Consider the following 118,930-nt stretch of genomic DNA (forward strand, 5'->3'; position numbering starts at 1 on the left):
TAGTATTCTAATCTTGTGGAGATGCACAAATATACTAAAGGAATTGGATTTCCCGCCTTCGAAATGCATGATCGGCTGATTCGATATTTGCATTAACTAGCAGCTGTAGAGGTGTACCTAATAAAGTGGCCATCCCGCGTATGCCACCCTTTCTCTTCCCCATGCTATAAAGTGAGTCAGGCTGTTGCTCCGAACGATCCCCGCAGACTCAAAAATGCTTCAACTTGGCTCACCTCCTGAAGGCGGAATAGTGCATGAAAGCGGATTTCTATCCAATATCCCGCACTCAACAGTTGGATCCTACCGCTCCACCGGCTGATAATATTTCCATTAATAAGCCAGGTAAAAAGTGAAACAAATTAAAAAAAAACAACTTGCCTTTGCAGCTGCTTGTCTTCCTCAATGCAGCGTACTGTTCAAATAAGCCGGCGCTCTGAACACCAGAAGAACTTCAAACTGAAAGCAGCTCTGCTCAAAATGGATTCTGCCTTAGAGCCCGCAACTTTTCATTCGTCGCCAGGTGACTCGCGGTCGAAACTTAAAAAAAAGAACAAAAGAACAACTGCTTATGTGTCTGAAAATCTACCGCTCTCCTTCCCCACGCTGCTTGGATAAGTGTTAAGGGGACACAATAATTAACTCGACAGCAACGTTTATTTTTTTCAAACCTTCCACGCTACTGACACACCACCAGTCCGGCTGTTTAGGGCGGCGGTTACTTAAAGTAATAAATTGCTTATCTGCAATTAACATTTGAAATCAATCGCGCTGCTCCATCTTGCGGTTTATGGTAGCCTCCAAGTAAATTAATAAACTGGTTACTCACATGAATACAGTAAAATGCAGCAGCAGGTTTCCTGAATAATGCCTATCCAAAGAGTTTGGTCATTTTAGCTCGTTTGAATTGTAATCGTCTAACAAACGCCTTGAACCTTCTGAAGTTTCAGCACCTATAAGGGGCCCCAAAACAGCTCACGATACTCCTATTAAGGCCTCATCTGTGAGTTATAGGCTCTCAAATTTATATTCTTGCTTTTGTATTCTATTTCTCCTGAAAGGAATGCAAACTTATCATTTGCTTTCTTTTCCCCAGGAACAAAGTTCAAATTAACCTTTAGAGAATCGCGCAGAAGGACGGTCAAGTCACTTCCGCGCACAGATTTTTTTTGTATTTTCTCCCCATTTAGAAAATAGTCGACCCTGTCATTTGTTCTACCAAGGTGCATGACCATACCCCTGCCGGCATTGTATTCCAAATGCCGTTTGTTTGTCCCTTCTCCTAATTTGTCTAAGTCCTTCCCAGCCTCTCTACTTCCTGAAAACTACCTGCCCCTCCAGCTATCTTCCTATCGTCTCCAAACTTTGGAGCAAAACCATCAATTCCAACATGCAAATCATTGACCTATAATGTTAATATAATCGGTGCCAACACGGACCCCCGTGGAACACCACTACTCATTGGCAACGAACCGAAAATGGCTCTCTTCTGTTCCCACTCATTGCCACCTGCAAATCAGCCACTGCTTTATCCATGCTGGAGCCTTTCCTGTTAACCCATGGGATCGTAACTTGTTAAGCCACCTCAGGTTTGGAAGCTTGTCAAAGGCCTTCTGAAAATCCAAGTAGACAACATCAACCGATGCTCCTTTGTCTATCAACTTGTTTAATTTTTTGAAAGAATTCCAACAGATTTGTCAGTCAAGACTTTCCCTTGAGGAAACCATGCTGTCCACGGCCTAGTTTACCGTGTGCATTCAAGTACCCTGAAAATTCATCCTTAATATTCCACTCCAGCATCTTCACAACCGCTGAGGTCAGACTAACTAACCTATTGTTTCCTTTCATATGCCCCCACTCCTTCGTGAGGAGTGGAGTGACACTTGCAATTCTCTAGTCCTCCAGAATCACTCTAGAAATTAGTGATTCTTGAAAGATCGTTACTGATGCTTCTATGATCTCTTCTGCCACGTCGCTCGGAACTCTGTGCCGTACACCGTCTTCTCCACCATACTGCTGGAGATCTCCAGCCATGCAGACCGTTGCAAGATACTTATTCAAGTGATCCAGCATTTCGTTGTCCCCCATTACAATCTTGTTCCCCATTGCCTTTTCCAGCAGTCCGATCTCCGCTCTAGCCCCCCTTATACATTTGAAAGAGTGTATCTGAAGAAGCTTTATGTATCCTCTTTAATATTATTGGCTACCCTACTTTCGTAAACCACACTTACGTTCTTAACGAATTTTTCAATTGCCTGCTGATGATTTTTTAATAGCTTCCCTATCCCCGAACTTCCAACTAATTTTTGCTCTATTGTTAGTTACTCTGTTGCCCTGTTGTTAGTTACTGTTGTGTCTTCTACCCTTGAACATGCTGCTTCCTCTTTGGGATGCATATATTCTGTGCCTTCTGAATTGCTTCCAGAAATTGCAGTCATCCCTGCTAGAATTTATTTGCCCCAATCAATTCTTGCCAACTCCTGTCTCATACCTCTGTAATTCCCTTTACTGCAATGTAATACTGATACATCTGACTTCAGCTTCTCCTTCTCAGATTTCAGTGTGGATTAGATCACATTGTGTATCTTGGGACATTAAGCTCACCCTTCTTTCAGCAATGATTCAGTGATGCCTACAACGTCAGACCTGCCAATCTGCAACTGTGCTGCTTGTTCGTCTACCTTCTTCCATACACTGCGCGCATTCAAGTACAACACCTTCAGATCTGTATTCAGCTTTTTCGATTTTATCCGCCTTTCACTTTGCAACTCATCAGGTTGCTTGCAATTTTGCCCTATTACCAACCTCTCCTGACTATCCATCGCCCTTGTTTTTAAAGCATCTACCTCTTCATCAGTAATAGTGTGCCCTTTCCTACACTACCTCTTGCACCGAAGTATAGACAGCACAGGACACTAATCGCACCATGCTCAACCTTTTGTTTCCTAACTTTGTCTGAAGTCTTACTAACTACTGCCTTCACAAACCCTGCACTAACTGTTCGGGCACTCTGGCTGCCATTCCCTTGCAACTCTAGCTTAAGCCCCTTCGTGCATCATTAACAAATCATCACAATACCATATTAGTTTTCTGTTCATGCTCTCCGTTCTGTACTATCTTCCCTGGACGATAATGCAAAAATCCAATGCCCTCCCTCCTGCAGCAATACCTTATCTAGGATCTTGAACAGAAGGATGATATAAAGTTGCTGCAGGCCCTCTTAACGGCAAGTAAGAAATCAATCACTAGAAAATGGCTAAATCCAATACCACCTACATTAGAAGATTGGTACGAAATTATCTTGGAAATATTTAAAATGGAAAAGTTGACCTACTCCCTGAGAACTCAAAAAGAAACATTTTATCAAATCTGGAATAAATGGATTGAATATATAACCCCAATGCGAGCAGACTTTAGATGACTCTCCTAATGATTTATATTGCTCTTCTCATCAATACAGTAATATTGCTAACGTAAGCACCCCTAGTCTAAATGTTTGTTGTTGTTTTTTTTTTGGAAAATAGAGAATTAACACAAGTAAAGGGAAAGATTTGGGAAAGGGATAAAAAAAAAAGAAAAAAATTAAGTAAATAAGTACATAGGGATTGGATAATTATGTCTGCGGGCAGGAACAAGCACGAACAAATTGGGATATAAACACCTACAATGGTTGGTATATAGGCTTGTATGCAACATTTTGGACCAGTGGAAATGGTCCAGAAAGGTTGTATGGAAACTATTATTACCATTTTTCTTAACAACTAATTTCATTACTTAGCCTAATAGGTTAGATTTACCACAGTACATAATTATCTATTTAAATGTTTATTTTGCTTTTATATCATCTCAATGTGTACTTAAGAATGTATAAATAATTGTAGTTTTATACATATAAAAAAAAGGATTTAAGCTCTTTAATTTGGAGTGCTCTTTACTTGCAGTACTGTGCTCAGTTCTGGTCGCCTCACTACAGGAAGGGTATGGAAGCCATAGAGAGGCTGCAGAGGAGATTCAAAAAGATGTTCCCTGGATTGGGGAGCATGCCTTATGAAGTTAGGTTGAGTGAACTCGGTTTTTCTCCTTGCAGCGACGGATGATGAGAGGTAACCTGATAGAGGTGTACAAGGTGATGAGAGGCACTAATCGTGTTGATAGTCAGAGGCGTTTTTTCAGGGCTGAAATGGTTGCCACAGGAGGACACAGTTTTAAGGTGCTGGGGAGTAGTTACAGAGGAGATGTCAGGGGTCAGTTTTTTTACGCAGAGAGTGGTGAGTGCGTGGAATGGGCTGCCGGCAACGTTTGTGGAGGTAGATACAACAGCGTCTTTTAAGAGACTTTTAGATAGATGTATAGAACTGAGAAAAATAGAGGGCTATGTGTAAGCCCAGTAATTTACAAGGTAGGGACATGTTCGGCACAACTTTGTAGGCTGAAGGGCTTGTACTGTGCTGTAGATTTTCTATGTTTCTATGTTTAGTCTTCCTCGTTCTGGCCTCACTAGCACCTCAACTTTGGTCACATCCTCTCTCATGCCTCTGTAATTCCATTTCATCCACTGTAATACTGACACATTCGCCTTTAGTTTCCCCCTCTCAAATTGCAGGGTGAATTCCATCACATTACGATGACTGCCACTGAAGTTCTCTAATCAACGCTGCTTCATTGCACAACCTCCAATGCGGAATAGCTGATCCCCTAGTGGGGTCAACCACGTCATTGTTGCCAATACAAAGAATGATATCTGTCTGCCTACAGTCCCCCTTTGGATACCTTAGACCTCACCTGAGGCACCCTGACCCTGGCACCAGGGAAGCATCATACAGTACCATCCGGATTTCTTTACCGCTTTCACAAAATCTCGACTCTATACCCCGAAAAATGGAATCTCCTATCACTACATCAGTAACTTTTACCTCCATGTGGCGCCTACCTATCAGTTCCTCAGTCTTCTGTATGACCAGAATATCACTGAGGTGCAGATCCAGTCCATTAACACGTTCTCTGAGGAGCTGTAGCTCCTTGCACGTTGTGCGGTTGTGGTTATCAGGGAGGCTGTAGGTCATGTGAGCTATTTACTGAAATTTAAAGAATGATGCGGATGACTAAGATATGAAGTGATTCAAAAATGACACTGAAACGTTGAGATCGTGGCCCAAAATGACAAATGCATCCAAGACATTTAGCCCAACAAGTAGAGCACGCCAGTTAATTATGACTCTCCCGCCTCTCCGCCTCATAATCTATCAAAATCCTCTTGAAATATTCCACAGACCCACCGCGCAATGGTAGCACAGGTGTCAGTGTGAAACTCTTACAGCTGGGGTTTGCTCCGGATTTCAGTCTCCGTACGTCCTCCCCGTGGATTCACGTGGGGTTTCTCCGGGTCCCCCATTTTCCTCCCACATGATAACAGAGAGAAGAAGAAAACTGAGAATTTCAGTAAGACTACACACACACACACACACACACACACACGATAGATACACTTAGTATGTAGTGCAAATTAGAAGTACCAAAATAGTAGTGAAGTGATGTTGCTGAAATTGCAAATCGTCTGGCGGATAGGAAGAAGCTGTTCCTGAATTATTAAGTGTGTGTCGTTACGCTTCTGTATCAGATTCCAGATGGTAGCAATGGAAAGATGGCATCTCTTGGGTGGTGGAGCTCCTTTATGATGGACGCTATCTTTCTGCGACACCGATCCGTGAAGATGACTTGGATACTAAAGAGGCTAGTACAATTAATTTGATCCTATGCAGTACACCACCCCACACCATGAAACAGACAGTGATGCAGTCATTTACAATGCTGTCCAAGTTACATATGTAGACATTTGTGATTGTTATTGGCGACGTAACAAATCTCCTCAGGCTCCTCGCGAAATAGAGCCGCTGTCTAGCTTTCTTTACTGCTGGTTCCATGTGTTGGGTCTCGGTTAGGTCCTTAGAGATACTGCACCCTCTTCACTTTTGATCATTCTATGAGGACCAGTGTGTGTTACGCCGTCTTACGCTCTCTGAGGAGCGCAGTCAGCTCTTTGGACTTGCTGACAGTGTGTGCGATGTTTTTACGGTGACACCACTCAACTAGTTGGTATTTTCTGCTCCTGTATGTCATCTCGTCACAGTCTGAGAATCTGTCAACGATCGTTGTGTCATCAGCAAATTTATAGATGGCGTCTGCGCTGTGATTTGTAGGCGTAGAGGGAGGTGTTAAGCCAGTACCGATATTTGAGGAAATAGGGAGGCGCAAAGAAGTCTGTGTGCCCTTGACAGTAGTGGCTAAAATTAAGCATGCGAATACCGAAACTATTTAAATTAAAATAGTGCATTCACCATCAAATGATTGGATTCGTCTGTATGCAACTCATCTTCAAGGAGCGGTAGTTCAGAAAGACAGCTTCCCTCATTCCGTGTCACTGTCAGGAAGGAGATACAGCAGCATAAAGGCACACTCGCATATGTTGAGGAACAACCTCTTGCCCACCATCATCCGATGTTTGGATGAAAAAGAAACCAATGAAAGCAACTTCACTATTTTTTTTATTACATTTCATATTTTTGCATGACTTATTTTGTTTGTTAAGTGCAGTATTTGGTAAGTGTGTCCAGGACGGATTCCTGTCACAGTATGTTGACCGGCCGACTAGGGGGAATAGCATAATAAATCTAATATCAGGTAACAAACCGAGTCATGTCATTGATCTCTGTGTGTGGGAGCATCTAGGGGACAGGGACCTGGCCTTTAGCATTATCATGGAAAAGGATAGAATCAGAAAGGATGGATTTTTTTAAATTGGGGAAGGACAAATTATGAGGCTATAAGGCTAGAACTTGCGGGTTTGAATTGGGATGATGTTTTTGCTGGGAAACGTACGATGGACATGTGGTCGATGTTCAGGGATCTCTTGCAGTATGTTAGGGATAATTTTGTCCCGGTGAGGAAGGTAAAGAATGATAGGGTGAAGGAGCCCTGGGTGACAAGTGAAGTGGAGAATCTATTCAGATGGAAGAAGGCACCATACATGAAGTTTAGGAAGGACGGATCAGATGGGTCTATTGAGCAAAACAGGGTAACAAGAAAGGAGCTTAAGAAGGGGCTGAAGAGAGCAAGAAGGGGGCATGAGAAGGCCTTGGCGAGTAGGGTAAAGGAAAACCCGAAGGCATTCTTCAATTATGTGAAAAACAAAAGGAAGACAGAAGTGAAGTTAGGACCGATTCGAGATAAAGGTGGAAGGATGTGCCTGGAGGCTGTGGTAGTGAGTGAGTTCCTCAATAAATACTTCTCTTCGTTATTTATCAATGAGAGGGAACTTGATGATAGTGAGGACAATAAGAGTGAGGTTGATGTTCTGGAGGATGTTGATATTAAGGGAGAGGAGGTGTTGGAGTTGTTAAACTACATTCGGACGGGTAAGTCCGCGGGGTCTGATGGAATATTCCCCAGGCTGCTCCACGAGGCGAGGGAAGAGATTGTTGAACCTTTGGCTAGGAGCTTTATGTCCTCGTCCACGGGAATGGTACTGGAGGAATAGAGGGAGGCAAATGTTGTCCCCTTATTCATAATATGTAGTAGTTCCAGTGGTTCCAGTGATCATAACACCATTAGTTTCAACTTGATCATGGACAAGGATAGATCTGGTCCTAGGGTTGAGGTTCTGAACTGGAAGAAGGCCAAATTTGAAGAGATGAGAAAGGATCTAAAAAGGTTGTTCTCTGGCAAGGATGTGATCGGTAAGTGGGAAGCATTCAAAGGAGAAATTTTGAGAGTGCAGAATTTGTATGTGCCTGTCAGGATTAGAGGCAAAGTGAATAGGAATAAGGAACACACATCAAAGTTGCTGGTGAACGCAGCAGGCCAAGCGGCATCTATAGGAAGAGGCGCAGTCGACGTTTCAGGCCGAGACCCTTCGTCAATAAGGAACCTTGGTTCATGGGATATTGTGACTCTGATAAAGAAAAAAGAGAGAGTTGTACGACATGTATAGGAAACAGGGAGTAAATAAGGTGCTTGAGGTGTATAAAAAGTGCAAGAAATATTTAAGTAGGATATCAGGAGGGCTAAAAGAAGACATGAGCTTGCCTTGGCAGTCAAAGTAAAGGATAATCCAAAGAGCTTTTACAGGTATATTAAGAGTAAAAGGATTGTAAGGGATAAAATTGGTCCTCTTGAAGATCAGAGTGGTCGGCTACGTGCGGAACCAAAAGAAATGGGGGAGATCGTAAAAGTTTTTTTTTTTTTGCGTCTGTATTTACTAATGAAACTAGCATGACGTCTATGGAATTAAGGGAAACAAGTAGTGGGATCATGGAAACTGTACAGATTGAAAAGGAGGAGGTGCTTGCTATCTTGAGGAAAATTAAAGTGGATAAATTCCCAGGACCTGACCAGGTGTTCCCTCGGACCTTGAAGGAGACTAGTGTTGAAACTGAAGGGGACCTGGAAGAAATATTCAAAATGTCGGTGTCTACGGGTGAGGTGCTGGAGGATTGGAGAGTGGCTCATGTTGTTCCGTTGTTTAAAAGAGGATCGAAAAGTAATCCGGGAAAATATAGACCGGTAAATTTGAAGTCGGTACTGGGTAAGTTATTGGAGGGAGTACTAAGAGACAGAATCTACAAGAATTTGGAGAGACAGGGACTTTTTAGGGAGAATCAACATGACTTTGTGCGTGGAAGGTCATGTTTCACCAATCTATTGGAGTTTATCGAGGAGGTTACCAAGAAAGTGGATGAAGGGAAGGCAGTGGATGTTGTCCACATGGACTTCAGTAAGGCCTTTGACAAGGTCCCGCATGGGAGGTTAGTTAGGAAAATTCAGTCGCTAGGTATACATGGAGAGGTGCTAAATTGGATTAGACATTGGCTCCATGAAAGAAGCCAAAGAGTGGTAGTAGAGAATTGCTTCTCCGAGTGGAGGCCTGTGACTAGTGGTGTGCCACAGAGATCAGTGCTGGGTCCATTGTTATTTGTCATCTATATCAATGATCTGGATGATAATGTGGTAAATTGGATCAGCAAATTTGCTGATAATACAAAGATTGGATGTGTAATAGACAGTGAGGAAGGTTTTCAGAACCTGCAGAGGGACTTGGACCTGCTGGAAAAATGGGCTGAAAAATGGCAGATTGAGTTTAATACAGACAAGTGTGTGGTATTGCACTTTGGAAGACAAACCAACGTAGAAAATACAGGGTAAATGGTAAGGCACTGAGGAGTTCAGTAGAACAGAGGGATCTGGGAATACAGATACAAAATTCCCTAAAAGTGGCGTCACAGGTAGGTAGGGTCGTAAAGAGAGCTTTTAGTACATTGACCTTTATTAATCCAAGTATTGAGTATAAGAGCTGGAATGTTATGATGAAGCTGTATAAGGCATTGGTGAGGCCGAATCTGGAGTATTGTGTTCAGTTTTGGTCACCAAATTACAGGAAGGATATAAATAAGGTTCAAAGAGTGCAGAGAAGGTTTACAAGGATGTTGCCGGGACTTGAGAAACTCAGTTACAGAGAAAGGTTGAATAGGTTAGGACTTTATTCCCTGGAGCGTAGAAGAATGAGGGGTTATTTGATAGAGGTATATAAAATTATGATGAGTATAGATAGAGTGAATGCAAGCACCTTTTTCCATTGAGTTAAGGGGAGCAAAAAAACAGAGGACATGGGTTAAGAGTGAGGGGGGAGAAGTTTAAAGGGAACATTGGGGGGGGGCTTCTTCAGACAGAGAGTGGTGGGAGTATGGAATGAGCTGCCAGACGGGGTGGCAAATGTGGGTTCTTTTTTTTAACATCTAAGAATACATTGGACAGATACATGGTTGGGAGGTCTATCGAGGAATACGGTCCGTGTGCAGGTCAGTGGGACTAGGCAGAAAATGGATCGGCACAGCCAAGAAGGGCCAAAAGGCCTTTGCCTGTGCTGCAGTTTTTTCTATGGTTTCTATGGTTTCTATGATAGTCCGGTTAATTATAGATAGTGAGGCTTACGTCTGTGGTGGGAAAGCTGTTGGAAAAGATTATTAGCGATAGAATTTATTGGCATTTGGAGAATCATGGTCTGATCAGAGTCAGTCAGCATGGCTCGGTGAAGGGCAGATCGTGTCTAACAAGTCTGATAGAGTTCTTTGAGGAGGTGACCAGGCATATGGATGAGGGTAGTGCAATGGATGTGATCTACATGGATTTAAGAAAGGCATTTGTTAAGGTTCCACACGTTAGGCTTATTCATAAAGTCAGAAGGCATGCGATCCAGGGAAGTTTGTCCAGGTGGATTCAGAATTGGCTTGTCTGCAGAAAGCAGAGGGTCGTGGTAGAGGGAGTACATTCAGAGTGGAGGGCTGTGACTAGTGGTGTCCCACAAGGACTTGTTCTGGGACCTCTACTTCTCGTGATTTTTTTAACGACCTGGATGTGGGGGTAGAAGGGCAGGTTGTCAATTTTGCAGACGACACAAATTCGTGGTGTTGTGGATAGTGTAGTGGATTGTGGAAGACTGCAGAGAGCCATTGATAGGATGCAGAAGTGGGCTAAGGAGTGGCAGATAGAAGTCAACCCGGAGAATGTGAGGTGGTACACTTTGGAAGGACAAACTTCAAGGCAGAGTACAAAGTAAATGGCAGAATACTTGGTAAAGTGGAGGAAGAGAGGCATCTGGGGGTACATGTCCACAGCTCCCTGAACGTTGCCTCACAGTAGATAGGGATAGAGCTTAAGAGTCGCGATGTAATGATGCAGCTCTATAAAACTCTTGTTAGGCCACAGTAGGAGTACTGTGACCAGTTCTGGTCGCCGCACTATAGGAAGAATGTGGAAGCACTGGATAGGGTACAAAGGAGATTTGCCAGGATGATGCCTGGTTTAGAGTATGCATTATGATCAGAGATTAAGGGAGCTAGGGCTTTACTCTTTGCAGAGACGGAGGATGTGAGGAGACAAGATAGAGGTATTCAATATATTAAGATAAATAGATAGAGTGGACAGCCAGCACTTCTTCCCTAGGTCATTACTGCTCAATACAAGAGGAGATGGCTTTAAGTTAAGTGGTCGGAAGTTTAAGGGGGGTATTATAGGAAGATCTTTTACTCAGAGTGTAGTTGGTACGTGGAATGCACTGCCTGCGTCAGTGGCGGAGGCAGATACACTAGTGAAATTTAAAAGACTACTAGACAGGAATATGGAGGGATTTAAGGTGGGTTTTTTTGGGAAGGCAGGGTTTGAAGGTCGGCACAATATTGAGGGCCGAAGAGCCTGTACTATTTTTTACTATTCTATGTTCTATGTTATTTAATTTTCTTTATATATTCCCTTACAGTAATTCAGTTTCCTTTTTCTCACAATTATGCTGTATTGCTTTGCATTGCTACCGAAAGTCAACATATGTCAAAATATTTGCGTGAAGTTAAACGTTGTTCTGATTCTGAGCTTCTGTCTAGTTCTTACCACTTTGGTGGATGAACGGCCTGGTATTAACGTAACATTGCAGCTGACCTGAATTCATCTCACTCTGTCAGCTCTTTGAAACTCTGATGGAGCTACTCTGCATCTCTCTTTCAAGCTCACCATCTCCCTTAACTTACGGTCGATCACAACATTTGATATATTATGTTTAAGTTGCTCATGCAGATCATGAGTGTGTATCATGAATACCTGAATTGTAAACACTGATCCCAGTGGCACCTCTGAACTTACTGCAAGATCGATGGACACACCAACATTGGTTTTGGCCAAAGATTTCATAATTTATAGATACATATTAACACCTTACCAGCGGAATTACGTTCCTTATTTTTGCATGTTTGTACCTTTAAAGGGAATTTATGTTTTTTTTTAATCTAATAGTTGAAATAAACGGTATTATCTAACTGTACTCATTGTATAGGATTCCACAGATACTTCCGATAGATTGGTCATGAGTGATTTCATTTCCACAAGTCTGCACTGATATTGTCGTATTATATCACTGTCATCTATATGAGTTGTTGCTTCACATTTGCAAAAATTTCAGTATTGTCCTATCACCAGGACAAGGACGTTGCCTGGATTATTGAGCGTACCTAATGAGAACAGCTTGAGTGTACTTGGTCTTCTCTTCTTGGAGCGAGGGAGAATGTGAGGTGACCTGATAGAGGTGTACAAGATGATGAGAGGCATTGATCGTGTGGATAGCCAGAGGCTTTTTACTAGGGCTGAAATGGCTAACGGGAGGGGGCATAAGTTTGAGATGCTTCGAAACAGCTACGGAGGGGATGTCAGGGGTAAGTGTTTCACGCAGAGAGTGGTGGGTGCGTGGAATGCACTGCCGGTGGCGGCGGTGGAAGCGGTGGAAGAGGGTCTTTTAAGGGCTTCTTAGATACGTACATGGAGCTTAGGAAGATAGAGGGCTATGCGCTAGGGAAATTCTTGCAGACTCTAGAAAAGGTTGTATGGTCGGCACAAGATTGTCGGTCGAATATGAAATGTGCTGAATATTTCTGTGGTCTACGACGTTCCTTTTTTTTCCATTTTAAAATACTGTAGGGCTGATTCTGTATGTGACCATAAGACCCTATCATTATAGCATGACAGCCTGTTCGAACTCCAGGTCAATTTTACTTCCAAACAACAAGCTGGAGTTGGATCCTGGGTGTTCCACTTATCCGGACCAGAATGTTTTCAAGGCCTTGCAGAAGTCTGCGCAGACAATAGCTGCAGTCTTATTCTCAGTCACAAGATTCATCCACACTTCAAAAAATATCTAATAAATGATCTGTAATTTACCGCAAGCATCATCACACTAACGATCATTATTTGTTCCCTGTCTTTCGAAATGCAAATGATTTATGTTCATAACTATCCTTCCGATCGCTCTTCCAACAGCCTGGTGTCCAGCAGATCCCCAACGCAGCCCTGACGCTTCTCAATTATGGGTAAACCTTGCTTGCAAAATGTTGGCATCAATGGCCTAGAATTCTATTTGATTGGTTTGCAAAACATCAGAATCAGAATCAGGCTTAATATCACCGACATATGTCGTAAATGGATGTTTTCTGCAGCAGCAGTACAATGCAAAACATAATAATAGGGAATAAAACGCTGCGAATTACAGCAACTATGTGGATTAAATAGTACAGTTATACAAAGGAAAGTTACGTCGCATCCGGAATTTCTCCAGTTAGCGGACAATTTCCCCCCACGCCTCTCTGCGTAGTGAAGAATCGCGAAAAAGGCAAGTTACAGAAGTAGTTTGCTATTGCATTCTGTTGGGTGAGTTTCCAAAGAGATCACCATCTCGTAATCCCAGCACGGTTGGAAATCCTGCAGGGGAGCCCCCTGGCAAGATTCAAACCCCGGGACCTTTCCTCCCGAAGTCCGAAGCTGATGCCAAAGTCAGCAAAAAGAGAAAATAACAAAGTAGTGAGTTAGTATTCATGGATTCAATGTCCATTCGGAAATCGGATGGCAGAGGGGAAGAAGCTGCTCGTAAATCGTTGAGCAGTGCCCTCAAGGTGCAATGAGGAGAGAGCGTGTCTTGGATGGTGGAGATCCTTAATGATGGATGCCGACTGTTTGGGCCATCGCCCCTTGAAGATGTCCTGGATACGGCGGATGCTAGTGCTCATGATGGAGCTGAGTCGGTTTACAAAACCTCTGCTGCTTCCTTCGATCCCATTGTAGTCGCAATTACAACCCCCGCCCTGCATTCCAGACCGTGATGCAGCCAGTTAGTATTTTCTCCACGGCACATCTGTAGTTATTTTCCTGTGGTCTTGGAGATATACCAAATATCATAGGATTATTTATAATTTATACTTCGCAAACTACGTATTCTTTGCCCAGCTGAGAATATCCTTTCACATTGTTACCGCGTTTTCTAACTGGCAGAAACCATCAGGGAAGTTTGAATTTACGTGAAAAACACTTTTTTTAATAAGCACTAAGGCCTTGAAAGTCTTTGTATATGTTTCCACTTGTCTAAAAATGTTCTTCTCATTGATATGGATTAAAATGCATGCAATATTCTTCTGTTCATTTTATAAGCATCACATCCTGTCTTATAAAACTCTTTGTGTTTGTGAGACCAAACGATTTATTACTGTCGGTGAAATTAAAACAATTACATTTATCCAGGACCCTTTCTCCCATGGTTCACTCTCCTCTGCTATAAGCCCTTTACATTTAGTTAACATTTCCCAACTTCCCAGAACAACACACTCCACCCGGTTTAATCCATCATTGTTCACCTCCTTTTCCTGGATTCTTTCCCCTTCCTTTCCACTCTTGAAAATTCGATAGTTTATGCTTCTCCACATATGCTGCCTAACCTGCTGAGTTCCACCATCATTTTGTGTATGTTGCTGTAGTTTTGCATCATCTCTTGTGCTTGCAAATTTCAGAAATTTTACTTCGATCGGAAATCCGGATGTTCTGCTTTACTGTTCAAACACAGCACATTTGCATGCGGATTAGATTCAGCATTGAGGCATTTAGAAATGATGAACCTACCCCCCCGCACCTCAATTGCAGAACTCATTTTTGAAAGCACTACAATGATTCAGTGTTCTTGGAGCACTGGCTAGTTAATTTAAAAAAAAAACATAACTCTTTATGATATGCCAACAATGTTTGAACTTTGAGTCTAAAGCTCCAGTTTCACTTTCTGGAGCAGGAGAGGGGGAAGGAGTGTTAAGGTATCGTAGTAAATGTTTCCTGGACGATTGCATAATAGTCGATATGCGAACATTTATTCAAACATGATCTTGCCAAGTCACAGTAGTTCTCTGTAGTTGAAAGTTAAATGTGAAGACTATTATTTCAGCCTAATGTCCGGCTGTTTGCTTTTCTTTATTCTAACAGTGCGTAGACTCTGTTTTATTAAGTCAATGTTGGCCAATTGCAGAGATTTGGGGAATTTACCATGACGGCTATTTTGCAGAAAAACACTTAACACGTTCAATTTACCATGGAACACTCCCGAGTTAATGTTTAAAGACTTAGCTAACATTGTGCCGAGTGTGGTGATAAATTTCTGAACTTTGAGTCCGAACATAAAGTTTCAATTATTACAAAGATAATCTTTTACTGACAACTTCACTGACTATTGCTTGGGCGACAGCTGAGAGTTAAAGGGCAAAAGATTAGGGATAACATGAGGGGGAATATCTTTACTCAGAAAGTGGTAGCAGTGTGGAACGAGCTTCCAGCAGAAGTGGTTGGGGCGGGTTCGATGCTGCCGTTTAAAGTTAAATTGGATAGATATATGGACAGGAAAGGAATGGAGGGTTATGGCTGAGTGCGGGTCGGTGGGACCAGGTGAGAGTAAGAGTTCGGCACGGACCACAAGGGCCGAGATGGCCTGTTTCCGTGCTGTAATTGTTATATGGTTATATGGTTAAATGGTTATATGATTATATGGTTAATGAACATTGTTCTTTCACTCGGCTTTTTAATTACCAATTATCAGTTCGCGGACTGCAGCTTTGGTGATCAAAATATTGGTTCTTTGCTCATTCGCTGTGAATACACATGAGAGATGGCGTAGAAGAATCGAGGGGGTGGCCTAACTTGATAGAAGTATACAGAACCATGCAAGTTATTGCAAGCAGTCGTTTTCCGCTGATTCTTTTTGTGAGATTAATACTAGATGGTTTAACAGTGAAGGGGAGACTTTGGGGGAGCTTCTTCGCTCAGACGTGGTGCGTGTGTGGAACTACCTGCCGAAACGGTGGTCGCGGTGTAGATTTGCAACGTTTACGACATGCTTGGATAAATTATTGGACGGGAGTTGTGGGAGATGCTATGTCCCGGCTGCAGCTCCATGAGACTAGGCATAACAACATCTCGGCACAGACTAGACGGGCCGAAGGTCCAGTTTCCGTGGTGTAGTCTTTCATAAGTCTATAGCAGATGATACCTGGCAGATCACTCAGTTTTATAAAGATCATCAGTGAGTCCAAATGCCCTGACCCCTCTTGCTGCTCTGTTCAGCCGGAACTTGACACCGGTGGATTCATGGAACTTCAAGACTTCGAATTTCCGTGGCTTCCGAAAGAAAGAAGGACGATATTGCATTCGAAAGAAGATTTATTTGACTTTAATTATACTAAATGCTAGCACCAATATTAGATTTCATTATGTTTTCTGATCACTGTTTGATTTTGCATAGACTTTTGAAGGCGAGTTACTTAACCGAGTTACTGGAATGTTCCAATTGAAACAACATATAAGGAGTTGCGGAATTAGTTACACCAAGGTCACAATGCCCTGATGAAAGGAGTTTAATTTATGACAGCATGAAGCATATTATTAAAGCCTGTTTTATTGACTCGAAAAAGAGAAAGCGTGTACTTGGTAGAATCCTCCCTTCTATATTGACAAATAACAGTGGCATATCATTCTTAGGAAGGAAAAAAAAAAATTCCAAAATGGGGAAATTCCTGGTGCCACATTGTGTTTTCGGTGTTACTGCTTAATTTTATTCACATATACATTATGGGAGGACACGAAAGACCAAACGTGGGCAGAAGTAGGGAATGTTATTCAGAACGTAGAACAGAATACCACATATCCTCCACCTCAGGAATGCCACGAGGTGGAGGATAAATGCGTGGCTGAGGGATTGGAGCAGGGGGCAGGGATTCAAGTTTTTGGATCATTGGGACCTCTTTTGGCGCAGGTGTGACCTGTGCAAAAAGGGCGGTTACACTTGAATCACAGGGGGACCAATATCCTGGCGGGGAGATTTGCGAGGGCTACTGAGGTGACTTTAAACTAGAATGGTTGGGGGCGGGAATCACATTAAAGAGACGAGGAGAGAGGAGGTTAGTTCACAACAGGGGGATGGGAACAAGTGCAGAGAGACAGAGGGGTGTAAAGTGAGGGTGGAAGCAAAAAGTAGTAAGGTGAAAAGTAAAAGTGGCAGGCCGGCAAATCCAGGGCAAAAATCAAAAAGGGCCACTTTTCAACTTAACTGTATAAGGGCTAAGAGTGTTGTAAAAGCGAGCCAGAAGGCTTTGTGTGTCAATGCAAGGAGAATTCGTAACAAGGCGGATGAATTAAAAGTGCAGATTGTTATTAATAAATATGATATAGTTGGGAACACAGAGACATGGCTCAGGGTGACCAGGTATGGGAGCTCAACATTGAAGGATATTCAATATTCAGGAGGGATAGACATGAAAGAAAAGGAGGTGGGGTAGCATTGCTGGTTAGAGAGGAGATTAACGCAATAGAAAGGAAGAGCATTAGCCTGGTGGATGTGGAATCGATATGGGTAGAGCTGCATAACACTAAGGAGCAGAAATCGCAGGTGGGAGTTGTGTACAGGTCACTTAACAGTAGTAGTGAGGTTGGGGATGGTATCAAACAGGAAATTAGAAATGCGTGCAATAAAGGAACAGCAGTTATAGTGGGTGGCTTCAATCTACATATAGATTGGGTGAACCAAATTGGTAAGGGTGCTGAGGAAGAGGATTTCTTGGAATGTATGCGGGATGGTTTTTTGAACCAGCATGTCGAGGAACCAACTAGAGAGCAGGCTATTCTAGACTGGGTATTGAGCAATGAAGAATGGTTAATTAGCAATCTTGTCGTGAGAGCCCCCTTGGGTAAGGGTGACCATAATATGGTGGAATTCTTCATTAAGATGGAGAGTGACATAGTTAATTCAGAAACAAAAGCTCTGAACTTAAAGAAGGGTCACTTTGAAGGTATGAGACGTGAATTAGCAAAGATGGACTGCAAATTACACTTAAGGGGTTGACGGTGGATATGCATTTAAAGATCGCATGGATGAACTACAACAATTGTTCATCCCAGTTTGGCAAAAGAATAAATCAGGGAAGGTAGTGCACCCGTGGCTGACAAGGGAAATTAGGGATGGTATCAATTCCAAAGAAGAAGCATACAAATTAGCCAGAAAAAGCATCTCACCCGAGGACTGGGAGAAATTAAGAGTCCAGCAGAGGAGGACAAAGTGCTTAATTAGGAAAGGGAAAGAAAAATCATGAGAGAAAACTGGCAGGGAACATAAACACTGACTGTAAAAGCTTTTATAGATATTTGAAAAGAAAACGATTGGTTAAGACTAATGTAGGTCCCCTACAGACAGAAAAAGGTGAATTGATTATGGGGAGCAAGAACATGGCAAAGCAATTGAATAACTACTTTGGTTCTGTCTTCACTAAGGAGGACATAAATAATCTTTCGGAAATAGTAGGGGACCGAGGGTCCAGTGAGATGGAGGAATTGAGGGAAATACATGTTAGTAGGGAAGTGGTGTTAGGTAAATTGAAGGGATTAAAGGCAGATAAATCCTCAGGGCCAAATGGTCTGCATCCCAGAGTGCTTAAGGAAATAGCCCAAGAAATGGTGGATGCATTAGTGATAATTTATCAAAATTCTTTAGGTTCTGGACTAGTTCCTGAGGATTGGAGGGTGGCTAATGTAACCCAACTTTTTAAAAAAGGAGGGAGAGAGAAACTTGGGAATTATAGACCGGTTAGCCTGACATCGGTGGTGGGGAAAATGATAGAGTCAGTTATCAAAGATGTGATAACAGCACATTTGGAAAACGGTGAAATCATCGGACAAAGTCAGGATGGATTTGTGAAAGGAAAATCATGTCTGACGAATCTCATAGTATTTTTTGAGGATGTAACTAGTAGAGTGGATAGGGGAGAGCCAGTGGATATGGTATACTTGGATTTTCAAAAGGCTTTTGTCAAGGTCCCACACGGGAAATTAGTGTGCAAACTTAAAGCACACGGTGTTGGGGGTGAGGTATTGATGTGGATAGAGAATTGGTTGGCAGACAGGAAGCAAAGAGTGGGAATAAACGGGACCTTTTCAGAATGGCAGGCAGAGACTAGTGGCGTACCGCAAGGCTCAGTGCTGGGATCCCAGTTGCTTACAATATATTAATGACTTAGATGAGGGAATTAAATGCAGCATCTCCAAGTTTGCGGATGACACGAAGCTGGGCGGCAGTGTTAGCTGTGAGGAGGATGCTAAGAGGATGCAAGGTGACTTGGATAGATTAGGTGAGTGGGCAAATTCATGGCAGATGCAATTTAATGTGGATAAATGCGAGGTTATCCACTTTGGTGGCAAAAACAGGAAAATAGATTATTATTTGAATGGTGGCCGATTAGGAAAAGGGGAGGTGCAACGAGTCCTGGGTGTGATTATACACCAGTCGTTGAAAGTGGGAATGCAGCTACAGCAGGCGTTGAAAAGGGCGAATGGTATGCTGGCATTCTTAGCAAGAGGATTCGAGTACAGGAGTAGGGAGGTTCTACTACAGATGTACAAGACCTTGGTGAGACCACACCTGGAGTATTGCGTAGAGTTTTGGTCCCCTAATCTGAGGAAAGACATCCTTGGCATAGAGGGAGTAGAAAGAATGTTCACCAGATTGATGCCTGGGATGGCAGGACTTTCATATAATGAAAGACTGCGTCGACAAGGCTTATACTCGTTGGAATTTAGAAGATTGAGGGGGGATCTTATTGAAACGAATAAAATCCTAAAGGGATTGGACAGGCTAGATGCAGGAAGATTGTTCCCGACAATGGGGAAGTCCAGAACGAAGGGTCACAGTTTGATGATAAAGGAGAAGCCTTTTAGGACCGAGATTAGGTAAAGCTTCTTCACACAGAGAGTGGTGAATCTGTGGAATTCTCTGCCACAGGAAACAGTTGAGGCCAGTTCATTGGCTACATTTGAGAGGGAGTTAGATATGGCCCTTGTGGCTAAAGGATCAGGGGATATGGAAGGAAGGCTGGTACAGGGTTCTGAGTTGGATGATCAGCCATGATCATAGTGAATGGCGATGCTGGCTCGAAGGGCCGAATGTCCTACTCCTGCACCTATTTTCTATGTTTCTATATAAGAGTCGGCCCGTCGATCTAATTAAGGACATTTTTTTTAAGCTAATCCCTTCTACCTGCGGATGGTCCTATCATTAATTCTCTGCATATTTGTGTATCTGTCTCAGTGCCCCTTAAACACTTCCAATGTGTGTTTCTTCAACACCACATCTGCCAGTGCATTGCGGGCACTTCCGATACTTAGTTTGCACATCACCTCTCCCACACAAAGAAATGTTGAACAACTTGTATTAAATATTTCGGTAACACTATTATATAAATATCAGTGTGCAGAAAAAAAGAGGCTTTGCCAGCTGTCTGACAAATCGCACATTAACAATTATTTTATGCAGTGACAACAAGTTATATGTGTCACCTTCAGTACTGCAGGAAGAAAGGTCAGGAATGCTTTCAATTATATTTTCTGCAGAAAACCTTTTAAGTAAAATTTTATATTACATCCCACTTAACGATGCTTAAAACAAATGTAATACAGGGAATAGTCCGCAGTTCATGGTTTAAGTATTTGCTGCATAATTTTAACCCCCAAAATGTAAACTAAATCAAGTATGGTTGCCGTGTCTATTGGCATCTGTGGTCCCGAAAGACCTGAAAACATAGGAGCAGAATTAGCCATTTGCTCTTTCGGACCTGTTCCATACTTCATGAAGGCTGATAATTCTTTCTCTCAATCCCAGTCTGCTGCCTTCTCCCCTTATCCCTTCATGCGCTGACCAATGAAGAACCTATCATCTTCCGCCTTAAATATACGTACAGAACTGGTCTTCACAGCTCCCCGTAGCAATGAATTCCACAATTTCACCCTTTTCTGGCTAAAGACAATTCCTGTAAAAGAACGCCCCGCCATTTTGACACTATATCCTTTGGTATTTGACTCTCCTACCACTGGAAACACCATTGGAAATATTCTCTCCACATTCATTGTATCAAACTTTTCACTGTCGGATAATTTTGAATGAGGTCAACACTCATTCTTTGGAATTCCATGAGAACAGGCACGAAGTCGTCAAAGGCTCCAATTATGACGACAAACCGTTGAATGTTGGAACCATCCCCTGAACATCCTGCGAATCCTACCCAACCTCAACACATCCTTCCTAAGATAAGAGCCTCATAACTGCTCACTATTCTCCGTGCGAGCAGTCTATTTTGCGTTCTGCCTGTTTGAGTTTGTGCTGATATAATGGGCTTAGTTGTTCATTTCAGGAATGTGTTGACAGCCAATCAGGATAGTTGACATGGGAGTAGATTCCACAGTACGCTGGGACGAGACGTTTTATGTGAGGGCCAATGACGTCAGTTGAGATGTTTTGGCGGGAGCTGGGACAAGACGCGGGGGTGGGGGAGATGGCAGAAGATGCCGACCCTGTTGCACAAGGTGCTTTGTGCAGGTGAATGTCCTCAAGGAGGAAGGGGCAATACACTCGTGGGAAAGCCCATTTGTCCGAGATGGATTTCGAGCGGCATTCGAAAGGTTGTGTGTGCTTTCACGCTGACCGAGGGTGTGTTACAGACCACTGCAAGATGAGCTCCAACGTACGTTCACATTTGTCTTTTTAAGTATAATGAGCCTTATTTTTGTTTTCCTTTTTTTTTTCTTTCATGACTGTGATTAAGTTTACGTTCAACAACCAGCATCCTTTAGAATTGTCTACAGTGTACGTTCTGTTACTTCTTGGCGACCGGCGATTGCATTGGTGCAGTAAATCTAACAGCATTCACACACCCCGGGGTTCGGTTTTGCGAGACATCCCAATTTGGTCGAGTTGGAGCAATGGACGCAACTTGTAAAGGCAGTTTCTTCGCCACGGAGGTCACTCCCTGTACGAGAAGGCCAAACGAGCCCATTGTCCAGAGACGCCCAATAACATGGGGTTTCACTAAGCTGACCTCTTAACAGAAAGGTGGGAAGATCAATTCTCACAGAAGAAAGGTCATGCTGACGATTCATAAACAGTTGTGGAAAGTCCAAAAGCTAAAAAGCCCTGTCCCTTAGCGTCCTTCAACTGATGCAAGTCTCAATGAAATCTAATCTCCTGGCTTCTGCTTGCCGACACGCATGGACTTTCAATTCTTTCTAAAAATAGAACATTCGCAGCTAAAGGCCAAAAAAAAATTCCTCCCTCCTTGTTTGCCATGTCCTTCGTATGCATTATTTTCTTTTAATCACCAAAGCCCAACTGAGGTTAATGAACAGCTATCATGCCTGCGTTCTCACGATTTTCAAACGGAATCAAAATCTGAAGGCTTCTAATCAACCTCCCTTAGGTGACCTTGTCAAACGCCTTGCCAATGTCCATTCCCTTGCTTTCATCAACGCTATAGGTAATTTCATAGAAAAAAAAATCCATAGGATCGGTTAGACATAACCTATCACACACAAACCTATGCTGACTATCCCTCATCAGTCTAAGTCAAATCCATAAGCTCTTATAACTCGTCCCGAAGGATATGTTCAAATAACATTCCCAGCACCGATTTCAGGCTCACTCGACTATAATCTCCAAATTTATTTTTCGAGCCTTTTTCAAATAGCACAACAATAGGTATCCTCCAGTCCTCCGGTACCCGACCTGTCGCTCAGGATGAATTAAATGTCTTTCTCAGGTCAACCAAAATTTCTGCACGGTGTCAGACCATGTCACTTCCTAGGGATCTATCCACCATAACTGGCCTCAAGGCAGCAGATAGATCATGGTCTGTAATCTGTATATTGCCCATGAAGTCGATTTTGCTTTGCCTAATTTTTATTGCCCCTGCTTCTGTCTCTTGAGTAAATACAGGTGTAAATAAATCCTTTCAAGATCCCCCCCAACTCGTGAGAGAGAGAGAGAGAGAGAGAGAGAGAGAGAGAGAGAGAGAGAGAGAGAGAGAGAGAGAGAGAGAGAGAGACAGAGAGAGATCAAAGGCATGTCTTTCAGGTCGCAGAAAGAGAATGCGATAAATCATCACTTGCCGGAGAAGCATAGTTTCAACTGTATCTATAGTTCATCATCTCCAGAAGAATCCAATTCAGCTTGAAAATAATAATAATAATAATAATAAAGATATAAAATAGGCTGTTTCAGGACAATCTGGAAAAAAAAAATGCCCGGGTCTACAAGACCAAGCTTTTGGAAAGATTCTCGTTGGATAAGTCACCGGGACTGGACGAGATGTACCCAAGGCTATTGTTGGAGGCAAGGGAGGAAAATTGCTGAGCCTCTGTCAATGATCTTTGCATCATAAATCAGGACGGGAGAGGTTCCAGAGGATTTGAGGTTTTCAGATGTTGTTCCCCTATTCCAGAAAAGGAGACGAGATAGCCTAGATAATTATGGACCAGTGAATCTTCATTCAGTAGTTGGTAAGTTGATGGAAACAATACTGAGAGGCAGGATTTATGAACATTTGGAGAGGCATAACATGATTAGGAATAGTCAGAATAGTGTGAAAGGCATGTCGTGCCTTACGAGCCTAATTGAATTTTTCGAGGATATGTCTAAACACATTGATGAGGGTAGAACAGTAGATGTAGTGAATATTAATATCAGCAAGGCATTTGATAAGGTACCCATGCAAGGCTTAATCAGAATGTAAAGAGGCATGGGATACAATGGAACATTGCTTTGTGGATCAAGAACTGGCTTGCCCACGGAAGGCAAAGAGTGGTTGTAGACGGATCATATTTTCTATGGAGGTCGGTGACCAGAGATGTGCCTCAGTGATCTCCGACCTCTCCTCTTCGTAATTTTTATAAATGACCTGAATGAGGCAGTGGAGCGATGGGTTAGTAACTTTGCTGATGACAAAAAGGTTGTGGATGTTGTGGATCGTGTGGAAGGCTGTCAGACGTTATGGCGGGACATCGATAGGCTTCAAAACTAGGCTGAGATGTGGCAGATGGAGTCCAACCAAGATAACTGTGAGGTTGTTCATTTTGGGAGGTGAAATTTGATAGTAGAACACAGCATTAATTGTAAGTCTCTTGGCAGTGTGGCTGATCAGGGGGATCTTGAGGTCCGAGTCCATAGGACACTCAAAGCTGCTGCGCAGGTTGACTGTGTGGTTTAGACGGCATACGGTGCATTAGCTTTCATCAACCGTGGGATTGAGTTTAAGAGAAGAAAGGTAATGTTACAGCTATATAGAACCCTGTTCACACCCCACTTGGAATATTGTGCTCAGTTCTGGTCACCTCACTACTGGAAGGATGTGGAATCTATAGAAAGGGTGCAGGGGAGATATGCAAGCATAATGTACAAGATGTAAAAGCCAGGACAAACAGGTTCCGTGACAGCTTCTTACAGCAGGCCATCAGACTGATTAACTCACGCTTTGAGTATATTTCTATGATACACTGACTGTTCTATTGATTTTAAATTATTATAAATTACTGTGACTGCACATTGCCCATTTAGACATGAAGATTTTTACTCTTCATGTATGTGAAGGAACTAAGAAATAAAGTCAAAACAATTCAACTTTCTATAGCTTCTATTAGTAGGAAACTCCGATAGCTGGAGACCTGCTCAGGAAGAATAATAGTTTAAAGTCTTACTTTGGTCAGAACCAAGTAAAAATAATTAGACTTAATATTCCTGTCTTTGAAATTTAGTTTTACAATGTTTCCATTACGTACTTGTCGAAATGGCTGATACCTTAACAAATAGAATCGGGTTATTCGCTATCTGATACGTATTTGTTACCCTAGTATTTTTATCGATATCACTAAACTTCCCTCCGAATCATTACAATGACAGTATTACTTCCCAAATCACAATAAATTTCTGAAGTTTATCTACTACCCAATATTGATGCTCCAAAAAAAAAAAGCAAGCCAACATTAAGATTCTGCTTGGATTTTCAGCGCCCCTCGGTGGAAAGTTCGTATCACAATCGTAATATCACGATTAAAGCTGCACCAAAAGTTCACGCACGGAACAAAAGCTCACGCACAGTTTAAATGCCTTTTTAGCAGCAATGACGACAATGCACTCGGCCTTTTTGTATGGATCACATGAAAAGCCAATGAGTCCGATTACTGTCCATTCGATATTTTGGTTAATTATAAACATATGAACATTTTTTTTAAATTTTACCAGCGGAGAGCAACCGAGGACAGCGAGGGCCTAAACTAGATTGGGAAAAAGCGACATAAACAAGGGCGTTGCGATCACCCTGGGTGGATCGTCCAGCATCTGTAATAATGCATGTGCTGGCAGATGGCACTTGACTTTCTGCGGAAACTTACTGGGCATAATCGCCCAGCAGCTCCAAATCGGTATCGCTGATTTCATTAGGCCATCAAGAGTAGCTTGCTCTTTCAGAAAAGTTTGGCAATTTGCCAATCCTATAATTCCACAATTGCAGCACAAGTAAGATAATATTAGATTTACCTGCTGTTCAATGTTTGATTAGTAAACTGCTAACGACTGAAGTCAAAACCTCCGTATTTAACACCCTTCTGCCAGCTCGTCTTTTCCCTGTTAAATATCATATTGATAATACCAGACCAAGGTAGCCATATTCAAAGGAACTCTGATTGCTCCATACATTGTTTATTCAGTTTGTGGGACCTGATCTACTAATACGATTAATTGTGAATTAGGTGCATGCAGTGGTACGAGAAAACTTGCTAATCCTGTAGTAATTTTTTTTCTATAGGTATGAGCTGTACTGTGAGAAGATCTTCACGTAAGTACTAATACTAGATAAGGACAACCAAATTAAAAAGATAACACGAACAATATTGTATTTGTTCATTTATTTATTGAGAAAGTTATTCAATATTACATCTATTTGTTGGGAAAATAAGTATGTGAACTTTTACTAGAGTAACTTCTGTCACCCCCTTGTAGAGCAAATGCTTCAACCAGCTATTTCCAGTAACTCTTAATCAATCCTTTACATCGATTTGGAGGACTCTTAGGCCATTCGGCCTTACAAAAACTGCTTCAACTCTGGGAAGCTGCTGGACTTTCTTGCATGATCTGCTTGTACAGGTCCTTTCACGGCATTGGTATAGGACTATATTCATGAGTTTGACTTGTCCATTCCAGATCCCTTGTTTCCCCTTCTTTTTAAACCATTGTGTTGTTGATTAACTCTTCTCTTTCGGATTGTTGTATATTTGCATTATCCTATTCCTATTAAGCTTCTGATGATGGATTGCCACCCTGACACCCCCTGTAAAATATCTTGATACAATTTTGAATTCATAGATCCATCAACGATAGCAAACTGTCCAGGCACTGAGGCGGCAAAACAACCCAAACAATGATTCTCTTTCCACCATGCTTCACAGCTGCGATGAGGTTTTGGTGTTGATGTGCAGTGCCCAGCAAAAAAATATTATTGTTTTGTCTCATCTGTCCGCAGAATATTGTCCCGGAAGCGTCGTTTAACATCGCGCTAGTCTGTTGCAAACTTATCTGTAATGTTCCTACTTTTGGAGAGTAGCGGTTTGCCCCGTGATGTCCTTCCATGAACACCATTCGTGTTCAGTGTATTTTTCTGATAGTGTACAAATGAATCGAGTCTCTCGCAAATTCTAGATATCTCTTCAGGTTTTTCGCTGTTACCCTTGGGTTCCCTTTCACCTCATTAAGTATTCAACTTTGTGTTCTTGCTGTGATATTTGCAGGATGCCCGCTTTACAAAGCTTTCAGTACTGAGTTTCCTGCATTTTAGACAATTTTAGACAATTTGTCTTACTGTAGGCACTAAAATCTTGGAAATGCTGTTGCAGCCGTTTCCAGCTTCATGCCTCTCTACAATTCTTTAAAAGTCCTCTGAAAGTTGTTTTCATCGAAGTTTGCGTCACAGAAATAATATTTCATGAGAACAGTAGGCTCTGTCAGTAAACTGACTTTGTGTGTGTTTTTATAGGGCAGGGCACCGACACAATCCACACCTTCAATATCATCTCATTTAATGGAACAACAGACCCCGAAGAGCGTCTGTAGAATGCATTAACCCAGAGGTTCACATATATTTTCCAACAAATACTTGCAATACTTGATAAGTTTTGTCGATAAGTACAGTGTTGTGTCATTTATTTAATTAGGTTCTTTTTATCTAGATTAAGGACACGTGAAAATCTGATCATATTGCAGATCATATTTATGCAGGTTAGGAAAATGGACAAAGAAGTGCTGGGCTTTAGAAGTTTCAAGAAGGATAAGGAAGAATGCAAAAGATGTGGGGGGTGGCGGCGGTGGTACTGTTTATCAAGGATAGTATAAAGACTGCAGAAAAGGAGGAAGTCATGGAAGGATTGTCCACTGAGTCATTGTGGTTGGAAGTCAGAAACAGGAAGGGGGGAATACCTCTACTGGGTGTTTCTATAGACTCCCAATAGTAACAGAGACATCGAGGTGCAGATAGAGTAGCAGATTCTAGAACGGTTCAATAATAATAAGGTTCCATTCATGCGTGATTTTAATTTTCCTAATATTGAGGAGCATCTCCTTAGAGCAAAGGATTTAGTTGGGTTGGAGTTTGTTAAGTGTGTTCACGAGGGTTTCCTGACGCAATATGTAGGTAATCCAACTAGAGGAGAGTCTGTACTTGACCGTATATTGTGAAATGAACCTGGCCAGGTGTCAGATCTCTCGACGGGAGTTAATTTTGGAGCAAGTTATCACAAATCTACCTCCTTTACCATAGCGCTAGACTGGGATAAGTGCAGACAATTTGGGAAAACATTTAATTGGGGTAGGGAGAAACATGATGCTATTAGGCAGGAAATTGGGAACATAAATTTGGATCAATGGTCTCAGGGAACAAAAAGTTGGCACATATTGAGGAAACAATTGCATGGCGTTCTGCATATGTATGTTCAATTGCATTAGGGAAAGAATGGTAGGGTAAAAGAGCCATGGTGCGCGAACTTTGTAGAAAATCTAGTTAGGATGAAAAGAAAAGCCTATGAATGGTCTAAGAAACTAGCTACTGTTAGAGCTCTAGAAAATTCCAAGAGTGCCAGTAAGGAGCTCAAGAATGATGTTAGGAAAGCTAGAAGAAATCAAGAGAAGTCCATGGAAATCGCGATTAAGGAAAGCCACAAGGTATTTTCCAAGTATGTGAAGGTCAAAAGGGTACGCCGTGTCAGAATGCGACCAATCAGGAGCGAGAGTGGAAGCATGTGCCTGGGGCCGGAGGAGGTAGCGAGGGGTGCTTAATGAATACTTTAATTTCGTTATTCACCAGTGAAAAGGACTTTGGCGTTTGTGGGGATGGCTTACAATGGGCAGTAAGCCTGAATGCATGTACACAAAGAAGGAGGATATGATGGAACTTTTGAAAGCATTTGTCCAAAAAAGATAGTAGATATAACCCAGGAAATTATAGACCCATCAGTTTTACTTCAGTGGTGGGCAAGCTGTTGGAGAAGATCCTGAGGTGCAGGAGATTGGGGATAGTTAGCATGATTTTGTAAGGAGCAGGCCATGCCTTACGATTCTGATTGAATTACTTGAGGTGTGGCAAACAAATTGATGCAGGTAGATCAGTGGATGTAGTGCATATGGATTTCAGTAAGGCATTTGATAAGGATCCCATGCGAAGCTCATTCAGAAGGTAATGAGGCATAGGATCCAATGAGATTATACTTTGTGGATCCAGAATTGTTCCCCACCCCACCCCCGCAAAAAACTCAAAGGATGGTTGTGGGTGGTTCGTATTCTGCATGGAGGACCGTTACCAGAAGCGCTAGTAATGTGCTATAGGTTTTTATGTTTTGTGAAATATAGTGTAGGGACGTGTCAGGTGATGCACTTTAGTCCGAGATATTAACGCGAGGAGGATTTTTTTTTTAATTCGTTTTCCCAAACTTACCTTTATGCCACGACCTACTCATTCATCATGGCTCATGGGTCTTTTCTTCTAAGACCCAATCTCATGTGTTCGCATCGCAAACTTTCATGTTCTGATCTATCAAAACTCTCTTAAGTACTGCCTTAAATATAGCCTGTGACTTGGCCTTCAAAGCGCCCGTGGCACTGGATTCCACAAATTCACTCTCTGGCTAAATAATTTCCTCCTCATCGAGGCTCTAGACAGACCTCCCTCTGTTCTGGGCGGCTGTGTATTCTGGTCCTAAACTCCCCTACCATAGAAATCGTGCTATCCACGTCCACTCTATCTGGGCCTCTCAACATTCAATTGGTTTCAATTAGATCCACTCACCCCCACCCGCTTCTTTTTTTTTTCTAAATTCCAGTGAGAACAGGCCCAGAGCTCTCAATCGCTCCTCATGTGGTGATAATTACTGCCATCTCGAAATGAGCGCAAACATTGAAATTGCCTTCCTCACCACTGAGTCAACCTGCAAATTAATGTTTACGATATTCTGAACGAAGATTCCAAAGTCACCTTGTCCCTCGCATGTTTGAATTCTCTCTCTATTTATAATTGCGATTCCCCAGCTGGGTTATACCATTGTCCCATTGATAATGATGTTGGTCATGCCATAAAAAGTTTGGGAACGCTGATTTAGAAGGTACACTATACCCTTTTGTCTTCGACCAAAGTACATAACCCTACACGTCCCGATAATTTACCCGACTATCTGACGCTTCTTCAACGCTTTCTGACCCTCCAGGTATCATGGCCACAGAGCCATAAATTCCTTCAACCAAATCATTTAGATATAACATAGGAGAATCAGTCCCAATAGATAGAAGGTCACTACTGACCGGCAGCCATCTAGAAAAAGTTTGTTCTTTATTCCATCTTTTTGTATCTTGCCAATCATCCAGTGCACTAAACAAGATGATATCTTTCTTGTAATACGTTGACGTGTTAACTTGTTGAACAGCCTCATGTTTAACAGTTTTTCAAAGGTCTTCTGGATATCCAGGTACACAACATCCACCGATTCTCTTTTGCGTACCGTTCTGGTGATTGTCTCAAGAATAAAATCCAATAGACTTATCAGTCAATATAACTCCGCAATCAGTTCACCGACATTTTTCAAGAGCCCTGTGCCGTAGACCAGCTGGTCCAGGGGGCTAACTACCTTCAGAACGTACTGTTTCCCAAGCACTAACTCTCTAATATTGGTAACTTCACTCACTTCTGCTCCCTGACCCTCGGAACATCTGGCATACTCATACGTTTAACAGTGACGACTGATGCAAAATATTCTTCAGTTCATCTACCATTATTTTTCTCCATTACTACCACTCCAACATCGTTTCCTACAAGAAGGATATTTACTTTCGCCATTCCTTTATTTGTCATGTTATTGACTAGCGTACTTTCGTATTCCATCTTTCTCCCTTTCTATACCTTTCAGTCATCTTCCTTTGGCTTTTGGCTTCCCAATCCTCTAATTTCTTTGAAATGTCTACTATATAGTGTGCTCTGTCTTTGTTTTATACGTTGGCTTCAAGTTCCTTCGTCAGCCAGGGTTGTTTCATTCTGTCTTTAGAATACTTCTTCTTTGAATGTATCTATCCTGTGCTTTTGGAATTGCTCACGGGAATTTCAGCCATTACTGCTCTGACGTGATCCCTGCTGGTATCACTTTACAAGCAAGTTTGACGAATTGTTTTCACATGCATCATTAACTGCCTTAAACTCCCCTCTAATACTGATACATCTGACTTTAGCTGCTCGCTTTCAAATTGCAGGGTAAATTCTGTCAGATTATGATCACCATACCCCTAAGGATACCTTTACATTAAGCTCAGAAGTCAATTCTCATTCTTTGCAAAACATCAAATCCAGAATAACTGATTCCCTTGTGGGTTTAGCCTCGTTCTTGTAGGCATTCCACAATTTCCGTCTCTTCGGATCCAGCACCGTTGATTTAGCCGATCTACCTGCACTCTGAATCCCCCATGACTATTGTCCCCCATTGTCCTTTTGACATACCTACGCTAACTCCTATTGTGGTTTGTAGCGCATATCTTTGATAGTGTCCGAAAGTCTGTAAATAACTACTATCAGGATCTCCCCCCCCCCCACCCCCTGCGGTTTCTAATCTCTACCTACAAGGATTATTCACCAGATGATATTATGTTACCTCTTTCTGAGGAAACTATACGTTTTTTCCAACAGAGCTACAACAAGCCCTCTACTTACATTCCTGTCATTTCAATGCAATGCGTATTCCTGCATGTGCAGCTTCCATGTGCAGCTTTAAGGTGCTTGGGAGTAGGTACAGAGGAGATGTCAGGAGTATGCTTTTTACGCAGAGTGTGGTGAGTGTGTGGAATGGGCTGCCGGCAACGGTGGTGGATGCGGATATGATAGAGTCTGTTAAGGGACTTTTGGATAGGTACATGGAACATAGAAAAATAGAGGGCTATGAGTGAGCCTAGTAATTTCTAAGGTAGGGACATAATCGGCACAACTATGTGGTCCGAGGGCCTGTATTGTGCTGTGCGTTTCCTATGTTTCTACGTTTTCTATGTTTCTATGTTTCCATGTTTCTATTAGTCAGTGCCAGAGAACCAATCATGGTGGATCCCTGCCTGTGAGGCGTCCTTTTCAACAGTGTCAGAAGCAGTATTATATTTATTGAGGGGAATGGCCACAGGGTGTACTCTGTACTGGCTTCCCATTTCGCTTCCTTCTCCAGGCTGTCACACAGTTGTCTACGTCCTGCCAAGTGGACGGTGAATACCAACCTGTAGTGTCTATCTATTGTTTACTCATCCTCCCATATGAGCCAAATATCATCGAGCAGCAGCTCCAGTTCCTATGCAGGCTATCTGAGGAGCTACAGCTCCGTGCAGAAGTGATTATCTGGGGAGCTCCAGTTCTCCCAGAGTTCCTACCTCTTACACAAGGAACATAACGCTGCCCCGGAGTCATTTTCACTACCCTCACTGTATCCTAACATATGAGGAATGAAGAATAAATTCATCCAGTAAATAGCACACAATATACCACAAGTTTCAATCAAACACACTATATTGAACAACAGTGGAGGACAACTTGCTATTAACTGCCTTACCTGTGGTATCATGTGTAATCTTTCTTAGCAGTAATTAATCTCATAAATCTGCCTGTGGTGCACTAAACTGTCATAAAAGTCTTCCTATCTTTCGGTTATCTACATTGAATTACGACCACTTGCGTCTGTTGTGGATTTATAGTGGGCTCTTGGACATTTAAAATGAGGATCAGCCAGAGAACTACCTGAGCTGGAAGCATAAGTGCCTAAATACTGATTAATTGTAAATATTATTTTCTTGTTATATGGTCCACCTTTAAATATAAGGTCTTTAGCATTCTGCATTAAGATGGCGGGCGAGGGAATTTTTTTCGATGATGAAGGGCGTGATTTACAGAAAATGAGATTATTACGGCACGAGTCACGTTAGTTCTGGTAGTTTGTGGAATACCATTCCATTTCCTGGCTGTGAAGAGGGGAGGACATTGATAGAGAATGTGAGCAAGTCCCTGCAATTGAGATCAGGATGCAAATGGCGAGAATATGAAACTATTCAAAAAGGGACACGGAAACTTTGAAAACAAGAGCCTAAAAGAACATAAGTGGTAGCATGGGAACTTGTAGCCCTTCGAGTATAGTACGATAGTCAATTATAACTTACTTATTATCCCTCTGCTGCGTTCTCCTCTTAAGGTCAGAAGCCCTTATTAACTAAGAACATTTCAAGCTCATTTTTAAAATATTTCCAATGACTTAATAGATCAGTTAGTCTGACCACAGTGGTTGGGAAGGTGTTGGAGTCGATTATTAAGAATGTAATCGCAGTTTATTTGTAGGCAGATAATAACATAGGTCCTGAACAAAACTATTCCGAGCAGTGTTGTGCCCCTTATCTTTGAAAGGATGTGCTAAAACTGAAGAGGATTTAAAGGATTTCAAAAACAATTTTAGGATTGCAACCTACCACCCGTTGAAAAGACGAGATAAGGTTGATGTGCAGAGGATGTCCTCTCTGGTGGGGGTATCCAGATCTAGAAAGAACAGCGTTAACATTCAGCCGCGACCTTTTAGAACAGAAGAAAGGACGTTTTATTTTTATTTTTATTTTTTTTACTTTTTAGCCAGCGAGTAATAAGTCTGTGGAATGCCCTGCCACTGCCTGCGGTGGAGCCCAAGTCTTTGGGTGTATTTAAGGTGGAAGTTAATAGTTTTCTGATCTGTCTGAGCATCAAAAGATTTGGTGGGAAAGCAGGTATATGGGACGAAATTTGACGGGTCTGGGCCTGTCTTCACTGGATTTCAGGAGAATGAAAGGCGACCTTATTAAATGTTTGATTGCGCGGATGTGTAGAGGATGTTTCATATTGTGAGAGAATCAAAGAGCGGAGAATGCAGCCACGGAATAGAACGGCATCCTTTCAGAACGGAGGTGAGGAGGAATTTGTTTAGCTAGTAAGTGGTGAATCTGTGGAATTCTTTGCCACGGATAGCTGTGGAGGCCAAGGCTGTAGGAATACTTAAGGCAAATATTGATTGATTTTTGATTGGTCAGCGCAGGACGGGATAAGGGGAGAGGGCAGGAGACTGTGGTTGAGAAGTAAATTGTCTCACCCACGATGAATTGGTGGAGCAGACTCGATGGGCCAAAAAACCTAATTTTGCTCCAATATCTTATGTTTCTGTGGTCTTATGGACTTGGTTTTTACAAACAACTGTGACATTGAGTCCCACAGATTCACCATGCGATGGTAGCATACTGGTCGGTGTGACGCTTTACAGCTCGGGTTGTTCTGGAGGTCGGAGGTTTGCTACGGCACCATTTGGAAGGTGTTTGTTCATTCTCCCTTTATGTTCTGGGTTTCCTCTGTGTGCTGCCGATTCCTTCCATTGTTCTGTGTTGTGCGGTTCGTAGCTGAAATCCTCATTGTAAATTATCCTGGAAGTATACCTGTGTTAAATAGACAGATTACTGGGCGGCGTGGCTCGCTGAACCGAAAGAGCACATTTCTTGTTAAACATAGAAATATAGAAACAAAAAAAAAAAAACCTGCAGCTCAATACAGGCCCTACGGCCCACAATGTTATGCTGAACGTGCACTTTCTTTAGAAATTGCCTAGGGTTACCCATAGCCTTCTGTTTGTCTAAGCTGCATGTACCTATCCAGGCGTCTCTTAAAAAAAAAACGCTCGTATCTGCCTCCACCACCGCCGCTGGCAGCCTATTCCACGCACTCACCATTCTGTGCGTAAAAATCTTACCCCTGACATCTTCTCTGCAGCTACTTCCAAGCTCCTTAAAACTGTGCCCTTTCGTGTTAGCCATTTCAGTCCTGGGTTTCCTCCGTGTCATCCGGTTGCCTCACAATATCCAAAGTTGTACCGGCTAGTAGCTCAAATGTTCATTGTAAGTTGTCCTGAAGTTATGCCCGTGTTAAATATAAGGGTTGCTGGGCGGTGTGGCTTGTTGAGCTGGAAGGGCATAGTTCGCGTTGCAATTCCAAGTAAAATAAAATAAAGCGAGGACATTTTTGTTGCTATTACGGTAGCGTAGCTCCCAATGCCATTCTGACAAAAATCTCTGTGAAACGCGTGGAGGTTTCCCTGAGTCCTCTGTTTTCCTCCAGCAGTCCGAAAAAATGGACACAGTGGTTGAATTTATTTGCCCCGTGATTGGATTAGTGTTAATCTGGTTTTTCGAGGTTTTGCTGGGGCGGTCTGGATCGTAAGGGCCGAAAGGAGCCTACTCCGCGCTGTGTTACTGAATAAGTAAGTAAATCATCGAGTAAATTAATGCATACTGAGCAACTAAGTAGACAAAAACAAATATTTTTTTCTGATCTCTGTTCCAAAGAGTGCGTCCTTGCATTCTGTGCCCGGCGTCTCTGGTTCTAGACCCCTCCATCTGAACCTCTACAAAGCCAGCTTATCCCTTGTATTCTAAGGAGCCAAGGTGTTAACAATGCTCTAAGCATGGCCTAATCAATGCGTTACAAAGCGTCTTGAGTGATATCAACATTCAGCAGGGCAAGCCGTAATTAAGTGCACAGAAACAGCCTGAGTATCAGGAAACCGTTCCTGCGGCAGATCTGGTGAGAGGGAAGGCGGTCATTTTCGTTGTTTTTTTGTGGGCTCTCGAAAAGCGACCATCGATTAAATGGTGGCCAATGTAGCCCTACAGAAATTTACCTCTAAATGGAAAAATAAGCAACACACGACAGGTTATTTCACCATTAGTGCTTAGCCAAACTGAAGTTAATTACAAATATGAAAGGATTTCTCATAGAGAGGAGTGCGATATAATAGGACAATGTCAATAGAGTTTTGCTGACTCAATCCAAATCTATCGAAAATATATGAGGATGAAATTAAAATAACAGGATGTACAGTTATTTAATGCTGCTTGTTTCTACTTCAAGAAAATTCCGATGATTTCCCATATGAACATGCAAAATTAAAAAAAAAATAAATGCACGTTAAATAGTAAGGTAGGTGTTGACATATATCTCTGTTTAGCTCACACGAGCGCTATCTATGTTTGACAGTCTTGCAGTACCTTGCCAGCTACCACTGAGATAAGTGCTTTGAATTCAGTTAATTTTGATATTAATTCATGGCCTGGATAAGAAGTTAAAATACTATATCAACGATTGTGAGCGGCCATAAATTGAGCGGGGGATTCAGCTGGAGAGAGACGCAGAGTACCTCCAGCGCAGGATGGACGAGCAATTTCAGATCAAATGTAGTGTGATGTCAAGACATCACGCACTTTGCTGATAAGAACGTGAAAGAATATCAGAAATGGGTTTAATATTATCGGCATATCGCTGAGGTCCGAAACAGAGGGGAATAAACTGTTACTGAATTGATGAGAGTGCGCTTTAAAACTTCTTTACTTCCTTCCTGATGATAGCAATTAGAAGTGGGTATCTCCTGGGTGGTGGATGTCCTTAACAATGGACACCGACTTTCTGAGCACCGATCCTTGAGGATGACCTGAATATTAGCTAGACGAGTGCCAGCGATGGAGGTTACTAAATTTGCATCTAGCTGCTCGTTGGTCCTGTGTAGCACCGTTCCCGTATTACAAATTGTGATGCAGCCTGATCGAATGTTCTCCAAGGTACATCAGTGGAAATATGCGATTGAATTTTGATCACAAGTCTCCTCATTCTAATGAAATATAGCCGCAGTCTTGCCATCTTCATAGCTGCTCGATATTCTGGGTCCCGGTTAGGTCCTTAGAGATATTGAAACCCGGGACTTTGAAATTGCTTGCGCTCTGCACCTCTGATTCCTCTATGAGGACTGGTGTGTGTTCCCTCGTCTTACCCTTTCTGAAGTTCACAATCTGCTCTCTGGTCTCTGAATGTGGGGGTAGGAGGGTGGGTTGGCAAGTTTGTTGACGACACAAAGGTTGGTGGTGTTGTGGATTGTGTAGAGGATTGTCAAAGATTGCAGAGAGACATTGATAGGATGCAGAAGTGGGCTGAGAAGTGGAAGATGGAGTTCAACCCAGAAAAGTGTGAGGCGGTACACTTTGGAAGGACAAACTCCAAGGCAGAGTACAAAGCAAATGGCAGGATACTTGGTTTTTGCTTCGCAACAAATCAAGTATCTTGTATTTCTTGTTCCTGTACTTCCCCTCATCACCGTCTGAGATTCTGCCAACAATTATTGTATCGTCGGCAAATTTATAGATGGATTTGAGCTGTGTCTTTCCACAGGCATAGGTGGCAGAGTATAGAAGTATGAGGAAATTGTGATGTGCAACGAGATATCCGTATCCTTGATGTCAGTCGGAACAGTAAGCATGTGGGTGACGCAGACCATTTAAGTAGAGAAGGCGTATTCACCATGAAGCGAATAGGTTCGTGTGTGCCCATGTCATCTTCAAGCAGCGGTACCTCAGGAGGGCGGGGTCCATCATTAAAGACCTCCACTACACAGGGCATACCATCGTCCCATTGCCGCCAACCGGAAAGTGATACAGAAGCCTGAAGGCACACATTCAGGGAGAGGTTCCTCCTCTCTTCCATCCGGTTTCTGAATGGACAATGACATACCTCACCACTTATTTTAATTTCTTATTTTTTGCACATTGTATTTAATTTAATTATTCAACATATTTGTGCGATTCAGTACGCCGACTGTCCGAATTGACGATAGCTCTTAGATCCCAGCTTGCTAATACACAAGCCTGAGAAGCACGATATGGAGAGCAAGCTGAAGACCATGTAGAAAGCTTCCCCACTTCACGATCCCGATGAACCCAAAAGGAACGGCAGAGATTGGTACAGTTTGGTACCAGAAAAAAAAACACAGGAGTTTCCAGTCAGCATTGAGATAACGTGCTCCCATTTCTCCCTCGGGATTTACTGCCGAGGGCTTCCCAATGAGTGGTTACAGACGCAAAGCAGCAGAGGTTTGAGATCAGACGTTTTCCTTCTCACAGAATAGCTGCCAAACGAAGGCTGACGAGCCCCATCAGCCCGAAGGGTCTGGTGTTCAGGCACCAGAAATCCACCTTGCCCATTTCTCCTGATATACTTAAAATAACCCTTGAGCGAGTCGTGATTTACCACATATGAAATGAACGCAAAAGTTCATAATTGTTTCCTGTCTTCCAAATCAGTATCCTCTTTAACAGCTCTTCCACCACTAAATTTGCTGCTTAGGTGGCAGCAGTACAATACAATACATAGCAACAGAGAGAAAAGCAGGCCAGGCAGCAGGTATGGATAAAGCACAGTCGACGTTTCTGGCCGAGACCATTCGGCTGGACTGCCGGGAAAAAGCTGAGGAGCAGATGTAAATGGTCGCGGGAGGGGAGAGAAAAACACGGTTGAGGGATAAAGTAAAGACCTGGGAAAGGTGATAAGTGAAAACAGATACAGTGATGGAGAAGAGGGTGGGGTGGTAGAGGAGAGCAAAAGGTCATGGAAGAAATAAAGGGGAAGGGAAGCAACAGAGGGAGGCAACGGACTGGCAGGGAACGAGAGAGTGTGAGAAACGGGATGGGTGAAGGAGCGGGCGGGGGCATTACCGAAAGTTCGATAAATCGATGTCCATGCCAACAAGTTGGTGGATACCCAGACGGAATCTAAGGTGTTGTTGCTCCTACATAAGTGAGGACTCATCACGACAATGGAGTAGGCCATGGATGGACACATCGGAATGGGAATGGGATATGCATTTAATGTGAGTGGTCACTGGGAGATCCCTCTTTTCTAGCGGAATGAGTAAGTGCTCAGTGAAGCGGTCTCCCAATCTACGTCGAGTCCCACCGATATACAGTAGGCCACATTATATAGCCACAACAGACTCAGAGGTGAAGTTTCGCTTCATCTGTAAGGACTGTTTCGAGCCCAGATTGGCACTGAGGGAGACGGTGCAGCCGCAGGTTGTTCTTTTGTAAGGATAAGTGCCAGGAGGGAGATCAGTGGAGAGGGACGAATCGACAAGTGATTTCTGCAGGGAGCGATACCTGCGGAAAGCATAAAGTGGCAGCAGGGAATGATGTGCTTCGTGATGTGATCACGCTGGAGATGGAATAAAAACCCTCATCTTGAGAGCAAATGAGGTGGACACGGGCGAACTGTGAGAAGGGGATGGCGTTTTTACATACAGCGAGGTGGGAGGAGTTATAGTCCATCGGTTTTTAACAGACTTCAGTCGATAAACTGTCTCTAGCGATAGAGATAGAGAGATAGAGAGAGAGGGAGGGAGGTGTCGGAAGTGGACCAGTTAAATTTGACGACAGAGTGCAAATCGGAAGCAAAGTGGATGAAGTCAACGAGTTCAGCATGGGTACAGGAAGCATCAGTAATGCAGTCGTCGATATAGCATTTGAAAAGGGCGGGTCGTTCGCCATAGACTGTTCCACCTAACCGACAAATAGACAGGCACGGCCGGGAACCATGCCAGTGCGCATGGCTACACTTTTAATTTGTATAGCGGGAACAGAAAAAAAACGAAATTATTTAGAGTGAGGACAAGTTCCGCCAGGTGGAGGAGAGTGGTGGTGGAGAGGAACTGGTTGGGTCTGGTGTCCAGAATGAAACTTTATTTAAGTCCTTCCTGGTGGGGGCTGGAGGTGTGTGTACACACATAGGCATCTTATTCTATCCCGTGCATTTAATCAACCCCCCCCCCACCGTTTCACATCCACCACACCCTATCCCCCCCACTCCATACCAAATGGTGATTCATCAAGTTAAATTCAAATGGTGATTCATCAAGTTAAATTCTCTGCAGGGAATATCTGTCGATATTTGCGAGATTTTTGGGAGACATTATAATGTATACATTGCGAGTTAGGCATGCTTTGGTCGACTCTGGATATCCTTTCTCAATGTCACCTCATTTCTTATCTAGCAGTGAACATCTGGGAAGTATGATTTTTAAGCGACAAGCACCATTACTTAACCAGTACATTGTGTTTTTTTCTCTCCGGTCTAAAATTGCACTACTCATTTATACAGGGTATTCATCTCTTTTTCTTATTCCGCATCACTTATGGCCTTATCGTGCACGATACTTTCTTAGTTGTCAAGCAAATTCACTGATGTGAAACTAATTATTTTTTTCCAGGAGACTTTCCCACTTCCTCTCCCCTCTGCTACCAGTACTTTGCATTTCCTTCCACGTTATAGCATCCCGAATCACCCTGCTCCACCTGGTTTCACCTAGGATACACCCCCTTCTGAATGGATTCTTCCTCCCTCTTTCCAGTCTTAATGAAGGGTCTCGGCCAGAAACGTCAGCATTATTTTCTTCTCCGCATATGCTGCCTAACCTGCTGAGTAACACCATCATTCTGTGCGTATTACTCCCGTTTTGTAGTATTTGCTGGACCTCCTGTATTTAGAAATTCTAGGAATTTTATTTTGATCTGAAATCTAGATATTCTATTCCTATTTTGAAATACTGCACTTTTTCATTTGCATGAGATACGTGTGTTCAAGAGTCCCCCCCCCCCCCCTTCAATTGGAGGTTGTCCTTTTCAGGGCTATTGGCAACACAAACATTTCACCGCAAACTGCTGGATGGACTGTGGGTCCTACTTCTGTTCCGGTTTATGACTTCTTGCAAAATTGCCTAGTTAATGTTTAACAATTAGGAATTGGATTGTTTACGATATGTCAACAATGTTCTGCACTTTGAGTCTATAGCTCTAGTTTTAATCTCTTGAGCGGTAAGGGGAAGGGAAATTTCAGATAACCGATTTGATGTTTCCTACCGGACTGCATACTAGTCGAAGTACATATATTTTTTCCAAAGTTTAACTTGCCAAGATTCAGTACAATTTTAGAGTTGGAAGTTAAATGTGAAGTCAATGATCTCGCCCTGATGATTTTCTCTGTTGCAGAAGTGATAATGCTGTTGCAGCCTGCAAGTTATTATAAAGTCAATCTTGGTCAATTGCAGACTTCTGGGAAATTTACCATGATGACTATTTTGCAACAGTGCACTAAACATGTTCCAGTCACTATGGTACATTCCTGAGTTAATGATTAAAGACAGACAAAACCTTGTGTCCGCAATTATGATAACATTCTAAACCTAGGGACTGAACTGCGAGTTTCAGTCACTATCAAGATAATCTATCATTTCATGATTTATAGACTATTCAAGACCTTGATGAACTGTGTTTTTTTCTTTTATTCGTCTGTTTAACAATTAACATTTAAGATTTTTGTGGACTGGAGCTGAAGAATATGTTAGTTCTTTGCTCAGTTATTGTTAAACCACAAGATATCGCGTCGAGCACTGTGGCGAGGGGAGTGTTGTGAATTGATAGATTTATACAGCATTATGGGAGCTATTGAGAGCTGATTATTGCAAGCGATCGTTTTTCGCTGATGTTTGGTGAGATTAAAACTGGAGATCATGGGGTAAAGGTGAAGGTGAAATACTCAGGGGAAACTGGAGGTACCGTCTTCACACAGACGAGGGAGGAGTGCTATACCACCTACAGATCATTAATTTTCCATTTCATGATTTATTTTATCTGGACGGTAGTGAATCTCTGTAATGCTCTGCCACAGAGGGCGGTGTAGGCTAGGTCCGTGGGTATACTTTAGGCGGAAGTCAATAGTTTCCTGATCGGTCAGTCAATCAAAGGATATGGCGAGAAGAAAGATGTACGGGGTTAAGTGGGATTTAGGATCAACCATGATGGAATGAGGAAGCAGGCTCGATTGGCTGAATGGCCTAATTCTGCTCCTATGTAAGATGGTCTCATGGCCTTTAAAAGTGCAGAAAAGGCTTTGACATCTCTCTAACAGGTCGTCCAATACCATTTATTTTCCTAGTGATACTACGTTCTCCAGTCTAATCTACACCACTACAGGAACTAAGCTAATAAATCCTGCCAAGAGTATTTTCGTTAGAAAACCCTGGACGCAACATTTTGCTTTTAAGGCCACTTACACAAGCTGAATGCAATTGCAGTATTGGGAATGCTTTCTGATCTATGGTTTGATTACTCAGAGCATAACTTTAGCCCCGAAAATGCAAATAAAGTCAAGTATGGCTGCATTGTCCATCGACACCTTTGGTCCTACTGCAGAGCTATGTCAGTTACTGATGAAGGCCAGATAAGAGCATCAGGCATAGGAATAGAAACAGGCCATTTGGCCAACTGAGGCTGCTCAGCCATTTCATTATGGCTGATCCATTATTCCCCTCAGACTCAGTCTCCTGCCTGTTTTCGCATATCCCTTCATGTCCTGAACAGTCAAGGATATATCACACTCGTCCTTAAATATATACACGGAATTGGCTTCCACAGCTACCAATGGCAACGAGTTCAAGAAATGCAGGACTCTTTGGCCCAAGAAACACCTCCGCATCTATTTTTTTTTAAAAAAAGGACGCCTCTCTATTCTGAAGCTTTGTTCTCTTGTCTTAGACTCCCTACCATGAGACATACCCTTTCCACTTCCACTGTATCAGGGACCTTCACGATTCGGTAGGTTCCAATGACGTCACTCCTCACTCCTCTGAATTCCTGTACGAACAGCCACAGAGCCATCAGACGCTCTTCGTATGTTCAAACCTGGAATCCTTCTCGTGAATGTTCTGTTAACCTTCTCCAGTTTCAGCACATCCTTCTCCCATTTCAGCACTAATAAGCTATCAATAGCACTCATAATTCTGTAAATATCTATCAATTCACACCCCACCCAATGCCCTTGAATAAGGTATCCAAGCCTGCTCACTGTGCTCCAAATGTTGCCTCACCAGTGTTTTATGAAGTCTTTATATTACATTACTGCTTCGTTATTATAGTTTCTTTTGAAATGAATAATAACATCGCATTTTTCGCCCTCACCAGAGACTCAATCTGCATGTTAACTTTACACTCTTGCATTCACCAGACCCTTTGGGCCTCATTTTTTTTTTTCGTCTTATCTCACCATTTCGAAATAATAGTCAAACCCATCATTTCTTCCACTAAAGAGCATAACCATACATGTCCCAGCACCTTACCTTATCTGCCACGTCTCTGCCCGTTCTCCTCATCTGTCCAGCACCCTCTATAGACTACCTACTTCGTGAAAATTATTTTCCCCTCCACGTCGTATCTTCTGCAAACTTTGCACTATAGCCTTACATTCCAGCAAACAAATTATGAACACAGAACATAAAAGAAATGGCCACAACACAGACACCAAAGGAGCACCAGTAGTCTCCGTCATCCGAACAGAAAAGTTTACCTTTGTTTCCACTCTGTGACTCCGGCCAGAGGCCCACTGCTTTATCCATGCCCGACTCTGCCCAGTATTACCCTGGCTCGTTTCTCGTTAAAAATCTTCATGTATGCGCATTGCCAAAGGCATGCTGAAAATCCAAATACACGACATGCATTGTCCTTTGTCTATTGCTTGTTATTTCTTCAAAAAAATTCGAACAGATTTGTCAGACGAGATGTTCGCTCGAGGATACCATGTTGACCTTGACCTATTTAATCAAGTGCCCTTTTCCCTTCTTGAAGAGTGGAGTGGCATTTGCAACTTTATGGTCTTCATGAAATATTCCAGAATTTACTGATTCTTGAACAGTCAGTACTAATATCTTCAAAATCCGTTTAGACACCACCTTCAGATCCCTGGGCTGTAAGACCTCTGGTCCTGGTGACATATCTGCCTTCAGACCTTTCAGTTTCCCAAGAACGGTTTCCACAGTAATGAGAACTTCACAAATTTCCTAACCCACTGATATCTCGAACTTTCACCATACTGCTCGGGCCTTCACATTGAATATTGATGAAAAACATTCAGATCGTCCGCTATTTCCTTGTATCGCATTACTAGGTCTCCAGCATTGTTTTCCAGCGATCAGATAACCACTATCGCATGTTTTTCACACTGTATGTGTCAGAAGAATATTGGCCATTCTCAGCTCAAATCGTCGGCGCTTTATAACTCTACATAGATGCTGCCTGAACTGTTGTGCTCTGGTAAAATTTTGTGTCTGTTACACAGATAACGTCCCATGTGTAGGAGCTTCCAAATCTAAGCGGAGTAAACCAGCTGAAGTGCAGAACAATCTCAAGATTTGAGCATAATATAGTATCAATCAATTGACTATTAAATAAGAGAGGCTCATCGCTCCAGCGGAGATCATTAGGGTAGGGCTTCCTCAATGTATTTGTCAAATGTATCTTTTCGCACGTATCTATGTTGATTTACAATTGAAATTTTCTTTATTCTTCAAAAAAATGTAAACGTCACCAACCCGTCGACTTCCCCGTCATAACACGTCATTGTTGCTTCCAAATTGCAAGCTCAAGTTGAATCCTATTTGATCTACCCCTCTGAGCCAAATTCCCTTGTGGGAAATGTCTACTTCTCAATCCATCATTAACATGGCTCCAAAAAATCTCACAGATCTTTACTCCTCTGGCTTCCATTTGCCGACTTGCACTGGCTACCTTTCTCTCTTATGGAACTTCTTCTCTGGCTAAAGAATCAGAGAGTTCTCGGCCGAATGTCAAAACATTCACCTACCCGCCTTTTCCCTTACCTTTCATAAAGAGGGAAAAGGTGGAATACAAATGTAAGCTTCTTTACAATATTAAAAGGGAATACGAAAATGGCTTGCCGTAGTTCTTCAAAGAGTAAAAGAGGCAAGAGTAGATATTGAAAATGATGTCTGAAAAGTAGAATGTGGGGGGAAATGAAACGGTGGGCACCCCGGTCAAAATTTCTGTTACTGCGAATGACGAAGCGAGTAAAAGATGACCTGATTTCCAAAAGGCATACAGTTAGAGATGAAACATTCCTTTAATATTTAAGCAAGATTACGTTTTTACTTCCATCTTTTACAGTTTCAAAACAACAAAAAAGGAAAAGGGCCCGAAGCAAACGTTTGGGCCCCCTGCATGGTTAGCACTTAGTAACACCCCCTTTGCCAAGTATCACGCCTTGTAGACGCGTTCTGTATAAGAATTCTTCAATTCTTCTTTGTGGGATTTTCGCCCATTCGTCTTTGCAAAAGGCTTCTCGTTCTCGGGTATCTCGAGTAATGATGAGTTTTTAGTACAGAGAGGAAACTAAGAACCTGGTTTCATGGTGCGAAGACGATAACTTATCTCTCGATGTCAGCAAAACGAAGGAATTTGTTGTTGACTTCAGAAGGAGTAGCGGACCGCACGACATCGGTGGCGCGCATGTGAAACAGGTCAAAAGCTTTAAGTTCCTCGGGGTCAATATCACAAATAAACTGACTTGGTCCAACCAAGCAGAGTCCACTGCCAAGAAGGCCCACCAGCACCTTTACTTCCTGAGTAAGCTAAAGAAATTTGACCTGTCCCCTAAAACCCTCACTAATTTTTATAAATGCACCGTAGAAAGCATTCTTCTAGGGTGTATCAAAACCTCGTATGGAAGTTGTCCTGTCCAAGACCGGAAGAAGCTGCAGAAGATCGTCAACACAGCCCAGCACATCACACAAACCAGTCTTCCGTCCGTGGACTCACTTTACACCGCACGCTGTCGGAGCAGTGCTGCCAGGATAATCAAGGACACGACCCACCCAGCCAACAGACTGTTCGTTCCTCTTCCCTCCGGGAAAAGGCTCAGGAGCTGGAAGACTCGTACGGCCAGATTTGGGATCAGCTTCTTTCCAACTGTGATAAGACTGCTGAACGGATCCTGGCCCGGATCTTGGCCGTACCCTCCAAATATCCGGACCTGTCTCTCGTTTTTTTTTTTGCACTACTTAATTTTCCATTTCTATTTTCTACTTATGATCTATTATTTAAATTATTTTTTATTATATTTACTGTCGACTTGTACTGCAGGGAGCGCCAAGCGCAGTGTCAAATATCGCTGTAATGATTGTAAGCTCTAGTATCAATTGTTTGGCGACAATAAAGTAAAATAATGTAAATTAATCCTGTGAGATAATTCGGCCGTCTTGCATGCACTTCTCTTCTGAGGTCTATCCGCAGAATTTTGATGATGTTTTGGTCGGGGGACTGTGAAGACCAATGCAGAACCTTCATCTTGCGCAATGGAGGAAGCCCATTGTGGATTTTGAGGTGTGTTTAGGATCATTATCGTGTTGTGGAAGCCATCTTTTTTTCATCTTCATCTTTTGACAGACGGTGTGATGTTTGCTTCCAGAATTCGCTGATATTTAATTTAATTCATGTTAGCCTCTACCAGTGGAATATTCCTCGTACCACTGGCTGCAATACAAGCGTAAAGCATGATCGATCCACCCCCGTGCATAACAGTTGGAGATGTGAACTTTTCATGAAATTCTGCATCGATTTTTCTCCAAATATATTTTTGCTCAATGCCGCCAGATAGTTCCTTTTTAACTTTATCAGCAAGCAGGACCTATTTCCAAAATGCAACAGGGTCGTTTAGATGTTCCTTTGCAAACTTCCGACGCTGAATTTTGTGGTGAGTATGCAGGAATGGTTTTCTTCTGATGACTCTTGCATGTAGATCATATTTGTATAGGTGTCGCTGCACAGTAGAACAGTGCACAACCTCTCCCGAGTCTGCTAAAGCTTCCTGAAGGTCTTTTGCATTCAAACGGGGGTTTTGATTTGCCTTTCTCTCAATCGTACGAGCAGTTCTCTTGGAAAGTTTTCTTGGTCTTTCAGACTTCAATTTGACTTCCACTGTTCCATTTAAATGTCATTTGTTAATTACATTACGAACTGAGGAAACGGCTACCTGAAAACGCTTTATTATCTTCTTATAGCCTTCTCCTGATTTGTGGGCAGCACTCATTTTAATTTTCTGAGTGCTAGGCAGCTGCTTAGAGGAGTCCATGGCTGCTAATTGGTGGGGCAAGGTTTGAGGAGTCAGTGTCTTCATAAAGCTTCGCAACCTCGATCACCTGGCCTTTCCTAACTATGACTGTGGACAAGCCACAGCCCTATCAAGCTATTTAAGGCCTGGGACCTTGCTAAAAGTCATCTGAGAGCTCAAATCTCTTGCGGTGCCCAAACTTTTGCATAGTAGTCCTTTCTTTTTTTCCCATTCTAAAATTTGTAAAAACTAAAACTAATACACTGATCTTGCTTAACATGTTAAAGTAAAAAATCTTTAACTTTATGACTACTGGAGATCAGTTCATCTTCTCCTCACTTAAGTATTCGAGTAACGCAAATTTTGACCAGGGGTGCACAAACTTTTGCATGCCACTGTATATATCAATGATTTGTAGTGCGAAATTAATTGTCTTGTGGCCAGGATGCAGAAGTGGCTTGCCCACAGAAGGCAAAGGGTGTTTCTAGATGGGTTCCTATTCTGCTTGGAGGTCGGTGACCAGTGGTCTTCCGCACCGATCCGTTCTGGGATATTGATGAAGATTTGCTGATGACACAATGGTGGGGGGTGGGGGAGCGTTGTTGCGGATGTTATGGAAGGTTGTCAAAGGTTACAGCAACACATCGATAGGATGTACAATTGGGCGGAGGAATGGCACATGGATTACAACCAGACAAGGTTGAAGTGGCCCGTTTTGGTAGGCCAAGTTTGAAGTCAGAACATAGTATTATTTGAAACAAAATAAATAAATAAATAAACTACTGGCAGTGTACTGGACACGAGAGATCTTGAGGACCGTGTCCATAGTCCACTCAAAAGAAGATTGTGTGTGTTGATAAGAAGGCGTATTATGTGTTGGTATTCATCAACCGGAAGTTCTGGAGCGGAGAGGTAATGTTTCAGTTATATAACACATTGGTCAGGCCGCATTTGGAGTACGGTGTTCAGTTCACTACACGAAGAGTACAGAGGAGGTTTAGAATGATGTTGCGTGGATTTGGGTGCGTTCCTTATGAAAATAGGTTAAGCGAACTTGGCCTTTTATACTTGGAGCGACGGAGGATGAGAGGTGACCTGATAGAGGTGTACAAGATGATGAGAAGTATTCATCGTACGGATAGCGCGAGGCTTTTTTCCCACGGTCGCAATGGCTAACACCAGGGATATAGCTTTCAGGTGCTTGGAAGTAGGTATAGAGGAGATCTCCGGGGTAATTATTTCACACAGATTGAAGTGAGTGCGTGGAATGCACTGACAGCAAGGGCGATGGAAGCGGATGCAATAGTTTTTTTTAAGAGGCACTTAGATAGGTACATGGAACATAGGTAAGCAGAGGGCTATGCGGTAGGGACATTATAGGCAGTTTCTAGATTAGATTGCATGATCGGCATAACATTGTGGGCCGAAGGGTCTGCAATGTGCTGTAGATTTCTAGGTTCTATTTTTATCTCTCCAACAACATTTGCTTTCCAATAACTACTGTCGCCTCTCTTTTATTCTTTAAATAGCTGAACAAACATTTGATATCACGTTTGATATTATTGGCTTGCTTGTCTCCATATTTTTTTCTCCCTCATAAGGAATTTAAACTATACCTATCCTCTGACTTCGCAATAACATTTGGTTGATAATACTTTTACGTCTCTTTTATTTTATGTTGGCTTTGACTTCGCTTGTCAGCCACGGATGCACCATCCTGACTTTAGAATGTTTCCTCTTCTTAGGGATGTATCTATGTTGCGCAAACCGATTTTTTTTTTCCCAGAAAAGAAAAAAAAAACAGCTTCTCTACCGTCAGCTCGGCCTCTGTCCCTTTGTAATCAACTTTGACCAGCTTATCTGTCATGCCTAAGTTATTATCCCTTTTCCACCTTGAAACGAATACGTCCGACTTTAGCTTCCCCGCTGTTAAATTGCAGGGTGAATTCTGTCATATGATGATCACGGGTTCTTCAAGTTTCATTTAAGCTCCCTGACCATATCCGCTTAATTACAAAAAAGAAACAATCCGGAATTGCTGATCCCAAGAATGATTTTGTGCCTAATGTCTCTGAATTTTCGTAGTAACATCCGATTCTACCACATCCGCTGTCACCTCGATCTAGATAACAGCCATTTTCTGTCTAAATATTGTACCCCTCATACTTTCTTTCAAAGTCCATCATGTCATGTTAAACCTATGACCACACATTTTAATATAGCTTATACATAGTTATACATGCATTTCACTAAATTTCACTAAATATCTGATAAATGCTGGCATTTATAGCGAGAGGATTCGAGTACAGGAGCAGGGAGGTACTACTGCAGTTGTACAAGGCCTTGGTGAGACCACACCTGGAGTATTGTGTGCAGTTCCGGTCCCCTAATCTGAGGAAAGACATCCTTGCCATAGAGGGAGTACAAAGAAGGTTCACCAGATTGATTACTGGGATGGCAGGACTTTCATATGAAGAAAGACTGGATGAACTGGGCTTGTACTCGTTGGAATTTAGAAGATTGAGGGGGGATCTGATTGAAACGTATAAGATCCTAAAGGGATTGGACAGGCTAGGTGCAAGAAGATTGTTCCCGATGTTGGGGAAGTCCAGAACGAGGGGCCACAGTTTGAGGATAGAGGGGAAGCCTTTTAGGACCAAGATTAGGAAAAACTTCTTCACACAGAGAGTGGTGAATCTGTGGAATTCTCTGCCACAGGAAACAGTTGAGGCCAGTTCATTGGCTATATTTAAGAGGGAGTTAAATATGGCCCTTGTGGCTACGGGGGTCAGGGGGTATGGAGGGAAGGCTGGGGCGTGGTTCTGAGTTGGATGATCAGCCATGATCATAACAAATGGCGGTGCAGGCTCGAAGGGCCGAATGGCCTACTCCTGCAGGTATTTTCTATGTTTCCATGGTTATCATGAACTCATGGTTCTTTTAAAACTGCTTAATTTCAGCTTGGGCCCGAAATGTCGACTGTTTATACATTTCCATAGATGCTGTCTGGCCTGCTGTTTCCCCCCGGTATTTCGTGTTGTGGTATGAATTTACCCCAATATACTGATCCATCTTAAGAAACTGCGTAATGACCTACTCCACTCAAACACGACAATGACAGTGTTATTTTCCAAACCACCAAGAGCTCGTGAATAACTGGTGTAGATGCACCAAAATCTCTTTTCAAAAAGACGCGAATAAATTAGTACCATGGTTAGTTTCGATCTTGAGCACGCCCTGTGTAAAGATAACTTCATATCTCAATTATGAATCCAGACTTTATACTATTAAGCAAGTCAGTGTTATTAATGCTGAGTTCGCTCTGTGCAAAGATTACTTCGCATCACAATCGTAAATCGAGACTTTAACCTAATGAGACAAGCAGCTACAGTTCTAATCCCAAGGTCAGGCGCAGTTTAAGCAGCGGTAACCATGCAATTATTTATTGATATTATAGCAGAAATGACTATATATTTTTTTGGTTTGGGCCTTCGTGTCCTAGGTTTCATTTAACTGTTTATATTTGAACAATGTGTCCCCCCCCCCCCCCCCCGCCCCCGCACAGAGCAGCCTAGGATAGCGAGGGCCAGGATACCTTTGGAAAAATCGAAACCATGAAGAGCACTTTGAGCAAACTGGGTGGATACTCCAACCTTTGGAATAATGAATAGCTTTGAGATCCGTTATTGTTTTTTTGTCAGAAGGTAGCTGTACACACTCAGCAGCAGCTGTGTTTAAATTGTCATCGTATATTTCTTAATGCAAACAAGAACAGCTTTTCACTTATGGGAGACATTGAAACTTTGCCACGTCGAAAATCTCACAGTTCTACCACATGTAAGAGAAAAACAATGTTTTTATTTTTAGTTGAATGCTCGTTTAACAGAAGTAGTGAAAATCGTCGCGGCAATAGACGGAAGTGAATACATTCGTGTCGATTGTCTTTCTTCCGATCCGTGTTTTCTCTTTTTGATTTAACATATATTTTAACAAAACAAGTTTGAAATATCCACTGCGAAGGTAAGTGCTTAATCCATCGTGTCTTTAGTCTTTTAGACCTTATGTCATCATAGTATATTGATAGGCGAACAGCTAGCTCTCTAAATATTAGAGATTGGTCCAACATAAACTGTTTTCTCTGGAAAGGCGGAGACTGAGTGCAGACTTTATAGAAGTTTATAAAATCATGAGAGGCATCCGGTATCTTTCGCGCAGAGTCAAAATATTTAATATCACGGGACATGCGTTGGAGATGGCACGCTGTGGCTTCAATGGGGATGTGCGGGGCCAGCCTTTCTTTCACACCGATGTTAGGTATCGGGCAGACACTGTCATGCACGGAGAGGCAATTAAGGGGTTCTACATGGCAGTTGAATAGGCATATAATGGAGAGTCCTCATTCTCAAACTCCACATCACTTTCTCTGTAGTCGATACACTTTATCCTATATTGTCTTATCGTTTTACATTATACCACCTCACTGCACTGCCCCATCATTTAATCTATATGAACGGTGTGCAAGATAGGCTTTTCACTCTACTTTAGTATATGTGGCGATAACAAATCAGTACATTTCCATGTAATTGACATTTTTAGGCAGATGTCAACTCTTTAGTATTTCAGTAATTTTAACTCTCGAGAGCAGTCCTTCATTTCCTAAATCACCGTTGATCTGCTTGAAAGCTGAAATTACCAATCCCCCTAGGAACCTCTAAATGTTTCACTCACCACACCTCGGTATGCTGAATCTGCTTATCACTGCTTTAATACCGTACAAAGCTTCGGAATCCATTGACCATGCCTTATGTGAACGCCCCGAGAGGCACAAACTGCACTGCGGCATTTTACTTCAGTAGGCAACTCCCCTATTCATGCAAAAGCGGAATAGCATTTCCGTAGCCCATTCAAGCGCTCAAAGGTACCCCTAGATTCAACCACAACCCTGTTATTTAACTACAGCGCATACCACCTTATTATTAAACTAAACCATTTATGTATCCTGTTACCCGGAACCAATCTCAGCATCAATCATTCCCAAAAAATCAATATCTGGCAAATCAAAATGTCTTCAAAACTTTCCCATTTCTTGGTGATGTATGAAAATTACGGTATTTCGATCAGGTTGTTGGTTGCTTTGCAACCATATAGGATATTATCTCCTGTCCTCTGATTCTATGCAACGAATGATATTTCCCGGAATACTGTATACCCTGTTAACTGTTTTAGCCGACCCTCCGCTCTCACTGATTTATCATTAAAATACTCCACTCATTTTCCGCATTAGTGAAGAGGATATCACTGTGCTCTATTTAGTAGAGTTCCGAAGACAAGGGAACACAAACCATTCCTAATAGATGGATCAGAAGTGGAGAGAATAAGTACATATCTCGGAAGACGTAACTTGGAGGCAACGTATTGATGCAGTTAGAAAGAAGGCAACACAGCGGCTATATTTCATTCAGAGTTATAGTAGATTTGGTTTGTCAAATAAAATACACTTCCGACTCTACAAATGCGCCACCGAGAACGTTCCGACGGGCTGCTTCGCCGTCTGGTATCGGGGAGGAGGGATACGGCAGAAAATAAACGTAAATTGCTGAAACTGCGAGATTAGTCAACTCAATTATGGGTTCTACCTTCCGTATGATCCAAGACTTCTTTAAGGAACGATGCCTCAGGAAGGCTACGTCCGTCAATACACACACCCACCACACGGGACATGGCCTCTTCTCGTTGTTATCGCAGGCACGGCGGTACAGGAAGCTGAATGCACAGATTTAGTGATACGGGAGAAGTTCCCTACCCCCACCCCCCTCACTGCCGTGTGATTCCTAATTGGTTATTGAACAGATGAACACGACTTCACTATTTTTAAATGTTCTTTCGTTTCCACTACTCATTTTGAGTAATATAGAAAACCTACAGCACAATCCAGGCCCTTCGGCCCACAATGGTGTGCCGAATATATCCTTACCTTAGAAATTACTAGGGCTACCATAGCCCTCTATTTCTCTGAACTTCATGTACCTATCCAAAAGTCTCTCAAGAGACCCTATCGTATCCGCCTCCACCACCGCTGCCGGCACCCCATTCCACGCACTCAGAATGCTCTGCCAAAAAAAAAAACTTACCCCTGTTATCTCGTATGCACCTACTCCCAAGCATTTTAAGCTTATGCCCTCTAGTGGCCGCCATTTCAGCCCTGGGAGGAAGCCTCTGACTATCCACACGATCAATGCCTCCTATCATCTAATACACTTCTATTACGTCACCACTCATCCTCCGTCTCTCGAAGGAGAAAAGGCCGAGTTCACTCAACCTGTATTCATCAGGCATGTTCCCCAATTCAGGCAACGTGCTTGTAAATCTCTTTTGCACAGTTTCTATGGTTTTCACATCCCTCCTGCAGTGAGGCGACCAGAACTGAGCGCAGTACTCCAAGTGGGGTCTGAGCACGATCCTATGTAGCTGCATATATTATCTTCCGCCTCCTAAATTCAGCTCCACGATTGATGAAGTCCAATACAGGGTATGGCTTTCTTAACCACAGAGTCATCCGGCGCAGCGGCTTTGAGTATCCTATGGTCTCGGACCCTTAGATCCCTCTGATCCTCTACACTTCCAAGACTCTTGCCATTAATACTATATCCTGCCATGATATTTGATCTGCTAAAATGAACCACTTACACTTATCTGGGTTGAACTCTATCTGCCACTTATCAGCCCAGTTTTGCATCCTATCAATGTCCCGCTGTAAACTCTGACAGCCCTCCACACAATCCACAACATCCCCATTTGTTTGTGTCATCAGCGAACATACTAACCCATCTCTCCACTTCCGCAGCCAGGGCATTTATAAAATTCACGAAGAGTCAGGGTCCCAGAATAGATCCGTCAGACGCACCACTAGTCACCGAACTCCATGGAGAAAATGATCCGTCCATAACCTTCTGTGGGCAAGGCAGTTCTGGATCCACAAAGCAATGTCATCTTGTATCCCATGCCTCCTTACTTTCTCAGTAAGCCTTGCATGGGGTACCTAATCAGATGCTTTGGGAAATCCATATACAGTATATCCATTGCTCTTCCTTCATCAATGTGTTTAGTCACATCCTCAAAAAATTCAATGACGCCAATAAGACACGACATGCCCTTGACAAAGCAATGCCGACTATTCCTGAGCATATTATATCTCTCCAAATGTTCATAAATACCGCCTCTCAGTATGTCCTCCATTTCAGTTAAGCATTATGTAGATAGTTACTGTAATTTCGGTTTTCCTCTTTATTTATTTATCATGTATTTCATTGTACTGATATTTAACCTGATTCTTATTCTAATATATGTATTGGTAAACCTTGTCAAGTCTAGGACAGCACCAAGCACCCTAAGGTGGAATTGATAGCAAAAGGGCTAAAACGAGTCCTGGAATTACGACGAAGAAGAATCACCTCTGCAGCGGAAGTAACCTTGCTATCAAACAGCAACTTAACTATCCTTTGATCACACTTATAAACAGGATGGGGAAATTAAGTATTAGAAATGATAGATCGCGAACTTAGCTGTCCTGAGTGAAAGGGTAGCGAGGGGACGCGGAGAAGCTTTCAACGTGTTGATAGAGTGAACTTAGTCAGGTCAAGTGTTTTGAAATGTCCATGGGCAGAATTAGGACATTCGGGTTAATACATATCTGGTCATTCACTTCAGTGGATAGAATATGAAGAATGTATTGGTAATGTGGCAAATGAAAAGAGATCTCAATGTCCTTGTACACCGGATTGTGAAGCTAGGGTTCACTGCGAGACACTGGAAAGAAATGTTGTGTTTCCTTTCGCAGTGATTACATTCATGTGTTATTGTAGTTATAAAGGCCGCAGACAGAGTAGTGAATCAAACAGTGATATCCTTATCTTTGAAAGGTTGCTCTTACTGTGGAGTGAGGTCAACCAAGGGTCATCATAATTAACATTATTGACATGACAAAACAGAATGATAAAGAGAGACAGCGGATTTTAGAGAAACCTTTCAGAAATGCGAATCTGACCAGATAAATCAGAGAGGTTAGGGACATTCCCTATGTCGGAACCAAAGATACAGTTTGTACATTGTCCGGTATCCTGGCATTGTGCATTGCTCATCGTCTGTAAGTGTGCGTACAGTCGTGGGGGCTGGGGGTGGTTGTTAATGAAAATATACTGGGGACGTGCAAAAATCTCAAAATTCAAGACTGGTGCAAATGATCGGGCTAAACACCAAACAGGTAGCAAGCATCTTAGCTGTGACCTCCTCCCTCTATCGCCTGTCAGTCAATCCTACAGCCTTCCCAAATGACCCAGAGTTTCTCTCCTCCAGATGAAATTCCCTAACATCTGGATGTATCTCTTGCAGTTGTAGTCGTCAGGGAGACTGAAGGTCTCCCTGTCTTCCGATGTCCTGCCACTGGAGCATTCCACGATGCTGCTTGTCTGTCCCATTCCTCTAACTCTACAATATCAAAAAAGAGAAAGAAAGTAAGGTACCTGACATTTGCTGCAACTTCTGCATCTCCTCGCACAAACATCTTTTAGTCAGCGTTCAACCGCCCCACTCAACCACTCTGCACGGCAAGAGTGGCAGCTCCCCTTAAATCTAGCTTGTTTCTATTGGGCATTGGCAAATGCAGATTTAACCCGGCTTCGCCGCCATGCAGAATGTCCGGCTTAGACACTTTCTAAAATCAGAAAACGTGAGGAAGCTGATACTGAGTGTGATTTCTGAATTTTCTTTCAGCTGCGCACTCATGATACCATCATCTGGTCTGGCAACGATTTCCAGATCTAAAATAGTCCCTGTGGAAACCATGGCTTCCTTTATTCAGTACCTTCCCCTCGTGAAAAAGCTATTTACCTAATCTACGTCTCCAATTATGGGATTTTGTGAGGTCTCCGCTTAGCCCGTTGCGCTCAGCGGGAACGAAAACCAGTCAGCGCACTCTCTGCGTCTAACTACAATTTGCTAATGCAAGCGATAGCCTACTTAATTCAGTTTACATTTTGTCCTGCGCAATAGCATAATTCGTGCAATGCGCCGATCGAAAACAGTCAGAATTGAAAGTATGATAAAACGATTGTGCAGATTATAGTATTTGATTCTCATGAATTAAGATTTTATAACTTTAGTCATTTTCTGGTCTTCCACTCGTCGACAAGAGCAGTTTTGGGATAGAACTCTCATGGCAATATTTTTCTCTTTTCAGATTTTGATTATGTTGAATATGATTTAAGATTTCTCACGAACTGAAAACTGTCCTTGTAGTTTATCCATCTGCCAAACACTCCCTGTCACGCGACGGATTATCCTCTTGTTGCAATTATAATGGGCAACAAAGATTTTGCTTCCTGAAAGCTTTTGGGCGCGTCTAATGGATTTTCGGCTGCTGTTCATAAAAGTCACCATGAAACTTCCGTATCTCACAGCAGTCCTTAGTATGTCCTGTATTTGTTATTTCAATTTATAACTGATTAGAATTAAAATGATTCCTAAATGTGAGGTGGAATTTCTGTTTTGTCCAGATATGCACAGCATCGTTTGGGTTGCCATCATTACCCAAAGCAAATGCATATTTTTATTGATTCTTTAGTGTTAAGCCTGAAACTGTGCTGCTCAGAACAGTAATATCCGCCTTTCATAACCAAACGGCTGTGCAGTAATATGAAAGAAAACTATCTATTTTGGAATTCCTCTGGAAGGACATGAAGCAAAAAGGCTACAACCGAAACATCTCTGGTGCTCTAAAAGTAATAGCGCACCTGCTGAGACCGCAGATCGGATACATCGGATGTAGTTGTGTGATTTGCGAATAGGACAGCGTGCGGATTAACCTGATTGCATTAAAAAAGATTGGCCACTCCGTAAGCAGTGCACCGTGCTGCAATGAAATTCTGTGTTTGCTTTCATAGTGATTAGAGAGAAGCACACACGGTTACGAGGAGAAGGCACAAACTACTTACAGTAAGGAAAAGATGTGGGGGCTTGGCACTGTTGATCACAGATAGGATCACGCCTGCAGAAAAGGTTGACGCCATGCACGGATTGTCTACGGAGTCGCTGTGGGTGGGGATTAGGAACAGGAAGGGGTCAACAATTTTCTGTGTGGTTTTATAGGCCGGTCTATAGTAACAGGGATATCCAGGAGCAAATAGGGAAATAGATCCTGAAAAGCTGTAATAATAACACAGTTGTCGTGATGGGAGATTTTAGTTTCCCAAATATCGATTGGTATTTCGCTACGGAAAGGGGTTTAGATGGGGTAGAGTTTGTCAGGTGTGTTCAGGTATGTGTTTTGACACAATATGTAGATAAGCCTACAAGAGGAGAGGCTGTACTTTATCTGGTATTGGGAAACGAACGTAGTCAGGTATCACATCTCTCAGTGGGAGAGCATTTTGTAGATAGCTATCATAATTCTCTCTCCTTTACGATATCATTGGAGAGAGGAAGGAACAGACAAGTTAGAAAAGCGTTTAATTGGAGTAAGGGGAATTATGAGGCTATCAGGCAGGACATTGGATACATAAATTGGAAACGGATGTTCTCAGGGAAAAGTACGGAAGAAATGTGGCAAATGTTAAGGGGATAATTGTGTGGAGTTCTGCACAGGTACGTTCCAATGAGACAGGGAAGTTATGATCGGGTACAGGAACCGTGGTGTACAAAGGATGTAATAAATCTAGTCAGGAAGAAAAGAAAAGCGTCCAAAATGTTCAGAGAGCTAGGTAACGTTAGAGATCTAGAATATTATGAGGCCAATAGGAAGGAGCTTAAGAAGGAAATTAGGAGAGCCAGAAGCGGTCAGGAGAACGTCTTGGCGGGCAGGATTAAGGAAAACCCCAAGGAATTCTACAAATATGTGAAGAGCAAGAGGATGAGACCTGAATAAATAGGACCTATCAAGTGTGACAGCGGGAAAATATGTATGGAACTGCAGGAAATAGCAGAGGTACTTAATGAATACTTGACTTCAGTATTCACTATGGAAAAGGATCTTGGTGATTGTAGTGATGACTTGCAGCAGACTGAAAAGTTTGAGCATGTGGGTTTTAAGAAAAAGGATGCGCTGGAGCTTTTGGAAAGCATCAAGTTCGATAAGCCGCCGGGACCGGATGAAATGTACACCCGGATACTGTGGGAGGCGAGGGAGCAGATTGCTGAGACACTGGCGATTATCTTTGCATTACAATGGGGACGGGAGAGCTTCCGGTGGATTGGAGGCTTGTGGATGTTTTTCATTTGTACAGGAAAGGGAGTAGAGATAGCACAGGAAATTATAGACCAGTGAGTCTTACATCAGTGGCTGGTAAGTTGATGGGGAAGCTCCTGAGAGGCAGGATTTATGAACATTTGAAGAGGTACGATAATGAATAGTCAGCATGGCTTTGTCAAAGGCAGGTTGTGCCTTATGAGTCTGACTGAATTTTTTGAAGATATGACTAAACACATTGATGAAAGAAGAGCAGTAGATGTACTGTACATGGATTTCAGCAAGGCATTTGATAAGGTACCCCACCCCACGCAAGGCTTGTTGAGAAAGTAAGGAGGCATGGGATCCAAGGGGACATTGCTTTGTGGATCCAGAACTGGCTTGCCCACAAAGGGCAAAGTGTGTTTGTAGACGGGTCATATTCTGCCTGGAGGTCTGTCACCAGTGGAGTGCTTCAGGGATCTGTTCTGGGACCCATACATTTCGTGAAGTTTCTGGATGAGAAAGTGGAGGGATGGGTTAACAAAAACAACAGGAATTCTGCAGATGCTGGAAATTCAAGCAACATACATCAAAGTTGCTGGTGAACGCAGCAGGCCAAGCAGCATCTATAGGAAGAGGTTCAGTCGACGTTTCAGGCCGAGACCCTTCGTCAGGACAAACTGAAGGAAGAGTGAGTAAGGGATTTGAAAGTTAGAGGGGGAGGGGGAGATCCAAAATGATAGGAGAAGACAGGAGGGGGAGGGATAGAGCCAAGAGCTGGACAGGTGATAGGCAAAAGGGGATACGAGAGGATCATAGGACAGGAGGTCCGGGAAGAAAGACAAGGGGGGGGGGGGTGACCCAGAGGATGGGCAAGAAGTATATTCAGAGGGACAGAGGGAGAAAAAGGAGAGTGAAAGAAATAATGTGTGCATAAAAATGAGTAACAGATGGGGTACGAGGGGGAGGTGGGGCCTTAGCGGAAGTTAGAGAAGTCGATGTTCATGCCATCAGGTTGGAGGCTACCCAGACGGAATATAAGGTGTTGTTCCTCCAACCTGAGTGTGGCTTCATCTTTACATTCCCTCTGTCCCTCTGAGTAGCAGCTTCGAGTGCCTCATGGACTCGGACTCCAAGTCCCTCTGATTCTCCACACTGCCAAGTTTTTTACCATGAATGCCATATTCTGCCATCATATTTGACCAAACTCACACTTATCTGGGTTGACCTCCATCCGCCACTTCTCAGGCCAGTTTCTCATCTCATCAATGTCCTGTTGTAACCTCTGACAGTCCTCCACACTATCCACAACACCCCGAACCTTTCTGCCATCAGCAAATTTACCAATCCATCTCTCCACTTCCTCATCCAAGTCAATTATAAAAATCACAAAGGGTAGAGGACCCAGAACATATCGCTGAGGCACACCACTGGTCACCGGCCTCCATGCGAATATGACCGGTCTGCAAACACTCTTTGCGTTTCGTGGGCAAACCAGATCTGGATACACAAAACAATGTCCCCTTGGATGTCATGCCTCCTTACTTGCTCTATAAGACTTGAATTGGGTACCTTATGAAATACCTTACCAAAACCCATACACGCTGCATCTTCGGCTCTTCCTACGTCAACGTGCTTAATCACAACATTAAGAAATTCAGTCTGGCTCTTAAGGCACGACTTGCTTTTGATGAAGCCATGCTGACTATACCTAATCGTGTTATGCTTCTCCAAATGTACATACATCCTGCCTCTCAGGATCTTCACCATCAGCTTACCAACCACTGCCGTAAGACCCTCTGGCCTATAGTTTCTTGGGCTATCCCTATTCCCTTTCTTACATAAGGGAACAACATCCTCAACCTTCCAGTACTCTGGAACCTCTCCCGTCCTCACCGATGATGCAAAGGTGATTGCCAGAGGCTCAGCAGTCTCCTGCCTCGCTTCCCACTGTAGCCTGGGCTCCATCCCGTCTGGTCCCGGTGACTTATCCAACTTGATGCTTTCCCAAGCCTCTAGCACATCCCCTTTTAAATGTTCTGCGTAGCAGTATTTCTCTGAACGTAGCACAGGTCAAACATGTATTGATTCTGAAGGGGCTTCAGACTTCATTGTGTCCAATCGATCTGAGGTTTATTAAGGGGTTTAGATGAACCTATCTGTACCTGAACCTCAGGAATCAATATATTTTATTGACGATGAATAGCTTAAAATGCTCTGAATTATCCTGACCATTCATATTTTCTATTTGATTCTGTTGACAGATGTACCAAAAATGAGAAAGTTCCAGCGCTTCGCCGTGTCCTGTATCATATTTCTGATCGGAACATTTGCACTTCTAAATCCGACTCTAGGTATGTATTTTTGGTCCTCTGAAGAGTGTTTGATAGCTCTGGGCCTGTATTTACAGGAGTTCAGAAGAATGAGAGAGTGATTTAACTGAAACCTTTCGGATCGGGCCAGACCCTGATAGGGTGGATGTAAAGATGGCGCTTTCTACCGTGGGACATTTTAAGACAAAAGAATAGAGTAGCATCCTTTCAGAACGGACAAGATGAGGATTTTCTTTTTCTTTAGCTAAAGAGCGGTGAATCTGTGACTTAATTACCAAATCGAGCTGTGGAGGCCAACATTTAATGTATATTTAACGCAGAGGTTTATACATTCTTGATTAGTCCCGGCATGTAGGGATACGGGGGTGGGGGGGGGGGGAAGGGAGGGAAGGAGATTGCCTCTTAGAGGAAAAATGGGTCAGCCATGACGAAATTGCAGAATCAACTCGATGGGCAAAATACTATGATTCTACTCCTACATATGATGGTCTTATGGTCTTACGTAAGGGTCAATCCATATTCAATTACACCACATCCTGATCAGTTATTATTTCTTAAACTTGTCCACTGCCCACTTAGAGTTTAAGCAAATTTCTGTTCTGCCCAAAATGCAGCTTGCATTCGCTTTCTTCAGGATCCGCTGGGAAAATCTTTCTCCAGAACGCTGCTCTGTTGCTAGTCATAGTTCGAGTAAGAAAGTCCGAAAGTAGCTGAACTTCCCATTAATGATACAGAAGACTGGTCGTTCCACTAATCAATGATTTCCCCTCTCCTTACAATATCGTAGGGTCACGACTATGAAGCGTTAAAACGGTTGAATGTATAGCGTACCATCAGTGGCCACTTTATCATGTAGCCATTTCCCTAAATAAGTTTGCCAATGAGTGTATGCCCATGGTCTTTGGCTGCTGTCGGCCATCCGTATCAAGGGTTGATGTTCTATGCATTCCGAGATGGTCTTCTACACTCCACTGCTGTACCCCATGCTTCGAGCTTTGCTGTCGCCTCTCTGTCGCCTATAACCACTGGGATATTCATAACAGGGGTGCTTACTTTTGAGAACTCACCAGCCCAAGGAGGTGTGGATACAAACATATTAATAGATCTGTCGGACCATTGAGTGCAAGGGGAAACAGAAGTTGCTAAAATCCCCCATCATTCGGTTTCAATGCAATGAATCAAGTTCAAGGCATCATACTTTACGTCCATGCCCTGCCGCCTTTCTTGATAACCACATTGGATGTATTATTTTATTTTAATGTAAATGGATAAAAATAAAATAATGGCGAGGGGATGGGAATAAAGCCCACAGACAATATTCTGAGCAAAATGGCAAGTAATCGCAGCTTCCTTACACTCCCAGTATTTGCATATATTCTCGTGTTTGTGCTGAAGGTAATCGCGCTGGATACTTTGAATTGCCGAACAGACATCAGTTTAAAGCAGGAACGGAAGTGTGCGAGCGAAAATATGTATAGCAAGTCAGGAATGTATTAAAACTCTCCGACGTTGCTTCAAACCATTGCTGAACAATGAAGGCATCAATCTGGAGATTATAAAACGAATGATATGATAAGGAGTGATAGGAAGAAAGGAAAATGAGAAATAAAGTTACAGAAAATCAAAGAAAGAGAAGGGAAGGAATTGAAAAAAAAATCAGGAAAAAATGAATTACACATTGAAGAAAGAAATTTACAGGACAATAAACAAATAGGTTTACAGGACTTTTGACGAAATGAATATATTATTTATAGAAACTAACCGAGGAGACAAAGAACACAAAGTCATGAATATGTAATACTCATTGATTCTGGTTTAGATCATTGCTCACTGAGGGATTGAAATTAACCTGGAAGGAATGAAGCGAAAGATTTCATTAAGGATGAAAGAATGGAAATTAAAAAAAAAAGAACGAAAATGTAAGACTGTTAGAATGAACGAAAGAAAGAAAGAAAGAAAGAAAGAAAGAAAGAGAAAGAAATATCCAAGAAAGAGAGAAAGATGCATGCAAATATATAGGTTGACTTGATGGGGTGTACAGCCCTACAAATAAACTGTCTAAGATGACAAAGGGCATGATTAAACTTAACTGGACTAAGCTGTGTCAAACTCTTTGATTGTGGATTCATAAGGTAAATTCACATGGACACATGGAATACAGGAAGTCCCTTCGGTCCAGGCGATCCATTGAGTTTGATATTCCCATGTCAACTAGGTTTAAGTCAAGAATTGTCCGAATACGTTTATATTTTACTATCAATATGTCTAACAAAGTGCCTTTTAAATATTGTTAATAGAGCTGTCTCTATGACTCCCTCCGGTAGAGAATCTATCTACAGTATGAATCCCACTCACAGCTGCTATTTCGTCATAGGCTGTTATGAAATCTTTCGCCTCTGGTCTCAAATATCACCTCTTTAATTGTTGATACCCCAACCGCGGTGGGTAAAATGTAAGAATATTTAATCACCTAGTGTCTAGGTTATCTTATACTCTTCAATACACTGACTCCTTACTCTCTAAGGCACCAATGAATAATATCCCGGACTGCTGAAAGTCAGACTGATTGCATAGGTCACCGAGTCCACATCTTTGCTCTCCATACATCTTATTCTTTTCTTTATTGTGCTGTTTGCACAAAATAGCAAAGTGGTCCATGAATGTTTAAAATGTTTAAAATTGAAACACACATTTGCTTCTCTCCACGGCAAATAAATCTAGCAAGAAAAAATCAGATTCTGTTGAACTGATATCGAATAATAACCGCTGACAAAACTTAGCAGGTCCATCCATTTCTATCTGAAGAGGCACATAGCCTTGGCCTTCAAATATATCTCTAAACAAACATGGCCTGACTAGTACATACATATTTTAGATGTAGAATTTCTGATATTTTCATTAATATATTTTATTCTGTTTTCGATACATTTTGTCCGAGTGATCTGCTGACTAATTGTATTCTTTTGTTTGACATGAACTTAGATATACTGGTTTCAAAGAGAACGTCTGCATCCGCATGACAAAAAGCACTAACCTATAGGAATCTATTTAAAAAATGCCTTAGCATGGCATTTTGATATAAACGTTTAACATATAATTTGAACAGTGAAGCATTTCTCCAGAGTCGCACATCTTCTGAAATCATTATTGAAGAGGGTTAATTGCTTACTGTGCACTTTTGGGTCGTGCGTGGTAACTTGACGGTCAGTGTGACGCTCGTACAGAGTTTGGAGCTGGATTCAGAAGAAGTCAGTAACAGTTTTGCATGTCCGCACCGGAAGCGTGTGTGTGTACTCCGGGTGTTCTGGTTCCATCCAACAGTGCAAAAACGTGCCGGTTAGGCAACTTATTTAGCCATTGTAAAGTGTCTTTTAGGACAAGGCAAGGGAAGTTTATTTGCAGAGCACCTTTCAAATAGAATGCATCTCAACGTACTTTACAAGATATAAACATCAAAGATAAATTTGCTGACAATATGCAGAATAAAATCACACATAAAAAATAAGAAATAAAAGTTACAGTGCAGAAGATTCTAATTAAAAACAAAAACGAAAATCAAAGTTTTAAGACTCAATTTAAACAAAGCTGTAATTTGGGTCAGAATTCAGATCAAACTGAAGGTCATTCCACATACATGGAGAATAGTAACTAAACGCTGATTCGCTATGTTTAGTTTTGCCCTAGGACACAGTAAGCACACCCGTCCCAGATGACCTGAAGGTCCACATTACAGTAAGAGATCGATAATATTTAGTGACACACTTTATAAATTGTGCAATGTTGCATGTCTTTTGCATTGAAGATAGCATGAAGCTATTTTTTCCCCTTAATTTTGCTTGCTTGAATGTTATGTTTCGAAATCAAAACCATTGTAATTGTGCATAGTCTAATATTAACCCTGGGAGAATAATATTCCGGAAATATCCTTTCTTAACGCATCCATGGTAAACCGTTGTTTTTTAGCAGAGGTCATGCCGATATTTTAATTCTTTGATATTCATGTGTTGCAACGTTATCACGTCTATTTTTCAGACAGGTTGCATATATTCACCCCATTGTCAGTGCGTTCCAAACAATCATTTTTATTTTCCTAGCAGATACCCGCCTGGGAATATCCAGGTCTTCTAAAGCAGCTAAAGGTTATGAGGACAAAATAAAATTGCGTGAACCAGGTGCACACGATCACCCAGCAAATAATGCAGGGGTTGAAAGCAAAACGGGTAAGTGGAAATTTGAGAAGCACTGGAGTTCTTCACAAAGTTTAGTCGAATCGAATAAATATGATGCAATTGGTTTCATACTTCCCCACCCAGCAGTGAGTGTCAGATATTTTGAGTCTAGTGCATATTATATTCTGTAAAACTGGAGCTCTGAGATCAAGGTTGTTTGTTATGCGAAGCATTAAAAGATAATTAAGAGAGATGAAACGAGAATAGATGATAGAATATATATATACATTCAGCTATCAATATAGCAAAGCTCCCTGATGCTGCATGAAATCAATGCTCAACGTGAATTCATTGATCTAGACGTAATGAAAGTAAACATATGGTGCAGGAATCTAGGAAGAGACAGGAAATGAAAAAGGAAAGAGAATGCAAGAAAGGGAGAATGGGGGTGAAGTATACATGAGAGAAAGAAACAAACCTGTAAATAAATAAATATGCAGGACACTTATTGGAATGAACATAGAATGTAACGTGTCAATAAAAATATTAGCACTCCCCGTAATCTTATATGATTTATTGTTTCAGAACATCAAATCACAGTTGAGTTATTTTGGCTTTTTTTAAACTCTGACCAACCGAAAAGTCTCTTTCGTGCCATAGTGAAACCAAATGTCTACAAATTGGTCTAAATCGATATGAACTATCAGTGGAGACAACGAACATATTAAAGCTTAGCAGAACACAGTTATGAAACAAAAATCATTGGTCGTGGCTTTCGGTTAAGTCCACAACGAGCACAGAAGTCCCGTCGGCTCAGATGATGCATTCCATGTAATATACTCAAATAAGCTCGGTGTAAACCTATTTTTGTCCACCTATCTCTACATTTTACAATGCATCTAACTCCAGGAGTGCATTTTAATGTTATTGTTATCGCCGTCTCTCGATCTTCCACTAGCGAAATATTTATACATGCATCACGCTTATATTTGAAATGTTAAGTCATATTTTACTATGATATCTTTCACTACTCGCCTTAATTATCGCCACACCAGTGCAGTGTTTCCTGTCTGTGGGACCACACTGCGGTTGTGTGCCCTGCGTGATGTTATACAGCTCTATTATGTCAAACCTCATTCCCATGTCCCAATGACGAATGTCCGAAATTGCCTGGACTCCCGCTTATTGCTTAGTCGTTCCGGCATTATCTTGACTCTCTATACATATGGTTGAACATATCTGAGTAGTGACCAATCAGTGAGAGGGATTGCGTTAAAAGAGCTACTTTTCAGTCAGGCCCGTGATCAAGATTTAAAAGGCAGAGATTCGCTACAGTTTCCCTGAGTAGTACTTCGCCGAAGTAACGAGCGGGATTAATCCGATTAATTATTCATATTAATTAATAAATATAACGCACGTGCAAGCGGAGCGGCCATTTCACTGAGTGTGCCAGTTTTAGAATAACGTTGGCAGATTAGTCTTGGGAGGTAAAGTATCTTGCAGTTTTCTCTCCTTTTGAGCTATTACTTCATTTCCTGTATGTTAGGCCATAGCCATTCAGTGAGAAAGGCACCGGGGCAGTGTTTGTACTTTGTACGTCATGTGGGAGGTCTGGAAAAACTCCCGTCTCCCCGATTAACGCATCTGCAGCAGGCGCACCGAGCGGCTGCTGCTGTGAAATTGTATCAAGGTACTGAAACTGCAGTTCGTAAGATAAAATGGAAAAAAAAAACACAGGCTTGTTCTCCTTGGTAATTGACATCTTCGCATTGTTCTGACTCCTGACACCTGGAATTTCCACCATACTGCCAGAATCTCTAAAAGTGAACGTTGTGAAGAAGACTTATTAAGTTCCTCATACACTTACATTTCCATCTTTGTTACCACGGCGGCAGCATTTTTCAGGGGTGCGATATCTACACTTGCCTCTCCTTTACACTTTATATATCTGAATAAACTTTTCGCATCCTCTACAATATACTTTTATATTCCATCTTTACGTTCTTAATATCGTTTTAGTTGCCTTTTGTCGGTTTTCTGAAGCTCCCTAATCCTGTAGATTCCTAATAATTTTAGCCCTATTATATGCCGTCCCCTTGGCTTTTATGTTCTGTTTTTTCTGTTGGATGTACAAGTTCTTTGCTTTCCTAATTTCCAAATTAAAATCATTGCAGCTCTGCGGTCATCACTCACAGTGTTACTTTCCAATCAATGTTGGCCAAATCTTTTCTCATACCTTTCAAGTTCCCTTGACTTCTCTGTAATACTGATACATCTGACATCAACTTCTGCTTCTCAAATTTCAGGCTGAATGCTATCATATTATGATCGCCTGCCTTAAGTTTCCTTTTAGCGCAAGTTCTCTAATCAATTACGGTTCAATAGACCACACACAATCCAAAATAGCTGATCCCCGTGTGGGCTCATCTCACAAGCTGCTCTAAAATACCATCTCGTAGACACTTTATAAAATCATTCTCTTGAGATGTAGTAGCAACCCGAATTTCAAAATCTACCTGCACTTTGAAATCCCCCCGTGACTATTGTAACTTTGCCCATTTGACATGCATTTTCTATCTCCCAGTGCAGTTTTTAGACTACACCATTACTACAGTTTCGAAATCTGCATATAACTCCCACTACTCTATTTTTACACGTGCAGTACCTTAGGCCTATCAGCAATGATTCAACAAGTTCTAATGTCACCCCTTAATAATGGTTGATTTCACATTTTGCCAATAGGGCCACATCACACTCTCTGTCTACCTGGCTGTCATTTTGATACAGTATGTGCAGGACGATCACCCATGATATCATTTCCTTTTTTATTCAGCAACCGTTCCCATTTGGCATTGCTACCTGTCCTTTCTACAGAAAGGTTTTAGGGGGCCAGGTAGAGTGCTGAAAAACAGGACTTCAAAGGAATTAGTCCCGGATTGCTAAACGTGCCAGGCACCATTGCGGGAAGGAACGGGATCATTTGACAGGTGTATGCGTGGCCAAGTAAGTGGCGGAGGGGTCAGGGGCAGGAGCTCAGACTTCTGGATCTTTGGAATCTGTTCTCGGGTAGCTACGGACTTTACAAAAGGGACAGATTACACCTGACCGTACGGGGATTCAAAATCCTTGTGGGTAGTTTTGAGCGAGATGTTCGGGAGGGTTAAGGTGATTTGGGCAGTGCTTGTGGAATACAAATGTTTCAAGGTTTCACCCGTACATTAAATGTCAGAGCAATGTATACACTATACATACTGGCATGCTTTTTGTTCGCAACCATCCATGAAGACAGAGTTGCGTCTCAGAGAATGAAGGACAGTTAAATGTTAGAACCCAAAAGTCCTCTTCAGCTTCACTCCCTCCCGCGCGTATGCGGCAGCAAGAAACAACCTCCCCTCTCCCACCAGCAAAAACAAAATCGTCACCCACACAGAGAACTAAAGTGTGCAGCAAAGCAGCAGCAAATGCACAGACTTGCAGTACCCCAAAGACGATTCGTTAACCTGGTATTCGACATAACACAGTGAAAAAGAGCTGTCTCCGTTTCACAGAGACAGAGGATACATAGCAAACAATTCTCTGGTTTACGGTGGTAAAATTCGGTTGCATCGTTTAATTGAGACCCCTGTGCCCAAACATCTCAGCTGTCAGGGCACACAGCCAAACATCTTCCGACTCGCACGAAGAGATTATCTCCTGTCGGGACAACTATCTTCAATCCTACTCTCTCCAGTACAACGAGATCCCAGGCCTCCAAAGGCGAGTCAAGATGTTAGGCCCCGTCCTTGGCATATCAGATATACGGCAGTCGTAAAACGGTGAGAGTGGATTACATTGACGCAAAGCACCGAAGTCAGCGTCTTCAAAAGAACACTGAAAATGAAAAATAGAGATTTTAAAGATATAACAAGAGCTGTTTCCGAAGATGCAAGCAATGGAGATGCCGTTTAGCGTCATCATGACTAAGCTCCGACCTCAAAGTATTTTGCACTTCTTCACTTTTGGAGGCTCTAGCAGTATTGTGAAAATTGCAGTTATCAGGGTTCAAATGAATGTGTTGATTTCATTTCTAGAGAGAAGCTTACAGGCAAACTAAAATGTCTGAACATATATAAGGCACCTGGACCAAGGGTTCTGAAAGAACAGGTTGAAGAGTTTGAAGAGGTATCTCTTAACAATCGCAAGATTGTGGAACGGTTCCAGGAGACTTCTAGAAATCTCAGATGCCTACAAGAATGGAGAGCGGCAGAAGAAAGGAAATTAGTCTGTTCTCGGTGGTTGGGAAGACGTTGTTGACAATTGTTAAGAATGTGGAATCGAGAAATTTGAATGCACATGATGAAATCAGCCGTACTTAGCGTGGCTTCCTCAAGGGGGAAAGGAATGTAGGACAAATCTGTTGGAATTCCTTGAAGAAATTGCAAGCAGGATAGACAACAGGGAATCGGTTGTGGTTGTGTACTGGGCATTTCAGAACCCTTCTGGAAAGTGAGGAGGATGGTTCACATTTTAACAGCCAATGGTACTTCGGGAAAGATACCAGCATGGATAAGGCAGTGGCTGGTTGACAGGAGGCAATGAATGGGAATACATGAAACTGTTTATTGTAGTGTTCCACAGCGGCCTATATTGGGACCGCTTCTTGTTACATCATATGTCAATGATTTGGAGACGGAATTAATATCTGTGTGACCAAGTTTGTTTGGTGAACCCAAGGCAGGTGGAAAAGCAGATAGTTCTGAAAATCAGAGAGACTACAAAATGGCTCAGACAGATTAGGCGAATGGGCAAAGGCAGGTGGAATACAGAATCGGGAACTGTATGATCATCCCTCTGGCAGAAGAAAGAGGCGGGAAGACTTTTTTTTGAATTGAGAGGAAGTTCAAATATATGAGAATCAATTGAATTGGTTCATTGTACAGGATTCCAAAAAGGTTAATTTTCAGGTTGAATCTGTGGTGAGGAAAGCAAATGCGATGATAGCCTTCATTCCAAGAGGACTAGCGTATAAAGGTAAGGACGCAATATGAGGAGCCTAAACTCAAGGTGAGGCCTCACCAGTGCCTTATGAACCCTCAGCATGGCATCCTGCTGTTGTATTCTGGACCTCTTGAAATGCATGCTAACATTGCCTTTGCCTTCTTCACCACATACGCGACTGCAAGTTAAACTTTATATTTAAATAAATACACATGAAAGAAAAAAAAACATTCAAATCAACTGGGCACTTGACGCAAAGAATATAGTCTTAATATAAATTACCAACTCGACAAGGAATACATTTTAGCTGAACAGGTCACAGATATGAAATGTTATTTGGTTCTGGCGGGATCGGTTATGTTCACATCTAGACATAAGCAGGAAAAGTCCGATTAGAATACATTGCAATTTATTCTGTTTAATATACACATGTCAACGAGGTGTTAATGTATTTATCCATATTCTTCAATATTTCACTATCAATATATCTGTGCCAATACCTTCTCAGTGTTGTCTCTATAAATTCTTGGGTTGAATATTAATATACAGTATATCGAGCACGATCATGAGTTAAAAAAAAGTGACACGTTATACGCTGCTATTAAACAATTCACTTATGTGATCCTTCTGTGCTATACACCTCTACAAGGTCCCTCCTTATTCTCTTTCGCCGCAATGACTGATGTCCTAGTGGTCTCAAACGCTCGCATATTGCTTTGTTCTTCAAGATCCAGACATATGTTATTTGATCTCCATCTATCATGAAACCTATTTTGTGGTTGTTTGGAAATGCGCAAAAGTATCTAGGAAACACACATAAATTGCTGGAGGAACTCAGCAGGTCAGACAGCATCTACGGAAAAGGCTACAGTAGATGTTTCAGGCCGAGACTGCTTATCAGGTCTGGAAAAGAGAATGAGGAGTCATCAGATTCCCCCTTCTGAATCCCTCTATTTCTTTAACTAATCAACTTCCCATCTCTTCACTTCAGCTATTCCCCACGCCCTCTCGGTTACACTACCACCATCTGGTTTTCCGCCCCTCCCGCACCCTCTAGCTGAGACTCCATCGTTCTGTGTGTGATGCTTGGATGTCCAGCATCTGCAGATTTTTCTTGGCTGCTTTGAAGACAGTATTGTGCTCAATTTTGTACAGAATAACCATCGGTTTATTTCGGAAATTTGATAAGACAGCCAAGCCTGTTTTTCAATTATGAACCAATAGAAAAACATCATAATCAATAGCATAGAGATATGTAAAGGAAAGACTTTGTAGTCTAGTGGATTATATTTCACACGCTATTTTGCACTTGTGGGCGAATTGCTTCCTTATTGTTCTGAGTCTGAGTCATTCTCTATTTACAGAAAACACATCAGAGGAACTGTCCAAAAACACTTGGATCCTCCCTGTTGCCATCGTTATCTCATTCATCGTGGGATTAATTGTTGGATATTTTGTGAAAAAATGCTGGAAGAAATGTTGTCGGAACGGTTATGAAAATGAGCAGAATGACTGTGGTGAACAACGTGCAATTCTAGGTACACATACTATAGACCATGTGGCGTTTCGAAAGAAACGTGTTTCTTCTCCCGCCGGTGTGTATTGTTTCATTACTTGTAGGTTCGAATATAATTGCAACAAATAGACCAAATTCAGTCAACATATTGCAGTTAATCTCCGCCTTTTATGTCCTTCACGAAGGGTCTGGTGCTTGCATGTCAGAAGCTCCTACCAGTATCACCACTTTTGGAGAAGAAGTCAGGCCATCAGCATCTCCTGTGATGCCAAAGCACAGAACTGCTAAGAAGAAATCTAAAGATGGTGAGTGAGATATACTCTGCACCAATTGTTCGAATCATTTCTTCCACAAAAGAAAACAAAATACTGAGATCATCTGAAAGTATAGTGATGAATAACATATTACAGGATATACTGTACTTGGAAAGACAGGCAAGATCGTAAAGGTGGAGGAGTAGCCATGTACATAACAGAAAATTTAAACATGAGGCTGTATATAATAGGAGATGCATCAAGACTTATTGAGGATATCTGGGTGAGAATTCAAAGCAAGGAGGATAAAGGAATAATATAAGGCGCATGTTATAGATGCCTTAAAACTGATCGATATTTTAACAAACTCTGTCAGAATATTAGATAATCAAATTCTGAAGGTGATGTTATTTTTTTATGGGAGACTTTAATTACACAAATATTCAGTAGAGAATACAATGGCTAATGGATTGCAGGAAAGTGAATCATTCAGTAATTAAATGATTGACAAGATGGGAGGCCTGCCCAGATTGATATTCTGTTACAATCAGGGCAGAATGATCACTAAGGAATTTGTTGAGCCTGTAGGAACGTACGATTATATCATTTTTGATCTCGAACTACTTTTGAAGAATACATCAGTCAAAAACAACTATATTAGTTTGAATTTCAGAAAAGCAAATTTTGCGCAGATGTGGTGAAGATCTCAGAAGGTAAATTGAAGGAACTGTTTGACGTTGAGTCAGTTGAGGAATAATGGGGTCGATTTAAAGAGATAATACATGCAGTGCAGGAAATGTTTATTCCGAGGATTGGGAGAAGCAATAAAAACAATAGATCAAGTATATTGGAGAATAAAGATATACATAAAACTATTGAAGAAAAGAGAGCTACATAAAGAAAACAGATAAAATAATAATGACGTTAATCATAGGGCATATGAAACTATGGCAGCTATTGTCAGGATGGTAGTTAATACTGCCAAAGGACAGATTGAGAGGATAATGGTGATTATGCTACCATTGACCCCAATATAATTTTCAATAGTTTAACAGTAAATTCTTTGATAATCAAGGAGCATGCTAAGTGTATTGGAAATAATAGTGGCATATTAAATTATACAGAAAAATACATAACGGATACTTTTAATTCATATTTTGCGAATGTATTCTGTTGCGAAGATGCTGGCAGCATGCCAGTAAGTGTAAGGGGAAAAAATATATATATACAGTCCCATAACATGTATTTTTCAGACAGTCAATGAAGACTGCTGAAGTCCTGAGGACTGGAAAGAGGTTAAAATTATCTCGGTGTATAAGAAGGGTGACCTCACTGATCCTGGTAACTACAGACCAGTAAGCTTAACGTGTATCGTATGAAACCACACTTTCCAGGGCTGTGTACTCCTAGGGAATGCAAAATCCTGTCCAGCCATATCAGTGATATTGCGACGTTACTCCCGTCCAAACCAGGTTAACTGTGAATGCTGTGTAAATTGCGACCCTGTTATAACTTGGTGCCAGGAAATAACAGATAGCACACTGCAAACGATTACAGAAATTACATTTATGAATGCTAGCTTAACTAAAGAAAAACAAAAAGTAAACAAAAACGGGCTCATTATAATTAAACAGTTAAATGCGCACGGGTTGGTGCTCAGCTTTTCCGAATGTCATATTCACCGATCCTCAGCAGATTTCCACAGCCTGCTCCATCGAATCACCCGTTATCTCTAACCACACACCGAACACTGCTTCTACAGAAATATCATTCTGCTAGCAGTGAAAACCTTACAATTTCCCCCATCAAAAATAATCATGTCCCTATAGTTTTGAGAGAAAGTATCACCCTTTCCTGAATAATACAATTTCTTACAGAAATTTCGTGACATCAGTACCTCCGATCGAGGTGTAACAGGCAGTGACGAATCTCACCTTGGGGACATGTGCTACGCTCTTTTCCCCGAGGGCGACATAACCCAGCATAGCAGGTGGTTTCTTGACTATCTGAAACCTTCTTATCCAATTATTTAATTATTCAGTTTCAGGCAATACCTGGGCTCTTTCTGTCTGAATGGTGTTGCCCCTTCCTGACATTACTCGTGCCTCTCGACAACTCAGGTCATTTTGTCGCGTGGCTGGGCCCGCCGACATGCCGAGTTACCTAAGAGTCCAGCCACTTGTCATTGCCTAACCACAAACTTCCCTGCCTGTTGCTATGAACAGGATTAGAATTGCTTTTTTCAGTGATTAAGCAGTTTGCGAAGGGCAGCATAAACCACACCACCACTTCCTCATCCTCTGAGACCCTATGAAATTCAATAGTTAGACTCGGTCCAGCCCTTTCCTTTGATTGTCAGTTAGTTCTTTCATGTCGTTGTAAGGTCCAGATCAGCCTCTGGGTCAACTCGTTCCTCTTGCCTAAGGTGGCTCGAATGGAGATTCTTGACAGTCCATTCCCATCCTCTCCTTTCACTCAGAAAAGTGGTACGTTTCGCATCGACGTAGATAGGGCGTAGCAGCCCAGCGGTGATCCAACATGTGCTTCTCCGGTAGCCTCAAATTTTTGTGATGAGGACACGGTTTCCAGGTTCCAGTTCAGAGAACCCAACCCTTTGATCATCCCTCCTCTTTTTCTGCTAGGTAGCCGAAAACTCCGTTAGTTCGTAAGCCTTTGCAACTTCCTCCTCGTATTATTCAGAAATTTCAGATTAGTGTTCTGTGGAAAATCTTCACCGCCAGTCCCAAAAGACAGAGAAACGGGCTAACTCACTTCACGGCCAAACATCAGATAATACGGCAAATACCCGGTAGTTTCATTCTGTGTGCTGTTGTAGCAGTGGACCAGATGCCCAAAATGTTGATATAATTTGTTCTTGTTTATTTAACTCTAAGGTTCTGATTTTGTCTAACAATGACCGGTTGAATCGCTTGGGCTGGGGATCAGCCAAAGGGAGATAAGGCGTAGTCCTCACCTTCTAGAATCGAAGCATGCTCAGTAATCTATGTTTGAAATCCAGTCATAAGCTTTACTGGGCTCGTCTTCGCAACGAAAAAACGCTTTCTAGTGCTTGCATGTGCCCCAGCAGAAAAAGCCAAAGGGTCCTGCGTCTTCAAAGATCTCAGTACGTCAGCAGTCAGAACACTCAGACTCTCGACTTGTGGCTGTTTGTTGTTCACATTATCAGAGCACTGCCAGTCATCCAGCATCTGAGAGGTCGGTTCTGCCAAAGTCTCACAATCCTCTTCCCCTTCAGGAGTGTTGGCCCCGAAAACATTCTGAGTCTATGATAACTAGGACTCTCCAGACTGGGACTTGGCCGTTTATTTTCCAGAAAGGTAAGAAGTGATACCAACTCAGAATTTTCAACTCTCGCTGGTGCACTCATTGAACATCCAAATCGGACCACTGCAGTATCTCGCTCCGCACACAACGTCACAAGCACGGATTCCCCGGTCTCTCAGTGTCTTGGGATTCCCAGGTATCTTTGTCTCTCGTGATTCCCTGGTCTCTGGGTCTTTTGGGGTTCCCAAGGCACTGGATCGCCATGTCTCCCTGCCTCTCTAAGTCTTCAACGTTTCCCTCTGGAGTACCTCAAGTCTCTCTGGTCGTCACTGCATCTCGAGTTTCCAGGTCTTCCAGGGCCGTTAGGTGCTAGCTATCGGGAAGGGCTAATAGTAATGATTTCTGCAGGGCTGTGAAGGGCATCCTGAGGTCTTCAGAGCACCTAATTGGTCAATTGGTGCTTAACAACAGTTATTAATGGTTTAAGAGTTCATTGTTTCTTTCTCAAGCGATTCGCTCTTTGTAATGCGGTTTCCTGGTGCTTTCTGTTTCAACTTGTTAAATTTTAAGCTCAGGAATTCTGTTAGTTTTATTGTTGAAGCAGATGCCCGTTTAGCTCCAATCGGAGAGTCCTCGTTTTCAGTATGATCCGTCTCACGGTGTCACTTGGTTGAACTACCTCTGTAAAAGCACTCGCTCCTGTTCTACGTGGAGGTCTTTGCCTCCGTTATTGGCAGTGCACACCATGGTACTTATCTACCGGCATCACTGAAGGACATCTTGGACAAGTCCCTCATCGGGGAAATCCAGCGGACCTAGGTTTCTGGTGCCTCTGGGGCTGAGCCTACAGAGACGGGTCCTGTCACAACCATGAATTCGGCAGCGCTGCCGACTCGGCAATGGAGCTCATGAATATGCACGTCTCAGCTACTTATAATTTTATTGTAATAATGTTTAATTCCATTCACTCGGTCGTATTATTTGTCGGCACTTGGGCAGAGAAACGTTTCGCTGCTTGCTTGCATTCCGCCTTGCCTGAAAAATTTGGACTGTAGAGTCAACTGACTCTGAAGTCCAGCCGTATTCGTTTATTCTTGGTTCGTCTTTCCAGTCGCAGTGTAGGCTTTGTTTTCCATTTGAGTTTTTCAGTTAACGGCCCTGTTTGGCCTAGCATTTATAGTATTCTTTTCCGGTTAACGCTGTTCGTATTAAAGTCTATGAACTATCGACCTGCTTCAGTGTCTCTCATTCCGCACTTGGGCCATAATCGAACCTGGTGACAGAAACAAATCAAACTAGTTTTAACGCTTCCGCTCTCACGTACAGGCATCTCGGCTTCCGATACGGCACCCTTATACATTCGCCTCCATCCGGAACGTATGAACAGCACACATACCCCAAACCCGGCTCTTAAGGGGCCGCGATAGTATCAAGCAGATCAGCGCTAGTGTGATCTAAAACAAAGTATTTGCCCCCCATTTTGTCAACCCTCCGCTCCATGATGGTAACTGTTCCCAAAAATTAACTGTACTCAGATTCCGGATAAGGAATTCATTCGGGCTACGAATGTTCACCTCTTCTAATACACACCCATTCGTTATTGGTTATCTCGTTGTTTTGCACGACCGGTGACCTCCTGCAGCATCCGTAACCACGTGTCTTAATCACTTTATCGAACAATAGTTTAACTCAGGCTTTAATACACAACCCATTGGATCAATGCTCAGGACAATTACAGAACATTCAAAGAAACCTTACGATCCGCTGCAATGTGAGCCTGCTTTCTTTGGGCTGCCTATGTCTACGAAATACACACTCCAGTCCCGCCAAATTCATGAGATTGGGACGTCTCTGCCACACAACCCCCGGTTTGTATGAATGCTGCGTAATTTGCTCCCCTGTTAGATCTCGGTGCCAGGAAATAATATTGCACAGGATTACAGGAATTATATTTATGAACGTTAACTTAAATAATGGGTTAGTAAAGCAAATAAAGTAACAGAAACACATAAAGGGCCCATTATAATTAAACGGACAAATGTGCACAAGTTGGAACACAACTTTGCTGAAAGCCATATTCACAAATACTCAGCAGACGCACGCAGATTGCTCCATCGAATCACCTTCCCCTACCGGTCCAATCCTACCAATGGTTCTCTCCAGCGTGCTCTCTCTTTATCTCCCGACGAACAAAGACCACATGTCATACCGGTGACGGCACACTTATAAAATACCCGCTACCCTGATGGGATGGCTCGCATTCCGAAGCACTTGTTCTCTCTAAACATCATCCAAACACTGTTTTGCAGAAAGACCACTGAGTTAGCGGTGAAACCTCACGAGGCGCTATCCGTAGGTAATATAGTGGAAGCATTAAAAAATAATGAGATTTATAATCAGTTGATCAGAACAGGCATTGTCAGTAAGCCAGCATGGGTTCGGAGAGGGGAAATGAGGTTTTAGTAATATGCTGGAGTTCTCTGAAGAGGTATCTAAAATCTATAATAATAATAAAGCGGTATATATACAGATATATATATATATATATGTGTGTGTGTGTGTGTGTATATATATATATAGATAAATAGATAGATAATTCACTTGTCCTTTCAGAAGCCCTTCGACAAGGTACCGACAGGTAACCAAATTTCAGAATGTTGGGATTGAGGGTAAGATGCGCGAATGGGTGCACAATTGGCGCAAGACACAAAACAACGACTTGTGATGAGAGAATCGTTTTCATACCTAGAAGATGTTTAAAGTGCGATTTCATGGGGTTCAGTTTTGAAGCCGCTGCTGCTTTTAATTTAAGTTAAAGATTTAGATAAACACATAACAAATAAACTAGTAAAGTCTGCAGAAGACTCAAGCATAGGGGGATGGTTTGATAACAGTCAGGCAGCAGTATCAATGCGGATAGACTCAAAAAAAATCGAGATGTGGGCAGATAAATGGCAGAGAAAATTTAATGAAAGTAAATGACAGACATTACATGTATGAAGTATGAATATTAGATCTAATTGTACAATTGGGGTGTCTGGAGTTAGAAAGTGCAATGTATGGGAAGGATTTTAGCGTTCTAGTAGACTCATCACTATCAATATCTGGACAACGCACAGAAGTGATTTGGAAGTGTAAAAAAATTTTGTGCAATGTAATGCAATCAGTGGAGTTCAAATACAGAGATATCCTCCTTCAGCGGTGTCTCCATATGTTGTGAAGGATCTGAAGGCACTGGGCAGTTCAAAGAGAGCGAAGAAACTCATTCCAGGTCTGTAGGGTTTGAGCAGTGAAACAAATTATATCGTTTTAGCCTAAGCATACGTAGATTAAGTGGAGACATGAAAGACGTGTTCAAATTCATTCAGGGTATAAGTAAAGTGGATGCCAGCTGTTACTTGAAAATTAATCCATCAACGGGAAACAGGGTTACAGGTGGAGATTGGTTTACGAGTCATTTCAAACTAACATCAGGAAGCATTTCTTTACACAACGGTTGATAGACACGTGGAAAAATCTACCTAGTTGTGTAGTTGAGAGGAGTACCTTTGGGACTTTGAATCGAAAATTCATAGATATTTTAAAGCGCTCTGTGAATATAAATTTGTCAAGTTTTATTGGCCAGAATAGCCTGCTCTTGTCAAAAACGTTCTAATATACTTAAAACGTACTTGTGCTTCCAAGATAGCAAGATAGATTAAAACAAAAATCACACACATTCATACGCTTGATCTTCTCTTAACCAGTATATTAAGTTGATCGTTTTTGCTAATCAAGCAATACATTTATTATATGCCTTGGTGTCTTCGAAGTTTTGTTTCCTTTCAGTGGAACCAGAGTGTGTGTGTGCAGTTTGAATGCATATCGGTATGCGTATGCCGTATATGTCTATGCACAGTGGAAATTCTAATACTGTGCATGAGTCTGTGCATATATCGATGTTTAAATGTTGTATATGTATGTATATACTTCATATACTGCTTATGAGTGTGTATGTACATCTATGTGTATATACTGCATGCCTGCTGTATGTTTAGTCATTCCAGTATTTCGTGACCTGTGACGGGAAGAACAAGAATTGAAAGTTGAGAAAGCAAGGAAGAGTCAATGGCCTGGGAAATGTAATTCTCATGCCCTGCAAGCTACTCTGCCCTAAAGACAAACTTGTCCTCAGTTTGACTGTACTGCAAAAAAAAAACTTGAAGATTATGCTTGTGTGCCAAGGGATAAAATGCAATTACTGTATCTTCAATATTCCCTTCCCGCTCTCTTTTATTGTCTATAGATATCAGTGGTAAACCGATCCAGAATGTGGAGTACTGCCTGCAAAACATTTTTGCTTCAAATAGAATCGAACAGGGGGAAATATCAACAAAATATCTACTAATAAAGAGGGTATTTGATTCCTCAATATTATAAGTAAGATGAAGAAATAGCATAAACAAAAAGCATCTACGAACCAAGGGGTAATCGAATTGGTATTGTTCGTTATGGAAAAATAATTAAAAAAAAGATAAGATTAGAAGTTAAAACAAGTTACACTATACAGAAAATAACCAGTAATAAAAAAGCTAAAGTCCTACTGAGAAAGTAGAGAGATTAGTCAGTGGATGACGAAACAACGAATGGATTAAGACAGGGAAATGAAGCAGGTTTTCCATTTCGTTGGGAAAGCAGATTGATTGAAATGGAATGAGGAAGTTAAAAGTTGACAAGCCTCAATTTACAATGGCAATTAGTTAAGAGTAAAATCATTTGCTAACAGGCAGAGATTCCATTAATATGTCTTTTTGGCACATTGGCAGAAGATGGTGTTAACGAAATTACACAAGAATTGGCGCGATACACCGATCTCAAGCTGTACAGAATTACGGAAATCTGCCGTGACAAATTGGAATCGACAATTAAAGATGTCGTAGAGCAGATTATTGAGACGCACGAGAGTACAGGTAGAACGCCAGAAATAAACTTTGAGGTATGGATTATGTCTTTTGGCGTGTTGTATGAAGTTTTGTGAAGTCTGGATACATTTTGCCCAATCAACGATATGGCCGCTAATCCTTTTAGTATTAAGTCGTATAACATAAAAATTGTGATGCTTGGTTTGAGGTTGAAACATGAAGCGGGCATTCTTGCTGCCATGCTCTTTGTGTTCGTCCATCGTCAACGTCGATGAGGACCTCAACACAAGTATGATGGTGTCCAGACTATCTCGTGGTTGGATGTAAGTGAGGGAGAGTTGCGCAGCGTCCGCCTAACTCTCTCTTCCCAATTCCCACCTGGATCCAGTTACAAGACAGAGTTGAGACGGCTGGAGATGGGATTAGGCGCAGTGGACGACCAGGAGGTCTTCTGTGCCTTTTCCTGCTCTACCCGTTCCACGACGCTTGCAGAGACCGCATTCTTGACCGTTGGCCCTTCCATTGGTCTCGCCCGCTCAATCTGCCGGAGTCTGTCTTCACATGCTGGGATAGACAACTCCCTATCTCACCGAGGGTTTCAGACCCGTCAGCTACCCCTCACCTGGTTCAGCCGGCTTGCTGAAGCCGTTCCCCGGGGTGTGGCCGCTGTCACATGCAAGCATCTTCGGGGAGCCACAGGTGAGAGCTGAGTGCCAGGTGGGGACGAAAGGTGGACTAACCGCCTTGAAAAGGACACCATATTATCCCCCACTAGAGGTGCTACCCCTCTTTGACACCCAATACACTCTTGGTCTTTGGGCTCTTCCTGGTAGCATCAGCACTCTTGATGATCATGTCGCCGTTTTCAGGTGCTGGGTCTCCTGCTGCTGCAGGTATTGCCCTGATGGTTTATTCAAGCAAGGCTGCATTTGTTCCACTGCCAGGAAATGAAACGTGTCAGAGTAGACTGTTTATATTCATGGCAACCTGCTTGTCACGTTCTGTGCACTGCAGTAAGGAATATGTCGAAGCAGAGTGGTTGGCGTTATTGAGTTGACGCTTCTGGTTAAGAGAACGAGTGTACCACAATGCCGTTACATCTAGGCAATGAGCTTAGCATGATGTATATACCTCTTCCACTTGCCTTCCCCGAAATTGTAGGCCACATTTATTTTCCCCGAAAATTGAGACCCTCTCTGGATCGAGCTACGGGTATAGTGTGCCGGCGATGAGCCATGTTTCTGTGAAACAGAGAGCTCAGCAATCCTTGTCATGGACATCAGTATAAGGATTAGATTATTTATCGCGTGAACATCGAAGCATTAAGTGAAATCGTTGATTTTGTTAACAACCATCACACTCGAGGATATGCTGGGGGCAGCCCATAAATGCCAGCACATGATTCCGACACAAACATAGCACGAAGTTGAGAAAATTGGCCGATGATGGAAATCATCGAAACACACACATGGAAGAACACATTAAGAGGCAGCAAGTGAGATCTGATAGGTGAGAAGAGTACACCATGGAAGGAATGGAAAGCGGAGACAGAGGTGGTGGACAAGTAAGGCGAGAGATGAAACAGGAATGAAGCATGGTGAAGGAGAGAAGGGGAGTAAATACCGGAATATAAGTCAGAGTGTGGCCTGAGTCTCTAGTGTGGCCTTATCGCTGCAGTACAGAAGGCCATGGACCGACATGTTTGAATGGGAGTGGCAAGTGGAATTGAAATAGGTAGTCACAGGGATATTCCGCTTATCGAGACGGACGAAGGTGCTCTACGAAGTAGTATCGCAGTCCAGGCCGGGTCTCATTGATATTTAGGAGGCTACATAGGGAGCACTGGTTACAGTAGATTACCCAAATGATCGGTCACCTCACCTGGAAAAAAACTATTTTAGCACTGAATGGTAGTGAGGAAGAGGTTGACGGGCAAGTGTGCCACTTGTCACCCGTGCAAGGATAGGGCCGGGGGGGATTTTGGTGGGTTTAGAACAATTGGACAGGGGTGTCGCATGGGAATCGATTCCTTCGTAGAAATTAAAGTGTGTGTGTGTCTGTCTGTGTGTGTGTGTGTGTGTGTGTGTGTGTGTCTGTGTGTGTCTGTGTGTGTGTCTGTGTGGTTGTAGGATCCAGTTCGGATGTTGAAAGCTATAACTTTCCGTTACAATGAATTATGTGCAATCATTGCATTTTTGCATTACTTAGCAGGATATCACAGGGCAGAACTGAACAGAACACAATACGCAACAAAGCAACCACAGTAAATCAAGTCCCCCTTCCCCCTTACATCCAAGCACATAGGCACATACACCATCTGCTAAACCCTGGGCATGCCTTTTCCTTCTGCTTCCTGAGCACTTGTACTTAGAATTGGACTTGGATGTGGAGATGCCGTCTGTTAGCCTTCGACTACAATAGTCGACTTGGATAGATTCGTCGGCACGGGTCACTTGCCAAACAGACCTTGACTTTGATATCAATAAAGGTTATTGCCTCCATCAGCTTTCTGAATATGTGACAGTGGATTGCACATGACCTTGTCGTCTTTATTTTCTAAGGATGCAGATTCCGATCCTAAATTGTTTTGTATCAGATCCCACTTAATATCGGATTTATATAAGCGCTAATATTACTACTGATAAAGTTAATGAAATGACGTTTCAAAATGCATCACATTTGCCTTTTCAGGAAATAAGAAAGCTGAACAGAAGTAACAAAAGGCTCGACGCTTCGCAACTACTGTTGAAATTACTACTTCAGGGAGACGTTCAGGGATGTAGAATATTTTGGAATACACTTATCAGAAAGCCAGTAGACCGGCAATATCTGCTTATATTGCTGGAACAGAAAGTTGAGGAAGGTAAGTTTCTGAGGGGAAAATACACTTGCAGCCATATAAATCTGCTGCATGCAAGTTCATAAAATAAAAAAAATAGTTCTGAACAGATAACCAAAAACACAATCCAACATGTAAGCTAGTTTGAGACATCGACATTCAGAAGTAAAATAAAATGTAATTACAAGGGAATGCCCACTCGTCAGTTCTTAAGAGGGCACATTTCAAAACAGGATTCAATATTACAGAAGTATTGTGAAACAACTGCATAGGAAATGGACACATAAATGAAATATCATTTATTCGATGATCCAGAAAAAAAAAACAACAACTATTGTGATGAGCTTTTCCGCACGGATTTACTAATTCGGAGTGCACACTGACGGGTAGGCAACTTCTCAGTGGAAATTCTGGCAAATTCATCTACCAATGACAAAGTCAACTTGTTGATACATAAATTGGTGATGTTACCTCAATGCAATGTTTCGTGCTAATAATTATATATAATTTTAAAATTTCATGTTAGATATATGGGTTATGAACAAATGTTTAATCCAATTTTAATTGATGATAATATTACTGTATATCCATAGTCAAGGACAGTTATTATTATTGTTTGTCAGTCTGTAATCAGCCTTTATTTAGTTTGCAGTTCAGTATGTCTATGATGGAACAAAAACTGAACCATTGAATTGTTTATTTTTTATTCATTATTTCAGAAGTGATACTTCAACACAGATACAATCTCCGAGTTCAGAGTAGGAATATGAAAATGCCCAAGTCACGTTTAATTTCTGACATCTATACTGAGCCGAGGATTACCTTGACACACACTGAGCATGGCGATGTAACAGAAAAAAGTAATGATCACGTTGAGATCCATGAACTATTGAAAAGACGCAGCAGCGATACTGATAAGACCAACATCAGCGTCGTCTATGGGGCTGCAGGGACTGGGAAAACCACCCTAATACAGAAGATAATCCACGACTGGGCGAAGGGAATTACATATGAAGAGTTCAAATTCGTCCTTCATTTAAAAGTTCAGCATTTAAATGCAATAAAAGGTAGAATAACGTTAAGTGGATTGATAGCTGACACATATCCTCACTTGGAAAATTATCTGGATGACTTGTGGAAAGAACCCAAACGCTTATTATTTATATTTGATGATTTAAGTCATTTGGATCCACCCATCAGTTTCCCTGATGATGAAAGAAACAGCGATCCACGGCACAGATGTACCGGACCAGAGTCTATTTGTTTAGTACGCGACATCCTGCGCTGCCTCCTACAGGGAGAGTTTCTGAAAGGTTGCTCAGTGCTGATCACAGCCCGGCTTTGGAAGCAGGAAACGTTGTGTCATGTAACAGTAGATTCAACCTCCCAAATCACGGGTTTCACTTCTGAGAAAGCAAAAGAATATTTTTGCAGTTATCTCGCCAATGAGCAGTACGCAAACGGTATTGTGCAATTAATTGAGCAGAATGACATATTGCGAAACATGTGTTGCGACCCTCTATTTTGCTACGCCCTCGCCTCCTCACTAGAATCTCACAAACCACAAAGAGAGGAACAGAAGGCAATGCCCGTCATAAACCATACCCAGGTGCTCTTTGACTACATCGTACCTCTTTGCAGAGCATGCGGATATGACGACAAGCCAACTCTGGAGAGTTTAGTTAAAGTTGGCGGATTAGCCTACAAAGGAATTACGCATAACACGCTTTCTTTTGAAGCCGGCGCTTTGAGTGAAATGAATTACTGCCCTCCAAACTTTACCTCTGCCTTTATGATCCAGGACGCAGACAAACAGAACAGTGGTCTTGTTTATGAGTTCAGGCACTCTGTTGTACGAGACTTCCTTGCTGCAGTTGCGAAAATCCTAGATACTCCAATAGCTCAACTGAAAGGGCTGCTCGATCAGCAATTTACGGACACTACCGGCAGATTCAGGACATTTTCACTTTTTCTCGTTGGCCTGTCTTCGCAGATATCAGTGGATCGCCTCAAGCGGCAACTGGGTTCAAACCGTTCTGAAGTTCATTCGTGCATCTCCCAATGGCTCAGGGAAAGTGTTAAAAGACGCCTGAAACACATGGAACAAAGCATGGTTTTACACACACTGTACTCCTTGCTTGAATTTGGAGACGATCAAGTATTGCAAGAGGTGCTTACTCCCACTACAACAGTTAAGTTAAACCAACTGCGTCTCACTTCTCTCGACTGCACCGTTTTATCCAGAACTTTAATCTATTCTGGGATGATTGAGGAGTTGGATCTCAGTTCATGCTTTGTACAGCCAGAAGAAATTCAGAAACTGGAACCCATGCTGCACAGATGTGTAATTCTGAGGTAATTTATCAAATACAGTGGATATATCTCTATCTATCTATCTATCTATCTATCTATCTATCTATCTATCTATCTATCTATCTATCTATCTATTTCTGTATCTATCTATCTATCTATCTATCTATCTATCTATCTATCTATCTATCTATACATCTATCTCTTTTAGATTAACGTTGAAAGTATTTAACCCTTAAAATTCCTACACTTGCATGATTCAAGAAAACACTCTTATAATATTTTATTTCAATGACATTTGCATCCTGATGGCGATAAGCGCAGCTCAAAGTTAGGTGACAAGTATTTTGTCGTGAAACTGATTGCTGCTTACAGTCGCACATCATCAAGGAATGGCATCCATTTGATTACCTTATGATTTTCTTCCTCTCAAGCTACTTGAAGTCTTGCGGAGTGGGTGTGTTTTGTAGGTGAGTTCGTTCGTGCTTGAAATGGGAAGTTGGTATTGGCCTGAAATTGGAATCCGGCAAATAAATGGCGTTCTGATGCCTATGCCAGGATTTGCCGGCATTCGGCTGTATGTTATTCAACCTCATGAACTTCAACAGGTTGCAAAGATTGTTTTTTAACTGCATGTACCCAGAATTCTGTGACATAAATTGCCATAAATTGCCTTAATACACTTTGGCTCAAGTTGTGATTATATCCTGCCTGCGTACATCGTGATCATTGGAGTTAATTTCAAGTTTAGTAATTAAGCTCAAAGGGAACATTGACTTAGTTACAATAGTTGTTAAGCTGGTTTCGAATCACCTTCTCTACATCACGTGGGAAATAAACAGATCGATTTATTACCCTATGCTTTTGGGTTTTCCGTATCGGGATCAATTAATTACTCGTGTTTATATTGGATGCTTAGATTGAATCAGAATAAACTACAAGACTCTGGAGTGAAGCTCATCTTGAAGTCTTTGGAAAAAGTTGACTGCAAAATACAAACTTTGGAGTGAGTAATGGTTTAAAATGCCGACCGGAACTATTGCATTAGATTTCTGATTAGTGTGTAAATTGATGTCAAACACTCTACTGTATACATCAGCAGACTAGAGATTGCTGAGGTTATAATCGCAGTAACCATCAAGCTTCTGCAAAAATCAATAGGGCAGGCAGCATCTGTGTCAGGAAAGATTCTGGTAGCGACCATGCATTCAGAATGAGAGTCTTGATTACCGATGCTCGACCCCTGTTGGAGAGAGTTAGTTGAGTGGCAAGCCTGAAATATCACAGGTTAAAATCGGTATGGTTACTGATAAGGCGGACACATCGAATTGACAGAGGCATCAGACTTCACAAACAGCTGAATAATGGATGCCAATGTAAATCGACAAGGAATGAAGGAAAGGGGGGGAGGGTGCGGGGAGCGGGTTCATAGACTGACAACTGAAGGAACTGACGTCGAAAATTTCCTGTAGGGGTGCCAGGAAGATGGAAACAAGATGGAAACACAGATAATGAGCAAAGCGAGTTGTTATCTTCCCTGTTCAGGTCTAGTGTCTCAGACTGAAGAATCACCTTTGATTTCCAGTGGTAAATCATAAGTAGGCTCGACTCGGGAATTTGAGACGTTTTTTAATGTGCCCATTTGTATGTTTAATGTATGTATGCATTTCTAAATGAAAATGAAAGAAGGCTCTGTGTTCTCATAATCTAAATGCCGCCTGGTTCGCAGACATCCTCAGACGGTTGCTAGTTGCTCCATTATATATGTGCATTTAGATAAAATATATGAAGCTGATAAATAATAGAATTGAATGAGAGCGTGAATATGAAGATATGCAGACGTCATCTGCGTGCGTATGAGGGTTTGTGTATATGAGTCTTTGTGTGTGTGTGTGTGTGTGTGTGTGTGTGTGAGCGAGTGTGTGACAGAGAGAGAGAGAGAGATTGCCCGGATTTTAATGCTCGTTTGCTTTCAAAACAGGCTGAAATCTAACCATCTTACAGATGATTTTCTATGTGAACTTTTTTCCGTTCTCCGTACAAATCGTTCGCTAACGCTGCTGAACCTGAGCAATTCCAGTCAGGATGGGCAACATGACAATCGATTTACTTCTGAAAGTCTGCAACGTCATGTGGATAATTATACTCAGCACAAAAAAATCAGGTGTGTTTAGCTTTGTTCATGTACATTAATTAAATAGAGTTGGGAGAGAAAACTAAAAACAAACAGACACTACATTTACTTTCTTTTAATACAACATGGCAATGACGTTAAACTAGTTGCATTCAGCATTAAGAAATCAAGTGTGTTCACCACCGTTCTTTTACGTTACTAACCTAGCAGCAGCAGAATATGGGATGGAGTCGGGACATTATCGAAACACAACGAATTTTATTAACATTTATGCAGAAATATTGAAAATTAAACAAGCGACAACCCTCAAACGAAGAGAACAGCGCTATTCGTCTATAGCTCCCAAACGGTTAAACTTGGATACAATTCTCAACAGAGCCCTACTGAAGCACAGTCTCAGAATGTCAGTTCAGAAAGTTTCGGGGATTCACGGGGTTATTGAGAGGGCAGACTTCTAGATTCGAAGTGCAGCGAAGAGACTGTCGTGAAGATGGAGGTTCAAAATACAGCGAAGAAGCAATTCTCGCAGAGATACGTCAGGAAAGGACACTGTGTATTTCCGAAGGCGACCCGGCAGATACACGCGGTACCTTTCGAACGGTGATCTCACAAAGCGGCCACCGTACCTTTATAGTGGTACGAGTATAACGAGTTTACCATGCGGTCTGTTTCGAAGAGTCTACGAAGAGTCCGCGAAGAGTCTACAAAAAGAGCGACAAAGAGCGAGAGTTCACAAGGTAACTGACAGGAACTGTCCCTTTCACAGGACCCTGTCATCATACACACGAGACTTTGCAGGGGTTTACCAAAGAGGGTGCCAAAATATCCACGTTTGGATTACGAAATGTCAGTCACTATTTGCACAGCGGTATCGACTACCAACTCCTTTGTGGGTTCGATCGAAGTTTGCACTCTTCACTCTCACTAACGACTGTGCAGTGCAAACAAAACGACTCAGTACCAAAGTGTGTCCACTGCAGCAATCTGCGCTGCTCCTTTTATACTCTTGGGGTAGGTCCTCGCATGACACTCACAGAAACTAAGTCACATATCCCCAGTACATCACGTACTGTCCCAGGAATTTAAACAAGGGTACACAACATACAGATTCCCAGTACATCACTTACCGTCCTAGGAATTGAAACTGGGGTAGATAACATACTGTTTCCCAGTACATCACGTACCATCCCAAGAACTGAAACTGGGGTTCATAACGGTTTTATATAATGAATTAAACTTAGCTGGGAAGGAAAATTATATAAAAAAAAAATCACGATATTTATTCGAAAGTTCAAATTCTCAAAGGTCCAATCTAATGTGAGAGAAATCTATACAATATACGTCCTGAAATGCTCTTCTGTCGCAAACATCCACGAAAACAGAGACGTGCCCTGAAGAATGAACGACAGTTAAACGTAAGGACCCCAATGCCGCCCATCAGCTCCCTTCCATTTCGCGCGTAAGCGGCTGGAAGCATCAATACCCCCGCCCCTCACCGGTTGAAAGAAAGCGCATCAGCACCCGCTACCAATCGCTCAAGAGTGAGTAACGCAATAGCAAAGACACATAGTTGCAGTTACCCCAAAGACTTCGCGATTCACCCAGAAATTCGACATAATGCAGGCTCCCTCTCTCCCCCTAATAAGGGAGAAAGTGGTGACTCTATTTTCCCACCGAGCGGGGAGACATAACAATCAATTCGCTGTGTTACGATGTTAAAGGTCCGTTACGTCGCTTTTCGGTGTTCTGTGCCTGAAGATGACGAAGATTCGGGGTCTCTAGGCAGACAGCAGATATCCAAACTTCCCCGACGTTGCACCAGTCTCCTGTTGTGATACCGACCCTCGATCCTCCCGTCTCCAGAGCCCCGGTATCTTCGGCTTTCAAATGCCAGCCGACTCTCAGGCCAAGCCTTTGGCGAGCCGAGCAACAACGGCAGGTCCTGAAACCTGGAGAACGGACCCCATTCCCGCAATGAACCGAAGTCACCGCGTAACTCCAAGTCAGGGTCTCCGAAAGATCCCTGAAAGGGGGTAAATAAAGATATTAAAGATGAAAAGGGAGCTGTTTCCAAATAACGCAAACAAATGAGTCGCCGTTTCGCGTCATCATACCTTCGCTCCGCCTCCGTCATTTAAAATAAGGTATTAATTATTTTAAAAATATGGCACAAATACAATTATTCTCGGGACTAGATATAAAAATGTAATTGTTATAGAAAATATATTCAATAATTATATCCAAGCAGCAGCCAGTAGCTACTCCCTTTTGAATTCTAATTATCTTTTTTTTTAACAGATGGCTACGCTATGGACATACTGGACTGGATAATACATCAAACGTTTTCACCTTAATAACGCAATGAACGTCAAACATGTTACATTTATTTACATGAATACAACGCACTCCGTTGTACATCCAATGTTATTTGATGTAAACGATTCAGTTTAATGCAGTTTGAAGATAATGCCAGGGTGTTTGTTCACGCTGGAGAACTGAACAATAAGATACATGCCGTACATCAGAAATATTTGCTTGTATGTTTGATCTCAATTATATCCTCAATTAGTTTCCAATTTTGCTTTATGTACTATTAAATAGCAACGGCTGGTATAATTTTGGTGTACGAACATAGACTATTCCACGTAGCCGACATAGAAGCGGACATAGCTGGAACACACGTGAGTGCCCATGGCTACACATTTAATTTGAAGGAAATGGGAGGAGTTAAAGGAAAAATTATTCGGAGTGAAGCCCTTGGGAGATTCAACTTCTTCTGGCTGACCGAGTGTAGTTGTTTGGTGCAGCGCTCCCCAATCTAGGTTAGGTCACACCGATATATAGGATGCCACACCGGGAGCACTAAACACAGTAAATGACTCCAATGGTCTCACAGGTGAAGCGTCGCCTCATCTGGAAGGACTGGCCGGGGCCCTGAATGGTAGTGAAGCAGGTGGTGTAGGGGCAGGTTCAGCACTTGTTCCGCTTGCAAGGATAATTGCCAGGAGGGAGAACAGTGGGGATCGATGAATGGGCAAGGCGGTCGCCTAGGTACTGATCTCTGCGCAAGTAGAAAGTGGTTTGGGTGGAGGGAAAGATGAACTTGGTGGTGGGATCCCGTTGGAGATGGTGGAAGATGCGAAGAGCTATGTGCTTTACACGGAGGCTAGTGGGATGATAAGTGAGTACAAGATGAACCCTATCCCTGGTAGACGTTAGTGAAATTGAGCTGATGTGGCTGAAAACAGTGTTAATAGTGAAGGAAGGAAAGCCCTTTTCTTTTAAAAGTAGCCTATCGCCTTCGTTTCAGAATGAAATGCCTCATCGTGAGAGCAGATGCGGCGAAGACAGAGGAATTGAGGGAATGAAAGGGCGGTTTTACAACTAACAGGGTGGGCGGAGATATAGTCTAGGTAGCTGTGACATTCAGTGGGTTTGTTATTTACATCGCAGCTAAGCTGTCTCCAGAGACAGAGACAGAGAGATGAAGAAAAGGAAGAAAGGTGTGGGAAACGGGCCAGGTAAATTCGCGGGAAGGGTGGCAGTTGGAGGTAAAGTGGATGAAGTTGACTGGTTCCGCAAGTGTAGAGGAGGTAGCACCAATGCAGTCGTCGAAGTAACGACGGAAAAGTGCGGCTCGGTCAGCAGTGCAGACTTGAAACATGGACTGTTCCAGGTGTGCGACAAACAGGCAGACATAACTAGGCTCCATCCAAGTTCCCACAGCTGCAGCTTTAGTTTGAAGAAAATGGGAGGAACCAAAGGAGAAATTATTTCGAGTGAAGGCGAGTTCCGCTAGGTAAAGGAGAGTGGTGCTGTAGGGAAGCTGATTAGGTCTGTGGCCAGAAAGAAACGGCGAGATTTGAGGCTTCTTAGTTGGGGATGGAGGAACATAGGGGCTGGACATCCACATGGAAGTAAAATGATGGGGACCACGACCAAAACTCATTGAAAGGATCCACAGCGTGCGAAGAGTCACGGATGTAAGTAGGAAGAGACTGGACCAGGGGGATAAAACACAGTCGAAATTTGCAAAAATGAGTCAGTGGGGCGGGAGCAAGCCGAAATAATGTGTCTACCTAGACAACCGGGTTTGTGGATCTTCGGTAAAAGGTAGAAACGGTAAGTACGTGTGCGGGAACTATGAGGTAGGTTGCGGAGGCTGGGAGATCTCCAGAGTCAATTAGGACGATGATGGTGCGGAGGACAATGGCCTGTTGCTCTTTACTGGGGTCTTGCTCGAAGGATTTGCTGAGAGTTTTCGCTGAGTCTCAGCAAGTTAGACGTCAGTACGTCAGACGACTACAGAACTTATCTGCGGGTTTGATGATGAGTGATTTTCAATCACTCTGGTATTCGGAGAATTTTACACGGACAAAAGCAATAATGAATTTACATAGAACTGTCCAGAAATTGTACAGCGAGATAAACACATGGAAATACTCTTGGCAATCTTTACTTATTTTACCATGCAATAAATCCTATATAACAGAATGGACGTCGTATATATGTAACATTTATTTATCTAATACAATGAGCTCTTTCTTACATTCAGATGCAAATCGATGTGACAGGTACTGTTTACTGCAGTTTGAGGACAATGTCATTATAATTAGCAGACCTTATAATGCATTTCCAAATTCCCACTGATTTGACACATATAGACACGTCCGTTAGTCTCAGTTACACAAAGACGGAGAGGCTTTCATTAGGGTATTCAATAAATCAACTGTTTTTTTAATACTATGATGCCAACGGAATGCCGAATCATCAGTGTGATTAAAAGTTGTAGTTATTGCTCATATCAGAGTAGGTCATTCGAAATCCCAGAAAGTGTGTAGCAAAGGTCAGGTTACATTAACTGTTATTTTCAACAAGGGATGCGCGACATATATGAGGGGACGAAGGAGGACGGTAGTCTCACAAGCCTAAGAAATAATTCGACACACAGTCTGAGCACCACTGAAACTGAGACAACAGGCCAGCTGCTGAATAATAGTACTGTATTGGTTTAGTTTTGGACTTGATATTTGGCACAGAAGAGCTGGTCTCAGAAACCTGTTCTGTTTCTATCTAGGGCGTCTGCAAGCTTCAAAGATATGGACCAGTGATAATTCTGGTAATTATTCATATTAGAGTCTGGAGTCTCAGAAGACACTTGGGTCTCAGCAAAGAGACAGAGAAAGTTCTGTATCGGTCCACATTACAACATGCTATGCTGATGACTTTTTTTTTTCAAACCAGCGACTCAGACAGTCAAAGACACCGACCAACTTGAAAATCAAATAGAGACATAAAATTAAGAATTTTATTCAAAATACTTCATGTCCCATATTTGTATAAGCACAGAAACCTGTAGGCCAGACCTACCAATGTTTTGTAGCGGGAGTACTTGATTTAAAACCTCCAGGCTGCTCAGATTGCGATTCTTGAGATGTGGCTCATTTACGAATTTGACAGGGAATTGTAGGCCCAGTTTCTCATATGCGTCATTTCTGGATAACATTTATTTTATAAATGTCATTCATTCACACATAAAATATTATCCAAGGAAAATAAAACCCTTGCGGCTTTTTCTCAAACAGGAAAAGCCGTCAACAGGCAACCTTCTGGTGAAGTCATTCACACAGACAAGTAAAGTCAGTCCACTGATACCCATCGTGATTAAACAGGTGTCAATGCGTACGATCTCGCTTCCTGATACCTGCAATTGTTTGTAAAAACTTGACTTTTCATTGCCTCATGAACACGCCAGCCAACTTGTTGTTATCGATATCTGATCAACTGCACACTATAGATTCAAGAGCAAAATGAAAGGAACTCTTAGCTAATGTCAGGATATCAGAGAAATATACTTCTCTGACAAATAGGAGCAGTCCCAAAATGGATTCCTGCAGAGAAGAAAAAACAGTGCAAACGACCGGCAACCAAAAGAGATCAGGATGAGCTCTACCTCCAGTCTTCAATGGGCAAGAAAAATTGAAAATAAATGATAGTTGTTTTGGTTACATTAATCCTCCGGCTCTGAATGACCCCTGTGCGGTCCTGTCAAAATGTCTTCCTAAAATCAATGTAGACAACATCAAGCTATGCCTCCCTTTCAATCACTATATGAAACAGGACATGTTGCAGATCTGCACTATTAATGTTGCACAATTCCTCGTCCATTGAATTGACAACCGCTTTGTGTTGTTTCCTGCATGTATGCTGAATTCGTAAATGTGCTCCATTTTCCACACTGCCCTTACATTTACGTTTCATATCTCTCCTTCACTCTCTGCCCTCCCTTAACCCACTGTATCACCCGCCCCCTCCCAATTTCCAAGATTGGGGATTACATCCCCATTCCGCCCCGTCCCCAAGATTGAAGTATCTCCTAATTGAAACCTATAGGGCATTGAAAGGCTTTGATTGAGTGGATGTGGACAGGATGCTTCCTACGGTGGAAAAGTCTCGGAGCAGAGCACACAGTTTTTAGAATAGAGGACTGTCTATTTTCGACAGAGATGACGAGGAATTTCTTTAGACATTAGTGTTGTAAATCTGCGGAATTCTTTGCAACGGGTGGCTGTGGTGGTCAAGTCCTTCTGTTTCTTTAAGGCAGAGGTTAATAGATTGTTGATTGTTCCGTGCATGAAAGGAAAATGCTGAATAGCAGGTGATTGGGACTCAGAGAAATGAATTATCCATGATGAAATGGTGAAGTAGATTCGAATGACCGAATAACCTAAATCTGTTCCTATCTCTTCTGGTCTTATGATCTTACGAGGTGTTCTATTTATTCGATACCATCAGATAAATTTAAAAGTTGATTTCCCGATAACTGCAATCCCGGACAACCGCTGCAGCAACGTCTCTATTTACCGTATGTCTGCTTTCAATCCATATTCTGCCGCCACAACAGGGCAAACGTTTCCTGTGTCATTCCCTACTAGACCACGAGCCTCTGTATGCAGCACATCATTTTCTGTAGATTCTGTTAGCTCCGACTGCATCATCTCCCTCTATCTTCATTCGTGATAGCACTCTACCTGTCTCCTTTTTCTACCAGTCTATCTTTAATGCGTTGCCTTCTGGTACTTACCCATGCATGCCTAGCATATAATGCACTTTCCACACTCTTCTCAATCGGTGGACACAACAACGATAGATGACTTCGATATAATTATTATATTTATGAAATCTGATACAGGAAGATTACATATAAAGAATACATTCGTGCAGATCGGTATGTTAAGTTTCGTTACTCCACAAATTGTATTTGACATTCATTTCTCTGCAGAATTTCAGGGGAAATCTCAACTTCAGAATCTCTTTGCTCATACACACTGAGTTTAAAGTATAATCTATAATTACCAGGTGAAAAAAAGAAGTCATGCAAAATGCAACATCCATTAACATGGCCGATTAGTACCAATATATAGTTTTTCATGAAGAGGATTATGACACCACGCCAATAATAGGACAGAGGGAATATACGTCCATTTTAAAAGCACTGGCGGGAATTGAACGCTGATCACTCTCATTGTGAGGCCAGGGTGCTGTCCGTATCGCAATAGTTAAGAGCGTCTAGCGTGCAGACTGCGCATATACGCACTGCCTCAATTTATTGATGCAACATTGTTTTAGACCGTAAAACCATTAGGGATAGAAGCAGCATTTAGACATTCAGCACATAGACTTTCCCCTGCAATTCTGCCCTATCTGATCCCGGTACTCAATCAACCTCACGAACCCATCTTCTCGCCATAACTGTTAATGGACTGACTGATTAGGAAACTATCAACTTGTTCCTTAAGTATATCCACATTTTCCCTTCTTTGTGTTGATCTCACTGGATCATCATTTCCTCCCATTTGTGAACACCGGACCTTAGGTGTTCATATTCTTGGTGACATCAAATGCTTCTCCCTCTGGCTGGCTGCAGTGACACGCCTCCATAATTCAGGTGAAAACACTCGACTGCTGGAACTCACTGACTTGACTTGAATTTCGTTCAGTACTTCACAAATCTGCCATGATGCGATTTGTCCAAGTACTGCCTTTTACCACAATCCTCTATGTAAACTATATGATAGCAATCTTTCATTGTGGTTCTTTGCAGTACTTGACTATAGTACATACGAGATTTTATTGCAGCAGTATTTAAGAATCAGACTCAAAGTCCGAATCAGAATGAGAATCAGGTTTATTATCACCGTATGTGTCGTGAAATTTGTTAACTTCGCAGTAGCAGGTCAATACACTACGTAATATAGAAGTATAAGAAGAAGAAGAAGAAGAAGAAGAAGAAGAAGAAGAAGAAGAAGAAGAAGAAGAAGAAGAAGAAGAAGAAGAAGAAGAAGAAGAAAAAGAACAAGAAGTAGAAATACGTATATTACAGAATATTGAATTTTACAGATCAATATCCTGAACATACAGAGAGAATATATATTCAACAAATGAGGTACTGTTCACGGATTCAATATAAATTTAGGAATCAGATGTCAGACGGAGCAAGCTGTTCCTGAACCGCTCGTTGAGTGTCTTCAGGCTTCTGTACCTCCTACCTGATGGTAACAGTGATAAAAGGGCATGTTCCGTGTGGGTGCTGGACGTCCTTAATAATGGACTCTGCCCTTCTGAGACACCACTCCTTGAAGACGTCCTGGTTACATTTTAGGCTAGTACCCAAAATGGAGCCTACGAAATTTACAAATCTCAACAGCTTCGTTCGGTCCTAATCAGTAGCATTCCCTCTGTCACCGCCCGCCCCCAACGCCCCAAACACCCTATACCAGACAGTGATGCAGCCCATCAGAACGCTGTCTACGGTTCATCTAAATACGTTTTTGAGTGCATTTGTTGTCATAACAAATCTCTTGAAAATCCTAACGAAGTATAGCCGCAGTCTTATATATTGGGACCAGTTTAGGTCCTCAGAGATACGTACTATAAACCATTATATACTCAAATTAGCTTATATATAAACGTGTAAAGTTTAAAGTAAAGTTGCTACTAAAGTACATGTACGTCATATGACAACCCTGAAATACATTGTCTTGCGGCTATACTCAATGAACACATAACATCTAAACAAGCCTGACGCATTTTGGAAACAAGTCTTGCAGACTGATGATGGTAAAATTGAACTTTTTGGTCACAATAAGCAAAGATATGTTTGAAGGAAAAGGGGTGCAGAGTTTCATGGAAAGAACACCTCTCCAACGGGGCTGGAGCGATCATGCTTTGGGCTTGTGTTGCAGCCCGTGGCTCCGGGAACATTTACTATTAGAGGGAAGAATGAATTTATTTAAATACAAGCAAATTCTGAAAGCAAACATCACACCGCCTGTAAAAAAAGCAAAGAAGAAAGGAGCAACATACATCAAAGTTGCTGGTGAACGCAGCAGGCCAAGCAGCATCTATAGGAAGAGGTGCAGTCGACGTTTCAGGCCGAGACCCTTCGTCAGGACTAACTGAAGGAAGAGTGAGTAAGGGATTTGAAAGCTGAAGGGGGAGGGGGAGATGCAAAATGATAGGAGAAGACAGGAGGGGGAGGGATAGAGCCGAGAGCTGGACAGGTGATAGGCAAAAGGGGATACGAGAGGATCATGGGACAGGAGGTCCGGGAAGAAAGACAAGGAGGGGGGTGTGACCCAGAGGATGGGCAAGAGGTATATTCAGAGGGACAGGGGAGAAAAAGGAGAATGAGAGAAAGAATGTGTGCATAAAAATGAGTAACAGATGGGGTACGAGGGGGAGGTGGGGCCTTAGCGGAAGTTAAAGAAGTCAATGTTCATGCCATCAGGTTGGAGGCTACCCAGACGGAATATAAGGTGTTGTTCCTCCAACCTGAGTGTGGCTTCATCTTTACAGTAGAGGAGGCCGTGGATAGACATGTCAGAATGGGTATGGGATGTGGAATTAAAATGTGTGGCCACTGGGAGATCCTGCTTTCTCTGGCGGACAGAGCGTAGATGTTCAGCAAAGCGGTCTCCCAGTCTGCGTCGGGTCTCACCAATATATAAAAGACCACATCGGGAGCACCGGACGCAGTATATCACCCCAGTCGACTCACAGGTGAAGTGATACCTCACCTGGAAGGACTGTTTGGGGCCCTGAATGGTGGTAAGGGAGGAAGTGTAAGGGCATGTGTAGCACTTGTTCTGCTTACACGGATAAGTGCCAGGAGGGAGATCAGTGGGGAGGGATGGGGGGGGGGGGACGAATGGACAAGGGAGTTGTGTAGGGAGCGATCCCTGCGGAATGCAGAGAGGGGGGGGGGGAGGGAAAGATGTGCTTAGTGGTGGGATCCCGTTGGAGGTGGCGGAAGTTACGGAGAATAATATGTTGGACCCGGAGGCTGGTGGGGTGGTAGGTGAGGACCAGGGGAACACTATTCCTAGTGGGGTGGTGGGAGGATGGAGTGAGAGCAGATGTACGTGAAATGAGGGAGATGCGTTTAAGAGCAGAGTTGATAGTAGAGGAAGGGAAGCCCCTTTCTTTAAAAAATGAAGACATCTCCCTCGTCCTAGAATGAAAAGCCTCATCCTGAGAGCAGATGCGGCGGAGACGGAGGAATTGCGAGAAGGGGATGGCGTTTTTGCAAGAGACAGGGTGAGAAGAGGAATAGTCCAGATAGCTGTGAGAGTCAGTAGGCTTATAGTAGACATCAGTGGATAAGCTGTCTCCAGAGACAGAGACAGAAAGATTTAGAAAGGGGAGGGAGGTGTCGGAAATGGACCAGGTAAACTTGAGGGCAGGGTGAAAGTTGGAGGCAAAGTTAATAAAGTCAACGAGTTCTGCATGCGTGCAGGAAGCAGCGCCAATGCAGTCGTCGATGCAGCGAAGGAAAAGTGGGGGACAGATACCAGAATAGGCACGGAACATAGATTGTTCCACAAACCCAACAAAAAGGCAGGCATAGCTAGGACCCATACGGGTGCCCATAGCTACACCTTTAGTTTGGAGGAAATGGGAGGAGCAAAAGGAGAAATTATTAAGAGTAAGGACTAATTCCACTGGACGGAGCAGAGTGGTGGTAGAGGGGAACTGATTAGGTCTGGAATCCAAAAAGAAGCGTAGAGCTTTGAGACCTTCCTGATGGGGGATGGAAGTATATAAGGACTGGACATCCATGGTGAAAATAAAGCGGTGGGGGCCAGGGAACTTAAAATCATGGAAAAGTTTAAGAGTGTGAGAAGTGTCACGAACATAGGTCGGAAGGGATTGAACAAGGGGTGATAAAACAGTGTCGATTTGCAGAAACGAGTTCGGTGGGGCAGGAGCAAGCTGAGACAATAGGTCGGCCAGGACAGGCAGGTTTGTAGATCTTGGGTAGGAGATAGAAACGGGAAGTGCGGGGTGTGGGAACTATAAGGTTGGTAGCAGTGGATGGGAGATCCCCTGAACGGATAAAGTCGTTGATAGTGTGGGAGACAATGGCCTGGTGCTCCTTAGTAGGGTCACGATCGAGGGGTAAATAAGAGGAGGTATCTGCGAGTTGTCGCTGTACCTCGGCAAGGTAGAGGTCAGTACGCCAGACTACAACAGCACCCCCCTTATCGGCGGGTTTAATAATAAGGTTAGGATGGCTTCTACAACAGTAGAATCAACCTAAACACACCTGATAATCCACAATGGACTACCTCAAGAGGCGCAAGCTGAAGGTTTTGCCATGGCCCTCACAGTCCCCTGACCTAAACATCATCGACAATCTGTGGATAGACCTCAAAAGAGTAATGCATGCAAGACGGCCCAAGCATCTCACAGAACTAGAAGCCTTTTCTAAGGACGAATGGGCGAAAATCCAACAATAACAATTCAACGAGTCTCAGCTGGGAAAAAAAAAAAAAAAACAGTTTATGAGCTGTGATACTTGTCAAGGAGGGTGTTACTAAGTACTGCCAGGCAGGGTGTTCAAGCATTTGCTTCAGGCCCTTCTCCTTTTTTTTTCTAATTTTGAAACTCTAAAATATGGAACATATAAAAATAGTTTTCTCGCTTAAAATATTAAAGAAATGTGTCATCCTTAACTTTATGCCTTTTTGAAATCATTTCATCTTTTATCGCTTAGCTATTCACAGTAACAGAGATTTTGACCAAGGGTGCCCAGACTTCTGTATGCCACTGTAGATATAGCGGGTAAGACTACAAGTCAGCCATGATATGAGTCAGTGTGGGAGGAAACTGGGATAGAATACAATTGATGATGAAGGTGAGGTCAGTCAGTGGCACGAATGACGCCGAAACGTGCGAGAGATAGGCAGTGGGATGCATCCCCCTGTAGGCAGGAGCAGTTACAATTGGATAATGAAGCTGAACAACTTGAGAGAACGAGATAAGGTCTCAATGAGTCGGGAAAGCCTCTGTTCGGCTGGAAAATGATGCAACCGGGCAAGAGAATGTTGCATGCAACCCAAGATTGAGATATGTTACTTCCATTTACAAACAGATTGATGGTCCTAAAATTACGATATTAGTTTAAAATCACTGTTATTAATCATGGTTTAATAAGTACCAAATTCATGAGGACGTAACTATTTTTATGGGGAGGGGAGATGGAATTTCCTGGTTAAAAAAAAAAGAATATGTATTCTGCTATGATGTGAGATATTGTATTTTAGCGGTTGTCTCCGGAAGCTGTTTGTATTTCTGCACGGAAAGTTTAGATAGATAGATAGATAGACATACTTTATTGATCACCAGAGAAATTGGGTTTCGGTACATTTGCACCAACCAAGAATAGAGTATAAATATAGCAATATAAAACCATAAATAATTACATAGTGATATGTAAATTATGCCAGATAGAAATAAATCCAGGACAGGCTTATAAGCTCAGAGTGTCTGACCCTCCAAGTGGGGAGTTGTAAAGTTTGATGGCCGCAGGCAGGAATGATTTCCTATGACCCTCACTGTTGAATCTCACTGGAATGAGTCTCTGGCTGAATGTACTCATGTGCCCAACTAGTACATTATGTAATGGATGGGAGACATTGTCCAAGATGGCATGCAACTTGGACAGTATCCTCTTTTCAGACACCACCATCAGAGAGTCCAGTTCCATCCCGACAACATCACTGGCCTTACGAATGAGTTTGTTGATTCTGTTGGTGTCTGCTACCCTCAGCCTACTGCCCCAGCACACAACAGCAAACATGATAGCACTGGCCACCACGGACTCGTAGAACATCCTCAGCATCGTCCGACAGATGTTAAAGGACCTCCGTCTCCACAGGAAATAGAGACGGCTCTGACCCTTCTTGTCGACAGCCTCTGTGTTCTTTGACCAGTCCAGTTTATTGTCAATTCGTATCGTCGGGTATTTGTAATCCTCCACCATGTACACACTGACTCCCTGGATAGAAACAGGGGTCACCGGTACCTTAGCTCTCCTCAGGTCTACCACCAGCTCCTTAGTCTTTTTCACATTAAGCTGCAGATAATTCTGCTCACACCATGTGACAAAGTTTTCCACCGTAGCCCTGTACTCAGCCTCATCTCCCTTGCTGATGCATCCAACTATGGCAGAGTCATTAGAAGACTTCTGAAGATGGTAAGACTCTGTGCAGTAGTTGAAGTCCGTGGTGTAGATGGTGAAGAGAAAGGGAGAGAAGACAGTCCCCTGTAGAGCCGCAGTGCTGCTGACCATTCTGTCTGACACGGTGTTGAAAGCATACGTACTGTGGTCTGCCGGTCAGGTAATCAATAATCCATGAAACCAGGAAAGCATCCAACTGCATCGCTGTCAGCTTCTCGTATGAGCCTCACATTGCTGGCTGGCTTGTCCAGGTTGCCTTAGACACTGCTCAGCATGTAGACGATGGCATTCTCAACTCCTAGTTTCAGCATCTGCTAAAGATAAGGAGCCATGTTGTCCAATTGAGGAATGTTGTGTCAGCCAATCTGGGTTGTGTTTGTATGTGTCGTAATTGTTCTGCCCTGGAGAATGCCATGGAGCATTCAAGAAAGAGTGCCGGGATCTGATTTCTGTCGGACAGATGTCGGGTTTGGGGTCTTTTAGCTGGACGTGCTGTGTGAAGTGACCAGCAAAGACGCCCGAAGTATCCCATTGGAAGGGGAGATCTTAATGGAAGGACTGCTATGCAAGATGAAGGATTCCCTAAGGGAAGTTCAACTTGTGGTTAGTGCTTGCAATTTCGCGCCGTGAATAAAACAACATGCGTAGTTTCTACAGAAAGGAGTTCCAAAACTGATATGCACATTTAGACTGGCTTAACTGTAATCAGCCCGTTTATCCATCTTCCGTTTTCATATTAACTTTTTGATCATGTTGAAACATTTCTAAATGCATTTCCTTTGTGATTTTATGGCGGGAAACGATGTTTTGATTTTCAGGGGAACGATAATTCTGTAGAGGTAGTATTTACTCAGCATTTGCTACAATCAATAATCGTTAATCGGAACATCCCGACTTTCCTGCTACTTTGAACTCTAAGTCATACTGGCCCAATACGTATATTGCGAAGTTTACATACAGTCCCGATTTCTTCACGCCAAAACTAGAGGAGAGGAATTTAATTAATTTATCAAACATCACCTGTGCCACCGGACTCTAAGTGCTGTATTGACCTTTAAGAGTGGTTATTCCCTCCCTAATTATCTTTATGTTTACTTGTTTATGGAACTTCTTATGGTGATCCTTTGCTGGAAAGTACAGAGGAATCTCAAATCCGTTGCTTTTGCTCGATCTGAGTCTAATAATTTATGCATCTCTACTATTTATCACACCGTTTGTTTTAACCCTGCTGCCTTTTTCTGCCAAATACCTCCCTCTACTTTCTGTCCAGATCCTCATTATGCATCGTCATCCAATATCCTAATTTTACAAATTATTACCTTCACAATAGTTGGAATTAGAAGTCCAAATGCACTACCTAATAAATTATTAGAATACCTGATTGAGATATATTCACTGAAGAAACGTTTATTCGAATCTAACATTTAAGTATTATAGTATTCGGATTGGTTTAATAATGACGTTTCTACGATGTACATGTATATTATTCTTGCAGAACAATAATACATTTGTCATAGAATAGGTCATGATAATAAGAATGCATCGTAAACTGCACATGCTACTTAAAAATACAATTAAGGAAAGGGAAATAATGCAAATTTATTCCGAGGTGGTTTTCAACTATCTTTAATATTTGACTTGCCCCAAGAATGACCAAGACTATATATACCTTTTTTTTCAGAACGATTACAAAAATATAATAGAATTATGACAATTGACCGCAGTCTCCTGCGTAGAAACATTCAGTCACTTCTATCTCTCAATTCCGAGCAAGAGATCCAGTGTTAACGAATGTCTAATGGTTACACAACCACTGTTTCGGTACGGCAGTAGATGCGGCAATTGCGGTTGTGCATATGCACGTGCCAGTTAATTATTGTTTCATTGTGATAGCATTTAACTCCATTCATTCCGTCAGAGTATTTCTCGATACTTGGACACAGCAACGCCTCGCTGCCTGCTTGCATTCTGCCTTGTCTGAGTAATTAGACCGTCTAACCCACTGACTGTGAAGACGAGTTCTATCATTTAATTCTTAGTTTTTTTTTTCAGACGCAGTGTAGGGTTCGTTTTCCATTTAAGAGTTTTAGTTAACAGCCATGTTTGGCCCAGCGTTTATTGCTTTCTTTTCTCCTTCACACTGCTCGCATTAAACTCTGTAAAGCATCGACCTGCCTCAGTGTCTCTCACTCCGCACTTGGGCAATATCCGAACCGGGTGACAGCAAGTCTCGAACACATAAAGGTGGACCCAGCAGAAAGAGAGCAGCTGACCTTGGCCATGAGATACATTGGTTAGAGTGATTTCGTCGAGTAACAATGTTCCGTTGGAATTCCTATGCATAAAATCCTGTTTCTATCTCCATGGTGACAGAAGGATCTTGACAAGTAATGGACCCAGCAAAATTTGAACAGTGACGTTCTGACATTGGTGACCCGAAGAGAGGGTGCCTTTATTCTCAATGCTTGTCCTGAGTTTACATTCCGAGAGTCCCTATTCTACATAATGAGCTTCTCTAGTCTACATTGACTTTCTCCGGTATCCATTCCAAGCCTTTCGAGTCACAAGTAACCCGTTTCCGAACTTTTCGGTTCCGGGCTCGGGTCTGCATAATAAATGAGTACTTCAAGCAAGCCTATCAATTGACTCAACAAATTATCATTCAAGTTAATACTGTAAATACTGGAAGTGCCCTACTCCAAAAGCTGAACCCGGGCTGGTGTGTACAAATGCACGAGCAAAGTAACCTTATCAACAGTAGTTTAAAACCCTTGATGAAAGTTGTGGTACAGACTGGGAAAATAAAACTTTCATGTTGCAAATTAAACCAACCTACAGAGAACCAACTGACGTAGGGATGTAAGAAACCACTCTATGCTGTCGTGATCTATAATATTGAGAGTATATCCTAATTGCCTCTGGAAAAAAAAGTCGGGAAAGATAAAACGCTGAGCACGATTTCAAAAGCCTCCTTCTCTAGGTTTTCAGTTTCATGTTTTTAAGGTTTCCCAAGGACTTTTCTCTGTTCCCAAGTTTTTTGTTTTTTTTTCCGATTGATTCCAAGGTTAATTCCATGCGTTTAGGGTGTCTAATTCTCTCCGTCTCTTCGAGACTTCAGGTCTCTTGAGGTTCCCTGTTCTCTGAGTTTCTCTGCGTCCCCGAGTATTCCTGCCGATCGGGATCCCCAGACCTCTAGACTCATCCATGGATCTCGAGGTTTCAGGATTCCTGGCCATCAGGTTCTAGATATGGTGCCATTTGATACAATTTTGGTGTGCTAGCCTTTATAAATCGGATGTAATGGGTTACTTAAACGGCACCAATGAATATAAATCGAGGCAGGTTATATAAGAACAACCAAACATTTATTAAACAAGGATAAACGATAAGGAAGAAAAAAAAAACGAAAAACTTAACGGAAGTTAACCTAGCAGCCGTTCACCAACTTGCCACTCGGCTCTGCTTCTTAAAGGGTTAAATGCGAAAACAGTTCTTAAAGCGATAAAGTCAAATATAGTTCTTGAAGCGATAACTTCGCGAAGTCCAACAAATTTACACATTGAATTGGGAGAGACTTCTCTGGAGAAGGATTTCTTCACAGACGCAACTTTACTGCTGGTTCTGTCCACAGGATTCACGATGCCGAAAATAAACATTTTAAATCAATGGACCATTAATTCCTTTGGACAGAGAGAGACAAAGCATCTTTTTGCATGAACTCCTTGCTCTTTTTGGCAAGAGTTATCTCGATGCAGGTAACTGCTACTCCAAAGAAGACTCAATAAGGTCGTTCCTTAATTAAACTGCCAAACGATGCCGACTCCTATCGATCCTTCGATCCTGTAACTTCGATAAATTCTTCACTCTCCCTTCTAATTTTAGACTTGAGTAAATCAACACATCTAGCAAAAATTTCCTGTCCAAATGATATGGCATTTTGGAACAGAACGCACACACCGTTTAAAAATGAAACTGTGTCACCAAAAACAAACAAGGAACAGAAACGGAGATACAGAACGTTCTACCTGGAAATCTACAAACAAAAAAAAAACCTGCGTCACCTGGGTCGACCCCTATATAGTCACGGGGCACATGTTATCACGTGACCTCAGATCGGCGGGAAAATCACATCACGTGAGAGCTGAAAGACCATTACATCATTCTCACAAGAAACAGATCTCCTTTAGCATGTAACACCTCCCTCCAAAAAAAAATGGCCTCTTGAAGAACAAAATTTTAACAATATATACAAAAAATACAAAGGTATAAAATTTACAAAATATACAATACATACAATCTTATCTTTCAGCCCTTTGTAAACTAATGTATAGTAGGAGTGTTACAAATGTTAAAGTATCACTCCAAAAATCAAATTTTCATTGTCCATTTAACACCGAGATAGAAAATTAGCGAACACATGATCTTTACCCTTAATATGAGTGATCAAATTATTGTACTCCTGTAACATTAAACTGTGTTATTAAATTGGAGTCTAATTTCTTTAATCTTTTTCCTTATCTGTCACAGTGGCATGAACAAAAATCTTTCAGCTAAGTTAATAGTTAAGTTAGCTTTTGAAAGTCTCTCAAATAATTTCGCCACCGCCGCAATATGTGCTTTCCACGTATTATTCCCTGTAACCAAATCATCAATATAGGCATCTGCATCGTTTAATCCCTAAATCACCTCATTAATCATCTTCTGAAAAGTACCTTGTGCATTCTTCATCCCAAATGGAAGAACATTATATTCATATAACCCAGGTGGGGTTACAAAGGCTGAAATCTCTCTACCTCAATCCGTCAATGGAACACACCAACAACCTTGTAACAAATCAATTTGTGCAAGATATTTGGCCTGTCCAACTTTATCCGCACGATCATCTACCCTAGGGATTGGATACGCATCAGTTTTTGTCACAGCATTCACCTTCCTGTAATCCGTACAAAACCTAATACTATTGTCTGGCTTAGGCACCATAACACACGGTGAACTACAATTCGAATTAGAATGTCTCATAATATCATTCTGTAACATATACTTAAATTCTTGTTCAGCAATTTCACATTTTTCAAGTTCATTCAATATGGATGTTGCTTTATGGGTTTGGCATCGCCAACATCTACATCATGTGTAGCTACGGTGGTTCTTTTAGGCACGTCTCGAAATAAATCTCTGTACTTAAAAAGTAACTGTTTCATATGTTCTCTCTGCTCTGGCTGTAAATGAGCTAATTTTTCATCGACATTTTCCAGAATTTTTGAATTTGTTAACCTGGCTGAAATAATGTTGGGTTTAAAATGAGTTTCAGATGAATCCCCTATTAAGTTCTCATGAAGACCACATAATCCGCATCATTTACCTTAGATTTAATCTTAGAAGAACCATGGAATTTGGCTTGTAATGGGTTGGTTTGCACTGGGAAAAGAACCAACTCCTTATCTCCAGCTTTAATGACCTCATCCTAGCTTCTTTATCATACCACGTCTTCATCTTTTCTTGAGCTTACTTTAAGTTTTCCTTGGCCAAGTTACAAGCTTTGTACAATCTGTCTTTAAATTTCAAAACATTATCTAGCAAACTTGTGTGTACTTCCTATTAATCCACTGTTCCTTCAACAAAGCCAAAGGTCCTCGAACTCTCTGTCCAAACACAAGTTCAAAAGGACTAAAACCTAATGATTCCTGCATTGCCTCCCTTACTGCAAAAAGTAGTAAGTGTATACCTTCATCCCAGTCCTTTTCATTTTCCACACAATAAGTGCTAATCATAGTTTTTAGAGTAGGATAGAATCACTCCAAGGCTCCTTGTGATTCTGGATGATATGCTGAGGAAATAATCTGCTTTGCCCCCAGTTTATAATCTATCTGTTGAAACAACCCAGACATAAAATTACTACCTTGATCAGATTATATTTTCTTAGGCAACCCAAAATAAGTAAAGAATTTTAAAAGAGCCTTTGTCACAGTTTCGGCTGTTATATTCCTAAGAGGTACTGCTCTGGAAACCTAGACGCTGTGCACATAATAGTTAATAAATATTGATGTCCAGTTTTATTTTTTGGCAAAGGACCTACACAGTCTACAGTGATTTTTGAGAACGGCTCACCAAATACAGGAATTGATTGCAGTGGGGCCACTGGAGTAACCTGATTAGGTTTACGAACAATTTGACACGTATGACACATTCTACAAAATGTTGCCATTTTTTGTCTTAAACTAGGCCAATAAAAAATGTTTAGAAACTTTGTTCATGTTTTTTTTAACACCTAAATGACCACCCAAACGAATACTATGGGACATAGTCAAAATCTTATTTCGGTATATTTTAGGAACTACTACCTGATGATTAACTTCCCATTCATAACTAGCAGAAATTGTAGGCGATCTCCACTTTCATATTAATATCCCCTTTTCAAAATAATATCCGACTGGTATTCTTTCAATCTCACAATCTGGAAGAGCTTGTTCATTTAATGTAACTATCTCACGATCTCGACCCTGTTCTGTTATCATCTCCTTTCGAGATAAAGACAAATCTTCCTGATCAGACTTACCAGCAAAATCCTGATCAATTAATGTAGATAAGAAAGTTTCTGATACATCCTCAAAATTCGAATCTTGATTTGAACTGTCATGGGTAACAACCTCATCCTTTACATCAGTCTTTTTCGCCATAGCTTTTGTTACAACACAGGAAGAATCTGTGTTAGAATCCCTTTATGGTTCCTCATAATTTGAATTTATTGTCAAATGCACTTCAGGGAAAAAAAAAAAAACTTGTCCAACTGCTAAATCATTCGCTCACAAAAGAGGAACATCATTCACAGATAAACTGGATTGTAGCCCTACTTTGACAACCCCTGTAACTAATCCGGACCTTAAATTTACTCTATGCAAATGTACTGGCAAAGGGACACTCCCTACTCTTCTTATATAATTTACCTCACCAATGTCAGACTCATCACCAAACTATACGGTCTAATATTAGTGATTGCGAAGCTCCAGTATCTCTAAGTATCCTTATTGGTACTGCATTGGATCCTTCTTTCAAGGATGCAAATCCCTCTTTTATAAAAGCTTCATACCCCTTCTTAACTTGTTCATACTCTGACACATCTTCATTAGTATTTTCTAAACCCTGTAGCTTTACAGGTTCTTCAATATGCTGCACACAAGCATCTGGGACCACTTCTTTCTCTTTCCGTTTCAATCGGAAGCAATTAGCTACTATATGTCCAGGTTTCTTACAATAATTGCAATTAACACCAGGATGCCTTTCATCCTTTTTTTTCTCACTAACTTCAGATTTACTTTCTAGCTTATCTTGACGCTCTGTGCTAGATTTCCCTTTTAAAAATTTTACCTGGAGAAAATTTATTCTTGTGAATTAAAACATACTCATCAGCTAATTTAGCAATTTCATGCAATGTATCAGTGTCCCGTTCATTTAAACATTTTCTCACTTCAACAGGAATGCTTCTTTTAAATTCCTCCTGGGAAATCAGCTCTTTTAATTTATTATACGCCCCATTCACATCTTTAGAGGAAACCCATCTCTCAAAACACCGAGATTTCGCATAGGCAAATTTCACATATTTTTTTTCCACCGATTTCTACAAACTCCTAAATGTTTCTCTATATGCTTCCGGATCTATCTCATATGCCTTTAATATTTGCTGCTTAACAATATGATAATCCAGTGCTTGCTCAGCATTTAAATCTGTGTAAACTTGTTGTGCCTTGCCTTTAATTACACTTTGTAACGTCACTGGTCATTTGTCTTTCGGCCGCTTTAAACTCAAAGCAACTATTTCGAAATGTTGGAAATATGCATCCACATCAGCTTCATTAAATGGAGGAGGGAAAATAATCTCACGACTAGCAATAAACTGTTTCGTAGAACCAGAAGACTGACTCCCGAACTTCAATTTCTGCATCTCTAGCTCAAATTTCCACTGGTTTTCAGCTTCTGTTTCTTTGATTTTCACTTTAAATCTTTCAAACTTTAACTTTTCAAGATGCAAATGCATTTCCAGATTACTCAGTGGAAACTTATCTAACACCTCAGCATCAAACAATTCCAAACTAATATGATGTTCAGCGATTTTTCTTTGTATAAAAGCCTTCGTAGGGTTTCTCGTAATTCATATAATATCCAACTTCCTAGCAATCTCCAGTACCTCAGGTTTTCTCGGATTCACTAAAGATCCCGAGTCGGTCATCTCCAAAAACCCATTAATATCCATTGTTGCCTAATACAACACACACACATTATCAAACCAGAAAAAAGTCGGGTATTTTCCTTCTCCAAATCAAAATGGCAATTACCAGCATTTAAACTCAAAATCGGAACATATCCCGGACGAGCCCCCACTACTAATGTTACGTAAACGGCAAAAATGAATATCAATGGAGACGGGTTATATAAAAACAACCAAACATTTATTAAACACGGATAAACGATAAGAAAAAAAAAACTTTCACCGGAAGTTAACCAATATGCAGCCGTTCACCAACTCGCCACTCGGCTCTGGTTCTTAAAGCGTTAAATGCGAAAACAGTTGTTAAAACGATAAAGTCAAATATAGTTCTTAAAGCGATAACTGCGAAAGTCCAACAGATTTCCACGTTCAATTGGGAGCGAATTATCTGGAGGAGGATTTCTTCATAGACGCAACTTTACTGCTGGTTCTGTCCACAGGATTCATGATGCCGAAAATAAACATTTTAAATCAACTGACCTGAAATTCCTTGAGAGAGAGAGAGAGGGAGAGAGCACCTTTTTACATGAACTCTTTGCGCTTTTTGGCAAGAGTTATCTCGATGCAAGTAGTTACTACTCCAACTAAAACTCAATAAGGTCGATCCTTTATTAAAGTGCCAAGCGATATGGACTCCTCTCGATCCTTCGATCCTGTAACGTCAATAAATTCTTCACTCTCCATTATAATGTTGGAATTGAGTAAATCAACACATCTAGCAAAAATTTGCAGTTCAAATAATATGGCATTTTGCCACAGAACGCACACTCCGTTTTAAAAATGAAACTGCGTCACCAAAAGCAAGCACGCAGCAGAAACGGAGATACAGCACGTTCTACCTGGAAATCTACAAACTAAAAAAAAAAACCTGCGTCACCTCAGTCGACCCTTATTATATATTCACAGGTACATGTCATCGCGTGACCTCACACCGGCTGGAAAATCACACCAGGTGATCTCCAAAAGACCGTTACATCATTCTCACACACACAATAATAAACAGATTTCCTTTAGAATGTAACAAATGTTGAAATTGTAGAAGACATTGGTAAGGCCAAATTTGGATTATTGTTTACAGTTCTGGTCACCGAATTGTAGGAAAGATGTCAACAAAATAGAGAGAGTACAGAGAAGATTTAGTAGAATGTAACCTGCGTTTCATCACCTACGTTGCAGAGAAAGGTTGAACAAGTTGGGTCTTTATTCTTTGAACCGTAGAGGTTTGAGGGGGTACTTGATAGAGGTATTTAAAATCATGAGGGCGATAGACAGAGTCACGTGGATAGGAATTTTCCTTTCAGAGTGGGGGAGATTCAAACAAGAGAACTTGAGTTCAGAGTTAAAGAGCAACACTTTATGGTTAACATGAGTGCCAGAGCTGACAGTGTGGCTGGGGTGTATGTAAATGATATTAAAAGTTCAAGCAAATCCGCTAACAGAAAGGCAGTGAGTGGTGGTAAAAATCTTCTGAGGTGTATATATTTCAATGCTAGGAGAATTGCGGGGAAGGCGGATGAGTTGAGGGCGTGGATTGACACGTAGAATTATGACGTTAGAGCAATTAGTGAAAGTTGGCTACAGGAGGGGCAGGACTGGCAGCTTAATATTCCAGAGTTCCGATGTTTCAGATGTGATCGAGGCAGAGGAATGAAAGGTGGGGGAGTAGCATTGCTTGTTAGGGAAAATATTACAGCAGTGCTCAGGCAGGACAGATTAGAGGGCTTGTCTACTGAATCCTTATGGGTGGAGCTGAGAAACAGGAAAGGTATGGCCACATTAGTGGGATTGTATTACAGACCACCCAATAGTCAACAAGAATAGGAAGAGCAAATCTGCAGAGAGATAGCAGGCAACTGCAGAAAACATAAAATTGTGGTGGTAGGGGATTTTAATTTTCCATATACTGATTGGGACTCCCATACTGTTAGGGGTATAGATGGTTTAGAGTTTGTAAAATGTGTTCACGAAAGCTTTCTAAATCAATATATAGAGGGACCAACTAGAGGGGATGCAATATTGGATCTCCTGTCGGGAAACGAGTTAGGACAAGTGACGGAAGTCTGTGTAGGGGAGTACTTTGGTTCCAGTGATCATAACACCATTAGTTTCAACTTGATCATGGGCAAGGATAGATCTGGTCCTAGGGCTGAGGTTCTGAACTGGAAGAAGGCCAAATTTGAAGAAATGAGAAAGGATCTAAAAAGCGTGGATTGGGACAGGTTGTTCTCCGGCAAAGATGTGATTGGTAGGTGGGAAGCCTTCAAAGGGGAAATTTTGAGAGTGCAGCGTTTGTATGTTCCTGTCAGGATTAAAGGTAAAGTGAATAGGAATAAGGAACCTTGGTTCTCAAGGGATATTGCAACTCTGATAAAGAAGAAGAGGGAGTTGTATGACATGTATAGGAAACAGGGAGTAAATAAGGTGCTTGAGGAGTTTAAGAAGTGCAAGAAAATACTTAAGAAATAAATCAGGAGGGCTAAAAGAAGACATGAGGTTGCCTTGGCAGTCAAAGTGAAGGATAATCCAAAGAGCTTTTACAGGTATATTAAGAGCAAAAGGATTATAAGGGATAACTTTGGTCCTTTTGAAGATCAGAGTAGTCTGCAATGTGCGGAACCAAAGGAAATGAGGGATATTTTAAATAGTTTTTTTTTTGCGTCTGTATTTACTAAGGAAACGGGCATGAAGTCTATGGAATTGAGAGATACAAGTAGTGAGATCATGGAAACTGTACAGATTGAAAAGAGGAGGTGCTTGCTGTCTTGAGGAAAATTAAAGTGGATAAATCCCCAGGACCCGACAGGGTGTTCCCTCGGACCTTGAAGGAGACGAGTGTTAAAATTGCAGGGGCCCTGGTAGAAATATTTACAATGTCGCTGTCTACGGGTGAGGTGCCAGAGGATTGCAGAGTGGCTAATGTTGTTCCATTGTTTAAAAAAGGATCGAAACGTAATCCCGGAAATTATAGGCCGGTAAGTTTAACGTCGGTAGTAGGTAAGTTATTGGAAGGAGTACTAAGAGACAGAATCCACATGCATTTGAATAGACAGGGACTTATTAGGGAGAGCTTTGTTCGTTGTAGGTCATGTTTGACCAACCTATTGAAGTTTTTCGAGGAGGTTACCTAGAAAGTGGATGAAGGGAAGGCAGTGGATATTGTCTACATGGACTTCAGTAAGGCTATTTGACAAGGTCCCCCATGGGAGGTTAGTTAGGAGAATTCAGTCGCTAGGTATACATGGAGAGGTGGTAAATTGGATTAGGCATTGGCTCAATGGTAGAAGCCAAAGAGTGGTAGTAGAGAATTGCTTCTCTGCGTGGAGGCCTGTGACTAGTGGTGTGCCACAGGGATCAGTGCTGGGTCCATTGTTATTTGTCATCGATATCAATGATCTGCATGATAATGTGGTAAATTGGATCAGCAAATTTGCTGATGATACAAAGATTGGAGGTGTAGTAGACAATGAGGAAGGTTTTCAGAGACTGCAGAGGGACTTGGACCAGCTGGAAAAATGGGCTGAAAAATGGCAGATGGAGTTTAATACAGGCAGGTGTGAGGTATTGCATGTTGGAAGGATAAACCAAGGTGGAACATACAGTGTTAATGGTAAGACACTGAAGAGTGCAGTAGAACAGAGGGATCTGGGAATACAGATACAAAATTCCCTAAAAGTGGCGTCACAGGTAGATAGGGTCGTAAAGAGAGCTTTTGGTACATTGGCCTTTATTAATCAAAGTACTGAGTATAAGAGCTGGAATGTTACGATGAGGTTGTATAAGGCTTTGGTGAGGCTGAATCTGGAGTATTGTGTTCAGTTCTGGTCACCAAATTACAGGAAGGATATAAATAGGGTTGAAAGAGTGCAGAGAAGGTTTACAAGGATGTTGCCGGGACTTGAGAAACTCAGCTACAGAGAAAGGTTGAATAAGTTAGGACTTTATTCCGTGGAGCGTAGAAGAATGAGGGGAGATTTGATGGAGGTATATAAAATTATGATGGGTATAGATAGAGTGAATGCAAGCAGGCATTTACCACTGAGGCAAGGAGAGAAAAAAAAACGGAGGTCATGGGTTAAGGGTGGGGGGAGAGTTTAAAGGGAACATGGGGCGGGGGGCTTCTTTACACAGAGAGCGGTGGGAGTGTGGAATGAGCCGCCAAACGAGGTGGTAAATGCGGGTTCTTTTTTAACAATTAAGAATAAATTGGACAGATACATGGATGGGACGTGTATGGAGGGATATAGTCCGTGTGTAAGTCAGTCGAACAAGGCAGAAAATGGTTCGGCACAGCCAAGAAGGGCCAAAAGGCCTTTTTTCTGTGCTTTAGTTTTTCTATGGTTTCTATGGTTTCTATGTTGGTGAACTTCCTTAGCCAGAGAGTGGTAACTGTGTGGAACGAGCTTCCAGCAGAAGTAGTTGAGGCAGGTTCGATACGTCATTTAAAGTTAAATTGGATAGCTATATGGACAGGAAAGGAATGGAGGGTTGTGGGCTGAGTGCTGGTCGGTGGGACTAGGTGAGAGTAAGAGTTGCAAAGGACTAGACGGGCCGAGATGGCCTGTTTCCGTGCTGTAATTGTTATATAGTTACATATGGATATTTATGGTTATATAGGGACGGTTGATCCTGTGTTGACTTCTTCATGCCTGTGAAGGGCATCATAGCATTGGGCTCTATGTTTTTTAGAACACCTGAATTGATTATTCATGTCTAACATTTATTCATGGTTTTAGAGTTTCTTGTGCTTTTGTCGAGCGACTCGCTCTTTGTAATGCTGTTTCTTGATGCGTTCTGTTTAAGTTTAATTTTATTTTGACGGGCTCAGGGATGCTGTGTTAGTTTTACTGTTGGAACAGACGCCCGATTGGCTCCAGTCGGAGGGCCCTTATTGTGACAATGAATCGTCTCACGGTGTGACTTGATCGAGCTACCTCTGAAAAAGCTCATGTGTCTGTCTCAACATGGATGTCTTTGCCTCCGATATTGGCAGTGCACACTCTGGCACTTACCTACCAACATCACTGATGAATATCTTGGACAAGTCTCTCATTCGAAACTCGAGCAGACGTCGACCTGTTGCGTCTCAGGGACTGCTGCTAGAGAGGGGATCTCTGTCACAACCACAAATTCGGCAATTGTGCTTGTGAATATGCACGTGTCCGCTAATTGTTATGTCATCGTGAAAGTGTTTGACTCCATTCAGTCCGTCGTAGTATTTACCGAAACATGAACAGAGCAACGCTTCGCTGCCTGATTGCATTGTGCCTTGCCTAACGAATTGGACTGTCGAGTTAACTGACGCTCTAGACTGGTGGTATTCGTTTTTATTCTTTTCAGCCGCAGTGTAGGCTTCGTTTTCCATTTGAGAGTTTTAGTTAATGTGCCTGTTTGGCCTGGATTTACATATGGAGGAAAAGGAGGAGGTCCTGAAAACAGTCTCCGGGGACTGAGGAAGGAAGATGTGAAGCAGGACCAGAAATGCAGAATCTCGGCATTAGAATGAGCGGAGGATAAATGCGTGGCTGAGGGATTGGAGCAGAATCAGCGATTCTGATTTCCAGATCAATGGGACCTCTTTTGGGGCTCGTGTGATCTGTGCAAAAAATGTTGGGTTGTAATTAAAACGCAAGGAGAACAATATCCTGGCGTAGAGGTTTGAAAAGGCTGTTGGGGAGAGTTTAAACTAGAATTGCTGGGGGGTGGGAACTGAACTGAAGAGACGGAGGAAGTGGTGGTTTGCTCACAAATAGAGAAAGCTTGGAGAGAGTGCGAAAGGCAGGATGGGCATTTGACAGAGTAGGGATACGCTCAGACTGATGGACTGAGATATGTCTATATTAATGCAAGGAGAATTAGAAACAAATGGATGAGCTTGGAGCGTGGATCAGTACTTGGATATATGATGTTGTGGCCATTACAGAGACTTGGATGTCTCATAGGCAGGAATGGTTACTTCACGTACCAGGCTTTTGATATTTCAGAAAGGACCGGGAGGGAGTCGAAAGAAGTGGGGGCCTGGCACTATTGATCAGAGATAGTGTCCCGGCTGCATAAAAGGAGGAAGTCACGGAGGGATTGTCTACGGAGTTTCCGTGGGTGGAATTTAGGAACAGGAAGGGGTCACTAACTCTACAGGGTGGTTTGGATAGTAACAGGGACATCCAGAAGCAGATAGGGAGACAGACTCTGGAGAGGAGTAACAATAACAGGGTTGTTGTCGTGGGAGAATTTAATTTCCCAAATATTGATTGACAGCTCCCTAGAGCGAAGTGTTTAGATGTGGTGGATTTTGTTATGTCTCTTCATGAATGCTTCTTCACACAATATGTAGATACGGCAACAAAACGAGGGGCTCTACTTAATCTAGTATTGGGAAATAAACCAGCTCGTGTGTCAGATCTCTCAATGAGAGAGCATTTGGAGAATAGTGATCAGAAATCTACCTAAGTTACATGCGTATTAGAGAGGGATAGGAACTGAAAAGTTCGGAAAGCGTTTATTTGGAGTAAGAGGAAATATGAGGCTATCCGGTTGGACCTTGTAAAGCGAATCACGAAGAGTCGTATCTCCGTACATCCTGACGTCCTCTCAGCAAGAAGTGTGATCAATGCTTGTCATGCCGAACTTTAAATGAGCGAAACAGAAGAGCTAAGAAACAAGTTCAAGACAGCAAATAATAATCTCTTTGCCGGCTATGACCGATTGAAGGAAGAGGAAGTAGTTCAGAGGGTTACAAAGGTAGAAGCTGCTAATGAAGACATGCAGCATGGAGAAGCATGGCGCCTAGTCAATGAGATCAGTAAACGAATGAAGTTCCCATTAGGTCAAATAAGTGATAAAACAGCAGAGGACCGTGTACTGACATGGTTTACCCACTCGAAAAACCTGCTAGGAAGTCCCCACAACGATCACGGAAGAAGAAGAGGACATACCCACGATACTAACGCACGTCGACATCGGTGACGGCCCACTCACCACTGAGGAACTGAAGAAGGGCAAATATGCACTCCAACAAGTCAGGAGCACTGGACTAGATGGGATACCACCAGATATTCTGAGGAACTGCGAACTGAACGACATCTTGCTGGACATATGTAATACGGCATTGATGAAAGGCGACAAACAAGAACAGTGGTCACTCACAAATATTAAAGTTTTACAATCGGATGATCTTGAACAGGGTTCGCACCGCCATTGATCCTAAGATAAGATTCAATCAGAATGGTTTTCGGCAGAAGCGCACAACAGTATTGCAAATACTTGCTTTCGGTAGGATCATTCAGGAAGTCAAGAAGAACAACCTACCAGCCGCGCTTGCTTACGTTGATTTTCGCAAAGCTATGATCCATTCACCGAGGTAACATGCTGAAGATCCTGAAAGGTTACGGAGTGCCAGACCATCTACTGAGAGCAATGGAGTCCAGCTGTTCCAAAATCATGGCTAAAAGTTTTTATCACCAGATGGAGAAACAGCACCGTTCGAGCTCCTGACTGGTGTGCTGCAAGGAAACACTCTGGCACCCTACATCTTTATAATCGTCCTTGATTACGCTTAAGGATCATGACAAGCTTGGTTTTACCATAAAACCAGGGCGAACCAAAAGGGTCAGACCAGTTACACTCACAGATCTTGACTTTGCAGGTAACATACTCCTGCTCTCTGACCAGATGGAGGAAGCACAACAGCTACTGACAAAAGGGGAAATAGAATGCTATGAAGTTGGACTTCACCTAAACGTTAAACCGACAGAGTGCATGGCGTTTAACTGCGACGAAGGTACTCTCAAGACCGTAGAGAATGATAACATTAAGCAAGTCTTTGACTACAAGTACCACAGGTCAAAAATGATGAGATCGGAGAAGGATAAAGGTATGGAAGGCGCTGGTATGGAGGGCGATGAAAGAAATGAAGGAAATCTGGAAGCCGAACCTGACCAGAGGGCTTAAAAAGAGGATTTTGTTAGCAGTCATAGAGTCCATTCTCACGTACGGATGTGAGACGTGAACACTCACCAAGGCGATGCGAAAATCTCCACATTGTTGACGAATGCCCCGGGTGGCTCTTGACGTGACTTGGCAACAGCACATGAAGAACGTTGAACTCTGTAACAACATTCCCATGCTCTCCACTAACATCGAGGCGAGAAGACTGCAACTAGTGGGGCACTGTCTACGCCACCCCGAGCTACCTGCCAGCCTAGTCATCATATGGCAGCACAAGCATGGGAGAATGAACCCTGGGCGTCCTCCCAAGACTATGGTCAACACGCTCCTGGAAGACAGCGGCGCGGCTAACGTAGATGAACTGAACACACTGATGAGGGAGAGGGAGAAGTGGAGAGTCTGTCATCGTGCCCAATGCCGGCCCCCAGGGCCTGAGTCGACGTAGTAGTATTAGTGGTTGGACCTTGGAAGCATAAATTGGAAACAGATGTTTTCAGGGGGAAACGTACGGAATAAATGTGGCAAATGTTCAGAGTTATTTGCGTGGAGTTCAGCATATGCACATTCCATTAAGGCAGGGAACGGCTGGTAGGGTCCAGGAATCGTAGTGTACAAAGGCTGTTGTAAATCTAGTCAAGAAGAAAAGAGTTTATGAAAAGTTGTTTTTTTTAATAGGTAATTATAGAGATCTAGCAGATTATAACACCAGCAGGAAGGAGCTTAAGAATGAAAGTTGAAGAGCCACAAGTGGCCATGAGAATGTCTTGGTGGATATGATTAAGAAAAAAAAAAGGCGTTCTACAAGTATGTGAATAGCAAGAGGATATGACTTGAGAGAACAGGACCAATCAGTTGTGACAGCAGAAAATGGTATACGGAACCGGAGGAGATAGCAGAGCGAATTAATGAGAATTTTGTTTCTGTATTTACTACGGAAAGGGATATTGGCGATTGTAGGGATGACTAACAGCGGATTGAAAAGCTTGAGCAACTCGACATTAAAAAAGAGGATGTGCTGTTTTTTTTTGGAAATAATCAAGTTGAATAAGTCACCCGGACCTCAGCCTCAGTTGCGCCCTAGGCTACTATGGGAGACGAGCGAGAAGATTGCTGAACTTCTGGCGATGATCTTTGCATAATCAATGGGGACAGGAGAAGTTGCGGAGGGTTCGAGGGTTCCTGATGTTGTTCCCTTATTCAAGAAAGGGAGTAGAGAGTTGGGCAGTTGATGCAGAAGATCCTGAGAGGCAGGATTTATGAACATTTGGAAAGTTATAATATGATTAGCAATAGTCAGCATGACTTTGTTCAAGGGCAGGTCGTGCCTTGCAAGCCTGGTTGAATTTTTTTGAGGATGTGACCAAACACATTGACGAAGGTCGAACAATAGATGCGGTATCGAAAGATTTCATCAAAGCATTTGATAAGTTACCCCGTACAAGGTTTATTCAGAAAGTAAGGAGGCATGGGATGCAAGAGGACATTGCTACGTGGATCCAGAACTGACTTGCCCACAGAAGGCAACGATTGGTTGTAGACGGGTCATATTCTGCATGATGATCGGTGACTAGTCGTGTGCGTCAGGGATCTGTTTTGAGACCCCTGCTCTTCGTGATTTTTATAAATGATCTGATGGGGGAGTGAAGTATTGGCTAGTAAATCTGCTGATCACATATGTTGGCGGTGTTGTATATAGTGTGGAGGGCTGTCAGACATTACAGCGGGACATTGATAGGATGCAAAACTGGTCTGAGAAGTGGAATAAAGAGTGCAAACCAGGTAAATGTTAGGTGGTTCATTTTGGTGGGTCAAATATGATAGCTGAATACAGTAAAATGGTAAGACTCTCGGCAGTGTGAAGGATCAGACGGTTATTGGAGTCCGACACTATAGGACACTCAAAACTGCTGCGCTAGTTGACTCTGAGGTTATGAACGCATACAGTGCATTGGCCTTCAATCATCGTGGGATTGAGGTTAGATGCAAGAGGTAATGTTGCTTCTGCAAAGGCCCCTGGTCGGATCCCACTAGGAGTTCTGTGCTCAGTTCTGGTCGTATCACTACAGGATGGATGTAAAAACAATAGAAAGGGTGCAGAGAAGATTTACAAGGATGTTGCCTGGATTGGGGAGCGCGCCTTATGAGAATAGGTTGAGTGAACTTGGCATTTTCTCTTTGGAGCGATGGAGGATGAGGGGTGACCTGATAGAGGTGTACAAGATGATGAGAGGCATTGATCGTGTGGATAGTCAGAGGCTTTTCCTCAGGACTGAAATGGCTAGTACGAGAGGACACAGTTTTAAGGTGCTTGGAAGTAGGGACAGAGGAGATGCCAGGGGTATGTTTTTCACACAGAGAGTCATGAGTGTGTGGAATGTACTGCCGGCGACGGTGGTGGAGGCGGGTACGATAGGGTCTTTTCTCTCAATTGAAGATCTTCCTTTGCAGGGCTGCCTTACAACTCCACAATGATAAAGTGTTCTTCGAACGATCATTAGTTAATGTTAAATGGAGAAATTAGATCCTTTTGCAATATGCCAATAAAACTTAGCCTTTGAGTCTAAAGCAGTAAAATCACTCTTGGGAGCGGTTGATGAGGTTTGAGGTGTCATGGCAACCGAGTTAATGTTCCCTGGACCATTACACATCTGTTCAAATGTATGTATTTTTGCTTAAGATCAAAAGACCATAAGAGGCAGGAGCAGAAATATGTCATTTGGCCAATCCTGTCTGCTTTGTCATTTCCTCATGGCTAATCCAATCTTCCTCTCAACCACAACCTCCTGCTTTCTCTCTCTATTCCATCATGCCCTGAAAAATCAATAAATTATCAAATTCTGCATTAAATATACGTAATTACTTGGCCTCCACAGCTGCCTTCTCGCCAAGAATTCACCGATTCAGAACTCTGTAGCTAAATAAATTCTTCCTTCGCTCCATTCTGACAAGAAATACCTGTATTCTAAAGACTGTGCCCTCCGGTGTTCGGCTCTCCCATCATATGATCATCTTCTCCACATCTCCTGTATCAAGGCCTTTCACAATTCGTTATGTTTCAATTAGGTCACCCATTATTTTTTTTTTCTGAATTTTTGCGAAGACAGACCCAAAGCCATCAAATGCTCTTTTTATGGTAATGTATTTAAACCTGGAGTTCTGTTCGTGAAACTTCTTTCAAACCATTTCAGTTTCACAACATGCTTGCTCCAAGAAGGACTGCAAATTGCTCAGATT

General features: G+C 42.2%; 1 protein-coding gene across 10 annotated transcripts; it reads left to right on the forward strand.

Annotated features, from left to right (window-relative positions):
- Positions 1–15,184: 15,184 nt before the first annotated feature.
- Positions 15,185–90,476, forward strand: LOC134339971 (NACHT, LRR and PYD domains-containing protein 3-like). Of its 10 annotated transcripts, none has more exons than XM_063036791.1 (12): positions 49,400–49,862; positions 55,261–55,489; positions 59,511–59,600; positions 63,674–63,799; positions 70,090–70,263; positions 70,427–70,546; positions 78,589–78,755; positions 81,373–81,544; positions 82,240–83,875; positions 84,750–84,836; positions 85,812–85,994; positions 88,263–90,476. In XM_063036791.1, the coding sequence occupies exons 2-12, from the start codon at positions 55,426–55,428 to the stop codon at positions 88,327–88,329; spliced, it is 2,886 nt and encodes a 961-aa protein (XP_062892861.1). In that variant the 5' UTR covers positions 49,400–49,862; positions 55,261–55,425; the 3' UTR covers positions 88,330–90,476. The 10 variants fall into 10 exon arrangements, with proteins under 10 accessions (XP_062892864.1, XP_062892865.1, XP_062892861.1 ...); XM_063036787.1 differs by having other exon boundaries at positions 49,401–49,862; positions 78,586–78,755; XM_063036790.1 differs by having other exon boundaries at positions 49,401–49,862; positions 63,677–63,799; positions 78,586–78,755.
- The last annotated feature ends 28,454 nt before the right edge of the window (positions 90,477–118,930 follow it).

This window comes from Mobula hypostoma, chromosome 31 (genome assembly GCF_963921235.1).
Source record: "Mobula hypostoma chromosome 31, sMobHyp1.1, whole genome shotgun sequence".
Lineage (NCBI taxonomy): Eukaryota > Metazoa > Chordata > Chondrichthyes > Myliobatiformes > Myliobatidae > Mobula > Mobula hypostoma.

Bases quoted from the DNA above. Each gene is read 5' to 3' on its own strand.
- LOC134339971 (XM_063036787.1), top strand. From the start codon at position 55,426: ATGGATTTTCGGCTGCTGTTCATAAAAGTCACCATGAAACTTCCGTAT. The intron at 70,264-70,426 runs GTACACATACTA...TCCTTCACGAAG, and splicing joins TGAACAACGTGCAATTCTAG to GGTCTGGTGCTTGCATGTCA. The intron at 85,995-88,262 runs GTGTGTTTAGCT...TTTTTTTAACAG, and splicing joins ACTCAGCACAAAAAAATCAG to ATGGCTACGCTATGGACATA.